The sequence below is a fragment of the Fringilla coelebs genome (assembly GCF_963513975.1).
Source record: "Fringilla coelebs genome assembly, chromosome: 18".
Taxonomy (NCBI): Eukaryota; Metazoa; Chordata; class Aves; order Passeriformes; family Fringillidae; genus Fringilla; species Fringilla coelebs.
In genome coordinates this window covers 7054667-7183363 of record NC_140044.1, presented here as the reverse complement: position 1 = coordinate 7183363, position 128697 = coordinate 7054667, and the positions used below count along the sequence as shown (strand labels likewise).

General features: G+C 55.3%; 11 protein-coding genes across 15 annotated transcripts; 5 read left to right on the top strand and 6 right to left on the bottom strand.

The window, feature by feature from the left end:
• Positions 1–15536: 15536 nt before the first annotated feature.
• On the top strand, positions 15537–22163 carry PSMF1 (proteasome inhibitor subunit 1). Of its 2 annotated transcripts, XM_084218180.1 has the most exons (7): positions 15537–15685; positions 16721–16873; positions 17402–17484; positions 18070–18246; positions 18810–18863; positions 20692–20850; positions 20975–22163. In XM_084218180.1, the coding sequence occupies exons 1-7, from the start codon at positions 15557–15559 to the stop codon at positions 21024–21026; spliced, it is 807 nt and encodes a 268-aa protein (XP_084074306.1). In that variant the 5' UTR covers positions 15537–15556; the 3' UTR covers positions 21027–22163. The 2 variants fall into 2 exon arrangements, with proteins under 2 accessions (XP_084074306.1, XP_084074307.1); XM_084218181.1 differs by lacking the exon at positions 16721–16873.
• A 3941-nt stretch (positions 22164–26104) lies between these two features.
• On the bottom strand, positions 26105–28114 carry TMEM74B (transmembrane protein 74B; the record flags this gene model as incomplete). Its single annotated transcript, XM_084217828.1, has 4 exons — positions 26105–26608; positions 27238–27306; positions 27424–27583; positions 27939–28114. The coding sequence occupies 4 exons, from the start codon at positions 28112–28114 to the stop codon at positions 26105–26107; spliced, it is 909 nt and encodes a 302-aa protein (XP_084073954.1).
• A 3945-nt stretch (positions 28115–32059) lies between these two features.
• On the top strand, positions 32060–42920 carry RAD21L1 (RAD21 cohesin complex component like 1; the record flags this gene model as incomplete). Its single annotated transcript, XM_084218170.1, has 13 exons — positions 32060–32203; positions 32358–32487; positions 33973–34072; positions 35041–35147; positions 35511–35696; positions 36312–36413; positions 37408–37518; positions 38502–38731; positions 39579–39681; positions 40400–40539; positions 41217–41297; positions 41860–41937; positions 42729–42920. 13 exons carry the CDS (start codon positions 32060–32062, stop codon positions 42918–42920), a joined length of 1704 nt encoding a protein of 567 aa, XP_084074296.1.
• A 9718-nt stretch (positions 42921–52638) lies between these two features.
• Positions 52639–57248, top strand: SNPH (syntaphilin; the record flags this gene model as incomplete). The annotated part of the gene is made up of 4 exons (XM_084218171.1): positions 52639–52682; positions 53443–53643; positions 55171–55320; positions 56111–57248. The coding sequence occupies 4 exons, from the start codon at positions 52639–52641 to the stop codon at positions 57246–57248; spliced, it is 1533 nt and encodes a 510-aa protein (XP_084074297.1).
• A 1707-nt stretch (positions 57249–58955) lies between these two features.
• Positions 58956–60874, bottom strand: SDCBP2 (syndecan binding protein 2; the record flags this gene model as incomplete). 2 transcript variants are annotated; one of them, XM_084218178.1, is made up of 8 exons in its annotated part: positions 58956–59010; positions 59094–59185; positions 59314–59485; positions 59554–59729; positions 59977–60138; positions 60290–60421; positions 60624–60704; positions 60821–60874. In XM_084218178.1, 8 exons carry the CDS (start codon positions 60872–60874, stop codon positions 58956–58958), a joined length of 924 nt encoding a protein of 307 aa, XP_084074304.1. The 2 variants fall into 2 exon arrangements, with proteins under 2 accessions (XP_084074304.1, XP_084074305.1); XM_084218179.1 differs by having other exon boundaries at positions 60290–60393; positions 60629–60704.
• Positions 60875–63595: 2721 nt separating this feature from the next.
• Positions 63596–72675, bottom strand: FKBP1A (FKBP prolyl isomerase 1A). Its single transcript, XM_084218187.1, has 5 exons — positions 72546–72675; positions 72392–72439; positions 66467–66579; positions 65594–65746; positions 63596–64606 (listed from the first exon to the last, which is right to left on the bottom strand). Exons 1-4 carry the CDS (start codon positions 72667–72669, stop codon positions 65618–65620), a joined length of 414 nt encoding a protein of 137 aa, XP_084074313.1. The 5' UTR covers positions 72670–72675; the 3' UTR covers positions 63596–64606; positions 65594–65617.
• Positions 72676–87179: 14504 nt separating this feature from the next.
• NSFL1C (NSFL1 cofactor) lies at positions 87180–94984 on the bottom strand. The gene is made up of 9 exons (XM_084218175.1): positions 94860–94984; positions 94061–94158; positions 93411–93485; positions 92153–92318; positions 91739–91831; positions 90966–91075; positions 90404–90541; positions 89754–89918; positions 87180–88827 (listed from the first exon to the last, which is right to left on the bottom strand). The coding sequence occupies exons 1-9, from the start codon at positions 94959–94961 to the stop codon at positions 88665–88667; spliced, it is 1110 nt and encodes a 369-aa protein (XP_084074301.1). The 5' UTR covers positions 94962–94984; the 3' UTR covers positions 87180–88664.
• Positions 94985–95638: 654 nt separating this feature from the next.
• Positions 95639–97780, bottom strand: LOC311160967 (tyrosine-protein phosphatase non-receptor type substrate 1-like). Of its 2 annotated transcripts, XM_084218174.1 has the most exons (6): positions 97634–97780; positions 97188–97304; positions 96945–97094; positions 96425–96736; positions 95963–96298; positions 95639–95808 (listed from the first exon to the last, which is right to left on the bottom strand). In XM_084218174.1, the coding sequence occupies exons 1-6, from the start codon at positions 97698–97700 to the stop codon at positions 95702–95704; spliced, it is 1089 nt and encodes a 362-aa protein (XP_084074300.1). In that variant the 5' UTR covers positions 97701–97780; the 3' UTR covers positions 95639–95701. The 2 variants fall into 2 exon arrangements, with proteins under 2 accessions (XP_084074300.1, XP_084074299.1); XM_084218173.1 differs by having other exon boundaries at positions 96945–97304.
• Positions 97781–98423: 643 nt separating this feature from the next.
• Positions 98424–101261, top strand: LOC311160973 (uncharacterized protein). 2 transcript variants are annotated; one of them, XM_084218183.1, is made up of 5 exons: positions 98424–98511; positions 99379–99738; positions 99864–100059; positions 100441–100480; positions 100802–101261. In XM_084218183.1, exons 1-5 carry the CDS (start codon positions 98448–98450, stop codon positions 100925–100927), a joined length of 786 nt encoding a protein of 261 aa, XP_084074309.1. In that variant the 5' UTR covers positions 98424–98447; the 3' UTR covers positions 100928–101261. The 2 variants fall into 2 exon arrangements, with proteins under 2 accessions (XP_084074309.1, XP_084074308.1); XM_084218182.1 differs by having other exon boundaries at positions 100799–101261.
• Positions 101262–114123: 12862 nt separating this feature from the next.
• On the top strand, positions 114124–125752 carry LOC311160963 (tyrosine-protein phosphatase non-receptor type substrate 1-like). The gene is made up of 9 exons (XM_084218169.1): positions 114124–114208; positions 114561–114690; positions 120906–121265; positions 121474–121785; positions 121912–122259; positions 122507–122605; positions 123021–123042; positions 123421–123460; positions 124097–125752. The coding sequence occupies exons 2-9, from the start codon at positions 114618–114620 to the stop codon at positions 124349–124351; spliced, it is 1509 nt and encodes a 502-aa protein (XP_084074295.1). The 5' UTR covers positions 114124–114208; positions 114561–114617; the 3' UTR covers positions 124352–125752.
• A 1355-nt stretch (positions 125753–127107) lies between these two features.
• PDYN (prodynorphin) lies at positions 127108–128348 on the bottom strand (the record flags this gene model as incomplete). The annotated part of the gene is given in 4 exon segments (XM_084217827.1): positions 127108–127659; positions 127903–128076; positions 128174–128234; positions 128236–128348. Coding segments are annotated over 4 exon segments (900 nt in total).
• Between the last annotated feature and the right edge of the window lie 349 nt (positions 128349–128697).

Below are 128697 nucleotides of genomic sequence, written 5' to 3'. Positions count from 1 at the left end.
CATCGTCCCAACCCTGTGCCCGGAGCTGCACCCTGGAACAGCCTGGTGACCTCCCAGCCACTGGCCACCAGTGACAGCCCCAGTGACAGCGCATTCACTCTTGTCATCACCACCTGCAAACGGCGCCCCTCTCCTCCCCCAGAGGGGGCACAGAGAGACTTTCTGGGCACACAGGACTCCCCCTGAGCACCCTGGGGCAGGTCATCATCCACCTGCTCATCCCACACGCCAGCTCCTTTCCACCCGGGATGCTCTGGGTCTGCATTGCCTGGGAGGGATGAACGGGCTGGGGGTGCTGAGAGCCAGCAAACTCATTGCACCAGAGGGGACCACCCCCAGGGCTGCAGTGGACATGTCCATCTGTGTCCTGGGGTGTCCAGCCATGCCTGGGACAGTACATTGGGGTTAATCTTCTCTCTACCCCTTGAATTTCTCCCTCCTGTTCCCCTTCTCTCCTCCAGCCCCCCTGAACCTCTCTCCCCACCGCTCCCATCCGGCACTGCTGCATTTCATTCCTGAAGGGTTAATGATCAGACAACAAAGGAGCCATTTCAGACCTCTTTGGCCTCACTGTAGGAAACCAGGAGTAATAACTGAGGAAATCAGGAGTAATAATGGTTGGGATCACTTTAGCTTTTTTTTTTCTAATTATGAAATAAATTGAAAAATTACACATAAAATGCATAAATTGCAGCATCTGGCTCAGACAAAATTTCTATAAACAACCAAACCTGCAGCATGGCATCACCATCAGGAGTTTGCAAGGGCTGGAGCCCATGTGGACATGGGGATGCTGCTGCCATCCCAGCACAGAAGAATAGGGACATGGCAATGGCATTGGGGATATCTGAGTGTCTCCAAACCCTGGCTGCAGGCACCTGCATCGGTGTGGATGGCAGTGACTGGGATGAGACGTGGATGCCACAGGGCAAGGAGCTCCCACAAGTCCTGCTGGGTGCCCTCACAGCTGCCCTGGAGCCCATAGGGAATTTCCTTGTCCAGACCTGGGAGGCAAACACTGGGCAAGGGCCAGCACTTCATTCCAGGTCACGGTCTCTGGCTGCTGGCACGGGTGAGCAGATGTTGGCACAAGCCTTGCCAGGGTGACCCGTCACAGGAGGACACACTAATTAGACAGTTCTCATTAGTGCTGGATCCTGGGGGCACCACGTGGCCATTGCTCAGCCCATGCCCAGCTGTTTGGGATCACGGGGGATTTGCCAAGGGCGACAGTCCCCATGCCCCTGCTGCTGTGTGCCAGGTATCCCTGAGAGAGCAGAGAAATCCACACGTTTCCCTTAATTTGTCTATTTATGACAAATCCTACTGCCGGTGGGAGGAGAGGCGGTGTCTGCTGTTTAACTTTGCACTTGGCAACCCTCTGTTGTGCTGGGAGGGGTCTGGGGGGCTCCGGGGAGGGGGAAGCCCAGCCCTGATGCCAGGGCAGCACCCTCGGTGACTCAGGGATGATGTCGGGGAGAAGCGAGGCTGAGCCGCGGGTGCCGCCGGCAGCTCCCGGCTCCTCACGCAGCCCCGCTCCACGCCAGCACAGAGGGAATGAAATGTTCCTCCTCCGTCTTCCAAAGCAGAAGGGAGAAAGTGTCCAGAAAGATAATTTGGAAAGTTTGTTTGACACTTGAGCACACTTTCATCTTCGGAAAAATCTTGGTGACCTTCCAAAGCTGCACCGCCTGCTTCCCGGCACGGCAGGCGCCCCAGGGCACACGCCCGTGGCACCATCCCAGTGGCTGCTTTCGGGATGCTCAGGGCTCTGGAGGGGACAGTGCGGTCCCGCCGGGCCCACAGGTCAGCAGGGATGCAGTCACAGAGGTGGTGGCACAGGGATGCAGGTGCAGAGATGCAGGCAAAGGGATGCAGGTGCAGGGATGCTCCTAGCAAAGGCAGTAAAGTGAGAATTAAATGTCTGGAGCTGGCCAGCAGCAGGGGACAGGAAGGGGCAGGGGGATAGAGGAAGCCCCTGGATGAGGGCGGGGTTTTCTCCACAGGTGCCATGAGCTCCCAGCAGCCACGAGGGCTGGGAGGGATCTTCCCCAGTGCATCCCAGGCGATGAATGTGGGTTTGATCAGGGGAGGGTTTGAGCGGATGGTAGTGGATAAGGAAGAAAAATACTTGGCATTCCTCTCCCATCATAACAAGCCCAGATGCTTGGACGGTGGCAGCCCACTTCCCACAGGAATGGAAAGTCACAGCTGCTCTCGCGCCAGTTAGGCAGAGGCCCTTTCCCTGCTCTGAGGAAAAGCCAGCTCCACCTCACGCTGCACTGCAGCCCTTGCTGGCATCCCGTGACACGGCTCCCTCCATCGCCCGGGTCCCTGTGGGTGGCGCTGCCCGTGACCCCGCTCCAGGAGAGCTCGGAGCAGGGAAATGTGCTGTGAAAGGCCAAGTATCAGATTTACTGCTGCTGTGGCTGGTGCTCCTTGCCACATGCCAACATGTTGGGAATACCTGGACTAGCACAGCCCTGCAAGGGAGGAGTGCTCTGGGGAAGCTGATGCCGTGGGAAGCATTAATGGGAAGCAGCTCCTGTCTGGTCGGAGCTGGTGGGAGCAGCTCCAGCCTCCTGGCAGCCCAACTCACCACCGCCCATGCCAGCACAGAGACAGTGAGGTCCCTCAGTGCTGGGGTGCCATCAGCTCTCCCAGATGAGAAGAAAGGCGTGAAGGTGGCTGATTTTAGTGCTGACATTGCCAAGTGCAGCCTGCAGCACGCTCACGGCACATTTGCTGCTGTTCTCAGGGAATGTGGCTTCCCAAGAGGCTCAAGATTTGCCATAAATCACATCCTTCATCCCAGAGCAAGCTCTGGAGCTCCATCTCTCTTCTTGGTTCCTCTGGCTCGCTCTAGTTCTGGACGCCAGCGTGGCTGCACAGCCTTCAAGTGCTCCAGCTGCCAAAACAGGAGCAAAGCCCAAAGAGGGAATTGGCATCAAGTGGCACTGAAGGCCAAGGGGCAGCAAAAGTAGGAGAGAGAGCGGGGAGGAAAGGGAAGACGAGCAGTGGGATGGGAGGGAAGGCTTGGTATCGAAACTGAATTCCTGGTCCATGTCAGCAGAGCAGATTTCCAGTGTTTATTTTATCTCTTTAGTTGAGCCCCTTTGAGGCAGAATATATTAAATGGCCTGACTTTATATAATGGAAATAATTGAAACAATACTCCTGCTTCCAGCCGCAACGTGCCGTGATTTCAGCCAAGAGTGGCCAGCCTCCTCGAGGTGGTGGGGACAGCCGCCGCCGCCGCTGGCGCTTGTTCGCTGGTTATTGTTGACACATGTCAGCGTCGCCTTCCAATTTCCGTCCAGCTGTCAGAGCGGGGAGAACACCCGGCGGCTGGCGTGGGGCGGGCTCGGCGGCGGCAGCACCGACGGGCGCGGGGAAGGACGGCGTCCCCACGCCGGGATCTCCGCTCCGCAGGGCTGGTGGTAACGGCTGGGCCAGCCTGGACTTTGGTCTGGGCTGGGATTTCCCAAGGGGAGGTGGGGTTGGGGCAGCATGCCCAGGTAGCCAGGTGAGGATGGTGGAATGTGGAGAAGCTTGGGAGGATGGAGGGTGCACTTGCTCGCTGCATGAGCTGTTGAATTGGGATCTGGGTTTTCACTGGAGAAGGTGAAAGGAGGAGGTGAATGTGAAGGCTGGGGGTTATTGAAGGTTTTATCCAACTTGCCCCAGCAGTGGGTGATGTAGGGGCAGGGAAAGATCCCAGCATCCCTGTGGGAAAGCACTTGTACCAAGCACCATCCTTGAGGCCAACATCAATCTCCATCCCACAAGAGCCACTGAAACTCTGACACTGATAATCTGTCATCGCTCCTTGAGCAGAGCTGAAGGGATGAAACGAGCAAACATGGTGGTGAGGAGTCACCAACATCCAACCAGGCCATAAACCAATTCCCATTTGTGGGCACTGCAGGGTTCCAGGGAAAAGCTGGCAGGAGGTGATAGTAAGAGCAACAGCAGGCAAGGTCTTCGAGGAACTGCGACATGGTGTGAAAAGTGCTCCAGAATCTCTTCCCGCCATTGCAGCCACTCTCCCTGGCTGTGCACAGTGGGGGCTCAGGGAGGGTTTCTCTATGGAAAGGCCGGAGACAGGAATTGCAGTATAGGGAGCCTGGAGTTTGGGGCAGCTGGACTGTAGACTCCTTTGCTGTACGGAGGTGGAATTCCCCAGATGAGTTGGGTGCTGCTACTGTGCTCAACAGGACCCCTTAGCCTGGGCAAAGCCTGCTCTCCCAGCAAAGCCAAAGCATCAGTGACCATGGAGCATCCTCCTCTGGGCCAGATGTGCCTCTGCCTGCCTGCAATGAAAATCATGTGTTTGTTACTGGAAGGGAGCGAGGCAGCGGTATTTTAGTATCTGGCCCTCTTCTATTCTCCTAAGAACCATATATGCCAAATTCCAATAGCCTTTTCTTTTTTTTAATATTTGGACTATTTAAGGAAACTATTGAGAAAGACAGATGGAAGCATCAGTCAGATGGATGTTCCTGGCTCCACGTGAGACAGCACTCAGAAGTCCCATTCTTTTTCAAATAATTTTAATGTGACTACATGGTTCCCTCTTGCACATCATTCCCCAGGAGGGTAAATCCTCTGACTCTGGTGGATGACTCTCATCAGCTGGAATTCAGCAGAAGACAAAGGCTTTGAGCAGGCTGCTGGTTGGGGATGGGGAAATTCCCCCCTACAGCCACAGAGCCCAGGGAGGGCTGTGGAAGCAGCCGCTGCAGTCGTGGCTCTGGTGCCCAAGGCCAGCCCTGCCCATGCTCTGCCACAGCTGCAGCTCCCAGTGGATGTGGTCCCACTCAGAGGACATGGTGAGAGGCTGAGGTGACCCTGGGCAGTGGAAGGCAAGAAGGGTGCCCATCTGTGTGCCCTCAGGGAAGCAAAACTTGGGATATGTGGCTGAACCTGCACCTCAGCTTGTGCTGGGGCTGAGAGCCTGATGTTGGTGCTGGCATCACTCAGCTGGGTCTCGGTCACCAAAGGCTCTGTCTCAAAGTTTACTTTTAAACCATTTTGCTGATAATCCAACCCCAGTGTCTCAGCTCTGGGAGCTGCCCTGGATCCTCTGGTTGCAGCTGAATGTGGGCTTTTGCAGCATCTCAACCCTCATGGACCTTTCTTGGCAGCAGGATGTGATCATTCCGTGACAAAAGCCAGCGGCTCCTCAGCTCCCGCCTGCCCTGGCCAAAGCTGCAGGGATGTGCTCATGCTTTGGACACCAAGCCAGGAGGAAACAGCGTGTCTAGGAGCTTTGTCCTTTGATGGACCCTGCTGTGCTGGCACGGGGTTGGGAAACACCCAATTTAAGTTCATGGTCCTCAGGAACTGGAATTTGGGTCTTCCACAGGGACATGGGTCCCTCCTCACCCTCCCAGCCTCAGGATCCATCCTCAGTCCTGCTGACATCCCAACTCCTGGCTCTGTCCCTGGGTCTCTAGGGCACTGCCTCCCATCCCTCCCCTCCAGAACAATCCAGGAACGTGGCACAGCAGGGCCAGCCTGGACTTTGGTCACCAGCCCTGCTGTGGCTGCCAGCACCCCAGGGCTAGCGGCCGTGTGCCATGGTGACTTATAAAGGCTTTTTTTCAAAATTAATAACAGGAGAAACACAAACTTTAATATTTCTGAAGTGAAAATGGAGTGATAATTGTATTTAGCCGACATTCAGGAAAATTATTACCACCTGGCAGCCCCATTTGTGGCTGACGTCAAAGAGCACCATAAACCACCATTAGTTTGGAGAACACCAGGGGAAAAAAAAGGAAAAGAGCAGAAATGGTGACCTTTGTATTAAAAAAATCCAGGATCAGGAGTATCCTGGGATGCTGGACAGAGCAGAACCCCAGGGCCTGTTTGTCATCAGGAGTTTGACTAACACTCAGGAGTGTCAGCAGATATGGTCCTCAGAGGTTGAAGGAAAAGACATGGAGAAAAATGTTCCCCTCTTCTTTTTATTTTTTTCAGTCTTTTATATCCTGTTTATGCCACTAACAAATTCAATTTTCAGGAGCTGGAATAAAGACAAAGCTGTTTAAAATGGGTTGTGGGCAGCTCCCGCTTGAAGCACACAGAGAAGGTCCATCACCCCAGAAAGCACCAAATTGCAGGAGTGGGGAGAAAAGGGGGTTGGAGTGGGACAGCGGAGCTGAAGCAGTGATGGAGAGGGTGCCAGCTGGGTGCCCTGAGCCTCATGCCCACTTCTGAGCATCCGTGCTGCTGCAGTTGGAGGAGGGTACAGGGGCATGGTCTCCAACTGGTCCCCAGTGCCATGGCTGGGCGCAAAGCCGTGGCAGCAGGCTCTGGCTCATGGAAAGAATTCTTCACTTGGGAATTTGAGCAAAAAAGATTAAATGAAGTAAAAAATGCGTGTCACACTATGAAAGCAGAAAAAGAACATTTGCAAATATCCCCAGCCTCCTCCATACCCCGCACACACTCCAGGCGCTCTCGGCTGCCCCCTCTCCTTCCCACGGCATTTTGGGGGTTCATGGCTCCCCACCAGAGAGGAGAGGTCTGTCTTGGCTCTAAGGCAACCACAACATGGAGAGACATCATGAGCTGGTGCCCTCATCTCTTTCCATCCATCCCCTCTCTTCCCCGGCTGTCTGGGAGGTTCCAAACAGAACCATCCCAGCCATCCATTGCAGTAGAGAGGTTCCAGCACCTTCCTGCAGGCAGAGGGTCCCTCCTGCTGAGGTCCCAGCCTTGGCCTAGGGATGCTCTGGGGTGCAAAGGGTGATTCCAGTCCCAAAGGAACTGATGCTGCTCAGAGTTCCCCGGAGACAGGGAATAAACCTGCATCAGTTCTTTGCTGGAGGAGAGATATTCCTGTGCAGGAACAGGGGTCCTGTGATGATCACAGTGGTGCTTCCCATGGATGGGAATTTCCAGGGTCCTGGCATAGCAGTGCTTTCCCACTGTGGGCCTGGACCAGGGCTGCTTCCAGCCATCAGCACTGAGGAAAAATCCCATCATACTGTGATGAAAGAGCAGTGTGTGGCATGGCCTCCCCAGGTGCAAAATGCCTCCTCCCTTAGGAAAAGGGGATAATTAAAGGGTAGTGATGTTTTGAACTGTTTAACAATGCTGGTTTGTTAATTTGAGCCCTCCTGGAACACCACAGAACAATCCCAGCGCTCCCACACTCTCCCAGCCAGCCCGACAGAAGCAGGGCCAGCAATGGTTCCATCAGCCAAACCAGTTCTGGCTCCAGTGCTCCCAGTTCCAGTGGAGCCACTGTTGGGGATGTCTGCCTATCCCCACATGGGGATGAGCCCCAATTCTGCCGACAGTGGGGAGCACGTGGATTTGCTGTAGGTTTGGAGTGTCCCTGTCCTTGGCCATCCCAATGGTATCTCACTGAGCCTCAACCAAACAACTGGACCTCACTGAGACCACAAACGAACAGCATTTGATTAGATTTCTTTTTTTTTACATTTTTTTTTCTCCTGAAAAACAAAGAGAAGAGGAGAATTCATATTTCCTGTTCTTGTGAAAGGAATTTGCCAGCATGTGGCAGGGAAAGCAATGCTGGTGGCCTGGAAAAGTCACCACCTCCTGACTCTAGGGGCAAAGAGGAGCCAGGAGGTGACTGGCACGGAGGCTCCATACCCAAACACCTGCACAGGGCCCAGGCTGGAGCAGGGGGCTCTTGCCAAGGCTGCAGCTCCCTAACCCTGGGTGCTGGGAAAAGGCAGGATGGTGTGGCCAGGCCAGGCTCAAGCCCCAGTGCTGCCAGGGTCTGAACGTCTCAGCAAAGCGGCAGCGGCACCCAGCCAAGGCTTCAGGAAGGAATTTCTGAAAGTGCTTGGTGTGGCCTCTCTTTTCCCAGATCAAAAGCTGGGATCTGCTCAGCAATCCTCCTCCATCGTTTTGCCAAGTTGCCTGGAGGGGTCTGAGGAGCAGAGTGAGGCTGATCTGAGAAGGCCTCGGCACCCTGGGGTTAGGGAGAGGATCTGCATGGGCAGAGGGATGTGATGGGCAGGGGGACCATCAGGTCAGGACTTGCATCCCTGCATCCCCACAAACTTGAATCTCTGCATCCCTCCATCTCTCAGTCCTTGCAGGTCTGCTTCCCCCAAATCCCCACATTCCTGCATCCATACATCCCTCTGTTCCCATATCCCTGCATCCCCGCCTCCCCATAGCCCTGGAAGGCTGTTCTGTTCTCAGCTTATTCAAACATCCTGTCATTCTTCCCAGACAGTCGGTGCTGCTGCTTGTCTGGCACATCCTACTGCACTGGACAACTCTGCAGCCCTGACATCTTGCTCTCGATCAAAGTTACACATTCACTGAATTCTTCCATTTCCATATTAATAATGGTTAAATCCTGTTGCATAATTATTTTCCACATCATCTCTCTTGCTTGGTGCTGAGAGGCACCAACCACCCTACAGATCCCTGCATAGCTGCGGTAAGGGTTGGGCACCCTGGTGCTGCAAGGGGGAGTCCTTGTCCCTGGTCTGTTGAGGCTGGAGATACTGCTGGGTTTGAGTTTCCCAGTCCCTGGATGTGTTCAAGGCCAGGTAGAATGGTCTGGTGGAAGGTGTTCCTGCCCATGGCAAGAGAGTTGGAACTGGATGATTCTATCATTCCAAAGCCTCCAGCCCCCTCCTCAGTGCTGCTGAGGCCCCAGGAGCTCTCAAAACACTGGGGGGTGTCAACCAGACCTTCACCAGACACCAGCACAGCCCCTGCATCCTCCACCAAGCACCCCGCAGGCAGGCTGCAAAGGGGAAATGATGTTGGAGAGAGGTAGGATGCAGCATGCCAGGGGTCCCGTGCCAGGCAGGGACATGGACCAAGGTGCAAAAGCCCCTGGGGGACTGGCAGCAGGATGCAGTACCATCTCCATCCCTGGAATGGGCCCTCCTGCTGGTTCTGGGGACAAGAGCGGCTGCGGGCAAAGGGAGCAGCAGTGTCAGTGCACGGCCAGTTCCCAATTTGCACCAGCCTAGAACAATGACAATGACAATGGTAGAAATAAAGAGATGAAAAATGTGTCTGTGATTTGAAGAAGCTGGAAACATCCAGCATAGGGGACAGAGGGCAGGAGGGTGGCTCCTGACTGGCCATTGCCCGGCAGTGAAAGGGGTCCCTAATGCCTCCAAGCCCTTCATGGAGGGCAGCCTGGCTTTCCACAGTCGCAGCTTGGGAATAATTCAAAGATTTTCCTGTCGGGAATTTCTTGCTGGGAGTGGCTGTGGGCTTTTATGTCTGCACCAAATGACTGTGAGGGGTTGGAAAGGCAGGCAGGGGCTCAGCGGAGCCCCACGGCTTTGTGCAAAGCATCCGTGTCCTGCTCCCATATGGAGAGCAAAGAAAAGGGAAAGGCTGAGTGGTGGCAAAAAACCACAATCATGCAGGCCTCAGCAAATGGCAGGTCCCACTCCGGCACCCGTTCTGAGGCAGTGGCCACATCTCTCCAAGCCTGGTTTTCCATCCAGGATGAAGTGGGAGCAGGAGGGGACATCAGTGCCAGACCATCCCCGGCGCCTGCCATGACAGAGGCAGAAGTGGCAGCTCCCAGCACCACCCCACAGCTCATCCCCTTCTTAGGCTCTTCTTTCCTCCCTGGAATTTTGCCCTCCTGGTTTTTTTTTCTTTTTTTTTTTTTTTTTTTTTTCTTTGTAACATAAATTTTTTCATAGCCATTTAAACACTGTAAAATTTAATACAAAGGAAATTAAAAAACCCAGAGGAACTATTCTCAAAATAATTTCACAATCCGCACACATCCCTCAGCAAATTGAATTTGTAGGAAATAAAGAACAAAATATGACAATAAAGGGCTTCTAAACAAATCCTAATGTGTCACATATGGAAGTGCAAATGCCAGCCTGTGTGCAGGCACTTGGCGGAGGTGGGTGGCATGTGGGTCTGGGGGACAGAGCTCTGCCACCCCCCAACACTGCTGGGAGTCCCTGCACTCCTAAGGGCAGCTCGAAGGAGCCGGGGGGGTTTTGCTGCCCCAAACTTCACATTATGAACCCTGGCTGAGCGTGTCTTTCTTGTGTCCCAGCAGCTCCAGCTCTGGTGGCAATGCTGACAGCATGTCCTGCTTCATCAGCCTGGATCCTGACCAGTTTATGGCAGTTAATGGGGAAAACTTCAAAGGATCTGAATCAGCTCTGCCAGGGTCCCACAGGGTGAGCTGGGAACCTCCGGCCTCACAGCAATGCCCACAGCATGGCCTCCCCATGGCCACTCAGCATCCTGGGGGCTTGGTGCTGGGGGGACATGGGTGCTTACTGCACCCCCATCCTCACACCCCCGTCCCTCACACACACACCCAACACCATCCACCCCCAAAAATCATATCCTTCCCAGATGTTCCTTGTCCAGCTGTGGCCCTGCTTCTCCCCCTTGTTTTTTTCCTCTTCTATTAATAAACCTGGCACCTGAAGAGGAATTTTCCCTGTAAACACCCAGCCTCACACTTTAGTGACTTTTGTTCCGTGTTTTAATTAACGAACTGGAAAAAATGTCAATTGTTACCCACCATGGGCACGTGTGTCCTGCAGGCTGCCAGAGACATGTCCTCCCTGCTCTGTCCCATGCTGTGGTCACAGGGCAGAGCCACTGGCCAGAGGGAAAATAGGGGATATCTGGAGGGTTATACCCAAATTGCTGCTCCACTGCTGCACCCACACGTGGCACTGCTCCAGTGGGATCCAGGTGCTCTCCCTTGCCCAGATGCCCCATCCCAGATGGTCAACGCTCCTGGTTTACCATGGTACAGCCCAGCCCACCACGACTGGACCCCTTGCACCCCCTCCCCAGCCCCACTGGGCAGCATCTTAGACGAGTTTCATCAAGGAATATTCCCCACCAGCCAGGAAGCCAATACTCCCCGAGAACATTGCCTCATCCCAGCCGTGCGTGCCTGGGATGGGGAGAAACGCTGGGGAGCTGCAAAAGACATCCAAAAATTAATGTACTGTCTGCAGCAGCGCTGGGGCTGCAGCCCGGGGGAAGCGCCCGCCGTGTGGCATGGAAGGAACTGCAAAGGAAAGGGTCTTGTGAGGATAGCGGGAGCTGCGCGGCAGGAGCAGGCTCTGCTCTGCAGCCTTCCCGCAGCTCGAGGATAAGCTTGGGATGGGACTGGCTCTTCCCCCATATGCAAGGCTACCTCCTGCTCGCCCCTGCAGAGGGAAGGTGCTGCCAGCCCTGGAATGCTACAGTGGTGTCCCCGCATCCATGCACCCCCACCTTTGGTGCTCTCTGCAGCCGCCGTGACCTCGGTCATCTCCCTCGGCACTCGGAGCAGGGAGCAGCGCTGCATCCCGGCTTTGCTGCTGGGGCTCAGGCAGTGAGCAGAGGCCAAGCCCGTGTGGGCAGTGCAGACAGGCAGCCCGTGGGCAGGGCGCTGCCCGTCTGGGGCTGGGACACCCCGGCAGCCAGCTTGGGACACCCCGGCAGCCAGCTGCTCCTGCTTTGATGTGGAGTTCCTCAGGCTCCGCACAATGCAGACTGGGGCGGGATGAAGCAAGGGTGATTGATTGTCTTGTTTTGTTCCTCCAAGGCTGTCCTGGACCGCTTGGATTCACAGCTGAGATCCCCCAAGAGCAGGGGCTGGCAGTGTCCACCCAGGCTGCAGGGATGGGGCTGGTGGGGTGCAGGCTCTAGCTGCAGGCAGTGGAGTGGTGGTCTGAACTCTCTGTGCCTCAGTTTCCCCATCATCACTGCCCTCTTGGAAGTTCTTGGTGTCTCTGGATGAAGTACATTCCCTGAAGCTGTCCTCCATTACTCTCAGGTGTGCTGGGCGTCCCTGGAATTCAGGTCAACAACAGGAGCATAGGAGCCCTACCAAGGGTAAAGCTCATTAGGATTTGAGCATGTTGACCTTCAAAAAATGGAGTTTAGCTCCATCCAGTTGATGAGTCATGACTCTGTTTGTGCGATGCACTCCCTGCAAGCAAGGTTTCCACCGCAGAACTAACAGGCTTTTCTGGGAAGCACAGGGGTTCTGGGTTTCCTAATTATTTTCAAACCCTACTGGCAGCCTTTCTCTGACAGGGATCACGCCTGCTCAAAGCGCAGCACTCAGGCGTGTTTAGAGTCCTGAAGCACTGACTGACTTTAGCTCGGCCTCGCTGCTGAGCGCCGGCTCTCGCAGCCCCAGTCCCTCCTCCTGCCTGAGCCTGCTTGCATGTGGTTTGCATTTCTTCCCCGGACAAAAAGCCCCTTTCTCCTGCCTCAGTGTCATCTTTCCCTGGAATTGAATTTAGGGGAAATGAAGAGGAGTCCAAATTTTCATGGAGTGACTACCTCCCCTCTCAAGGCAATGATGGCAGTGAGGGGAAAAGCCCATTCCAGGAACCCCTGCCTGGGTCCACATCCCTTGGCACTGGTGATTTCAGTCACAATCAGGTGGCTCCTTCTGAGCCAGTAAGCCCTGAGGCACTGAGCAGATTGTGGAGGAGCTACTCCAGCGCTGCTGGCTCTTCTGCTATGCAGCAGGGGATCCAATCTTTCCCTCCCACTGTGTGCTAGGAAACTGCTGCCTGCATGGAGCAGGACAGGGATTCTGGTAGAAAACATGGCAGTGCCATCCATCACCCTGAGTGATGCATGGGGGGCTTTCCGATCCATGGGAGAGGAGCAGCAGGAAGATAACCTCGAGGCAATCAGCAGCCTGCAACACCTGAACATCAGTTAGGGATTATCCATGGCCCCTCTCTGTCTTCTCTTGTGAGACTCTGGGTCATACCCAGCATGCACAGCACAGCACAGGGGTGAGCCAGCTGCCCTGGCCGTGCTGGCTGCCATTCCCAGCACGGAGGGCTCATGGGCTGCCAGCGGGGCGGGAGGTTGGGAAATCTGTTTCCTCTTCTGCTCGTTACGACACCACAGTGGGCGCATGCAATGGGAGCAGTGAGGCAGTGGGAAAGTATGAAGGTCAGGGGAGACTGCGGTTTGTGTGACGGAGGTGACCCCGGCTGATGTAGCCTTTTACCTGCTCCAAGCACCGCCATCCTGCTGGGACAGCTCCAGCTACTGCCTCCGCTTGGATATCACCCCTACCCACGCTCTGTCAGGGAGCAGATCTCCACAGATCATGTTCCTGGGTGAAAGAGGGAGGAAAATGGCCAAGGGCAGCTTCCTTGGTACAAGAGCTGGGCGTGAATCGTCATGAACACGTGCGAGGCATCGGGGCACTGGCTGCTCTGAGGGCTTCGCTCAGTCCTCACAGCATCGCTCCTGCTCCCAGCTAGACTCCAGCAGTCACAAAAAGGACACGGCTGCTCTGACAACGGCACCAGCATGCCCGGCAGCAACCCTGACACACTCGCCTTGCAGCACAACTCTGCCAGCTCTGCAATCCTCATCACCTCCTTGGTGACTTAGCTGTTGATTCCAGCCAGGGCCGGGTTCTCCATACCTCCCACGCAGTTCGCAGGCCCCTCACTCACATTAGGGGGCTGCTTTCATGTGGCCAGTGGTTTTCATCATCATTGAGCCATGGCGTGAGTGAAGCACGGGAGCAGAGGAAGGAGAAAACAGGCAGTCAGGCAATATGGGCCAGCGTGGTACCGTGGGTGCTGGAATAACAGCTTTGATGTAGTGGCAGTCAGCCCCAGGACCATAGCTCAGGTATGGCAGCTCCCTGGCTCCCAGGAGGGTCCCGTGGTGAGGGGATGCATGGAGCCATCTGCTTTCCTCACTGCTGTGCCCATGGAGAGGCTGATCAGGCCAAGGGAGACTTGGCACCAAAAGTCACTTTCCAAGAGTGTCCGGGACAGCTGACATATCACAGGGTGGGAAAATAAATCAAGGATGAACATGGAGGTGAGGCCACAGGAGGACAAGCTGAGGGCTGGAGAGGAGCAGGTAGTGAGGGGTGAGAGGGTGGGAACGGATGGTGGGTGAACAGGGATGGCAGAAATTTGGATGGGAAACAGAAAACTCAGCAAGCACTCAGCAGAGCTTTGGTGTGATTCTGCTGAGACACCTATCCTAAATACCCTGTGCTCCTGCACCTGCAGGAACCTGTGCAGCAGCTCTGCAGGAATGTAGCGGGAGTCCAATAGCAGCAGTGAGATACAGGATTCCAGATCAGGTGTCTGGAGGGAGACTTATGATTTCAAACTCTGCCTCAGAACTGGGCATTTAAATGGAGTCACTGGTAGCTCCTGGCCCACCCAGGGCCAGGCTGTGCTGGGAAAAGTGAAATGTGGGTGTCATCAAAGCCTGAAACCGCGGCTGCTGCCCAGGAGTGAGCCAAGCCATGGGGTGGAAATGCTGCTGCTGCTCTGAATCACATCTGAGAGATGGAGAAGCTCCGGCTGAGGCATTTCCTGCATCCCAGGAAAGGGGATGAGGCATCCCCATCCAATGCCTCTCTCATGGAGCTCCTGTGCTGAAATCTTGGCCCTCTGGAAAATCCACAGCAGCTTTCCTGATGAGTCCAGCTGTCTTCCCTGAAGAAAGGAGTGACAAAGTATGGCAGGAGGTGTGGTGTCTCCTGATAGTGATTCCCATGGGACCTGCCGGGATGTGGTCGTTTGTTCAGCCTCAGTGACTTCTTGAGAGGGAAATGGAAAGAGCGAGCAGTGTGAGTTAATTAATTGACGCATAATGAAGTCAAGATGAGCATCCCCCAAGGACCTGAAGCTCAGATTAGGAAAGCAGCAGATGATGGTGTTCCCTGGCTTTGTCCCGAGCCCCAGCCTCCTGCCAGCCACACTGAGGACACTGGCTCCGGCCCAGGGGCAAGGAAAAAAAAGCCCCTGAATGCCTTTCAATGGCAACTTTAATAGAATTTAGGTGTTATAAGCACGGTGACCCAGACAAGGAGTTATGGAAGGGATGAAATAAACACATTTATTTTGGTGCTCTGATGCCTTTGGTGTCAGCATCGAGGTTTGCTATGGCAGCACAAGCAGACCCTGCATGGACTCAAATGCTTATCTGATGACAAGGAGGAGCCAGGAGCAGGGAAGGAGGCTCAGAGTGACTAACCTGGAAGTTGCTGGATAGTGCTAGGCAGACACCCTTCACAGGATCATGGAATCCTTTAGGTTGGAAAAGCCCACTTAGATCACTGAGTCCAACTATTGCCCCAGCACAACCAAGGCCACCACTAACCCTTCTTGCCAAGAAATGTTCCCTTATATGCAAAGTAAACCTCTGCTGGTACAACGTGAGGCCGTATCCTCTTGTCCTGTCCTTGTTCCCTGGGAGCAAAGCCTGACCCCCACCCGGCTGTACCCTCCTGTAAGGGAGCTATATAGACAAGGTCCCCCTGAGCCTCCGTTTCTCCGGGTTGAGTCCCCCCAGCTCCCCATCTGCTCCTGGTGCACCAGCCCCTTCCCCAGCTCCATTCCTTTCTCTGCTCCAGCCCCTCAATGTCCTTCTTGTCCTGGGGAGCCCGAACCACCCCAGAACTCGAAGAGCCTCAGCACCGCCGAGCACAACAAAACAAGCAGCAGCCCAGCGGCCTCGGGAGGCGGCTCGGGCCCAGCGCAGCGGACGGGGGCCCTCTAGCGAGGGGCGGTGCGGCCCCGGCTCCGCCCCGGCCGCAGCAGCCATGGCCGGGTTGGAGCCGCTGTACGCCTGGGCAAGGCCCGCCATCTCCCGTCCGCAGGACGCTCTGGTCTGCGGCATCCACTGGGAACTGATTCGGCACGGCTACCGCTGCCTGGGTACCGGCGACCAGGTACGGGCCGAGCCGCGGTGAGCCGCCGCAGAGGCCTAGTAGGCCGCGGTGAAGCCTCGGCCTTTCCTAGCGCCGCTCGCCGGCGCCCTGCGGTCTAGCCGGGCGACCGCTGCCCGGGCCGGGGGAACCGGGCGGCGCTGGCGGTGTTGGGGGCACCCGGGCCGGTGCGGAGGCCGAGGGGCCTCAGTACTGCTGTGGGGAGCTGCGGGGCTGGGGGTGTCCCGCTGTTGGGGGTCCCGGTGCTGTAGGGGGGCCCCGCGCTTGGGATAATGGTGGGAGAGGATCCCAGTACTGGGGGCGCCGAGGGTCCTGATGCTGGGGGTGGTCTGTGGGATGTCGCAGGACAGGAGATCTGATGCTGGTGCGATCAGTATAAATCCGGGAAGCAAGTTAGTATAGTGCTAAGTGGAGCTTGGTGGTGAGGCAGAAGTCTGTAAAAAAGGGAGGTGTCCAGTCCAGCGTAGAGGAGGAAATGTACTGGGGCAATATCAGAGGGTGGGGCAGTCTAGTTCTGGACCCCGTGCTAAGATGGGGGTCTAGTGAATTGGGATCCTGATGGGTGTTGGAGGGTAATGGGGAGTGCAGGGCACTGTCACAGCAGAGGACTCTCCCCAGTACCATAGGAGGGGACAGTGTAGGGTAGGGCCCTCCTGAGAAGCACTTATGTGGGGCTGGGACAGACATAATGACAGCCTTCCCCCATGCCCTGAACAGCTCTGTATCATGCTGGGGAGGTGAAAGGTGTCTGACAGGGAAGAACATTGTCTCCTATGTGGGTATTTGTGACCTTCTCCTGCTGGTCATGTCCTCCTCTTCCAGTGCAGGGATGCTGTGGGAGGCTGGCAAGCAGGCAGGGCCAGCCTGTAGGAAATCCCTGTTTGTCCTGACAAAACCTGGAAGGCATTGAGGGATCCCCTCCCAGAGACCTCAGTTCCCTCCTGTATTTCCCTGTGCAGCCAAGACAAGACCCCCAGCCCTAGGAGGTCATGCTGGGTTCCTGGGCCGGGTCTCAGCAGCCCATCTGTTCCATTGCAGCCAGGTCCTGATGAAAGGAAGTCAGAGCTGCTGCCTGCTGGCTGGGAAGCCAACAAGGAGGTGTATACACTGCGCTACAAGTCCATGGATGATGCCTATGAGCTGCTGCTGAAGGCCATCATGGTGGAGGACAGTATGATCCTCAATGTCATGGTGAGCACACATGTGGCTCCTGTGGGTTTGAAGTCCTTTGGCTTCAAAAGAGCACCAGAGGCAGTTTCTTAAATGTTGGCTTTTGCTTGTTCTGCCTGGAAAGTGTTTGGGATAGGGCAGACCCAGGGGGTGTTTTTGTGTCAGATGTGGCCCAGCATGAAGCTGGTCCAACCTTGGCTGTGTCAGGGCAGGGGGACAGCTGGCCTTGAACAATCCAGTGCAATAGCTGCCCTGCTTCTGTCCCTTTCCCAGCTCAGGACTTCTCTGCAGCCCACAGCAAGCAGCTGCTCCAGGTGGCTTTGCTCAGTGTTCCACCCTTTGCAGCATGAACTGGGGAGAGGGAGCAAGGAAAATCTTGCTGTACACTGGGGTTTGCTCCTGGGGATTCAGGCACAGCACAGGGATATGGTGGAAATTAGGTGGACCCCCATTCCTTGTATCCCAAGCCTTAGGCTGTTTTTGTAGCTTCTCTGTCCCTCATTCCCAGCTCTGCCAGCTGCTCACTCTGCTTTACCTGTGCTTTTCCAGGATCGCAGATCTCAGAAGGTTGCAGATGTGACCTTGGCAGTGGCTGACTACATCAACCCAGAGCACCTGGACGATTTCCACAAGTAATTTCAGTTTCCTGATATTTTCTGCAGGAACAAATTTCCTACTGGCATGGAGAGGGGGGGCAGAAATCAGGTTGGGAGAAGCTGGAGGACTTACTTCCCAGTTCAAAACCAGGCCAGCCCTGAAATGCAGCCAGAACTCTGTTCCCTGCCTTCCTCTGCACTGGCAGGAGAGATATAGAGGACAGTGGGATCATGGGTTGGAGCCCAGGGGAAGGCCACCCCACCTGGGAACAGGCCAGGCCAGCACATTATTTCCAGAGCATTGTGCCAGGTGGACACTGCCCAGGAATGTGACAGCTTCAGCCACATCCACAGTGTCATGTGCTTTCCTCCAGTGCAGACTGGTTGGGTTGGAGCAGAAGGGAGTGGCTGGGTGGCACTGAAATGGGGTAAAGGCTTTGGTGCCCTTGTGTGCTGTTACCTCTTCCTGTCCCCGCTGTGCTGCCAGTGGGGGACATGTTTTGTGCCAGGGACACTTTGGGCTTGTCTGTCCCCTCCCCGTGCCTGTTGCAGCTTGTCCAGAACCCTGTGTCCTGGTGCCATGGCCACCCCACCCCACTGCCTTTCCTCTCCTTGCTGCAGGGTGTACAAGAACACCGAGGAGCTGAGGACAAGAATCGCTTCAGGCATCATTGCTCCCCTCAGGCCCCCTGCAGGAAAGCCCAGAAAGGAGCCTGAGTCCAAAGAGGATGTGCCCTGGGATGAGAACCCGCTCCGGCTCCCTCCCCGGCAGCCAATGGGCGCAAGGGCCCCACACAGGTGAGCAAAGAGTGTGTGGCTGCTGAGAGCCCCTTGTTACAGGGGATGTGGTCCTGGCACAGCTCCCCAAACTACACATCCGGTCCCCATCTTGCACATGTGGGATGGGGAGTGAAAAGGATCCAGATCTTCCCCAGCTGGATCAGCTTGGACACTTGGGTTTGATTTGGTTGTTGGAGAGGGGTGGGCTTTTCTGGAGCTGTGTGTTGGAGTGGGATTGTGTGTCTGACTAGGACATGCTGGAGAACCTTGCTTAGCCTAGCACTGCTTAGGGATCCCCTGAGATGGAAACTCCTGATATACGTGGACAGCTCCTGCTCCAAGCAGTGGGAACAACAGGGCTCCCTTTATCTCGGCAAGCTGCTGCCAGACACGTCAGTGTCCTCATCCAGCCTCATCCCTGGAGCAGGAAATGCTCCCAATGGCAGCCCCCTCATGCAAGGTCCCACAGATCTCAGGGCCCACTAGGTGCTGCACTGTTTGCCATGGGAGAGCACCCATGGGCACAGCTGCATGCAGCTTCTCTGCTGTTCCTGAACATTTTTCTGTGTCCTATGTTTCAGGCCTTTGCCCCTGAGTCCCTTTGCTGTTGGTGGAGAAGACCTGGACCCTTTTGGGTGAGTATGGCTCTTGGACCACACCCTGCTCTGCTTTGGGAGATGTGGGGTGGTTGGATACCAGCCAAGTGTCTCTGAGTGGGGGCAGTTGCTCAGTGCAAATTGTGAGGGACCAATTGACACTTGCTAAAGCTCAATATGGTTCTAATATCGTAATAAGATCCCGTCTCTTGCATAGATGATAGGTTGCAATCTGTGTCTGTTTAATAATCAGCTTGTATTCATTTAACACACAGTAATTCCTGCAGTAAATCAAAGTTGAATATGTCGTTAAGTGAATGTAAGCCTCTAATTTAAACCGTTACCAGCTGCTGTGTCTCCAGCCCGGCAGTCTGCAGAAGGGGAGGCTGAAAGCCGAGTTCACAGATTCTCAAGTCCTGTTTCAAGCCTCCCGGCTGTCTGAGACACTTGGAGAAAGCCTGGGCAGAGGCTGGGCTGTCTGGGAGACTCAGCTTCACAGATATATCCTTGATATTTGGTTTGGTCAGGCAAGGAGAACCTGTCATCTTCCACTCCAGTTAAAAGCATGCAGTCAGACAATAACCAGCTTGTGGTGTCATTGTGGAGTGTTCTGCAGCCCAGAGGAGACTCCTCTTTGGAACCACTCTCCTGTGGGGATGGCATTTTTCCCCTCTTGCAAGACTTGTTTCTCCGAGGGTTTGGCTAAAAAAGGGACAGCTAAAAATGTCCCTGCTGAGCTGGAAAGAGAGGCCTGGAGCTGAGGGGACTGGAAGGAAACCTGATTGCACCAGGAGAGGGGATTCATTTTGGGGGAAGGGTGTCCCTCTTTCTCTTGCTGCCTTCAGCGCTTCATCAGAGATTTCTCTGTAAATGACAAAAAAAGATGGTAAATGGAAGCAGATTTGTGTGCTGACACCTGCCAGTGCTGGGACTGGAGACCCAGACTCCTAGGAATATGCTCATGGGACCTGGCTGTCCTGGGGCACTTTGGGCAGCTGTTCTAGCCTAATGGAACTCATTAGCACGGTTGTTAATGACTTGTATGATGGCAGTGGTGTCCGGAGGCTCCAGCCGCATTTGCACAAAGCCGACCGTGAGGAATGGCACTCGCAGCGTGGGGCAGCTCCGAGGAGCCGCCGTGGTCAGCAAATGACTTCCAGGCAATTCTTTGGAAAGGCTTGTGGGAAGCCAGCCGGCTCTTGCAACACTGCGCAGGGCAGGACGGGAAGCAGGGATGGAACGTGGGTCTGCAGAGAGGGCAGGCAGGTCTGGTGCTTCTTGAAGGAATAGCCAGCACCTCTGCTGTAGAGATAGGCTGAGGGAGCTGAGGATGTTCAGCCTGGAGAAGAGAAGGCTTCAGAGACGCCTTAGAGCCTCTTACAGTGCCCAGAGGAGCTCCAAGAGAGCTGGAAAGGGACTTTAAACAAGGGCCTGAAGTGACAGAACAAAGGGGAATGGTTCCCACTGACAGTAGGCCAAATTATATTGGATTTTGGGAAGAAATTCTTTGCTGTGAGGATGATGAGACCCCAGACCTCTGGTTGTCCAGAGAAGCTGTGGCTGCCCCCGCGCTAGAAGTGTTCAAGATTGGATGGGTCCTGGGACAACTTGGTCTAGTGGAAGATTTCCCTGCCTGTGGCTGGGGGTTGGAATGAAATGAGCTTTGAGGTCCCCTCCTACTCAAACAATTCTGGGATTCTCTGCAGGGCTCTCTGTCTTCCTGCGATGGGCTGCCTCACTGGCTGGTCTTGGGAGCTTTCCTTCCCACATGCCATGTGTCAGGTTAACCCCATGTTCCCATCCTCAGCATTTCTTCAGTTCTCTGCAGTGCCAATCTCATCTCATTTTCTGCCTTTTCTCTCTCCAGAGGTCGGAGTGGGGGAATGATTGTGGATCCTCTCCACTCTGGCATCCCACATCCTGGCATTGACCCATCCTCAGGCATCCCAGGCCGGCTTCCCCCAGGAGCTGTTCCACCAGGCGCCAGATTTGACCCCTTTGGCCCCATAGGAGTTGGGCGACCCGGGTAGGTCCTTAGCCATGCTGGTATTCCAGCCTGCTTCCAGCCTGCCACTGGATCCCAGTTCATCCCTGTTGCTGCAGGCCTGAGCTCTCACTTCTGTTTGACTCTGCTCTGAATTTCTTTCCAGGCCAGATCCTGACCACCTTCCTCCTCCAGGCTACGATGACATGTTCATGTGAGGAGTCACCACATGGCTGCTCATGAGCAAGTTTTCTGGGAAGCAGGGGCACTTTGCCTCTTCACTCCTCATCTGATGGATGTGATCTTTCCAGCAGCATTTTCCTTTTCTCCACTTTGGGTCACATTCCCTTGTGTCCCATCAGCTATAAAGGCTTCCCTGTTTGCAGAATGGAAGAGGAGGCAGTAATAGGTCATTTCTTTATCTGCTCCTCTGAGGGTGCCTGGCCGTTTGCACCCAGCAAGGTGGGAGCATGGGGTGTGGCTCTCTGGGAACAGCCTGGGTGCAGTCGGATTTCTCTGCTTCTTGGGGTGGCAGAGCTTGCTGCTGGGGTCCCACAAGTAGTGGGTGTGAGAAAGGAGTTGGCTCCTTGCTGCTCCTCTGCAGTAAACCACAGCAACGTCCTGAAGGAGACAGCTGGAATGGGCTCCCCACAGAGTGGGGTGCTCTCTTGCTCTCTCTGAGCAAGGCACATATTGAAGGGCTGGAAAGCCCAACCCACAGGGTCTCCATGGGCAGACCCCCAGCAGCAGCTGGGATTACAGCTTTGCCTGCTGGCTTTGAAGAGCAGCACCAGAAAAGCCTTTGATGTGCATGAGAAGAGACATAGGTTGAATTCCTGGCTCACCTTACCCCCTCTCTTCCCTGAAGCCATGGTGGTTTTCATTCCTGGGCTGTCTGTGAAGCTCTGCAGGCAGTGTGGCGAGGGGTGCCCACTGGGCACTACATGGATCTGAAGTAAGAAGGAGGGAGCTGTGCAAAAGAGGTTTCTCAAAAATGTTTTCCTACTGCCAGTCTTGTGTGTGGCTCTGCCTGGCTGGTTTGGGGTGGATGGGTGAGATCTGCTTGGCTTATGCTCCTGAGCTCTCTAGAAGCCTCCCTTCCCTACAGATTCCCCAGCTCAGTTGATTTGGGCCTGCAGCTCATCTCTCCTGTCAGGGACTCAAGACTGTTTTTCTTCTCGTGTTTGATCTCTTGGAAGAATGTTCATAAGGCTGAAATAAAAACCTGACAACAGTGTTGTGCTGGTGCGTACTAGGGTGGCCCCTCTGTTCCCTACTGTGCAAAGGGAAGCCCCAGAGCCCTTTCTGAGGCAGAGGATTCATGTTGGGAACCCGCTTTGTACCTTCCCCTGAGCAGCAGCGCTTTTCCAAGAGGATGTAACTGTATTAGGAAAATGAAGTGGAGAGCAGCCCAGCCCTGCTCCTGCAGTAATTGCCTCTCCGGGGCATTGAGTGCTGTTGGAACACTGCACGCAGCTGCGTTGGCAGAAATATAAAGGGGGAAGGGATCCCCCCATCTATCTCTTTTCCCAAATGGCTTTTTCCTTTTAAAACCTCTTTGCCTACAAATGCAGTTAATAAAGCTGTGTTATGGTGTGTGCCACCCTGGGCCCTGCACATGTGGGAGCAGGGAAGACCAGCTGGAGAAATCTGGTGGTGGGAGGAGTTGGAGCAACCCCTGCATCTCCCCAGGGCTCATGCATGGACCCCCATTCGTGGAGGGGCTGGTTCTGAGCCCAGACCCACTGCACTACCCCAAAGTTTTTCAGGGGAAGTCCCACCTGCAGACCCACGGGTGGGCTGTGGGCAATGCCCATGACCAGAGCAGCATGGGAGGGACGGAGAGAGACCCAGGCTCGGTGATGCCATTGCTCTTGCTTGTCCCCTCCGGCTCCTGGGACAGCCTGTGCTTATCCCCAGCTTCCTTCCAGGAGAAAGAAGCTCCCAACCTTGCTGCAGGGGTTGTAAGACTGGATGGGGGAGAGGAAACAGCTTTAGCCTCATCGAGAGGCCCTCTCTGCGGGGGGCGGCTGTTTTCTGTGCCTGAATTAATCATGTTCTGCGACCTACCAGGAGGGAGAGGCGCAGCCGGCTTTGATGGGGCTAATTAAAGCGAGTCAGCGCGGGTAGAGGCTGCGGCAGGCCGAGGAACCGGCTTTTGTCTGCAGCGCCCGGCCCCGGCGGGTCCGTGGTGTTGTGCAGCTGGGAAACAGGTGGCAGAGGAGGGGTGTGGGTTCCAAAGGGGACAAGTGTCTGCTGCAGGCCTTTGCCTGAGCCTCTGGGCTCCCTGGGCTGAGCCATCCTCTCTCCAGAAAGGATGGGTAAAACGAGGCAAGGATCCTCCTCTCCATGTCACAGGACAGTGGGAACAGGAGACTGTCCCCACAATTGGTTTGGGTGTCACCAAAGGAGCTGGAGCATGGCAGAGATGGCTCCTGAGGACCAGTCATCCCAAGCACATTCCTTATTCCATGGGTAGGGCTTATGGCAGCACAAACCCCATTCCCTGAGAATGGCTGTGGGGCAGCCGTCCCCATTGTGGGTTTGTTCCACAGTGGCTGTGAGGGCCAGGTCTCCCTTCAGCAGGAGGCACAGTTCAGGCCCTGAGCCATGTGTCCCTGTCCCCAGCACTGTTGTTTCTGCCCTAAGCGACAGGAAACATTAACATGCACGGGAGCACAGTAACACACCCCGTGTTAATTTTTATGGGGAGGCTGTGAGGAGTGGCTGGGGCTGGGTGTGCGGTCTTGGCACAGGCTCAGCCTCCCCCCTCCAGCAGCAGCACTTCCACTACACGTTTGAAGAGAGGCACTGGATTATTGGTAATGGCTCAGGATCCCCAGAGAGTCCTTCAGGCCATCTGCCAGCCCGCCCAGCCCTCAGCACCTGCCTGCATGCTCCCGATGGGATGGCAGAACCCCCGGCGTCGCTAATTACCCTGCAGCCGGTGCTACATCCCTTGGATGCTGGATACAGGGAAGCCGTGTGTGTGGCCCAGCAGGAAAACAAAGCAGCCCCCGTTATATGGAACTGGGAAAGGCACTCTGGGCCCTCCCTGCTTGCTTTGCTTGCTCCTGGCACAAAGAAAGACATCCCCAAAACACCAGCACTGGGGGACTGAAGAGCCATTGACCCTCCTTCCACTCAGGCTGCACAGCATCAGTCTTTCCCAGCCAGATTTTTCTCAGCACTCTGAAAGATTTTGGATTGCTTCCTACTACTCCCCTGCACATTAAGCACCACATACTAGTGCCTCTTTCCCAGTGCCTGCCAGAGTGATGAAGGGACAGCCAGGTCAGACAGCTCCATGTCTCTCTGCTGCAGCCACCCTACACCTCAGCCTAGGGGAGGTTGTGTACGAGATCACATCCCAGCCCTGGAGGTCTCAGTGGGGAATCCTCTTTAATTGTGCTGTTCCTTCACAGTTTGTTCACTGTAAATATATCTCTATATATGTAGAGGCTTCCCCCCAGTCCTGCAAGGACTCAAGGCACAGTCCAGCAACGTGCTGACAAAGCAATAAAAGCCCCTTCCTGCAGTTTCTTGAGCAGCCTCATGGCCTAATCCACGGGAGTATTTCTTGTGCTCACATACAGCAGGTGCTTAACAGCTGTAACCTTCACCAGGCTCAGCTTTTCATCCTGAAAACACTCCTTCCATCTTATTTAAAGCAACAAAAAAGGGATGAGGATCATTTCTCCATCTAACAGGTTTATTTTACTAATCCAGAAATGCAGGGCCAGTGCTGAGTTGCAGGAGGGACATCTGCCTTCTCAGGGCAGAGCCTTGCTTGGGAAGACTCAGAGCTCCCCCTTTCTCCCCTTTTTCTCTTCTTCCCTTTCCTTCCCTCTCTTCCCTCCCTCCCAGAGCATCACCCCCTCCTCCACCCTACAGCCCCTCAGTGACTGCCACAATGACATTTGCCCCCCCCCCCCCCATGCTCTCCTTGAACCTTGAACTCTTCATTTGGCCCCTGGGTGCCAGGATTGCAGGTGTAATGTGATTCAAAGTTTTTCCCTGGGATCCTACAATAAATACAGAGTATGGCTGGTGATGTGGTTACAGGGAGAGAGGCACGTGGCACTTCACAGCAGCGGGAAGAATCATCTGTGAAGCACTATGTGGAAACAAAGGGTAGAGGACACCATTCCCAGCATACAAGGAGACACTGGAAGCCCTGGAATAAAACCCAACCCAGGCAACCAGATGTAAAAATCCCTTTTCTTTGTGTCAGGCTGTCTGGAGGGACTTGTCCCTGCATGAGAATGTCTGAAGTGGGTAGCTTATGGGATGGATTGAAAACTGGTGGCAGTTCATTATAAACCTTTTGTGGGTCTGCATTTTCCAGTGGGATAATTATTTCCCTTTCCCAACACACTGCTCATACCCATTTCTCTTTCCACAGAACATTGTGCTTTAATGACGCTTCATGTTTAATTCCCGAGATGCAATTTTGCCTTCACACCGCAGACAGTGGCCTTGAATCAGCTGAAGGGCCAGTGTGGGGACACCCCAGCAGCAGCACTGCCAGGCCAGTGTGGGACACAGCCACCACATCACCTCGAGGCACTGAGAATCATCCACTCTCTTCTGTACAGAGCACCATGGGTTTGGAAGAGGCCATTCCAGGGCTGCTGGTGCTAGTGGGATGCTTGGCACAGTGCAGGCGTGTCCTGGCCTTCATCCTGCTGTGCAGAATGGAGCTGGTGGGGTGTGAGGGCTGGGGGGTGGCAGGGGGCTGGACCCCACCCCACAGGTGGTGGGCATGCTTGCTGCCTCCTCTTCTGCCCGAAACAGTGCAAGCACAAACTCTATGCCAGAGTTTTACAGGAAACTATTGCTAAAAATGGTTACTGATGGCAGATACAGATCTGTAGGGAAGAGCAGTCAGGTCCTGGCTGTGGGAAGGAGCTCAGCCTCCCATCCAGCCCAGGCTGCAACCGACCATAGCACAGAAATCCCATGGCTGCCTTGGTTATGCCACTGCCATGATGCTGGTGGCAGGATCCCATCCAGGAACGTGCTGGGGAGGCGACAGGAGGTCCCAAGGCCATGCTGTCCCAGTGCTGGTGGCAGGGAACAACCCGTGCCAGGGCCATGCAGTCTGGTGGAATACCCCAAAGCCTCATTGGTCCGGTGCTGTTGGGCCTGAGCACCATTCAAGAAGGATTCAAGGAGGTGAGAATGGTGGCTGAAGGCTGGTGTAGGCAAAGTTTCACCCAATGGTATCGGTGTTGGAGGGCAGCAAGGGGACCCCGTTTCTGCCAGTGATGAGGGGTCCCTGGGGTGTACACAGCTAGGAGCCGGGCCCCTCGGGGGGCTGAGGTGGGGGGCTCAGCTGGCTCTCGAGCAGCGCCCGCGTCCCTTCAGCTGACACCCTCCGCAGCCGCAGCCGTACCGAGCCATAGGTGCCACCGGTGCGGCGGGCGGCCCGGGCGCGGCGGCGAGCGGCGGCGGCGGCCAGCAGCAGGGCGGCGAGCAGGAGCCCGCCCAGAGCCAGCAGCGCTAGCCCGGCCACGGTGCAGCGGTCGAGGCGGGCGCGGAGACGTGCTGCCCGAGCCTCCAGCCGCTCCATCTGCCGCGCCGGCACGGCGGGGTCGGGCCGCGCCGCCCGCGGAACGGCCCCCGCCAGCACCACCAGCGCCGCGCCGCCCAGGGCGCAGCCCAGCGCCAGCGCCAGCCCCGGGCCCGCCGGCACCGGCCCCCCCGCGCCCGCACCGGCCCCCGCACCCGCGGCCGCCGCCTCGTCCGGGCTCCGCAGCTCCGCCGCCCGCGGGGACGCCATGGAACCGCCGCCGGCCTGCGCGGCCGAAGGTGAGCGGTTGAAGCGGGACGGGATGCTCCTCTGGGTCGGAGGCGGGTCCCCGAGCCGGGATGCTTCCCCAAACCAGAGCCGAACCCCGCGGGCGGGATTCTTCCCCTTCCCGGAGTCTCTTTCCCTGACCGGGCTACCAGCCCCACCCCGCAGGTCTCCGAACCGGGCTGCTCCTCTTCCTTGGATCCCGCTCAGCCGAACCGGGCAACCTTCGGAGCTGAGACCCCGCCCGGACTGTCCCTCTTCCCCGGAATCGACCCTCAGACCGGGCTGCTCCCCTTCCCGGAACCCGGCACCTGTCTCTCCGAACCGGGTCGTCCCACCTGGCTCTCCCCCTTCCCGAACCAGGCTCCCACCGCGCGACCCACCTTCCCGAAACCGTCTGAAACCCCCTGTGGGGACCTGTGTCCCTGTGACTCCACTAAATTGCCCCTCACCGGACCCTTTTCTCCCGCCGGAGTCTGCCCTCCCGTTCCCCGCTCCCGCACCGGGCTGTGGCCCCGCTCCGTGCACCGGGCTCCGCTCCCGCTCCTCCGCTCGGTCTGCCCTCCCCGCCGACGCCCGCACCGAGCAGCCCCGCTTCCCCTCCCGGTCACCCGCGTCGGGCTGCCTACCCCCGCCGCCTCCCCGGCTCCCCGGGCAGGTGCCGGTGCCGCCGCGGGGCGGGCGGTGGGTGCCCCGAGCTGCGGTCGCGCACGGCCGCCGCACGCACACGCACACACACTCACACGTACGGGGGGCACACACATGCACTCACATGCACACGCCCGGGTGCACACCGGCGCCTGCTGTGCACGTACCCCGTGCAACAGGGACCCCTCTGTGCACCCCCTCGGCACCGCCGGGACCCTCCGTGGGCACCCGGGGGGGCTGCGTGGGGAGGGGCTTTGGAGAGGAGCAGCACGGTGGGTTTTGTGTGGGGTGTGCCTGGAGGACGTGCCCTCCACAACCAGCAGTCCCCTGTGGGACATGAGATGGAGTTGGGCTGGGGACACTGGGCTTGCAGCATGAGCATCCCCAGCCCCAAAGACAGCAGGGAGATGTCCCATATGGACGTTGCCCAGCCTGTCCCAGATTCCCGGAGAAAGTGGGGGTTGACCTGGGTTTGGGCCAGGTATGATATTACCCAGCCTGGGACAGAGGAGCTCCTGACCCCCCCTGCGGTCCCACCACAATCCCACCGGGCATAATTGCCCCCTCTACACACACACACACACACACACACACACACACACACACACACACACACACACGTTATTTATTGCATTTTCCCCAGAGCATTCATGTCAGTGCCTGCACTCTTCTTCTCCCTGACCTGGCACCAGAGCCAGGCACGTGCCCCAGCAGTGACCTGCTGGCAGCCACACGCTTTCCCTCGTTTGTTAATAGACGTGGTCTGTTTCCACATTTGGAGCAGTGCCTGGAGATGTGGATATAAATCCCAAACAATATCGGGTGGGCTGCTGACAGCTGCTGGGAAGGTTTGTCCATCGCTTTACCATTCCCTTCAACACCTTCACATGCTTCCAGCATCTCCACAAGCACACCCAGTGCTGCAGGTGCTGGGTGAGCTCAGTGCTGGGGCTGCAGGGAAGCTGCTTGTGCCCTGCACCCTGTCCCCATTGTGTCCTGAACCCTGTCCCAGCACAAGTGCATTCCTCTGCAGCTACACTGGGCTCTCTGTTACCCATAGTGTCTGGGCACTGCTCTGTGTGGAGATGTCAGATAGGAGTTTCTTGCCACCTGTGTCATGACGAGGCAGGCATTTTCTCTGAAGTCTCTGTCAGGTACAGCTAAAATGGCTAAAAAAAGGTCATAGAGTTTTAGAGCGTGCCACACAAATAAAGAGGTGCATTTGTGTTTTCTGGGGGCTGGACAGGTGCAACACGATCCAGGCTCAGCACCTATCTAGACACAGTGTCTATCCATGATGCTGACTGGAACACTCTAGACCAACACATGGCACCTCTCAGTCTCTGAGCTGCAGCAGGAGCATAGAGTTGTCATGGCATGGGGGCTTGGAATGAGATGATCTCTAAGGTGTCTTGCAACCCAAACCATTCCGTGACTTTGTGACTCTGTGAAACACAGAGGCTTCCCAGCACAGTGTCCCCAGAGATGTAGCCAGAAGTGGGCCGAGAAAGAAGCAGAATTAAAAATAAATGTAAGTGCATCCTGACACGTTAACTACATTTAGAGAGTCTTTAGTACCAACCCACTCCGCAGGAAGGCAGGAGATGCTTGGAGACAAGTAGGTCATGGGACACAGATTGTCCCAAATCAGCAGGAAAAGATGGATTTGGAGCAGGCAGGCATATCTCTGTGAACAGATGGGCAGGAGCAGATCTGCTGCCTCACCATCGCCAAATTACCCGGGAAGACAGAACTGCCACCAGTTTGCTCCTGAGCAGAGCAAAACTGTGGTTATGCCCTCTGTTCTGGAGCACCCAAGCCCTGTGGCTGCCTGTGCACCCAGGGATGCCAAGGCCAGGAGCATGGCCAGGATGGAGATTTGTGGGGCAGAAGCAGAAGCACTCATGCTGTGGCTCCCACCTGCCTTCATACAGGGACAGGGCTCAGCCTGCCATGGGGTCAGGGCTCCATGCTGCCCACAGGGCTGCTCCTGCCCCCCAGTCCCACAGCAATGCTTGAGCTTGAGAAGCACCTGTGAGGGATGAGGTGGAGGGATATGTTCTGCTGGCATTGCTGCTTGCACTGTGCTACCCCAGGATCCCACTTGCTGGATGGGAGATGGAGGGGACCCCAGGTCTTTGAAGGGGCCTCAAGGTAGCCCAAAAACCTTCCCCAGCCTGATCCTGAGTGGCTGAGCATGAGGATGGGGACTGGCAAAGGCCACTCCATCACCAAGGTGCTGGCACTAAGAGAAGGGGAGGAGAGACTGAGACAGCCAAGATCTATGCTGCCAGTGCAGGAGCAAAGAGAGGAGGGAGACAGCCAAGGTCAGAGGGAGCACTGCCAAAATTCACAATGAAACTGCAGGAGTGCTGGAGGGGAGAGACAGACGACTTGGAAAGAAAAGGAAAGAGGAGGGAGGGAATGAGTCTGGGAGATGGAACAGGGTGAAGGAGCCAGACAGGGAACCAGAGATGGGAACAGGTCACTACTCAGACGAAATGATTGAACGTTGATGAGAAGTACAGCAAATGGGAGCCTCAGGCAGGCAGAAGAGGACAGCAGAAGCAGGAATGTGATGGAGCTAGACAGGACCTGGCTCTATCTGACCTAATACAGCCCTGTGCAGCACAGCCCAATTTTGGGGAGTGCACAGCTATCTGGTGCCCACTGGCAGTGCTGACCCCTATCCAGCCTCACTACCGAGGTGAAGTTTGATTCCTGCCTCCTTAGCATTCACAGCATCCCATGGCACAGCGAGGACTCGCAGCCAGCACGGCTCAAGGTGACTCAGAGGTCAGGAAAAAAGCAGCCAGGCAATTCAGGAGCTGGCTGAGAGATCACCGAGAGATCCAGCAATTTGGGAGGACTGGAGATGCCCAGCAAATCACAGCCTCCCTGCCTGTCACTGCCAGTCCCTGTGTACCCCAGACACAGCATCCCAGTGCTCCCCATGGATGAGGGAGGGTTCTGATCCAGCAATCTGCTCCTGGGAGCTGTTGCCACCAGCAAGGCAGGCAGGGCTGGACTTGAGCATTGGTGCTGGGGAGGGCTGGAGCTGCACAGTGGGCATCAGTGAGGGTGGTTCCCCTCTTGCAGGGCATGGAGTTCTCAGACAGGTTTGGTGCCCTGGAAGCACAGTGGATACCTGCTCTGGGGCTCGTGGGAGGTTCCTCCAAGTCCCTGTTGGGGGTACACCACTTCAAGGATGATTTATAGCAAAAATCCCTCTCCTTCCCCAAACATCTGAGCCCCAGCCCAAAGGCAGCTGGAGGGATGGAGCCCTGCTTGCCACTATGACCAGATGCAGAGCCGCACTGGGATGAGGCTCAGCACTTTCCTGGTGATAATTAAGATCTCGTTATCTTCAGCTAACACCAGGGAGACAGGGAAAACCTCAGGTGCCTTGTGATATGGCAACAGCTGATGCTTTGGGCTTTGCCTGGGAGCAACGGGAGCCTTGCTTGTTCTGCGTGAATATAAAGCATGGAAAGCTTGAAGCAAAGGGTGAAAAACTATTTTTGTCCTGGCTGGTGACACCTAAGAGTGCAAACACACTGTCTGCTCTCAGGGGTGGCTGGAGCTGATAGATGGATGGCTGTGCACCTTTTGCCTTTCCCCCCCGCCCCCTGCACAGAGGTCCGACCAGAGGCTCTGCTTTTTTGTTTGGCTTTTTTTGTTTTCTTCTGCAAATTTCCTTCACCAGGGGAGTTTTATCAGACGTGTCTGGAGCCACGAAGGAGCTGCTCACCTGCAGAGAAAGAGATGGGGCGGTGTCTGCAAACGGGCTCTTAGAACGTCAAGGGTGAAAGGGATTGGGAGGAGAAGGGGAGGGAAAGACAAGGAGAGGAGAGGAAAAAGGACAGATGGATGCGGAGAGTGAGATTGCTCTCCACTCTCATGAACCCAAAATGAGGGGTGCCACAATGCGTTCCCGGGCACGCGTGGGTCCTGCTGGTGAGCCCCAGGAAGGTGGGGGCCATTTACAGCGGCAGGTCCCTGCCGAGGGCTCCGTGGCTGTGCGGAGCCGTGCCGAGCGGACACGGGCCCTGCGGGGGCTCCGAGGGCGGGCCCGCTGTGGGACCCCGCCGCGGCGCCTTCCCGCCCTCGGCTGAGCCGCGGCTGAGGCCTGAGGAGGGTCCGCCCGCCCCGCCGAGCCCCCTCAGCGCCTGCGGATCCCCCTCGGTCCCCGGGGCTCCTCATCCCCGCAGGGCCTCTCAGCGGCCGGCTGTGCCCATCCATCCCTCAGGATCCCGCTAAGTCCAACACGTCCCTCCTGGCATTGCTCAGGCCCCTGTCCCTTCAGCGTCTCGGTCAGCCCATCCCCTCAGGTCCTGCTAAATCCGCAGGGCCTGGCTGGCTCCCCCTGTCCCGTCAGGCGCCACTAAATCCACCCTGACCCATCCTCTAAGGATCTTGCCAAATCCCCCCTGCCTGCCCTCTGAGGGTCCTGCTAAATCCTTTCATTCCCTCAGGGTTCTCCCATTCCCTCAGTGCTCAACTGGGTAATCCCAGCCCTTCTGGATCCCACTAAATCCTCACATCCCCCCAATATCTGCCTGGGTGCCCTGTCCCGTCTAATCCCATAAATCCTCTCATCCCCTTCAGTGCCTGGTTGTGTCCCCCCATCCCCTCAGATCCCACTAAATTCCTCCCTCCCCAGAGCACCCGACTGGGTCCCCATCCCCTCAGATTGCATTAAATCCCTAATCCCATTTGCTGCCCCAGGACCCATCTCCTGTTCCAAGGGGAAGAGCTCAGGGAATTTTGTCAGGGCTGCCCTGAGACCTTTGGCCAGGCACCATGTTCTATGTCCATTTGCTCATCAACAAGCGGGGGCCGCTGGCCAAAATCTGGCTGGCTGCCCACTGGGAGAAGAAGCTGACCAAGGCACATATCTTTGAGTGTAATTTAGAGGCCACCGTACAAAAAATCCTCTCCCCAAAGGTAGGCTGTGGCATGAGGAGAGATCTCCTGCAGAATCCTGGGGTGGAGGTGTTGGTCTCTCAGTAGAGAACTCTCTTACTTCTGTGTAATATTTTAACGTTTTTGCCAAAAATACTAACTCCTAAACAATTTTTTAAAATTTAAATCCTCACAGTTTACTATAGCTCTGAGAACCTCTGGACACTTACTTCTGGGGGTGGTGCGGATTTACAACAGGAAAGTAAAGTACCTCTTGGCAGACTGCAATGAAGCTCTGACCAAAATGAAGACAGCCTTTCGTCCAGGTATACACAAAATTCAGCATTATTTCATCTGTGTCCTGTACAGCTCTCATTTTACAAGTTAATTTTTGGCTCTTTCTGTTAAATACACATTACTGACCCCGAAGGAAACTGAACATACCAGTGCCTGCTGCTGGTCTGGCCTAATTTAGTGCCATTTCAGGTCTTTGACTCCCTTAACAGAAGCAGTATCTTAAGTGGGCTTACAAGAAGATGCTTGAGTTCAGCCTCCATTGCTAGATAATTAATTTTAATTTCTGATGACACCAACAACATGTCTAACAGTGTCAGTGCCAGACCTGACAGTGTGTTTTGAGCTCTAGCCATGTAGACAGGGAGAAGGGAGCTGAGATGACTGGAGCCTTTTCCAACAGGCTCTGTATCTGTCATACTTAGGCAATAAATGGGAGGCACTGTTGTCTAAAAAAAAGCCTGAGAACACCAGTGTCTACTGCCAGTTTTAATGTGCTTTGTGACCTGGTCTGTTTGCAAAATAGTCAGTAATTACTCTGCATTATTCTCAAGGATATGATCACAGAATTATAGAATCACAGAACCATTTAGGCTGGAAAAGCCCTCCAAAACCCAGTCCAACTGTTCACCCAGCACTGCCAAGGCCACCACTAAGCCATATCCCCAAATACCACATGTCTTTCAAATCCCTCCAGGGATGGTGACTCCAGCATTACCCTGGGCAGCCTGTGCCAGGGCTTGAAAACCCTTTTAGTAAAGAAGTTTTTCTTAATATGCAACTGAAATCTGCCAGCCACAACTGCTGGCTATTTTGGAGATAGAACCTATAGCAACTTGGAGAGCGCCACACAGCTCAAGAGCACACAACAGTCACCACTGCTGCAACAGAGACTTTATTTAGATAGAAAAGGGGAGAAGAATTTCAGCAGAAGTGGTAAAATGCTGAACAAGACTGTTCAGGGGTGCTGTGAAATCTGCATCAATGGAAATAGACAAAAGTGATCTGACTTTGAAATTAACCTTGTTCTGAGCAAAAGATTGGGTTGGGTGACCTTGAGAAATCCCTCCTCACGTGTATTTTTCCAGGCTTCTCTGATTCCCAAGTAATTGGCAGTCTGAGTACATAATTATTTGATGCTGGAGAACAGTGTTATGGAGACAGAGCAGAGGAAAGGAAAACACAGTGGTTCATTTGCAGTGCTGTGAAAGACTCTGGGCTAGACGTCAGCTGGGAGAACCTTCCAGGGACTTAAAGCAGCTGCTCACCAACACAAGTACTTACATATTTCAGGTCCTGTTGCAGCAGACTCTTTTGTATCTGACTGTAAAAAATAGATCATCTTAAGGACATGGAAACTGAAATTCCACTTTTGGGTGCCTAAGCTTTACCATTCTGTGATTTAGAATGGCAGCAGTCCCTCCTGACAGGTTTATGGGCTTATTATACCTACTTGGGAGAGAGCACTACTTTTATTTTATTGACACTTATTTTGTTATGTTGTCTGTTTATTTCAGGGCTTCTTGACCTTCCAGAAGAGAACTTTGAGGCTGCTTATCAGTCCATTACATTACCTGAAGAATTTCATGATTTTGAAGCACCACTACCAGATGTAAAGTAAATGCTTCCCTAGTTTTTATTCATTCTTTTAGAATTTCCAGAAGTAAAAGCTATACACTTGCTGTAATCTGATTGAGACTCAGATTGGGTTGGTTTGATTTAATAAGTGAATTCTCCTAAATTCTGAGCTCCACAAGGCTATAGCCACAGGCGTTGTGCTTTGGTAGTTTTCTTCAGTCCTTTAATCAACAGACCTTCACAATGGAATAATGTCCTGAACTTAGACTTCAGGATTTTAAATTGTCTGAGTGAAGGATGCAAACAGCTTTCTGAACCTCAAGAGAAGAGATAAAAATTAGTATTAATCCTGAAAGATGTGGCCAGTAACCACACAGTGTTGCACTGTTCCACTGGGTAACTTCATTTTGTTTCTGCTCCACTGCTCTCTGGGGCTGGGGTGTTTTATCAGCAATAGTCAGCCTGGCTCCTGAGAAAAAGCCAGCACATTTCTTAGGCTTTTTTGACACAAAGCAGCACTAATGTAGAAAACTGATAAAAAACAGGAGGCTAAGTCGTGTTTCTGAAGGCTCTGATGCCCCAAAGGTCCAGGACAAGAGATTTCCACCAAGGGTTGCTCTGTACCTCCTCATAAATGTGGTTTGATGGGATCAGTAAGGGTTTATTATTTTGTACGTACAGCTGCAATATAATACATTTTATTCAAGTGCCTTAGTGTGCTGACTCTGTAAAGGTGCCTTTTCTACCTGTCCAAGAGTTGTGTAATTTGATTTAAAAGATGTTTTGCTAATTAGTTGCCTTCTGACAAGGCTCTGGTAGGTATCAGGCCTTGGATGGGAACAAAATCACAAAAGCCCAAGTCTACTGGCAAAAGGGAGTGGAGAAATATGGGGACTTGCGATGAAATGCCAGGATTGAAGGCTGTGTAGAAACAAGTTTTCACATTCCAGCTGAATGTTCAACGAGTTTCAGTTCACTCTATATTTTTATAATATTTTTTTCATCAGGGCCATTGATGTTGCTGAACATTTTACCTTGAATCAGAGCAGAGCTGAAGAAATCACACTTACAGAGGATTATGAAAGCAGTATACTTCTCTGTGATAGAAACTTTGGTGAGAGTAGTTGAGAAAGTGGAAGAATTTCATAAGGGGAAGTGTGTTTTATGTGAGCCCTTTCCACATGTGAAAAAGCTGTGATTAAAGGTCCATTTGTTCCATGATTTTGCTGACTGGCCTATCATGCTGTCTTAGGTTTAAAATTTTGTGTAAGCAATAAAATCTGGTGTCAGAGACCGAGAACCAAACCAAACATTTCCTGCTTTTACTAAATTAGATAACATTGTTTATTCTCTATTCCGTTTGAGGTATAGGATGTCTTGCAAACTTTTAAAAATTACTTGAAAAATTAGGAAATTTATACATCTGGGTTTACAAAACTCACACAGATGAGGGAAAAGGAATTGTGTGTTCCCTCAGATGAAGAAGCAGAAGCACTGAGGAGACAGAGCTTCTTTGAGGGCAGTGTCCTGACAAGCAGTAACAGTCTGGCGGCCGATCCCAACTCAGCCAGCACCAGTGGAGACAAATCTTTGCTGCACGAAGATGTTTACTGCTTCCAGGATGACCATTTTGGAGATGAGGAGGATGCTGCAGATATGATTGGTAGGGTTTGCCACAGGCAAAGAGAATTGGTTCCTTTCCAAATATTTTTATTCTTACAGGAAAACAGTCAAGACAGCACCAAAGCGATTGTTGTCAAACATAAATTCTATGTTAGTTGTTGTTTTCATACATATATTTTTCCTACCTGTCACTAAGTCTGTGATCACTTAGACACTGCCAAGTCAAATTGGTTAAAAGGCTGTATTTCATTATTTTAGAATTAAAGGCATTAAATTTATGCTTAATGTTTAACAATTAATTTCTGTTTTCAGAAGTGAAATAGTGCAGCATTTTTATCCTTACTGTTGTAATAACAAAGGCAGCAAAGTAGTTTCTGCATCTCTGTGGCTTAGAGCATTTATGTAAACCTTACAGATTGATACCTGTTAACAATATCAAGGCCATATTTAAAAAAAAAAGGGTGGAAATCTCAAACTTGGGACTAATCCCCTCCTTTGTGTGCTGCTGCAGACAGCCACACCACTGACAGCCATCTGCAGAAGCTGAACTTGCTTTCTTTGCAGAGTATTAACCTTGACTAACATTAGGCTGTATCAGACTATTTCATGACTGCTAAGGCTTAGAATGATTAAAACTATGTGCTTTGTATTTAAGAACTCTTGTTGAGGGATGAGCACAATGTCCTAGATAAAGAAATTCTTGATGTGGAGGAAGCACGTCCTTTGTCACAAGATCTGCCAGAGAACAGCACAGCCAGTGAGTTTGCAGTGTCTGCACCATCTCACATAAACCCTCTGTTCCTGTGTTAATGCCTAATGCCTCTCACATTCAGCTTTTTGTAGTATCCTTGTGCCTTTTTCCTTTCTTCATTTATTTTGTGCTTTTTTTCCCCCCTAAACTTCTTCATCCACCATTTTAGGATAATTTTATTTGATTTAGGGATTCCAAATTTGTAACTTCACATTGCTTAGAAACACCTTCATGTGACATCCTGTTGGATATGCTGTTGGTCCACCCTGCTGCTCACAGCATGACGTCCCTTTTGAGGGGGAAAGAAACCCAAATAAGGCTGTTCTGTAACAGTGAACTTTCCTAGTGAGAGCTTAAAAGGTCTTTTCCAACAGAAACAATTCTGTGTTTCTATTTCTGGCTTCATATTTCTGCAACAAATGACACTTAAGTAACTGATAAAGGTGCTGTTAATCTTCTTTTGGTTTGATGCTGATGAAAGAAATTAAACTTTGATAACTATTTCTGAGAAATTTTTGCTGTCTTAAATCCTTACTCCCCCATCAGAGTGTTAGTTTAAAACAGAGAATTCTGGAACAGCTTTATAGGGATAGAGTGGCTGTTGCCTCTCCTTCCTCTATTGCTGGTGCTGCTTGTTCCTTTTCTGTGGACAGAGATGTCCCCACTTGTCCCCACAAGTGCCATGCACTTGCCTGGAACTGGAAACAGATAGGGTTTGAAACTTAACACCTTTGCCCCTAAACACTTTCTGTTGTGTGGGTTTTTCTCCAGATCTGTCTCTGCTATGGCCTGGTCATTCTGGGATAAGTGAAGGGAAGTGTAGAGCATGAGAGTATGAGAAGGAACTGGTGAACATAAGTGAGATTATAAACAAAACCACAGTTTCTTATTTCTCACTGGTTTTGTCTGGTAGCATTCTCTGTCATGTGGTTGAGAAATTAGTCCACATTGTAACTTTTTTTTTTTTTTAATTTGGGTTATTTGCTGGGTTTTCTTGCAGTTGAGTCCAACTGTGCAGACACCACCGTTAAGGATGGAAATCACACCATGAATGAGACAATCCTTTTGTTCCAGGAAGAAGGATTTGTGCTTGAGCCAGTTGATGATACAGGTCAGATGATGAATGTTTGCATTGACTAGGTTTGGTTTGCTTCTTAGTAGTGAAAATACTTGCAATATAGATTATTCCCACCTTAGATTTCATCTGCTCTGTCAGAGTTCTTTTTTATAGTAAATATTATACAAACCCAGTGTCAGATTATTTATCTCAGCTGCCCAAATTTGTGCTTGCAGTTTGTTCCATGTACAAGTCAAGTTTTGTAGCTCTTCAGCTCTGCAAGCTTGGCTTTGGGGATAGTACTGAAGGATCACCTGAAAAACTTTGATTGCCAGTGACACGTCAGTGACTTTTATATTAAAAATCGCAATCCTAAAACTTTCAAGCTTTTGGAAAACATTGGTTTGTGTACTTTTAACAAGATCCAAGGTGAAGAGTATTACATTTCCTCTGTAGAGGAAATCTAAATGTCCCCTATCACATTGGTGGCTAAATATGAATAAGCAAGCTCATGTTGACAGCAATATTTACAATATTGGAATTTTCTGGCCTGCCCAAATAATATCCCGGAAGTTATGGCTATATAACTAATCTGTGTTTTTCTTTTGTGTTTACATCTTAATTAAATTGCTAAAGGATTAAACTGACAAATACAGATATTAATTATGAGGTAATGAAACCTCTTGAGTGCATCAGCAGTTCCTGGAGCACTTAACTTCCTGATGGATTAAAGACAGCTTATTCAGTCTTGATGCTCTATCATGTGTTCTCATTAAGTTGTCCTGTACCCAGATCTTTATTAAAACAGTCATTTGTCCTCCACAAGTAAACAGAAGGGAATTTCCCATAAAAGAGTACAAAGAGTGAAAACTTCATAGAAACTTTTGAAGGAATGTCCTATGCACTTGTGCTTTGATTTTCAAGTCTAGGCAGTGTTCAGAAGGTCGGCAGCCAGGTTGATTCACTGGGCTTTTTTTGTGTGCTTAATGTCCTAGGAATAGACCTTAAGACTTGTTATTAATACTTGCTTTATGTAGCTGTCACCCAGAGGAAGAAAAAACAAAGAAAAAGGAAGCTGCTGGTGGATGTAGAGAAGGAGCTCAGCTGCCAAACCATTTATAAGCAGCTCACCAACTACACTGACCTCCTGACCACGCTGGACCTTGCTCCGCCAACCAAGAAAACAATGATGTGGAAGGAGTGGGGAGCTGTGGATAAACTCCTGTCCCATTCTTCACAGCCTATGATTCATGCTCAGCTGCAAAAGGTAAACATCAGTTCCTTGTGGGGTCTGTGCCCTTGTGTAGGTTCCAGGATTCCAGGATTGTTGCAGAGCTGGGATCTGACTGAGAGAGGTTTTGTAGACTCTGATCTGAAGTTGGAGCTGGCTGCAGGTGTGCAGCGAGCATTGCTCTGCTGTACAGGTCAGCTGGACACCTGATAGTTTGCACACTCACCACTAATTGTTTCATCATCTGTGGGGTCACAGCCTTAACTTTCTGCACTCCAACAAGTGAAAAATTACAAAAGGAACATGAGAGCTGATGTTTCATTTCACACACTGGTGCTTGACTGATCTTATACTGATACACAACTTTTTACTTTTCTGTCCATTTCTTTTATACTTTCTCCTTTGTTGTATTGTTTTCTGGTTTATTTCCTCTTTGCAATCAATTTGAGATATCTTTTGTTTATATTTACTTTAAAAGTACATCAGACATAGTAGAATATTGCTAATGGATTTGGAAGGGTTCACTGCAGCAGTGCAGCTTCACCACTCAGAGTCCAGCTGCAGAATTACAACTTGCTCTTTAAGAAGATGAAAACTGCAGATGTTTCTTTCTTTCATCCTTCCCTGCTGGCTGGCTTCAAGAAAAATGATTCAAGCTGCTCCTAAGATGTTTTTTTTTTTCATGGAATTCATGTTAGAGCTGCAGAAGGCTATTGCTTAAAAACAAACAAAAAAAAATGCAGATTTTCAGAGTGACCTAATTCAGATACTGAAATTCTGGGTTGCAGTCATTAACATACAGCTCATATTCATATTCTGTGTTGATGTTTGTAAATAATCTGACATGATATTCTGAAAGTAAACAAAAAATAATTATTTTCAGTTGTTTGAAAAATGCTTCAAGACTGACAGATTTAAGATGAGAGCAAATGGAATACGGAGGATGTCTGAAATTGAAGAAATGAGAAAAGAGCAAGATACTACAGGTAATATTTTAATTCTGTTGCACAGAATTAGGTGTTAGAGAGTATTTTCTATTCTACATAATATTTGAGAGACACAAGAGGTGTTGGTGTGCAGTGTTACACAAATTACTACTTTGCTGTTCTTTTGTTTCTTAGAAATTAAATTAAATCCAGATTTTTTCTTTCTTGTGGCATAAGAAGATATTTTTGGTTTCATATTTGGTTTCTCTAGTTATCTCTGAAACTGCAGATTTGGGTAATGTTGCTTGTGGGGTTTTTTTTTCAATATCATTTTAAAAAATAGCTTCCCACTTATCCTAAGCTTAATCAAACTTCTCTCCAAAATTCCAAATTAATGTAAATAGTTCTACTTATATCTGGAAGATGTGTTTGGTTAATATTAGGCAAGAAGAAGTGTTCCATTTTAGATCTTCTGAGATGGATGTATCCACTTTCATTCCTTTGCTCTACTGGGAACCTTACCTGCTGCAAAAATTAATTAACCAACTCACCTCCTGTGAGTCCATAAAGGTCAACTTTCAGAAAAGGAAAATCTACCTTGGAAGGCTCTTCTTCCATGCTTCTGTTGGGAATGGTGTTTCTTCAATATTTGCTTATTCTGGCTCTTCCTCTCAAAGACTGTGAACTTCAGTGTGATTTTTGGTTTTCAGTGGGGTTTTTTTTAAGGATGGTGATTCACAGTAATTTCCTCTTCAATCTTGATTTTCTATTAATACAGAGATGCTGCCAGTAGAAGAGCCAAGTTACCTGCAGGAGCCATCTCATTCCGAGACTGGGAGAAAAAATAGAAATGATTCCTTTATGTTGACATCACAGAATGACAGAGATAAAACCAATGAGAACTGTGGTGAAATTATAGTGAGCAGTTTTCCTCAGTTTTAGAGACCTAAGTGTGCCTATTGGTTCCACTTTTTGCTAAGGTTCCATTTAAAACATGCTAAGAAATTACTAATCTTTGGAAAAGATGTTAAAAACAGTCAAGACAGCATTAAGTAGCTTGTGTGATGAAAGTTTATTTATAATTTGGTAAACTCCCACAATGAATGAATGATTAATTAAAATGTTTATTACTCAGCATAGATTACAGTTTAATCACTAAGAATAAATGTGAGCTTCATATTAAATATGAAATATTGTACTGAAGAGACAAATGTAATCTCTATGAAGGATAAAACATTTTGTGTGTCATATTGAGGAAATACTTAAGCAATATCTCTTCCATCTTCACTTCTGGTAAAGGGCATTCTTTAGAGAATATAAGGCTCATTAATGTTGAAAAGTGATGAAATTGGAGCTAATGGCAGGAGAAAATGTGTGCTCCATGCCTGAACTCTGCCCATACATTTAGATTCATCTGTAGATAAATCCTACAGCAAGGCCCTTCCCTATATCAGGAAAGACATTGTAGAAATAGCAGCTATTGACTTATTTAGAAAAACTTCATTACAATAAATTCTTTGAGAAGAATGTGTAAAGAGAATTGCACTGTGTGCATAAATGTCCAGGCCTAGTGATTGTCTTTTTCATTCTCACAGGAGGATGGAGCAGCTTTCTCTGAGAGTTCAAAAAATTCCTTGGGCCAGGAAGTTGAAGCACAGCAGGTGGAGGTGCCAGAGGTATGTGTCCTAAGCTGATGCCCTGGCTTGTTTCAGAACAGAACCTTGTTTCTTAAAAAAAAAAAGAAAAAAAAATAGCATCATGAACTGCCAGGGAGTTTTGCTTCCTGTGAGAAGGAAATAATTTCAACCTTGCTGGTTCTGAGGATGCTCAGGTACTCTGAAACCAGGGCAGTCAGCTGTATGCTTCAGAGGTTAAACCCAACATCCCAAGCCAAATATTTGAATATCTCTTCTCTTTAAGCTCCTGGCCAGTACAAATCCTGTCACAATCCCAGTCCCACAGAGCAGTACCTGGCTGTGGAGCTGCCTCACTGGGACCATGTCCATGTTGCACCTGAGCTGTCTCTGTAGCACAAAGCACACAGGTCCCATTCTTTCCTTTGTTTCTCACAGCCTTGTGTGAGCACAGAGGTGTCAGAGGCTCCAGATTCCCTGAGTTTGGCCATCCAGATATCCAGCTCCATCTGGATTTTCAGCCAGCCTGGAACTCCTGTCCTTTTTCTCGTGGTGTGTGACTTTTTACTCACCCTGACTAACTTTCTGTTTACTTCCTCTCAAGGAGCAAACAACGACTGGGAAAGACAATGAAGAAATAAGATGGGGCAAAAGAACTCTTAGGTTACAAAAAACTTTACAGGTACCAGTGCTAGATTTTTTTTATTAGACCAAAAGCTGGTGTTGATTTCAGCTGGACCATGTTAGAAAAGCTCTTCCTTCTATTGTCCATTAGACAGTAGTGTCTCTGCCTCTCACTTGCAGCATGTGCTTTTTTTTTTGTATTTCTGTGGAAAATCAGGATTCTGGGTGTTTGATGTATGGTGTTCCTTTCCACAGCTGCTGGAATTACTAGAATTTTCTGAATGCTCTTTTTTTGAATGTATTTCAAAGGTTTTGTGCAAATAGTAAATAAATATTTACACCTAGGTACAGCCTTTAAAAATACAAGAGATAACTGAGCCCAAAGAACTGCTCAATGATATTTGTTGTTATCAATCACAAAGCATGATGGAAGCACTCCACTGGTGTAGTGGAATTCAGTGGAATTGTAGATTTTAGTATCACACACAAGTACCAACACTATTATGGCATTAAAATGTTAAAAGTCACTTCTATAAACACAGATGGAAGATAGCCAGAGAGGTTGTGGACTCCCCATCTCTGGGAGTGTTCATGGCCAGCTTGGATGGAGCTTGGAACAACCTTGTCTAGTTGAAGGTATCCATGGTGGGGGAGTGGGATGGTCTTTAAGGTCCCTTCCAACCCAAACATGGTGTGTGCTTCCACGATTCTATGGAGATTGGATCCTATTTGAGGCATTCAGGCAGAGATAGTCCCTCTATGCAGTGCTCTCTGTTTGGATTCCATGGGCTCCAGTTTTACTGGTGGAGAAGCTGACCACCTGACTGATTTCTCACTTCCCTCACACAGCAACTGAAGAGATCAGGCGTGTGTTCCTTCAGTTTTCGGGAGCTCTGCCAGAGAAACACCCGGAAAGAAGCTGCAGCCACATTTTACATCTTTCTGATGCTGAAGAAGCAGCAGGTCCTCGAGCTGCAGCAGCCTGAGCCCTTCGCTGACCTCACAGCCACTGCTGGGCCCATGTTTGACAAGATCAGATAAAGTGATCAAAATACAGCTTAGGTTGCATTTTCCAGCAAATAGTTTTCCCGGAAAAAGGATGGAATGTCTTGTCAAGCTGTGGGAAATGAGCAGAGCTCCCTGTTCTCTACCCCACCCAGTCATGGCTGGTGCAGGGGTCCTGCCCCAGGTGATCACTACAGGGCTTATTATTAATATTTATAGTTACATGATGAGTTATATGATAGTTACACAGTATATTAATAAAATACCACTAAAATATATATTCTACATAAAAGATTTACATTGTGAAGGTTTTTATAAAAGTCCTCAAGGGAATTTTTTTAAAATCCTCAAAGGAATTTTATAAAAGTCCTTCAAAACTTTTCTCAGAGACTACCTTTGGAGCTTAAATTATTTTTGACAAGGCTTGTGTCTGTTAATTCTCTAATACCATCAATAAGAGTTATCTGTTTACTCTCTGTAGCAAAAAAATTTAGACTATTTAAAATTGTTCCTGTCAAAGACTGTTCAATATTTCATATTTTAAGATCTAGCAGGGTACTGTCTCCAGTGTTGCTTTTGTGTGTTCAGGTAGACAGAGGTTACACTGGCCCTAGAAGAGTCCAGAAGATGCAGCCAGAAATTCTATTTCCTAGAAAACCTGCATTTTCAGATTTCACAGAGCTTTTTAACTTATTAACACCCTTATTCGTGTGTAGATCTATTTAAAAATTGATGTTAACTGAAATATTATTAGTTCCTTGAATTTTTATCTAATTTAGGATAAATTTTATCCCTTTTACTGTCATTTTCTGAAACTCTTGGTTTCCGGCTGTGTCCCACCTGGAGGAGGGATGGTTGTGCCCCACTCAGGTGCTTCAGTGCTGAGGGGACATCACTGTTCCTTCATGTGGAATCAATAAAAATCAGAAGATGTTTCCTTTGTTTGTTGGTGTTTCTTCTGAAGGATCAAATCCTATGGGTTCATCTCTGAGTGAGGGACTTGGTGATTTTATTTTAAATGGGAAAGGATGGGTGATGCTGTCACCTGACTTCCAGGTGTTCACTCACCTCAGTGACACCCTGTTTCTCTGGGCCCACTAATGTGTGTGGTTCCTGTCCCACAGGATTTGGGGTGGTTTGGTTTTGAGGGTCTGCTTAAGGGAGTAAAAAGGCTTTAAAAGAGGTGAAGCCCCAGTGTGGGACATGGGGTGGCCACTGGCTGTGGGGATGTTCCAGCTGAGTGTCATTTCTGAACAGGAATATTTGATTAAATAAGTATTGGGTCTTTGCTGCTGTTCTCTGAGGAGTTCCTTTTCTGGGTGTAAGGAAGGGAAAAGCATTCCTGTATGATAAAAACCTCTCAGTTTTCTGCAAAAGAAACATTATTTTTGGGTGGGAATAGGAACATGGCTCAGGCCAAGACTGGAACCAAGGGCAGCTCATCTTTTCCTCATGGCAGGCGTGGCACTTCCAAAGCCACATGCTGACCTGGGAAAAGGGTCTGGGTTTGGTGAAAACCTCTCCCTCTTTCCCTGCAGCAGGCCCAATCTCCCTGGAGTGGTGCTCCTACTCTTCAGGTAAGAGTATCCTGGGAGACCAAGCACGGCAGACTGCAGAGAGAAGGAGAAACCATTTTTCTTTCCCAAAAGCCATCACGAATGACTCTGCATCTCACAGCAGAGCTGCTGCCTGTGCCACATGGTCAGAGCTGCTCCAGTGGCAGCAGCTGTGATAACTCATTAATTTTCCTTTCAAGGAGAGAGGCTGTGTGTTGGATTCACCGGGAAAGAGGGAAACAAAAGGCAGCTGGAGGCGGCCAGGAATAAATGAGAGGCAGGAGATATATATATACTGAAAACAGTCTGTGTGTCGGGATAAATGAGGTACAAATCATGCAGGAAATAGTGCTGGAAGAAAGACTGACATGTATTTACCAAACAGGTTTGTCAAAACCCTGGAATAACGATGGGGGAGTGACAAAGGGAGATAGCAATGTCTGGGAAGCACAATGGGCCTGGGGTCCCGACCCCAACTGGGCGCAGGTTCTGCTCTGGCTGTGAATATTTCCCAGGTTGACATTTCCCTCCATAAATCCGTATGTGGATCCGCACAGGCTGGATGTTTATTGCACAGGCACATGTGCATCTCTGACGCTCCTGGTCCCCACGGGGGTGTCCGCAGCCGACCTCGGGCGCTCCTGGCCGCGGGCACGGAGCTGCCCAGGGGGCGGTGCCCTGCTGCTCCCCGCACAGGCTGCAGGACGCGGCGCGGGGGCTCCCGAGACGTTTCCTCAGCAAATAATTTGGGAAGGTTGATCTTGACACTTACAGCAGGAAGCGTGTGGGAAGTGCCATGAGTAACCGGGCTGTGCTGGAGAACGGGACGTGCCGTGCCGTGCCGTGCCAGCCGTCAGCCTCATCTCCCAAGCCTCCCGGACGCCAGTCACAGCCCGGGTCAGCAGCTCGGGGTGGCTGCTGCTGCTTCTCCACCCCAGCCCCGGCGATTAGGGCTGAGCCAGAGGGATTGAAATGGAGCACAGAATCCCGGTTTTTTAACGACTTTACTTTATGAAAGTGCGTCACTAATTAGAGGCAGGGATCTCCTCAGAGCTGTACTGCTTCAAATGAAAACTACAGCGCTGGGGGGACTCCAAGGGCCGGGTGGCGGCAGCACGCGGCCGCCCCGGCTCCCCCCATCCCCTTCCTCCTCCTCCTCCGGGGTTATGCGGGGCGAGGAGCCAAGGGCCACCGGGCACAGGGCACACCCGGCCCGCGGGGCTTCGCAGACGGGGAGGGACCCCAAAACCCGACTGGTTTCTTTTTTTTTTTTTTTTTGAGGTGGCTGTGCCGCTCCGGCTGAGGGGAGTTGCCATAGAAACGGGGGGAAACCCGGCGGGGGGGGGCGGGGGCAGGCACCCGCGGCGCCGTCGCTTTAAGATCGCAGAGGAGGGAGCAAATTACGCAGCTGCACGGCTCATCCCTCCCTCCCTTCTCCATCCATCCTTCCCTCCCTCCCTCCCTTCGCCATCCCTCCCTCCTCCATCCCTCCCTCATCCCTCCCTCGTCCCTCCGGCGCTCCCGGCCGCCCCGCCGCACCCATGGAGGCCGGCGCAGGTGATGGAGGCGGGGGATGGCGCGGGGTGCGGGGTGGGGCGGGGGGCACCGCACCGGGCACCGCACCGGGCACCCTGCCGGGCCCCGCGCCGCCGCCGCTCACCGTCCACTCTCTCCCTTCCCCGGCAGGTCGCTGAGCCCCCCACCCCGACGCTGCCGCCCCCGACATCGGCGGGGCCCCGCGCAGGTGAGCGGTGCGGGGCGCGGTGCGGGGGGCGCGGTGCGGGGCCCCGCGGGCGCCGTGACTCATCCCTTTCTGGCTGCAGATCCGGGGTGGGGGGAGGCGGGGGGCGCAGCCGGGTCTGCCAGCGCCGCTCCGCATCGGGGGGGCGGGAGCGGGGGGGTTCCCGGGGCACAGGGTGCTCGGGGCGGGTCACGCATCGGGCCCGCAGCACACCCGCATTGCGTGTGCCAGACCCCCGCGGCACACACCAGACCCGTACTGCTGCACCAGAGCCCCCGGCATGCGCTGGACCCCCATGGCAGGCACTGCGCCCATGTCTGACTTACCAGACTCATATCTTATGTACCCTGACCCGCACTGCAAACCCTCCTGGACCCCCACCACACCCACCGGTCCTGCTGCACAGCCCTGGAGCCATGCGACATGCACTAGACCCACAGAGCAGCATCAGCCATGCATTGCACTCACCAAACCTGCACTGCACTCGCCAGACCCACATCTCATGCACCTGACCCACTTCATGCGCACCAGACCCTCCCTGCACACCCCAGAGCCACATTACCTGCACCAGACCCTCCCTGCATGCCCCAGTCCCACATCACACCAGACCCATATCTCATTGCACCAGACCCTCGTTACACGCATCAGACCCTCCCTGCAAGCACCAGACCCTCACTGCACACCCCAGACCCACATTACCTGCACCAGACCCTCCCTGTATCCACCAACCCCATGTCACATGGACCAGACCCACATCACATGCACCAGACCATCCCTGCACAGCCCAAACCCTCCCTGCGTGCCCCAAACCCACATCTCATGCACCAGACTCTCCCTTCAAGCACCAGCCCCACATCTGCTCGTGCAGCATCCCAAAGTGTCTCCGGCACCATGGGGTATTGCAGGAGCTGGGGCTGCTCTGCAGTTGACATTTTATTATTGAATGGCTTCATGCTCCATCTCCAAAGGGACACAGGAACACCCCAGCGGGTTGATGAGCTGGGTGTTCTGTTCTCTCCTCCCCACAAGGTCAGCGCTGTGGCTGTCGCACAGAACCCGCTGCTGGGTGCCTGTTCTGCTTATAAAATCCGTGTTCCCACGCTCTCTGGGCAACGGGCACGTTGTGCTATGACCGGGTGCCAGAAGATGCAAATCCCGGTTTCCGGGGGTCCCAGGGTGGGGGTCAGAGGGGCAGTGCCCGTGCTCCCATCTCGGAGGTGCTGCAGCAGCCAGGAGATGTGGTGTGTGGTTAAAGTAGGCCATTCCAGCGGTGTGGAGACCAGGGCTAATCCCCCGGCACCGCCGTCATTCCCAGCCCTCCCTCAAGGTGGATGGTGGTTAGGGGAGACCTGCTTCCGCCGCGCCGAGGCACGGAGGGGAGGCGGAGCTGTTGCACTGGAAGCTGGGTTTGTCTTCCAGGTTTTTGCCTTTGTATCTCAAAGGAGTGGGCTGTTCCTTGTGCTTCACACAGCTCAGCTCGGCTCCTGCCAGAGCACCTCTGCAGGATGGGCTGTGCAGTGGGATGTCACCTCCATCCCATCCTGCTGACCTTTCTGGCCTGGGATGAGACCACGGGGTCTGCATCCTGGGTGTCCCACTCCTGCTCTCATGCTGCTACAGCACTTGTCATGGAACTCTTTTCCCATTTCCTTTTGGCTCCAGAGTCCCCAGTGAGAGCCCAGCCTTTGCCCTCTGGTCAAGCACCTTATTTTAGCTAATGAGGGCTGGGAATTGCCACCTCCCCATTTGGAGTTGCAGCCAGGTCAGCTGGAAAAGTGATGAGCTGCATAACCCGAGCTTTCCAAATGGTGTCTGTTTTCCTGTAATCTCTGGCTGTCAACTCAGCATTTTATAACAATCAGGAGAATAAAAGGAGATGCTCCTGCCTTTTGGAATGGGATACAGCCACTCTTAGAAACATCGATTTTTCTGGTGGTGTTGCATAAACACCCCATGGGGCTTGTCTCTGCTTATGCCCCGAGCACTCAGCTCTGCCCTGAGCTGGATTTAGTGGTGGTTTGGGCAGTGCTGGGTTAGCAGTTGGATTTGAAGGTATTAAAGGTATTTTCCTACCTAAATGGGTCTGTGACTCCATGATCTCCCTCTGCCTGGGACCCAGGTGAAGCTTTGGGATGAACCCATCTACACTGGAGCAGAGGCTCCCAGACTCTGGAGATATTGCCACATCCTTGTAATCTTCTTGGAGCAAAAGCAAAACAATCCCTGTGTCCCAGAAATCCCCCATGGCAGGAGGAGGAGTGGTAATAATCATGGATGTTTGCCCCCAGCTGCCCAGGTGGTGGCCCCAGTGCCAACCCCCTCCTGCACCAGGACTTCTGCCAGCCCTGGCTGCTGGATTCTGCTCTTTCCCATTGCAACCCAGCTGTATCCCAGTCCCTTTTCCAGTGCAAGCAGCCCTGGCATTGCCACTGTCCCCCATCAGCTGCTGCTTGCTGGCCACATCCAGCACTTTGCTTATTTTTAGAATGTAGAAAAGCAGAGGCGGTGTCAGGAAGGCAGGGTAGGACTTTGGGAACCCTTTTTGTCCCCTGGAAAAACAAAGCTGTGGTTTCCCTCTCTATGTTCCCTCTGCTTTTCATCTTGCTCACTCTGGGAGGCGGAAGATGTTCCAGGGACCCATGGGGACACCACAGTTCTCTCCCAGGTCTCTGCAGTGGGTGAAGCTCCTCTCAGACACTCGGGCTCAGTGCCACCATTGCAAAAGATTCCTCACACAGGATGTGCCAAGGGAAACACAGGAATCCAGCAGCAGGCAGAATGATGGGAGCTTTGACAAAGGAAGCAGTGAGCGAGAAATCCAGGGAAATGTGGCAGCTGCTGGCACAGCAGTGTTGTGCTGAGGGTTGACACTGGCAGTGAGCTGCAGGATGTCACACCTCTCTGTTCCCTGTGGGGATGGGGTGAGCTGACAGCAGCTGGATCCCTCTGAATCCCACAGAAGCTGAGCTTTGGAAGCTGATGGGAGCAAACTCTTGAGCCTGCAGCCATGAAACCCTCAGAGGAGCAAGCTGAGGAGCTATCAGAGGCTTCACTGGGCCAGGGATGAGGGTCTCTCCTGAGGTCCTGTGTCCCTGTTTCCCATGTGAGAAGCATCTAGGAAGGGTCATACCTGCCCAGCCTGGTTTGTCCAAACCAGGGGATCCGGTAAGGAGTGGGGAAGTGGCAGGATTTGAGGTGAAGAAGCATCTCTGTGGGGCAGTGATCCAGCTGAGCCTGGGAAATCCTCCTCTGGGGCACCAGGGTGAGTCCCCACTCTGTCCCTGCTCTGCCATCCATCACTGTCACAGTGTTATTAGTAGTTCAGCAGGAGCTGGGGACCCACCAGAAGACAAGTGTCACCCCCTATGGACAGTGGCAGTGTGGGGGAGTTGTCCTCATTCTGCATCCCAGACCTCTGTGGGGGATCCTCTTTCTCATGCTGTAGCTCCAGCTGTTTCCTTATCAAGGCCCATTGCTTTCATTTATCAGGAATTCTCCAGGCTAATTCCACTGCATGGAACAAACCCTGGTTTGTGCTGTTGTTTGTAAAAGCTCTGCCCTTCTGCTCTACATGTGCTGGAGCCTCAGAGGGAGTTTTGCTGTCAGCAGCACCAGCAGCACACTGGTCTTTGCAATGGGCAGTGTCCACCCTGCTCAGCCCTCAAGCTGCATTTTAGGGGATTTGCAGGGAGCTGGAGCACAGGCAGGTGGTTTGCAGGACAATCTCTGGATCTGGTGTAAGCTGGAGTGTCAGACCCTGGCCCGTGCTGGCATTCCCAGGCAGGAAGGGCAGACACAGAGGCTCCCCAGTATGGAGACAAGCCAGTGCCCCCCAAGTCACCGTGGGCTGGATCCATGAATTGCCCTGACCACCCCTGCTGTGGAGGCAGGCTGAGAGAGCTGGTAGAACTCTGATGAGACCTTAAGAGCCTCTTCCACTGCCTAAAGGGGTTCCAAGAGAGCTGGAAAGAGACTTTAGACAAGGACATGGAGTGGCAGGACAAGGGAATGGCTTCCCGCTGCTAGAGGGCAGGGTGAGGTGGGATATTTGGAAAAAATTCTTCCCTGTGAAGGTGGTGAGGCCCTGGCACAGGGTGCCCAGAGAAGCTGTGGATGCCCCATTCTTGGAAATGTCCAGGGCCAGGTTGGACAGGGCTTGGAACAACCTGGGATAGTGGAAGGTGTCCCTGCCCATGGCAGAGGGTTGGAATGAGATGGTCCCTTCCAACCCAAACCATTCTGTCTTTTTAACCCTCTGCTATGGGCAGGGATGCCACCCACTAGACCAGGGTTAATCCTGGATTTCCCCTCATTTTCCGGTTGAGGTTCCATTGGTGCTGCAGCTACTCATCCTGGTCCCTCCTGGAGGTAATTCTGAGTGCAGATCTGTGATTTCCTCTGCCTTTAGTAGCCACATACCACATGGGAAGGTGCGTGTTCAGCTTTGGTGCTGAATCTGCCCACCTTGCCTGTCCTGGGCAGCCTCTGGGCACAGTGAGGCTTCTGGGGACACTGAAGTGGCCCATTGATCCTTTGGGAATAATGACAATTTATTATCACAGATTAAATTCCAGACAACCTGGGTGCTGTGGGAGGCATCAAGCCTTGGTGTGGGCACCAGGCAAGTCTGCAGCAGTGGGAAGAGGAGAAGGAAATGAGGTCCCCAGACATGAGGCCAAATCCAGGTGTCCCCACAGAGCCATCCCAGGCTGTGATGCTGGCAGCAGGTGTCTGGGGTGTGATGTGGGGTGCTCTCAGGAGCCCCAAGTGCTGGACACACACGTGCCATCGGCAGTGCTGGCACTTGCTGGTGTCAGTGGGGGCACAGAGGGACCCCTGCACAGAGCAGTGTGCCATGAGGGTGACCTTGACATGAGTGGGGAAGATGCAGGTCGAGCTGAGCTGATGATGGGCACCCCTAGGATTACATCAGATATCACTGGACTGCAGGGAGAGGGTGAGGAATCAACCCTCTCAAATCTCCCTAAATCCCTGCTCGAGAGCTGTGCTGCTGGATGGTGACAGAGAATCCTGGAGGATGCTCCTGCCAGCCTCAGGCCACGCACAGCTCTTGGTGGATGCTGATTCATGCTGCTGCAGTAGCAGAGCTTGCTGCCCACTTGGGAGCAGTGATCCAGCAGGACAGAACACTGCCTTTCCCAGCCCAGGTCATCTCCTGGCAAATCCATCCCAGGTGGGAGGGGCAGGACCCCCAAATCCTTCTTGCAGTGTCCCAGGGGTGCTGGCACCCCCCTTTCATGGGGCACTGTGCCTGCTGGGACTTGGGACTTCACAGCACCAGCGCTCTGGGATTTTTGGTGCCCTGGTTTGGGGATAAGGGAGCAGCAAATCCTGGGCAGAGGAGGGACGTGAGCTGGCCAGGATGGGTTTTGAGGTATCCTGGAAAAAAATAACCTGGGGTTGCAAATGTAGAAGGCAGCCCCGGGGTGAGCTGGATGTGCCCCCCTTCCTGTTCTGCCTCCCCCGTTGTCCCACTCCTCGCACTCCCCTGGAGCAGGGCCAGCAGCATGGAGTGTTTCCTGTCACCCATCGATTGTCTGTTGGCAGGTCCCATCTCCTGCATTGCTCTGCCAAAATCTGAGATAAATGCTGGCATTATGAATAGGTCTGGGGATGGGGGGGCCCCGTGCTGCCCCCATCCCCATCGGTCTCTGGCAGTCTGGGAGCACAGTGGGGATCCCAGCAGTGCCATGGGATGCTCAGCAGGATGTGGGTGCTGAGCAGATGCTTCCCTTGCTCCCTCACATCCTGCATGTGCCCGAGGTGCTGCAAGCCTCTGGATCTGGCCTATTTTTTTACAGGACAGGAGGCTCTGTGTTTCCCTAGGGATTAGCAGCTGCTGCCTCATCATGCAGGGATCTGTTCTTCCTCACCTGATTTCACTGCTGAATGGGGGATTTGCACTTAATTAAGGAAAAGCAGGCACCCAGCCCACTGCAGGGAGAGCTGCCTGCCTGGGGAGCTCCATGGCTGGGTCAGAGCCCTTGTACCATCTCTGCCCCCCCACTGCAGGCACTCTGTGTCCCTGTGGCATTACCCTGCTTCCTGACGGGGTTGGGGATCTGGGAGCGGAGGGAAGTTTGTCCCATGATGGGAAAGGGGCTCCAGACTATGGGCAGGCACCAGCTCTGCTTCTGATCTGCCTTTTAAATTAAGAACACCCTTGCCCTGTGCCCACAGGATCCCAGTGGGACCACAGGCATGCAGCATTCTGGCATTTCTGGGCTATGGGAGACAAGTGGGAAGCACAGCCCTGATGTGCAGGGCATGTTGTCCTTATCTGTCCCTGTACTGGTGCCCCTGGGGACTATACTGATGCCCTGGTGCTCACCCCACAGGGGCCCCATCTCATCAGGGCCATTTTCCTGCGTTCACCTGCTCTCTCTGTTGCCTTTGCCTGCAGTTCCCTGTGCCCAGGAGCCGTGGCACTGTGGCCATGTCCGTGCCGGGGAGCAGACGCGCGTCCACAGGATCACGAAGGTGAATATGCTTCAGCCTCTGGCCTCGGGACTGGACTCCAGCGCCTGCAGCCGGGATGAGACGCTCCCCACGATCCCCACACCTCCACCACCAGCTGCCACTTCGCAGCACGAACCCCCAGCCCAGCTTTCGGGGGTTTGCATGGCACTGCCCGCTGCACAGCACTTCCCTGTCCGTGCATGCAGCTCCCCGAGTGCTGCACGCCCTGTCCCTCTGTCCGTCTGTGCCACAGCCAGGACCGACCCCTCCGTCCGTCCAGGCGAAGGCAGGCAGTGGTGGAGAGCACTGGGTTGGGGCAGTGAAACTGGGAGGTATGTTAGCCCTCGGAAAATGTCTCCTTGAGCTGAGTGGTAAAGAGAGAAAAAGAGGGAAAAAGCATTCATTCCCCTGCCAATGTCTCCGTGACCTGGACTGCCGTTACGGAGGTGCAGGCTCAGCGTGGGCAGGGAGAAGAGGCAGAGCTGCCCACGTCTAGGTGATGCTCTGGCAAATGTGGCTCGAGCTATGCTGGGACCTGCTCCCAGGGGACTCTTATGGGGCTCCCAAGGGGCTTCCAAGGGGATCCCAGGGGCTCCCAAGGTCCTCAGGGTGCAAGGATGCTGTGCCAGCATCCATGGGCTGCCACACCAGGGAAGGGGGAGTGGGTGGAGGAGATCCCCCCAGCCTTGCCTTTGTGCCCGTCACCATGTCCGTGCGATTTTGATCCCTGCTGTTTGTTTTGTCCTTTTGTCTTGTGTGTTCTCGGTGTGGTGGTTGGCAGTCGCGGGGTTTATGGACGGAGTGGCTTTGCCTCCTTCTTTAAGTCTTCAGCGCCCTCAGCCACTCGGCCTGAGACACAGCCTCTTCTCCCTGCCTCCAGGCGCCCCTCGCCCCCCGGGAGGGACACCTACGGCACCTCCTCGCTGAGCAGCAGCAGCAATTCTGGCTCCTGCAAGGGCAGCGACAGCAGCCCCACCCCAAGGTAACCCATCACCCGTGGCCCCAGGGCGGCTGCTGGGTGCCCCCGGGCAGGGGGAGCAGTCCCCCCGTGCTGCCGGTGCCAGCAGGGACAGGAGCGCAGGGGCCGCTGGAGCGAGGCTGTGCGCTTGGTGGCCGGGGCAGCCGGAGCTGGCGGAGCTGCTGGTGTGTCTCCACAGACCCTCACTACCCTCCTCCTCCAAACCTCTCCACCACCGTTGTTGTGTCGTCTCCCTCCCTGTCCCCCCGCCTGCCACCCAGGGATCCCCCGTCCTCTTCCCTCCGTCCTGCTGTGGCTGTGGCTTGCACGCTGCACGCTCCCTCCTGCCACTCCTGCATTCCAAGGAGCACTCGGATCCTTTCAGACCAAAGGCACGAGGGCAAGAGCTTCGCTTCCATCCCCTTGTGTTGCCCGGCAAAGGTTTGGCAAGAGCTGGTGGCCCCCTGGCTTCTCAGCAGGGAGCTCCGGGTGTGTTCGGGGCACAAACAGCTGGCCCTGAGCTGTGGGATGGGTGCCAGCCCCAGCTCTGCAGGCACAGCATCCCGTGGTGCCCTACTCATCAGCTGCCTGTCCCCTTTGACCCTGCCAGCTCCCAGAGGTGGAATCGTTCTGGTGACATGGTGAGCAGGTCCCATGCGTGCTGCGGCCAGGGGCCGTGGCCCTCCTGCTGCCATGGGACATTCCAAGGCATGGATGCTTCTCACACAATGCTTCTGGACATGGCTAAAGGCTGCTGGGCTGATGGACATCGTGCAGGGGGGGTTTTGGGATGCCTCCTTTCCATTCATAGGGAGTTTGGTCCCCCCACTGTCATGCCAGAGCCACTTGTGCAGCTCCCACCTCTCCACGTGCCTCCCAGCTTGGCCATGGAGCCCTGTCCCTGGCCAGCCCCTGTTCTCTGCACTGTCCCAGGCTTTGGGCCAGAGATGTCACTTCATCTGCCCCAGTCCAGTGGTGGCATAAGGAGGGTCCACACGTGCTGCTGGCCCAGCCCAGAGCAGATGCTGGATTTCCTGGCTTGCTCCCCATGGGCAGGACAGCCACTGTCTCTAGACCTACTGCATCCCAAACCCTTCCATTCCCCATCTTGTGCCTCCGTCTGTGGTGGGGCTGATCCCACCCGGGGGTCTCCATCCACATCAGTTGTTTCCAGGAAGGTTGCTCTGGGCACACAGAGACCTTGGTGGCCCTGGTTTCTGCTCATGGCCCAGCAAAGTCCCCAGCACCACAGAGCACTCAGCACCTGACAGCAGCACCGGTGTGCCCAGGAGCTGCACCCACCCTCCTGCCAGGGCACAGCACCAAAGACACCCACCCTGTCTGTCCTGCCAGAGGCACAGCACACAAGACACCCACCCTGCCCCTCTCACCAGGGCACAGAACCCTCATGCACCCACCCTGCCCCTCCCGCTCTCAGAGCTCCTTTGAGGTGTATTACAGGGCTGCACCCCGAGAGCAGGCCTTAGAACCCCTGGGTCAAGCCTGTGCTGACCCTGGCACTGGCAGTGGGTGACATCTGTGTCCCTGCAGGCGCTCGTCCAAGTACAACCTCTGCAGTGACAACCATGGGATAAAGCCACCGACGCCGGAGCAGTACCTGACTCCCCTGCAGCAGAAGGAGGTCTGCATCCGGCACCTGAAGGCTCGCCTGAAAGACACACAGGAGCGGCTGCAGGACAGGTGAGCTCATGGGAAGGGTGCCACCGTCTGGGACCGGTCCTTCTGGGTGCCTCACTTCCCAGCATGGCACCTTGTCCTCGTGCCCTGGGACCGAGGTCACAGCTGTACCACAGCATTGCTGGCATGTGGGATCTGGCGCTGCTGCCTGTCCCACCCGGGAGCTGCGCATCTGGAGACTGGGAGCCCCACTTACCACCTGCAGTGGCTGCATTCTCCCCTCACCCTGTTTAAGTCCCTGCCATGCTTTTGCTGAATTCCAGCGTCAGAGGGTGGCTAATCCCCATCTGCTCCTCTCAGGCTTAGGCACGGCCCCGCCGCTGTGCCAGCTGCCACGCACCCGCCCGGGGCACCTGCCCACCCCCACACAGCCCTCAGGAGACCTGGGCACTGCAGCCTCTGGGGAGAAGGCTGAGCATCACTTGCAGGGATCCCTGAGCTCCCACTGCTCCAAACAGGGCTGCCAGGGGGCCCTGAGCATCAGTCTTGAGGGTTTCTGAGCATAAATCCTGAGAGTCCTCAAGTATCACTCCTGAGGATCCCTAAGCATCCATCCTTGGGGTCCCTGAGTATCACTTCTGAGGGTCCCTAAGCATCACTCCTGGGTGTCCCTGAGCATCACTGAGGCTCCCTGAGTATCACTCCTGGGGGTCCCTAAACCACTGGATCCATCCCTGGTTCCCAGTTGGGAGTGTTACTGGGTGATCTGGTTGCAGCCCAGTGCTGGGCACAGAGGACAGGGCTGTCCTTGCAGCCCCCTCAGCGCCGCGGTGCTGCCCTCCCGTCTCCGCAGGGATGCTGAGATCGAGGACCTGAAGACGCAGCTGTCACGGATGCAGGAGGACTGGATCGAGGAGGAGTGCCACCGCGTGGAGGCCCAGCTGGCGCTGAAAGAGGCTCGCAAGGAGATCAAGCAGCTGAAACAGGTCATCGACACAGTGAAGAACAACCTACTGGAGAAGGACAAAGGCCTCCAGAAGTATTTTGTGGACATTAACATCCAGAACAAGAAGCTGGAGACGCTGCTGCACAGCATGGAGGTGGCACAGAATGGGGCGCTGAAGGAGGAGGGCGCCGGCGAGTCTGCCGGGGGGTCCCCGGCGCGATCCCTGACCCGCAGCTCCACCTACACCAAGCTGAGCGACCAGGGAGCCGGGGACCGCAACGTGGGCGGCTCGCAGACCATCTCGCTGGACGAGGGTGCCGACAGCGGCTTCGTGGGGATGGAGGAGGCTCCGGGCCACACGGACCCGCTGGAGGTGGGGGGTGAGTCCGGCACCCGCCTGCCCCCCAGCAACACCTACGAGAAGGTGCTGGGACTGCGGAGCAGCGTGGAGGCAGGGGTGCAGGCCAGCTGCATGCAGGAGCGGGCCATCCAGACGGACTTCGTGCCCTGCCAGCCCGACCTGGACACCATCCTAGAGAAGGTGATGAAGTCCCAGGCTTGCAGCTTGGGCAGCCCCACCTCCGCCTGGGTCTCTGAAATGGAAGACACGATGCCCGTCCCCGAGCTCGCCAACCCCACCGGGACCACGGACCTGATGGTGGCCGAGCCCGACGCCGCGACGGCGGCTGCCAGTGCCGAGGGGGCTGTCCCCTGCAACCCGGCGGTGCGGCAGCCCCGGAGCTCCAGCCCCTCGGTGGCCATCGCCTGCGTGGCGGAGGAGGAGCTGATGGAAGTGACCGGCTGCGAGACCAACCCTTCCAAGAGCTACTGGAGCCGCCACTTCATCGTGGATCTGCTGGCGGTGGTGGTGCCGGCGGTGCCCACGGTGGCCTGGCTGTGCCGCTCGCAGCGGCGGCAGGGCCAGCCCATCTACAACATCAGCTCGCTGCTGCGGGGCTGCTGCACCGTCGCCCTGCACTCCATCCGCAGGATGGGCTGTCGCCCCGTCGCCAGCCCCGGCCCCGGAGGCACTGCCCAGCCCTGACCCCTCCGACGCCCCCCACCCGCCCCCACGGACCCGACTGCTGATTGTAAAGCCCCGGCGTGGCACTGGCGGGTGGGAAGGGGCCGAGGGGTCTGTGGGTGCATCGAGGTGTGCTGCCCCCCGCAGCTCCTGGAGGAGGGAAAGAACCGTTGTTGGAAGAGGGGTGTTGGCACCCAGCGTCAGCCCCGCCGATGGACACCCCTGCATGTGCCTCTGGCTGCGGGGGCTGCACCCGCCAGGGGGGCTCTCCCTCCATCGCGCTTGCTTTTTGTTTGTCGCCGGGTTATCCCCGGGGCCAGCCGTGCCACGTCGGGTGATGGCGAGGAGCCGCTGGCAGCGTGGAGCGCTGGGGATGCAGCGGCTCCTTGCTCCAGGAGCGGTGTCTGTCTGTGGGCAGGGGGATGGGGGGTTCCTGTCCAGACACAGGGAGCAGCTCCGAAGCGGTTCGGGACAGCCCCCCCTTCCCTAGGAGATGCTTCCCCACACTGGGATGGAACTGGGCTGCAGATCACGCACGGAGCCCCCCCCCGAGGAAGCCGCGGGCTTTCCCTCCCTTTGCTTTGCACTATATTCACTTTTTTTTCGGTACAGACTGAAGCCCGGCTGTTGGGACTCTGGCTGCCGGGGAGCGGGACCGGTGGCTCCTGCAGTTCTGTCAGCCGTGATGCCGGTGATCCCACCACGTGCTGGAGCTCGGATGCCTTTGCTGGGGTGCGGGCAGTGCCGTGCAGGCAGAGCCAAGCCCTTTGCCGCCCCGGCCCACCCAAACCCCCGCTTTGCTGGCGGCCTCCGGAAAAATGCCTTTTTTTTCGTTGTTGAAACACAAAGACAGCAAGGATTGCTCAGCGGGGCTGTTGGGGCGCGGGACTTGGGGCTCCCCCGGGCGCACCGCGCTCCCACCCCACGAATGTCTGTGGTTTCTTCGTGACTTGAACTAACAGTGTTTCCCCCCAACCCCAACCCAAGCCCACTCCCCCACCCGTGGGTGCCACCGGCCAGGTGCCCTGGCAGCCGGTGACGCTCCACACGCCGGTGTCCAGTGGTCCCCAGAGGGGCACGTGCCACATCCTGTGTGCCCCACGCTTCCCTGCATCCCCCTTCTGCCAGCTCTGCCCGTGCTGGGGGGCAGTGGGGACAGCAGCTCTGCCACCCGCACAGCACCAGGGGCTGGGGGAAGGATCTGGGGAGCGGCAGCGTCCAGGCAGCCAGGGCAGCTGTAAGTGGAGCTGGGATATTCGCCTCTTGTGCAATGTATTTGTGGATCTGTGTACACGTCTGTTAGGCTATCCAAAGCTTTGCCAAGAAATAAATGTAACTACTATATTTGAAAGACAAATCTATATAATATATTTTTTAAATACAGAACTGAAAAAGCTGTAACCCCCCTCTTCTTGTTTCCCCTGTCCTGTACTCGCTGTCTGTGGTCGATGTAATAAATGTCGCTGGGTCTGTGTCTGCTTCAGCTAGAGCCAGCCCTTGGCATCTGCCCTGAGGGGGTGGCCCAAGCAAGGACATGGGGACAGTGGGACCCTGGTACAGGACATCTGCTCCATCCTTGCTGAGGAGAGGAGGAACCACCCAGCAGCCACCAGACTCTGACAGGATAAGATAGTTTGTGCTAGAGTAGCTCCTTTGGAGGTGCTGTGGAGTCATCTCAGCAGGCCCTCTGGGCTTCCAGCATCAGCTCCCAGAACAGCAGCGATGGTGTCACAGGTCAGGGATGGAGTGGTCCATGGAGGACTTCACCAGCCCTGATGAAAGCCTGAGCAGAGGGAAGGGAGGTCAGTGGGGGGAGCCCGGGGGTCCCTGTGGGGTGTGGGGGTCCTTGCAGCCCCACATTCTCACCGTTTGACCATGTGCTCGTAGATCACGGTAGGGATGATGGTCAATGTCACCACGTTCCCAGCCCCTGCCAGCACCTCCATGAGCTGCTTATCCTGCAGGAGAGAGGTGGGGGGGATCCATGGGGTGCCCAGCTTTGCTCAGTATCCCCCTCCCTCCTGGATTCTCTGGCCACATCCTGGACTCCCCAGGCATGTCCTGCACCCCCAGGGCACAGCCCTACCTTCATGCCGATGACGTTCTGGCCGTTCACCTCGCAGATGCAGTGGTGGGTGAGGAGCCCGTTGCGGGCGGCCGAGCTGTCCTTGGCCAGCGACACAATCTTCCCCTTCTTCACCACGATGCCAACGTGGCCGGTGCTGTCCTTGTGCACGGTCACAGTGCGCTGGAAAGGCCTGTGGGGAGAGCACCATCAGCGCTGCCACCACCACTGCCACCACCACCGGTGCCAGCAGGCACTCACCTGTCCCTCACCACCATGACGATTTTTTCAGGGTTCGCCTTCTTCAGCGCGCGCTGTGCCTTGTCACTGCTCCAGCCCGCGCAGTTCTTGCCGTCGATCTGCAGCACCTGGTCCCCGAAGCGCAGCCCCACCAGCGCTGCTGGCGAGTTGGCCTTCACCAGCTGCACGAAGATGCCCTGGGGACACAATGGAGTGGTGGCACAGGGCTGGCACAGGGACCAGTGGCCATGCCGTGCACCGTGGCATGTCGTGCCATGCCATCTGCGCCCTGCTGTGGCACGCTGTGACATTTAATACCACACACAATGGCCGTGATACACTGCCACGTCACACTGGGCTCTGCTGTCATGCTTATGCCATGTCACATCATGCCGTGACACAGTCCCGTGCCATGCCCAGCCCCATGCCAGCCCAGCCCCTCACCTGGTCGACGTTCTTCAGCTGCAGCCCCGTCTTGCCCCGTTCGTCCTTGCACAGGTGGATCTCCCGCACACCCGGCTTGATCTCTGCCCGCCGCAGCCCGGCGCTGTTCCCGCTCAGGGGGGCGACCAGCTGGCCTGGGGAGGGCCCGGCGGGGGTCAGTGCCTGCGGGGGAGCTGGGGGTCAGTGGGGACAGGGGGGACACAGGGCCCTGTGCGCCTCAGCCCTTGGGAGGGCTGCATCCCTTTCTCAGGCAGGATGGGGAACCATGGGGCAGGGAGCCATGGGGCAGGGAGCTGCCAGCCCAGACACCTACGGTGCTGTCCTCCGTGTGCAGGTTCTTCTGGATCTCCTCGCTGGAGAGAGCCAGCCCCATGTAGTTCTCCAGCTCGGCCAGGTTGGGGTACAGCGCAGGAGGCTCTGAGGGACATACCGAGGGTGGTCTCAGCTCATGGGGCCCCCAACCCACAGCCAATGCCCCCTCCATCCCAGGAGCCCCCTCGGACCATGGGCCAGCAAAAAGAGACCCCAAAATCCCATCCCCAACGCATGCACTGAGTTGTGGTGGGATCTCAGCAGAGCCCCCCCCACACTGAGCATCATTGCCCAGCCAGACAGCCCCTGCACAGCGTGAGCTGATCATGTCCCACCTTACCCGTGCCTGAGGTGAGCTTCGGCTTCTCTGTGACCACTGTGGTAGCGGGGGTCCTCACCCCAGCTGCTGCCTGTGCCTGCCAAGAGACAGGGTGCTCAATGCTGTGCCCCCCACCCTGGGGACCCTCTGAGGTGAGACCCCACAGGGACCCATGGGGGTCACCCCCTGTAACGCTGCTGAGCTGGCACTGACCTGCAGGACCTGGTGGCCCTTCATGTCCTCCAGGGAGGGGTAGAGTGTTGCCATCGCTGCTGCTGCTGTCTGGGGACAGGGATGGGGCAATTCAAGGACTGGGTTGCTCTCTCCAAGCATCCCTCCCAGCCCGTGTACCGGAGATGGGCTGTCACCTGGAGTCTCCAGTGTGACTCAAGGCTATGTCACCAGGGTCACCACCACCACCACTTCCTGGTGGCTGAGACACGGATGGCTGTGCACCGGGCAGGTCCTGCTCCCCATGTCCACCTGCCCCACAGAGCCATCCCAACACCACCCAGACAGGGGAGAGGGATTTCCCATGGGAATGGCCCCTTTGCCCCTCATCAGACCCCTCTGCTCCCCATGTCCAGCTGGCCACTGGGGCCATCCCAGCATTACCCAGACACAGCAGTGAGATGTCCCATGGGAACAGCCCTCGTACACAGCAGCAGCCCCCTCTGCACCTCATGTTGTGCCCAAGGCTGTGCCCCCCAAACCTATTCTATGGCATCTTGTGCCCTGAAAAGCATAATCCAAAACTCATTGTGCATGGGCCAAATCCAGACCCAGCTCTGTGCCCTGTGGGAACCAGGCAGGATCCCACCTGCAGCCCAGGGATGGCAGCAGCATCCAACAGACAGGACCCCCCAAGTCCAACACTGGTCCCCCTGGACTCACCTGCCAACAGCTCCCAGATCCTTGTGACACCCTCTGCCTGGCCCCTGGGTTTTATAGCCAGGCCCAGCCCAGGGAGGGGCCAGACAGCCTCAGCTGATTGCACCCCTGATAGGTAGGGCACAGGTAATGAAGAGGAAGAGGAAGATGAAGGCAACAATGCGCAGAGCCCTGGCACTACAGGGGTGGGACAGGGATTGGATTAGGGACAGGGATGGCTTTCTGTAGGTTTGAGCATCCTGGGGAAGCAGGAATGGGACTGTACCCCCCCATGGTGCCCCCCCACCACTGCACCACCTCTCCCACCGCCCCCAGCACATGGCTTGGCCCCCCGACTGAGACCCCCCCCCCCCATTATCCTTCCTGGGCTCCACAGGCCCTGCTGGGGGGTGAAGGGGGGTCCCCACCGTGATCCCCTGCATGGGCAGTGGCTCCCACTGACACCTCTCTGCCCTGGCGCGTGGGGCTGACGCGGCCGTGACCGGGATCCCGTGTCCCACACCCTTCCCAGCGTCACCTGGGACACGTGCCAGCTGTGGGAGTCCCACGCTGCAGGTGGAGAAACTGAGCCAGCTCACAGATCAGTTGGGGTGGCAGTGGCATCCTGCTGCCATGGGCCATCACCATGTCACCTGGGGATCCAGCCCTCCAGCAGCCAGTGACATTCCGCTGTCAGCATTGAGGATGCCATGGGCCACCGTGTCCCCAGGGGCCGGGCAGGGGGTGCTGAGGGTGTGCAGGCAGGCCTGGACCTGGTGGCACCCACCCAGAGCTCCCTGGCATGGGGCCAGTCCCGCTGTGGAGCCGCTGCCAGGCACGTCCCAGCTCCCTGTGCCTCTGCTGCAGTGTGCCAGGCCAGGAGGAAGTGTTTTATTTACTGGTGTTATTTTTAGCTGGATCGTGCCCAGCTGCCTTGACCAGGACAAGAACAGCCTGAGTGCCAATGACAGAGAGAGTCCTACACAGACAGAGAGGATTGTTTCCTGGAGTTTGTTCATTCCCTAAAACCCTCATCCCCGTAAAACCACAGCTGTAAGGACTCACACCCCACCTGCACTCATGGATGCTTCAGGAGCTGTGCAGGGGCTGAAGGCCCTAGGGCAGGGGGCTTCCCTCAGCTTCCTCCCTGCCCTGGCTTAGCCCCAGCCAGAAGCCATGGCACTGCCTGGCACTGGTTAATAATTAAAGGAAAAAGCTTTGCAGGAAGAGAAACACAAACTGGCCTCAAGCTTCCACCCAGAAACGGCCACAGCAAAGGGCAGAGCAGGGTGCTGGTGCCCCCCAAGCTCTTGTTGTCCTTAACTGAGCCGCAGTTAAGGGCAGCGCGCATTCCTGCAGGGCCCTGTGCAAGCACCGGTGCTCCTGGATGCATCCCAGTGCCTGAGCTGCTCCTGTCCCAGGGCCACTGCTCCCTCCAGGACCCATTACACACAAACTTTGCTTGGCAGCTGGGACAGGCTGTGTTATTGATCGTGGCTGTGTTATCAATCGTGGCACACTGATCAAAGGTTGTCAGCAGAGGAACAAGGCACTGGCCCTGAGCAGATCCTACACACACAACAGCAGCAAAGCCCAAAGCAGGTGATGTGCTGTGCCCCATGTGCAGCTTTGAAAAACAACTGAAATAAATCCAGAAAGGTGCAAGGAAAGGCTTCCCTGGAGCTGCAAGGACCATGGGAACATGCATCTGTCTATCCTTCATGCTTCCAGGCGAGGTTGAGTCACAGCCACAAGGGCATGAGGCTGTGAGGGCAATGCTTAATAGGTTCTGGTGAGGCAATTAATTATGCAAATTCCAGCAGGCCGCCATCACCTCCCCACAGAGTACAGGAGCCCCAGGCACCCTACTGTGCTCCCTGAGCACCTGAGCCTGACACTAAGGCAGAGCAGCACAACCCTGGCACAGCACTGCCTGAGCCTGGCACTGCACCCTGCAACCCTGGCACAGAACCCAAAGCACCCCATGAGCCTGACACAGCACCCCACAAGCCCAGAGCAGCACCCACAGCACCCCCCGAGCCCAGCCCAGCCCCTGCTGTGCTGAGCGACAGACGAGCGAGGGAAGAACCTCCAGGACACAGGGCTGAGAAAAGCCAGCATAAAGCGTTTTTATTGCGATAATAAACTGGATACCTTTGTGCGGCGGAGAAGGAAGTGACCGTCGGGAATTTCTGTTACCAAGGGACTGGGCAGGGCAGAGGGAGGGGCACAGGGGACAGCTATGCGTCCTGTGAGACCAGGCAAGCAGCGATGACCAGCATCAGGTGGCAGGAGAGAATGGGCAGGTGTGCTCAGAGCAGGGACAACGGGGGGCTGATGGTTCCTTTCCACGGGGAAGAAGGAGGACAGAAGCGTTTTTGTTGAGCCCCCACCACCTCCCCTGCAGACAGCACCTTCCCTTTGTCCAGTTTTCCTTTTTCTTTAAAGAAAGCTCCATGCTACGGCATTTTCAGGGTGTGGTGGAGCTCTGGTGGAAACCCAATTCCCTAAATCTAATGGTCTGGAGGGGAAGGCAAGCCCACCACGAGATGGCAGGGTGAAGCAGAGGCAGAGCAGCCCTCCTTTCCCAGAGCAAACCCACAAGGCCTGCAGTGCTGCTCCCCAGGGAGCAGGGAAAGGCCAGACTCCCTCGTTGTCCTACTCCAGGCAGAATTCCTATAAACAATCCTAGTGCTACCTTGCTCTCTGCATCCCTTCAGCCTCAACAACCTCACTCTGCTATGGCTTTTGCAGCAGCAGCAATTTCTGGTTTGGAAACACCATAAATCTGCACCAAAACAAGTAACTAACAGGATTCCTTTTGTTCAAATGACTCCTATCTAAAGTCAGCCCATCTGCGTGCTACTGGGAAAATGTAGTCTACACCTGGAACGAAAATAAGATTAAGAACTTGACCCAAAAAGAGTTGAGGTTTACGGTGTATAGTTTAAAAAGACATAAAAACACGATACAAGGAGGAAGAGTCAGACGCAAAGCTTAGTGACCAAAGGCATTCAATCAAGGTGTAAGGTTATACAATGAGTGTAGTGGACTATCAGGAAAAGCTCCGTACAAAGTCATGTGCACTCTTCTTGAAGCTGAGATTCTGGATTCCTCCATGTGCCAAACCTGTGTGGAGAGAGGAGAGGCAGTGTGACAGAGCTGCCTGATGGACAAGGAGGGAATGTGCCCAGGGCACAGCAGCCTCCACACAAACCACACTGGGCCCTCAGAGCAGCAGTCAAGCCTTGATCACAGGGGAGAGCACAGCCCCACCCTGCCCCCACCAAGAGGACCCCACACCCCAGGGCAGAGCCCCACAGAATCACAGAATGGACTGAGTTGGAAAGGATCTTAAAGACCCATCTTGTTTCAGCCTCCTGGCACAGGTAGGCACACTGTCCACTAGTCTAGTTGCTACAAGCCCCATCCATCCTGGCCTTGGAGACTTCCAGGGATGGGGCAGCCATAATTTCTCTGGACAGCCAGTGCCAGGGCTCCTCCAGCTTCACAGGGAAGAATTTCTCCCTAATATCTAATGTAACCTTGCCCTCTGTCAGTGTGAAGCTGTTCTGCCTTGCCCGTGTCTGCCTTGTCACTTCAGGCTCTTTTGCAAAATCCCTCTCCAGCTCTCTTGGAGCTTCTTTTGGCTCTGAAAGGTGCTCCAAGGTTTTCCCAGAGCCTTCTCTTCTCCAGGCTGAGCAACTCCAGCTCTCAGCATATCTCCACAGCAGAAGTGCTCCAACCCTTGGGTCATAGTCACTGCCTCCTGCCCACACCATCAGTGCCATGCCCTGGCAGCATGAGAGGCAGGAGGGGGTGTGGCAACTGAGCCCCCCTGGTGCAACAACACTCAGAACCCAAGGCACAAAGAACTGACATGAACCAGGCTGGGAACTTTGCATGTAGCACTGTAGTGATCTGAAGCCCAGCTCACCAGAGTCCCAAGAGCAACTTCGACCCACAGAGACCTGCCCTGTTCTTCTCATATTCCCCACTACTGGCGACTCCCCCCTTGCCTCCACCCCACCTCCCCACACTGCCCCAAGATCAAACACAGGGGCCTTGAGCTGTCCCCAGTCCACAGAGTCCCTGACAGAAGTTGCCCCTCCTTACCCGAGGACAGGGTGCTGGGATGGGTCATTCCAATTTCATGAGCTCCACGTCAAAAATTAGAGTGGCGTTTGGTGGGATGATCCCTGGGTGGCCAGTGGAGCCATAGGCATAATCTGGGGAGATGGTCATCTTTGCTCGCTGGCCAACGCTCATCTGGGGCAGGGACAGAAATACAGGGACGTCAGGAGATGGGCACAACTGACAGGTGAGTGAGAGGAGGGACTCACACACCTGTCCCCACTGCTTTCCCTACACTGGCCAAGAGTACAGACTTAGGCCGCACAAAGCAGAGGAACAGGAAGAATGTCAGAGGGAAAAGGCAGGCAGCATGGGCTGGAAAAGGAGCAGGGCTTGAGATGTCCTTCACACAAGGGAAGGCAGGGAATGCCAGGCCATTCCCTCCAGCCACCGGCATCCTTGTGCTTGTGCTGCCAGCACGGCACAGAGCGAGCAGTGTCACGCGGGCAGGAGCTGAAGCTGCGCTGTGCCCACAGCGTGGGATCACAGCCCGGAGCTGTGCTGTGCCCACCAGCCCTCCCTGCGCGTGGGCTCCGGAGCCCGGGAGGCCTGAGCGCTCCCGCCGTGCTCCTCCAGAGCTCACTCAGAGCAGAAATGTCACCGCTGAGTCACCGACGTGCCGTAGGTGTTGCTGGGGCCTGGCCCGGCTCCTTTCCTGCCAGCTGGCAGGTGGCAATGCAGAAGGTGATATTCACACCCACACCTCCCAGCGCTGAGGGGGTGGAACAGGGGAATAAAATAAAGAAATAATAAAAGAGGGAATGAGCTGCATGCACACTGATTCCTGCCCACGCTGCAGCTCCCGGCGCGGCACAGCCCGGCACGGGGAGCGCGAGGCAGAGGAGCTCCAGGCACCTGAGCGACTCCTTCCTCCCAGCCACGGATCACCTCCTGCTTGCCCATCACAAACTTGAACGGCTTGTTCCTGTCGCGGGAGGAGTCAAATTTCTTCCCATCCTCCAGCATACCTGGGGAGAGAGAGGGAGATGGTGATACAGGGACAGAGCCATGCATGCCAATGTGAGATGCTGTGACCTGGCAGCTTGAGCAGGTGACAGTCACATGGCTCTGAGTCAAAGATGTGTCTCAGCTTGTCCTCCTTTTCCCTGGGAAACACCTGTATAGGAGGGGAAACCCCTGTGGCATCACCCATCCAGGGGCAGGGAAGGATGACACTTAACTGTTTCAGCCCAAAGAGAAGTGCTCCTCTGGGCCAGGACCAAGGACTGACAGGGGAGCAGATGGACAGGGGAAGAAAATCTTGCCCACCTGGCAGCACCACCAACGGCCATTTATCATCAGGCAGCAGGATCCGACCCTGTACTTTCCATCCCACCAGCAAACACACCTCTCACTCACCAGGCTTCTACCTTCAGGCACCCAAAACACTGATGACACTTTAGTGCCCCATCTGGAGGCTGTGATTGGCCTCCAGCCCTGCCTGTGCCCAGCTGATCTAAGCCAAATCCCTCCTGGACCCAGGAATGACGATGGGGAGAGGCAGCACCAAGCGCTGGATGTGTATGCCTGGGGCAGCCCTCATTCCCCAGCATGGGCTGAGCCAGGCTGATATCCCCAGAGCTAAATATAACTCCCCAACATGAGCTAAGGAGGAATTTCCTCCCCTCCCTTGCTCCCTGCCTGACCTTCTTGGGGAATCTTGGAGCTGGCGCTGCCTTATAGGAGCAGTAACTCCACCAGTCAATTCCTGTAAAGTAGCTCCAGTTCTACATTAACACAGCTAGTGCCCTGTACAATAAACCCTGTGTGATAAGAGCAAAATTAAACTCTCTTCCAAAACACTTCTTTACTTCCCAAAACAGCTAGAAAATCCTGCTATCCTCACTCAAAACTGCTTTACGGTCTTGAGAACCCAAACTTCCTCAGGATGGCATGGGGTAGATTGATTTCCTTTTGCCAGGGCATGTGTGCAAGGGAAAATGCGTCCGTGAAAAAGATGGGATGGAGGAGCTCAGCCCCTGCTTGAACAGTGACCAGAGGGAATGGCACACAGGGACCAGCAGCCACAGTGATGGGAAATGTTGAACAGAAAGAAGGGAATGGGAAAAAATACATTACTTTTGCAGGGGCAACAAGCACAAAGACCTGTGGGCTCCTCTCAGGGAGTAGAATTAAGTTTTTAATTTAACAGACAGCAAAAATCCCTTGTCCAAAGTGTCGAGAGTCAGCTCAGCCGGTCACGCTGTAGCCCTGGACTTTGGAATAGTAAATCTGGAGTTCTCTCATTTCCTCCTTCCAGGATAAACCTCTTGTTGCTGAACCTGCTTCCAGCCCATCTGGCATTGCTCCTCGCTCCCGTCCGCTGGCCTTCCTCCCGCCTGGCAGCAGGGACAGGGGCAGCCCATGCCGGCTGGCACCAGCAGCACTGCCTGGCTGTGGCCCCAGATGACCCCAGCTCGGCTCCGAGCCCTCCAGGGCAGCACTGGGCCAAGGTGGCTGAGGAGGGACAGAGAGGACAGCTCTCTGCCACCCTTCTCCCTGGACATCCACCAAGGAAAAACTCCAGGGGCCACGCAGCACACCTATTTGTCACAGCAAGCAAGGACTACTGGGATGCTCCCAGGGCATCTGCAGCCTGCAGAAGTGCATCCTGTTCCATGTCCATGTCCTGCAGCAGTGCAGGAGATGCTGCCAACCTTACATGGGAGTGGATGGCACTGCCCGACTCCACTGCCAAGCTCACCTGTCCCAGTCCAGCCTCAGGAAGTGTTTCAGAGCTAGCAGCTCCCTGGCGGCAGAAGAGAGGGATTGATGGACTATGCTGGTTGCAGCAGCCTGAGGGATCGATCACTCAGCTCTCCCGAACCAGGATGGAGAAGGTCATATGTGGGAGGCTGGCCATGCTCCCCCATCATGCCAGCAGGGAAAACAAAGAGGCTCCAATCCTTCGGAGACTGCATCCTCACATCTCAGGCACTTTGTCTGCCCACAAGCCTCCTGAGAGACTCCTCCAGCCCTGGACAAGTATGAGCAACCATTTCCTCATCCCTGCCCTCCCTGAGCAAGGAGATAACGAGATCTTAAAGCTATTATGGAGGAAAAGCATCCTCTGGCAAAAGCAGATACCCCAGCAGAGCCCAGGAGCAGCAGACAGCCCCTGGCAAATCCCAGCTTATCCAAGCCCCTCACAGGGCTCCATGCTTGTCACCCCCAGTCCTGCAAGAAGGGCAGAGCTCAGACCCACTTGCCCTGGCTCCCATCCACAAGGATTTGAGCCCCCAGAAATCCCAGCTCGTCTATACAGACCCCAAGGGGTCTCAGGGAATCACAGTGAGGAGGAACAGAGAGCCCTACAGCTGAGGCTGCAGCAGCCATGAGATGGAGTGGGGGCTCTGGAGCACAGCCCCAGCCCCAGCCCCAGCCGGGCAGCGTGGCCCTGCCAGGTCTCTGCCACACTTGGCAGGCAGGAGCTGGGAGACGCCGGCTGCAACGTGCGACTTGGCTGCGGGCCCCCCTGGGCGGGCAGGGGCGGCGGAGAGCGGTGCTGGAGCAGGCAGAGTCAGCCCTGGGACAAACCTGCCGGGTCGGGTTCTGCCGGAGGAGCCCCACCCGCACCCCCTCCATCCCCTCCTCGGTGCAGATCCTTGGCACGGCCATTGCCCAGGGGCTCCGGCACACAGCCAGCCTCCCAAGGAGAGGCAGGAAGAGACCAGAGCAGTGGGGCAGGCACCTCTGCTCCAGCTGGGACAGGATGGAAAACCCTTCCCAGAAGCCCTGGAATACCCAGCATGCTCCAAACCCCTGCTCAGGGCAGGGATGCCTGGATGATGTTCAATCCTGCCTCCACCAGCACTCCCCGTCACTCAAGCCCACCCCATTATCACCCACAGCTGGGTGGGGAGAGGGCTCTGCCCACTATTGTTGAGGCCTGGCAGGACAGAGGACCCCAGTGCAGGCAGGGAAGGGGGTGGAGGAGACAGCGCTGAGCTCCTACAGTTGCCACAACCCATGGACCGGCAGTTGCACACTGGGGAGGAAACACCTCCTGACCACAGGATGTTTGCTGAGCAGCGGGAGCATCGAGGGCAGCACTCAGAGCAGCCAGGGGAGCATCACTGCTCCAGGGACTGTGCACAGGCACAATGGGAGGACAGCAGTCCCCTCAGTGCTAACCTGCTGGAGAAAGGCAGTTTCCTTCAGTATCCATCTCTGCTCCAAGCCCAACTCCCTCAGAAGCCCCACATGCTGAGTGTGCTTTGCCACTTAGACAAAGCCATTTGGCTAATCCATGTCAGACTTGTTCCTGTCCTGGCACTCCCCAGAATGACTACAGCCCCCCATTTCCCCTCCTGAAATGCCCAGAGTCTCCCCACGCAGCTGGTCCCCCTGGCACCAGTACTGCAGGACCCCCAACTGCACAGCAGCCCCACTCTGCTCCCTGCTCTGACTCAGGGGGGCTTAGCTCTTCTGGCCCCCAATCCACACTGTCTCCCCACTGATTCACTCCCAAACTCCTCTCCATTCCATGCCAGTTGCTGCAAGCAAAGCAAAGTGTGCTGAACACACTGGGCACATGAGGGAACTTGATTTAGTCCCTTTAAGAGCCCCACATAGCAGATTTCACATCGAAGGCACTTTTGGACACTCCATGGCACAAGCTCTCCACAAAAAGCCCCAAGACCTGGAAGGAAGGAGGGGGAACAGGTTCAATTTCACCAGCTCCCCCCATACATTTCCATCTCTGCAACCCCAGCATAAGCAACTGGCATCTCCAAGGAGGTTGTCACCTCTTTCCTCTGCACTGCCCTCCTGTACCAGGGCTGGTACAGGAGGGCAGTGCTCTCAGCAGGGCCATGCCCCACGGAGCAGGAGCCTGGGCACAGGCAAAAGCAGCATCAGCTGCTGGCTGACCAAGCTGGCTCCCAGAATCCCTCCCCTTGGATCGCTGTTTTTTTTCCCCAAATTGTTTGGACCCAAACCACTGTGCATCCAGCACAGGGAGAACTGCCTCCTGCACACCACAGGCTGGATCTCCCCAACACTGGAGCAAAGGGCAGCTGGGGATGGAGCCAACACAGGGCTCTGGAAGGAGTCCTGGAGCTCGGCACCTCCAGCACTGCACTCTGCCACCATCCCTGATGCTGTTCTGGGATCGGGAGCGCTGCAACCGGGCCGGGAATCAAAGGTTTGTAAGGTTTCCCTTGAGCCAAGCCCCGCTCCTGTCTCTGGCAGAGCCAGCTGCAGGAACTGCGCTGCCGACGCAGGGAAATGGCATCAGGGCCTGGAGGTGTTTGATTCCTGCTGCCTGCCGAGGCGGGGGGGCAGGAGCTGCCTGCAGACAGAACGGGGGTGGGGATAAAGGACAAATGGAGACAATAATAACAAAAAAATAAAATAAAGGAAATTAGAGAACGTCTCCCAGGCGCAGCACATCACTGCTGCTGGGGAGGGTTCGCTGTGAGCAAGTCACCACGTAGCACTTTGCCTGAAGAGCCATGACGTGGGGACAGGATGCTAGTGACCCCCAAACAGCTCTGCCGGGGTGGGGGACAGGGCTGGGGAGAGCAGCCAAGCTCCAGCAGGAGGGGAGAGCCGGCGCAGGGAGACAGAGGGTTGGGAGTCGGAAGGGCTGGCAGGCAGCAGGACTGGCCCACCGGGAGCCACTTGACTGCCTGCCAGCCTCTCTTTGTTCTTCCACCGGCAGAGGAAACGGGGCGGCCGGGCAGACCAAGCTGCTTCCCCTCCCTGCTGACGAGGGAACGGGAAGGACGGGGGAGATGGAGGAGCAGCAGATGGGCTGGATGCCCGCCGAGCACTCCCAGCAGGCCGGGCCCCGTTCTGCAGAGAGGGGCAACCCCAGCCCCCCAAGGGGAGCAAGGGGAGGTGGAAAGCACTGGGGCAGGAAGGGGAATTGGTTATTAGCAAAAACAGTCACAAATGAGTCATTAACTCGTTTTTACCACGCCGTCGAGCCAACGCTGTACAAAAGGCAGCCAGGGGGACAAGAGCCCCCAGCGTGATCCTCAAAGCATTTTTGGGGTACTAAGATTGGTTTCTCCCCTCCCCAGCTCGCAGAAGGCTGCTGGAGGACATGACCCTACCTGGCTTTGGGGCAGCCTCTCCTCAAAGCACTACCCCGACCACTCAACAGCCCCCTGGTTACCCACACCGTGGTCCCCCCAGAAAACCCAAGGATGTGGGTCTGGGGTGGCCCCACGGGTACCCCTGGTGTCACCCCACAAGGGAGAAGGGACTGGGTGAGGACTGGGGAGGGGGATTGCACTCCCGCAGGGAGCTGTGGCAGGAGGGACCCCGCTCTGAAGAAGGAGACCCCAGAGCTCCCGGGGGGTGACTCGTGGAGCTCATAAGGGCTCCGGGCCCCGCCGCCCCACAGCCCACGGGTCCCGGCTGCCCTGGGACCCCCAGGGCTCCACCCGGGGTGCCCCTGCCTGCGCCCCTGATCCCCTCTGGGTCGTTCCCCGGTGCACCCCCAGAAGGAAGACTGGATACGCGTGGGAAAGGCTCCTTCATTGAAAAGGCTGCGGGAAAGACGGGGACAACGGGGCCTCCCCACGGCCACGGGGCACCGACAGGACCTCCATCCCTCGCCCGGGGGCTCATCCACGCCCCCCGGGAAAGGCCCCCGTGGCAGCCCGGATCCCCCTCCTCCCCACGGAGCACCGCGGCCCATCCGAGCCGCCGCGCCCGGGGTCCCTGCAGACAGCCAGGGGCGGGGGGGGCCGGCAGGCCCCGCTCCCCCGGTGTCCGGGCCGGTCCGACCCTCCCGCCCCTCCGCTCCCGGGCTCGCCCCGCACTCACCCGTGTAGTGCACCACGCAGGTCTGGCCGCGCTTGGGGAACGTCCGCCCTGCGGGGAGACACGCGCCATCACCCCGCGGCACCGGGACCCGCACCGGGACCCGCGGGGAGGGCAGGGAGAAGGGGTGGGGGGGAGCGGGCTCGCCGCGGCTCACCGTCGCCGGGGGCGATGGTCTCCACATGCACGCCCATGCCGGTGCCGGTGCCGCTCGCACCCGCAGCGCCCGCAGCCCGACGGAGGAGGGGCCGCGTGTGCGCAGCCGCGGCGGTCACCGCCATAGAGCCCGCCCGTCACTTCCATAGATCCCGCCCGACCTTCCATAGATCCCGCCCGGCGGTGCCGCCCTGGCCGCCGCCATCTTCCGCCCCCCCGCCCCGCCGCCATCTCGGCACCGCGCGGTTGCCGGGGGAACGCGGGCCCGGCCATGAGGGAGCCTCCGGGCGCGGGCCCTGCGCGCTTTGCTCCTTTATCGCCATTTCCAGCCCGCGCGGCCGCGGGGTGCGTGGCCCACCACAGAATGAGTGAGGTTGGAAAAGGCGTCTGAGATCAGCGAGTTCAACCTCTGACCCAACGCCACCATGTCAACTACAGCCTGGCACTGAGCGCCACGTCCAGCCTTTCCTTGAACGCCTCCAGGGACGGTGACTCCATCACTCTGGGCAGCCCATTCCAAAGTCTAATCACCCTTCTTGTGAAGGAATATCACCTAATGTCCAACCTAAACCCCCCTGGTACATCTTAAAACTGTGTCCTCCCATCCTGCAGCCATATGGGCGTCAGGCTCTGCTCCCAGGGAACAAGGGACAGGACAAGAAGTTGTGCCAGAGGAGGTTTAGGTTGGATATTGAGGAAAATTGGTTCAAAAGGATGATCAGACACTGGTGCAGGGCAGTGGAGTCATCATCCCTGAAGGAATTTCAAAGATGTGTGGATGTGGCACCTGGGGACATGGTTTAGTGTTGGCCTTGGTCATGCTGGGACTTGATGATCTTAAATGTTTTCTCCAACCATAATGATTCTGTGATTAATGCTGCTCCCCGTTGTGCAGATGGGAGGTCAGTGCTGGCCCCGCATTGCTGGGACAGGCTCAGCAGAAGATATGCAGGTTTGAACAATCCCACACTCAAAAGGACTTTTTTTCTGGTACAGCAGCAACTATTTTCTTTTTTTGGTCGAAAAAAGAATCACTCCAGGCACAGGATTTTTGCCTCAAAGTGTCCTATTTCTTTACTTCAAGGAGGTGAACTTGAGCCTCCACAAGGGAACAGAGAATTTCCAAGGACAGCCAAGAGACTAATAAAAAGCCAGGATTCTCAGCAAGTGCATTAAAATGGGACACAAGAGGAGGAGGCTCTTAAAATAACAGATAATAGCATGAAGCAAGTTGTAATTGCTTGTGTCCCTTGCCTGTATCTTTTAAATACTGAAATACCAAGGGTGTTTTTTTTTCCTTGTTTGATACCATAGCATTATGTTTTACATTAAAGCTCCAACACACTGAAGGTGCCAGTGGTCCCTGCCTTTCCACATCAGGAGGGCAGATGTGTGAGGCCATGAGTTAAGGTGTAAAAACAGGGTATAAAAAGGGGCATGTTCTCATCCCTACTTAGTAATGCTGTCTTTGCTGAGAGCTGGGCCTGCTCTCTCTACAAGAACTAGTGATAAACAAGGATCTGAAAGGGGAAAATGCTGCTGGATGTAAGCCCACGCTGGAGCCCTTGCCTCACTGGCACAGGCACGCTTGCACACGTCAGGCACAACAGCTCTTGCTCTGGGTGGGGTGTTTTGGTTCAGGATTTGGGGGTTTTTTCAGTCCCTGGTATAACCTGCTCATCTTACAGCAGCAAGGTCACTGCAACAAGCAGTGTTTCACTGGGGGCAAGGAGCTCAGCCAGGTTTGAGCAGCCCCTCACTCAGGGTCCAGCTGGTCAGACCCAGGACAGGTCCAGGTCACATTCTGGTGCCTAAACTCTTGAGAAAGCACAAAGGCTTGAAAACTAGTGAATTCTGCCCCAATGATTCCCTGCCCTCAGGATCATCTGCTGACAGAACTCACAAAGTCAGAAATGCCAGAAATGTCAGAAAGAGGGACAAGCGTGACCATTGAGATTTAATACTGTAAAAAATAAAAGGGACATTATTTGAGCTACAGAAACACCACCCCAGGCAGCAGTGGGCTGGCAGGTACCACACACACCAGCAGCTGTGGATTTGCTGGAGGGAAGGATGGATCCACAGAGGGATCTGGGCAGGCTGAATTGACGGTCCAAGGCCAAAGGTATGAGATTCAACAAGGACAAGTGCCAGGTCCTGCCCTCAGGTCACAACAACCACACACAGTGCTCCAGATTTGGGACAAAGTGGCTGGACATCCGGGAAGAGATCTGGGGGTGCTGAACAGCCGCAGCTGAACATGAGTTTGTGTGTGCTCAGGTGGACAAGAAGGGCAATGGCACCTGGATGAGCCATAGTGCAGCCAGCTGGACCAGGGCACTGACCCTGCTCCTGTACTGTTCCTAAACCCAGAGGCAGCCAGACTGGAAGTGAGGCAGGGGCAGAGTGCAGTGCATCCCAACACCTGACCAGGCGAGCCAGGTGATCCCAAGGAAGAGCCTTCACTCTCCAGAAAACTAAACAACAGTAAAGGGAAAAAAAAAAAGGAGAAAAATATTTGGTTCTTTGTGCATCAGAGAAATGGTATTGAAGCAGGGCTGCTGTGACCATCCTGACACTGCTCTCGAACACCATCGCCCCCCTGATTACAGTGCTGCACCATGAGACTCAAGGCTTTGCATTAATTCATCGCACAACTGGGGAGCAATTTGCTCAAATCCTGCCAGTGTGCACCAGACTGGAGAGCTGCAAGGTCACCCTACGGTCAGATCCAGCTCCGGCCCTAAAAATAACCAGCCTCCCTCTCTGCCTGTGCACAAGGCTGAGCCCAGCCCAGCAGTACAGCCCCAGGATGGCTGATTTCCCCCTTCTCACTGTTGCCAGGAGAGATGTGGGGGTGCCAGCAGCTTTTGAAGATGCTGCTGTGGGAGATGTAGCTATGGGCTACGATTAAAAAGTTCAGCCCTTCTTGAAATTCATTTGACACTTCTTCTATAACCTCCCAACCTGTCAAAACCCAGGACAAGCTGCCAACCTCTCCCAGCTGCTGACCGGAGGCAATACAGCCCATTCTCTCCTGTTTTCCCAGAAGTTACTCAGGTGACATGGCCCAGGCAGGTGGACAGAGCTGAGTCCCACCCTCCTGCTGCCAGGTGTTGTTTCTGCTCATGCTTTAACCCTCTGCTGGCTTCAACTTCACCTTTGTTCAAAGAAATTCTAAACCTTTCCCCATGAAAGGGCAGTCTGAGCACAAAGACATCCACTATCTCAACAGTATTTTCCCTAAAAACGGATCAAAAATAGTTTCCTCTCAAAAACAACCTCTGTGTTGCTTGTGCTCCCACGAGGCTAAGTGACACCTCCACACCCTAATGTCTCAGTGCTGCTCTGGGGCTGGTGGGGGCCCTTCCTCCCAGCACTGCAGTCTAAAGGAAAACATAGATCTGCCTTGCCCAGATCTGTCAGGACCTGCCAGGCCAGCCCCTGGAAGAAGCTCTGGTGAGGTGGCAGGATGGGGGCTGCAGCAAGACCCCCTCCCTGTGCCTGCCAGCTGGGAGAGGGAGGGGTTTGGGACAGGGAACAGGAAGCAACAGGAAGCAATGACATTTCCCCACAGCAACACATCCTGACAGTGCAGCAAATCCGTGTCTGGATGAACTCAGCTTCTCCAGCCTGGGTTTATTCCTAGCTGCCACACTTTACTTGACGTGGGTTAAAAGGACCTCAGCCACTCATGAAACCTGGTGAGAAGTCAGGCAGGGCAGTGGGCAGTGACTTCAAACTGCATCCATCCCTCATAGAACCCAGCTGCAGCTCTCACAGGCTCTGTTCCAGGTCCCTTCCCTGGGAGGCTGGGACTCCCCAGCTGGCCATGCCCCACAGGATGGTGTGTGAGACAGTCAGCCCCAGGCACCATGTTCCTTACAGTCTGGAAGGAGCTGTACCTGAACAGGTGCTACAGGAATTTCAGGGAGGCAGGGTAGGGATCACACCATGCTGCAGCAGAGCAGCCTGGACAGCACAGAGCTTGGAGCAGCTCTGAGGAGGAAGCAGAGCTGGGCAGATACGACCCTCAGATAAAGTGGTCACACTGCTCCTTGCACAAGCTGAGCTACCCAGTACAGCCTCTTCCCTGGCCTCCAAACCACAGCCCAGCTACTGTGAGATTGTCTGTGAGAGGAAGCGGTGACATCTGAGAGAAAACCTGATGTCTGAGTTTCTAACATCTCTTATTTTCTTGCTTAACTTTGCTCAAGTCTTTGCCCTGCAGCAGAACCCTGGGACAGCAGTGACCCTCTGCATGCAAGATCTGTCCCCAGTTAGAGCCTGGAGAAGAGCTGCTGGCACAGTTGATTCCATATGTCCCACCATACTGGCTTCTCAGAGCACTGAATCCCTCGAAAACCTCACCTCCCAGTGGAGTGTCCCAGCTGCCTCCTTGTGCTACCACTTAAGGAATTTCAACACAGCAAAGAGGTATCTTCATGGACATTCACCATGGGACCAGCTTTTTGCTGTATTTTCTCCTTGGGCTCTTGCTGACCAGGAAGCCAGTAGCAGACTGCACCCCAGTGTCTTCCAAGGAAAATGATCAAAGAGATGTGGAATTGCTCCAGCCAGGGGGGAAAAGGGAAACAACAGTTTGAAATGGAAAGAAGTCCTGGGGGAAGCCTGTGAGCAGCAGCATGATACAGCTTGTTCCAGCCAGTGTTTCATCTGCATTCCCTGGACACCCCTCCAAGTGTTGAAATGGCCCAGAAACATTTCCACCACCAATATTTACGATCATGTGATTCTGATCCAGTTTGAATGCATTCCCAATGGCTTTCAGCTACATACCAAACTCTGCCTTTGCTCCAGACTGCTGGACCCCTTTGCAGGTAACCCCATCTCATGTGGCCACTCACCTGTACACCATCCAGCAGGAAAGTCTGGAAGAAAAACCACAGGGCATTGCCTGTCATCTGGTAGGGAATGGCCCAGCAACAGAGCAAGCCTTTGTGCAGAGAGCAGCTCTGGCTACTCCTGCAGCTGAGACTCCAGGGAACGATCCCACCTTAGAAATGATGCACACCTCTGGCTGACAGCTAAACCACAGCTGCTGCTTCTCTCTGGGGATGATTTAAACCCCAAGTGATGTCATAGCCTCCCAGGACAAACATACCTGTTCTTGGCTGGACACTGCTCCACCTGACACCCACAGGCAAGCTGCTCATGGCAGTTGAGGTGCTGTGGGGCGCTTCCCCAGCTGCTGGAATCTCACTGGTCAGGGTGCAGTGCTTCTAACACACAACCCTCCCTTGGGCCAGCCTGGATCCCCAGGTCCTGCTCAGTGGTGTTCCATGATCTTTCGCCTTCAGAGTCTCTTGCACAGCAAATTTGAGGGACCAGGCATGCTGGCAGCCTTTTTTCCTGCTCCAACCCATTGTTTGAGGGTGGTGAGGCACTGGCACAGAGAAGTTGTTGATGCCCCATCCCTGGAATTGTTCAAGGCAAGGTTGGGTGGGGTTTGGCACAATCTGGTCTAGTGAAAGGTGTCCCTGCCCGTGGCAGCAGTTGGAATGAGATAAGTATTGAGGTCTGTTTCAAACCAAACCTTTCTCTGATCCCACACCCACTCCTCCACCAGCCAGAGCTCCAAGGCAAAAGCTGATCAGTGAGCATCTGTGTCATTTGCTCCTCTTGGGCTTGTCTTGTCAACAGGGTCACATCTCTGGTGTTTCCCCTGATTCTCCTCAAGGCATATTTTCAGGAGATGAGAGGCTGCTAACGAATGAGACACAGATCTAATTGAGGCACAGTGCTCTGCTGAGCTCTGACATTGTCCTTTCCTGTTCTATTGAACCACAATCCAGCGCCTCAAGTTCTGTAACATTAAAAAGTATAAATTGCATCAGGCTTAAAGTGTCTCTAATGGAGGCAGTGAGGAGAGATTGTAAAGACCAGAGCCCAGGGGATTTCTACAGATCAGCAGGGGAAGCACAAGGAATGTTTCAGCAAGCAGGAAAAGGGCTGATGGCAAAACCTCTCTTTTATTTGGATGTGGTTAACTTCAGTAAACACCACGCTGATCCTCAAGTATCTGGCAAGTTCCCAGAGGCAACCTACAGCATTGACTTCCCCCAGCCCCAAAGTGAATTGTAGTGTGATACACCTCAGCATCAAACAAGACTCTCCTACAAGCAGTCTTGTCCCAAGGGCATTCTGTCAGGACAGTGTAGACCAGGGCTGACCTCCCCTCTCAGCCCAGGCCACCCTGGATGATGCTCAGGGCTGACAGGCACATGAGCACCTCGGGCTCTTGGTCACACCATGTTTCGGCTTTCTTGATCCCCGAGCAGCTCCAGTGCAGCAGGTGGGCTCTGTCCTGCACTCAGAAAATCCACAGCACCTTTTGAAGTACACAAGAAGGCTCCCTTGCCCTGTGGGGCACACGGCCATCTCAGGCACCAGGCCTGTTCAGAGAGAGCTGTAAAAGGCTGTGAGCTCCTCCAGAAGAGCCCTGCAGAGAGTGAGGAGTGATGAACAGTGGGCATAGGGCTGTGCGAGAGGCTGGGCTGAGGGACAGGCTGCAGCATCACATGGACAGCTGGAGAACAGGAAACTGAGTCAAGGAATGCCTCAAATTCTCACTTCTCTCATCTCTTTCAGGGCGAGGGGGCAACTTGCCAGCTCACTGGCCTTGTTGGGTTGGGGACAGTTCACTGTGTCACTAATATCAGTCGAGGTAACAGCTACCCTTGAGGGATGACAGACCTTCATTGTAAGGGTACTAGGGAGCAGTGTACAAAAGCAGGGGCACAGTCCCAAAAAAGCAGCATTCCAGAAGGCACTGAATGAGTTTCCTTCACGCAGCAATTAGCAATAACTCCTCCACAGCCCCTGCCATGGAAAAAACACTGATGCTGCTCTGCCCACCAGGCTGGAGGGCCCAGCTTCTCCCCGCACACCCAGGGGAGCAGAGTGTCAGCCTTCCCTGTGCCAGCCTGTTCCTGCCTCTCAGCTTTTCGTCCCAGTTTACTTTCTGCCTTTTACAGCCCACAGCGAGAGTCAGGTCCCTTGTATTCCAAACTGCAGGCATGCAATCTCAAAAGCCTTGTCCCGCGGGGAAGGCTGAGGCATTAGGCTTGCACCACCAAGGAGCACTTACTCAGACAACATCTTATTTCCACAGCAGTTGTATTTCTAAAATTACAAAGGCATTTCTCAGGGCTGCACGGTTTTGTGGTAGCTTTTGTTCCCTTGATGCTCTCAGCAGGTAGGACAGCGCTCTGCACGGCTCTGCCCGTTTCACTTGAAAGTCAGCAACAACACCACAACGCAGAGCTTTGCTTTAACAATGTGTTCTCGAGCCTGAGTCATAAACACTTCAAACCACCCCCACAGCCTGCGGCTCGAGCTGGGCAGGCTCCGCGTGGGCGAGCGCACTCGAGAGGGTGAGCTGCACGTGTGAAATGCGCCTCTGCATGTGAGAAAGAAGCACCCTGGGACACTGATCTTACCTCTGTGCGGACCACTCTCCTCTCTGGGACAGCTCCTCGGGTCGAGCTGTGCAGCTCAGCACTTTCACAATGCCCAGAAGTGTGATGGCAGACACGGCCGCATCCTGCATGTGGCAGGGAGGCAGAGCCTTCCTTGGCCAGGGTGAGGAAGACTCTGCCTTGCACATCAAGTAGCTGCTGCAAATGGACATCTGAGCTGGCTGGGGATTTGACAAGATACAGCATCTCTGAGGCTCCAGGGGGAGCTGATATGGAGAAATGACCTGCCCTGCAGGAGGAATGTGGCCAGACCCTGCCCACAGAGGCAGGAACCTTGTCAGGGCTCACAGTGCAGCACGTACTTGGGCAGTAGTTCTCAGGCTTTCTGCAGCCTAGTGGAGAAATCTACTGCTCCTCAAAGGTCAAGCTGTGTCCAGCATTTGTTCCCCATCCCAGGCTGCTCCCACAATGAGATCTCAGGGATGTGTTGAAGAAGGCCTTTGCCTGAGCTCCAGGGCACTACAGGAGCCAGCCCAGCACTCCTGCACCAGCAACCACCAGCTGCAAAGAGCCAGCATGAGAAACCCAGAGCAGGCAGGCAGAGTGGCAGCAATAGGCAGGGAGAGGGCAGTGGGAACAGGCAGGTCCTTGCCACAGGTCACTCCACAGCAAAAGCCTCTCTCTCCCAAAGAAGACCTGGAACCCAGCTTGGACTCCTTATTCACAGAATTACAGAATGCTTTGGGTTGGAAGAGACCTCATTTTGTTCCAACACCCTGCCACAGGCAGGGACACCTTCCATTAGACCAAGTTCCTCCAAGGCCCATCCAGCCTTGCCTTGGACACTTCCAGGGATGGGGCAGCCACATCTTCTGTGGGCAACCTGTGCCAGAGACTCACCACCCTCACAAGAAAGAATTTTTTCCTAATATCCCATCTGACTGCCCTCTGTCAGTGTGAAGCCATTACCCCTTGTCCTGTCACTCCAGGCTCTTGTGCAGAGTCCCAGGACAAGGCCAGTGAGCATGGGAAGCATGGATACATCCATGTGGATACATGGCTGCATTTTTCCTTTATATTTGAAGATCTGCAATTTCCAGCCTCCTTCAGCCTGTGAGCTCCCAAGAGATCTCCCCTAGCAGTGCAGTGTTTTAACCTGGTGATAAGAAAGGTGCAGTTCAGTTCCCTTTCACAGTCCTTTTGTAGCCCAGAGCATCCACCAGTCTCAGCATCACAGACCAGAAATTGCTCCTGCATGAAGAGCGGTGGGAGCCCAGTTCCTTGGCGCTGGCTGTGTGGGAGCAGCGGCGTTCCCAAGGCAGCCGTGCTCACAGCTCACAGCCAGCACTGCTGCAAGTGCTGGGCAAAGCAAAGCACAGGGAGAAATTGGCTTCAGAGGACAGAAGGCACTGGAAAAGGCTGGCAGGGATGGATGGCACCACCACTCTGCCCGCTAATTGTCTCTTTGGCACATCTCATCCCATTGGGCCGCTCTTTAAAAGCAGATCCTGCCTCAGACCCTGAGACTGGACTTATCTGCAGCAGCCAAGGCAGAAGAACAGAGGCAAAACCCTCTCCCTGCTCCCAGTGGAAGCATTAAATTTGTGTTAATGTCTCTGTAGGACTTCCTGTGTCCAGGGGGAGCTGAGCACCCTCTCTGCAGGGTTCATTACAATGTGCCATCTTCAGCTCAGCCTTGCCTTGTCCAGCGGGGGTTAATCTAAGCCACCTGAATTTCACAGGCTGAGTCAGAACTTGGTTAATAAGGCACAGTACAAGTGAGTCAGTGGCATCTCTCCTCACTGCTGTTTTACTGACATCCCAGATAACAAATATCACTCACGCTGGACCACAGCCAGTGCGATGGGATCCAAATCCCCATCTCCCACCAGAGTATCTTGGCATACATCTCTGTAAGAAAGCAAAATACATCTCTCCCCATTCAAGAGGAAAGGGGAAACTCAAAAGGAAATATTAAATCTTGATTTATTTTTTTTCCGAGGCCATTTTCTACCCACACATCACGCAATTACGTTTGGACAGACACAAGGTACTTTGGAAATTGTACTCAGCACTTAATCCTCTGGCTCTTTGGCACTCATTTACTCCCCAGGTGCACAGAGCTGCATTTGCTGCTCACAGACTACAAAGCAAAGAGCTGACCAGCAGTTACCTCTCCAAGTAGCTGAGTAGCTCTTGCTTCCTGGCTAAGTCAGTGCACAATTATTCCCAAACAGAGGGAAGCTTTATTCCTGCCCTGCTCAGCTCCTCCCAAAGCCTCTGTCGTGCCCTCAGTGCCTCACAGGAGGCAGCGTCACCCACTGGAGCTCGACAGGATGTCACGATTGCTAGAGCAGCATGGGGAGCTCTCAGCCCGCCTCTGCATGACAGCAGGGCTCAGCTTGGTGCTGGAAAGGCAGATTTTGGTGAAAAGCACCAGTCCCGGTGTTAATTGCTGCTGTGCACTGGGTGACTTGCTGCAAACAGTGAGCTCTCCAGTAACACTCTGTGCCAAGGCCTGGAACCTCACCAAGGGGCTGGAATGAAAGGATGATGCCTCTTCCATCAATCAATTCTATCAATTGCTTAAAAATATATTTTGAAAGAAAATGGAAATACACATGAATACAGGTGCTCCACCCCATGTTCTGTGGCAAATATTCAGCAAAATGCTCAGAGAAACCAAAGCTCTGCTGCTTGAGAAACAAGGCCCTGTTGGAATTACTCACTGCAAAGGAACTTCCCCAGAACCCCTTCTCCACTGCAGAATTGTAAGATCCCTGTCCAGTCAGCCCAGGGCCCAGGAATGTGTGATACCAGCAGCTTCCACCCAACCCACACTGGCTCAACAGGGCTTTCTCAGAGCACTGTGACCTAGAGATGGGCTGCTCAGGCAAGGAAGCCCCACTGAAAACAAATAAAGTAAAACACAGCCTAAAGCCAGCAAATGGGGATTTATTTTTTTTGTTTGCACAGCAGCAAGTGGCAGCATTTGGATGTGTTCCACCACCAAGTCCTCCAGAGGTTTACCTCTCCTTCACTGCTGTAGGCATGTGGCTAGAGCTGTGGCTCTCGGGTTCCCTTTAGCACAGCTGCCTTCTCATGGTGGAACAGGAGTCAGGACTTAAAAGCCACCAAAAGATGGATGAGGCAGGAGAGAACTTGTTGCCATCATAGGCTCCATAAGCCATTAAAGAGTTAATTTAAGGAGGAGTCATGAAATGTACCTGAGTAAATAAGAACATCTGGAATCTATTCAGGAACTCCCACGGCTGGGACTGACAGGTTCAGCACAGACAACACAGAACAGTAAATAAGATAAGCGTTTAGGAATTTTGTAAAGAAGTCACAAAATGATAAATGAGTAAACTGTTCAACTGCCAAAGATGGGGGCCCATGGCATCATTAGTGTTGTACTACTCTCTGTAGGCCTGTGTAATTGGGAAACATGGGACTCGTTGGGAAAAACTGCTCACAGTAACTGGAAAGGATTTCACCTCCTATTTCTGTGGAATCCAGCAGGATTCAGACAGCCCCATCACCTGGCCTGCACCTGCAGTGAGCTGCTCCCTTGGTGTGTGTTTGTTTAGCTGCCCATCAGTGCTGCCCCAGGAGCCCGCTCAGCACTCTGGAAGCCAGGGAAGTCCCCAGGTGATCTGCAGTGACACACTGCACCAGCTCCCAGGGCCATTGTGCCGGCCATGTGTGGTCATGGCATGTGGCACAGCACCTGCACCACTTACCTGAGCGAGCAGGAACTTGGAGCTCAACTCTCAGCAGACATCAAATAACTTTAGACTTTTTTCCTTCCTGAGGTAAAATGAAACTGCCCAAAGCGCACCATAAATCTGGCAAGGCAGTGGGACCTCGTTCACAAGGATGAGGGTGAGGAGACCCAGCTCTGCAGGGTTCAGTGCCTGTGTGCCAGGCTGATTCTCCTCACACCAGGCAGGGCAGTGATGTGACTGTTTGTGTACCTGTACCTGCAGGACAGGTACAGAAACACAGCTTGGAGAAGGCTGCTCTGAGTCTCCCAGCATGAGAGGAGCTGTCAGGCTTTTCTTTCATGGGGATGCAGCTGGGATGCCAGGAAGGCACTCCTGGCAGCAGGCAGAGCTGAGAAATGTGGGCTCCAGCTCCCAGGCCTGCCTGGAGTGGCTGTCAGACACCCTGCCTCGGAGGAAGCCACATTTACCACACAAGAACCAATGGAAACTCACAACTTTGTAAGAAAAGCAGCTTTATTGCTTAATTAAATCTCTCATTTAAGAGTACCAGTCTCCATCTGGTCTACCAACAAGGCCATTCAGAAGCAGTTAAGGGGCTGTCTCTCTTCCTTTCACAACCCAGCAATCCTTCATGCAGGTACCTTGAACAGCAAACTCCTGCACAGACAGCAGCTCCTGCCCAAGGATTAACACAGGTGTCACAGCTCCTCCCCTCATGGTGCTGGGCTTTGAAGAACCCCACAGCATCTTGTTTTATGTGACTGTGACATCAATCCCCTGAGCACATTTTCCAGTCTAAACACAGAATTGGAAGAAACCTCAATCCAAGGGCTTTTTTCTTGGTAACAAAAGATCTGTAAGGCAGAGCTGCTTTCAAAAGAAAACCTCCTGACTGAACTTCCAGGTAACATCCCAGGAGCAAACTGACATCTTTTTAATCACTTGTCTAAGTCAAGAAACAGGGAGCTGAAGACCTATTCAAGAAGCAGAAGGTCAGTTTTTCTTTCTGGAAGGATGGAGGGTTGTCCAACAATGAGAAGCAAAAACTAAATTGAATATAACTGAGTATAACAAAAAGCAACAAGACAAAAGAAAAGGCCTAAATTCCCAGTCATCCTCCAGTAGTGCTGCTATGCCCACTGGGATTTTTTTCTCCATATCTTTTATGCTGTTTCCACTTATCTGCCAGCTGAGCTAGTCAAGTTTGGGGCCAAACAAGCCAATCAAAACTTGCTGCTTCATGCTGTTAATTTTGTTTTACCTGAACAGGCAGCCTAAGGTACAATAGATCCTGCTATTCCTACAGCAGGATCACTGAGAAACCACATGGCCCTGGGATAGCAGAACTTCCTGAGGCAAGCAGAGCACTGGGCATGTAAGAAACAGACCAGGAAACATCCCACAGCAAAACCAGCATTACAGAGGGGGAGGCAAAGTTCCCAGGAAATGCTGTGAAATGCTATCAGAAAACTCAGGAACTAAACCTTAGTGATGAGGACGTGAAAGGAAAGAAGAGGAAACAAAGAACTGCATACAAAGGAAAAAAATCCCAGGAAGTTCTACAATTACCCAAGTGAGGTAAACTGTTAAAATGCAGCATTTGCAGAAAAAGGTTGGATACAGTGAAAGACATCAGCTCAAGATGGAACAGCACAATCCTGAAACTGAGCTGTATCTAACTCAGAAATTGAAAAGAAGTTGAGTTTTCACATGAGATGTGGAGCACTGCCTTAACACTGGGGTGTGAAAGGCCAGGAATACAGGCACAGTCTCCTTGTAGGAGAATGATCAATGAAGAAAAAAAGGAAAATTTTGCAGGGAAACACTTCTCAGGCAAAGGAGAAAAAAAGACTTTTTTGTGACCATAAATATCAGTTTTAGAAAAGCCCAGTCTTGGGCTTTGTTAGAACACAGAAATGGAATGACAAAGACAAGAGATTGTACTAGAGTAGAAGTCAAACTCACTATAATCAAAAGCTACATGAATGTCAGAAATAAAGATTTGTCTACTGCAGTGGCTCACCACCAAATAGAATAATGGAATCAAGGAGTGGTTTGGGTTGGAAGGAATGTTAAAGCTCATCTTGCTCCAACCCCCTGCCACAGGCAGGGACACTTTCCACTAGATCAGGTTCCTCCAAGCCCTGTCCAACCTGACCTTGAAATCTTCTAGGAATGTGACTGTGCGGTGTCTCTTCCCTTCTCTTTTTTTCCTGTTCTGGTGTATTAGCCCTTCTCATTAATTAGCTCATAATTTTTGTTTTATAGCTTATTTTATTTTATAGTGAAACACTTCATCAGCTCACAGAAGGAAACAGTTTAATATAGGAGATTGCATGTATGTCACTTCCAGTTGGTTCCACAGGCTCTTTTGTCAGGTTTGGAAGAAGACAGGTCTACCTTGGTCACTGATCCCACCTCAGCACTCCCTCGGGCAGTGGGGCAGAGCTGACCAGCTCACCAGGAGACAAGCACTGCTCATTACTTACAAAACCAAGGAGAGAATCAGAGGCAGGAGGAGCTGGCAGCGGTGTTCTAGGGATGCTCACAGACACAGCGCAGCACGAGGTGCAGCTCCCAGCGGGAGTCGGCAAAGCTCCTCAAAGAAGCCTTCGAGAAGGAGCGGCTTTTCTGCAGCACTGCCACCCTCCGGCCCCAGGGAAAATTCCCTCTTCCTGGCAGAGAAAAATCCCTGAGCCCCTGGGTTTATCCCCTTTCCCTCCCACTGGCAAGGAGAGAGCTGGCAGCAAAGCTGGATGGGAAAGTTCCCATTGGTAAGCAGAATCTGCACAGCAAACCCTTGGGATCAGCAGCTTGGAGGAGATGCTGTCTGGCTGCCAGCACTCTCTGAATTTGGGGGCACCAACGTGGCCAGTTCATCCCAAGACCCCAGAGAGCAGCTGGGCAGCACCTCAGTGCCCTGGCTAACAAACAGCAGCAGGAGACAAGTAACTTGCACCCTTTTGTTAGACAAACTTTCTTTCTGGGTCTAGGGGTGCATCCTGTCCAGCACTCTGGAAGATGCTGTCCCAAATCCCCAGAATGGCACATATGAAGATCAGGATTCAAGAGCTCCACAAGCCAGTTGTGACTCTATTCAACTCAGAGTGAAATTCCCTTTCTTCATTCTCCCTGCTGGTTCACACAGGTTATCACACATCACCAGTGATGCACAAGCAGGTGAACCCCCTGTTTTTGTGACAGCAGGCTCTCCTGTCACAAAAAATAATCTTTAAAAATGCTGCTGAGAAGTTGAATCTCATTTAGTAGAAGACAGCTCAGCACAGGAAGTCTGCTCACAGAGCAACCCAAAGAGGAGACACCCCCAATGAGCATGATCCAAAATCTGAGAAAGATGGCAGCTGTTATTAGAAAGGGTCAAACACTGTTTTCCTGTTTGTGGGCTTTTAATGACAATTTTCACAATTTACAAATTGGTTGTTACGCACGCTTATGTCCATTTAGTAATGAAAATTGTGAGTTAATTCAGCTCTCAGTTGAGAAACTGCTGTAAAAATGCCCTTGCTGAGGGCTGCTCTCTGGTTTGTGTTCTACAGGCAGCCAAGCGAGTTCCTCACGCTGAACCTGCCCAACCTGCTGGTCCTCCCCAGGCTGCTCCCGAGCTCCCTGTGCTCGAACCAAGGGGAGAGCCTGGAAGTTTCCAAGCGCTGAGGGGGGTGGAGTGACAGCTCAAGGGCCGCGGGGCTCAGGTGTGCCTAAGGCAGGATGGGGAAGGAGCAGCAGCGCAGCCTTTCCCAAGGACCCCGCTCCCAGGGAGCTGGTGGCTGCAGCCCACGACTCAGCACAGCTCTGGGCTCTGCTCAGAAGCCCTGAACAAAGAGAGAAGCAGCTGAGGGGCAGTGAAATGCCGTTGCACAATATTCCATGACAGCTATGCCAGCCTTACCAGTGCCTCCTGTCTGGGCGTCAGGAATTCACCCACTGGATACTGTTCAAAGGAGGGAAAGAGATGGAGACCTGAGCCCAAAACACAAACAGAACAGATCAAGGCTGGAGAATTCCAGGAGTTCAGCTATGTTAGTCCTCAGCAGAGGAGAGGAAATACATCAGAGGGTACTACAGCCTTGAGTTTTCCCACCCAAGCTGTTGCAATCATCTCAATAATTCACCTCAGGACAGGACTTGCTTTCCACTAAGACAGACTCTGTCTGCCTTTTTCCAGTCGCTTCAAGCTGATTCAGCTTTGTGCCTTCTTGGAAAGAAGTCAGCAGCAAGGTTTCTCAGAGAAATGCAATACAGCAATTTAAACCTGCAGCCAGTCTGGCCTGTCAGAAAAAGCGAAGGCAGAGCAGGTGGGGACTGCAATGAAATGCCCCAAGAGTTCTGCTGAAGAAACGAAAGTCAGAGATTTCTCTCCAGAAAAGTATGGGAAGTGTTAAACCTTGCACCTCACACATGTTGGAGTTCTCCTCTTTCACAAAGACATCCCCCACAATGCTTTTACAGGAGTGGAACCATTATCCTGACAATCAGATCACCCATTCTCAGATAACTTATATTTAATGTGTGAAAAAAAAGGGAGTACTTTACAGCAATCCCTGGAGAGAAGAGAAAGGACTGTGGTGAGCAGTCCACTGACAGAAGCTGCTCCCTGGAGTTCCCTTCCCCCTTGCCTTCCTCCCCACTCCGAGTGCAGTAACTCAATCCACAAGGTAACTGAACTCTCCTGGGGGAATCTGGGGCACAAGAGGCTGCAGCTCCTTTCCAAACGAATTCGTTTCATTTCTTTATTTTAAAGTCCACTGATCATCATCATTGTCATCATCACAAAAAAACCCCATGGGAAATGCAACTAAAGAGAAAAAGTCCAACCAAGACCTAAGAACCCAGAGCTAGGAGCAGATGTGGGCCTGCGTGGCACGGCGCCAGCGCACGCGCAGGAGGAGACGACCCCGCGTGCCGCAGTTGTGTGGCCAGAGCTGGGGTCCTTTATGTCAACCGCTGGACGATGACAGCGTTGAGCAGGTTGGCTTCCTTCAGGGTCTGGTTCTCATCAGTCAGCTCTTTATTGGGGAAGGTGGTCATGAGGACGAAGCTGGTGGCAGCCATCGCTGGCCGAGCATCTACTATGAAGAGCCGGATGTCACGGATCCTGTGCAAAGGGATCAAACACACAGGGGGATGCTGTTACTGCACAGCCTGGACAAGTGACTGCTCTGCCCAGCGTGCAGCCCTGCAGCTCTGCCTCTGTAGAGCTCTCACCACAGGCCACACCAGGCTATTCTGATTCAACCTGTTCCCATTTAGTGAAATAGCAGCAGCTGCTTTCTGGGCTACAGGCTCAGTTCGGTGTTTTCTCTGCATGTTGTCTGAAACTGAAAGCCTCCAGACCCTCTGCTATGAACAATTAACAAACTGACACTTCCTGAGCTTGTCACACACAGCAGAACCCAGAGAATTTCAGCTCCTGTAAGCGGCCACACAGTGACACAGGAACCATTTGCAGAACTCAGTCACAGGCAGAGGTTTTTGTAACTTTTTGCCCAGAGCTTGACCCTGATAGAAACTGGAGGAATGAGTATAAATTACGAGATCAGGAAGGTGAGAAGGAATTAAAGAGATTTTGAGTGAAGCAGTGGCGTACCTAAGCCAACTTTGCTCATCTAAAGAACAGAATTGTGGTAAGAGCATCCCTTGGTTCTCCATTCAGCACAGGGAACAGCCTCATAGAAAAGACTAAATTGAGTCAGAGTAACTGAGCCAGGTTCCTAATTATCTGCCAGTTTCCAAAGCCTTTAGAAGAAAATCAGTTTTTTACAGGTGACATCAAGGAAAGTTCTGCTGGTAACACATGCTCCCAGGTGTCATGTCACTGGCTATAATCAATCTCAATTTGGGAAGCAAATCCTACCCAACAGTTAGCAACTGACTTAAAAACATCACAACAACTTTATTCCCTTTCACTTGTATAGAAGGATGCCCAGACCTCCTTCTGGCAGGCAATCCAGGATTTTAGCACTTGCTCCCTGCCCTGCAGGGCCATCTATGCCTGGCTTGTGTTCCCTGTTGTGCTCATACCTGTGACTGTGGTTGAACTTCTGGACCAGGCGCCCGCCATCTGCGAGCCGGATCTGGATGTTGGTGATGGGCTCTGACTCATCGATCACGATGGCAGAACTGGCTTTGGCTTCATTCTCTGCCTGCTGGGCTGGTGAGCTGGTGCCCATCACCTGGGGCACAGTGCTGCCAACAGGGAGACGCAAGGTGAGCTGTTAGAAACCAAACTCACCTGGACACAGGGTACCAGATCAGACAGCAAACTCACTGTCTGCCAGGCCCAACTACCAGGGCTCCTCCACAAGCAAGCTGCAAGTCAGAATTCTGGAGTCAGCCAGTCAACAGGAACTTGTCTAGAAGTTCAACTCCACCATCTCCTTTGGTGCCACAGGTCCTCACACCCACAAGTTAACAGGGGAAGTGTGAATTGGAAACACTGCTCCAATGCAACACACCATGGAGGTTCCAAACCAGGGATCTGGCTCCTGGCAGGGGGAGGCTGGGCCATCTCACAGTATACATCACTGAGCCTTGTTTCCTTAGAGGAACAACTCCCATCCTACAGGCACCCAGTGCCTTTATTTCAGAAGGATGAATCAGAAGGCTCCACCTTGCAAGGCTTGAGTGACTCCCACATTATATGTATTAAACCAGTGTCACCATCTTCTCACCTGCCCAGCTTCTGTCCTTCTCCAGTAAAAGCTTTGAAGACACTTTTAGGTTTCACATACTCCTCATCACGGTGATCTTCCATGTCCAGGTTCACCTGTCCACCCCGTGCTAACCTGCGCAGCTCAGCTGGGACTTCCCTGCAAAGAGAGTGTTCTAAGGCAGCTGCCTGGGGCAGCAAAGCAGGAATTCGTGGACAAAAAGCCCAAGATTTGTGGAATTTCAGGAACCACAGAGAGCCTTTGCTTAACTGACAGGGCAGATGCACACCTCCCCACTGACAGACACAAATTAAAGGTTACTTCTCCCTGGCCCTCACCTGCCGTGACACAATGCATCAGAAATTCACAACACAAATATCAACATGTCTGTTTACTTCAAACTCTCAAGGCCCCACATAAACTAAACCCACCCTGTTTACCTGAACCAAATGTTCCATACTAAGAGTAACTAATTTCTTGCAAGAAAGCTCAGATGAAATGTGGCATGGATTCAGAAGCCTGGATTCACAAACACTCATGTTTCAGGGGACAGCTGTCCCTTTTCTCCCCTCTCACTACATACCCTCTGCGGATATCATCGAGGAACTGGGCATTGGACGGATCCTGGTAGCTCCTCAGCTCTCCACTGTCCAGGCTAAATCCACTCTTCCAGAGCTTCAGTACAACGTGCACCTGCAGCAGCCCCAAAAGAACAATCAGCCTCACTGAGCATCTTGGTAACAACAAAAACTGAAGCAAAGTGAAAAGTTTCAGATGGGCAGAGAAGCTCCAAGGTGCAAAAACATTCCAGCAGGTTTCTCTGAGCTAAGGGAAAAACGCAAAGCACTGGCTTTTATGTAAATGGCCAGGTGTCAATTCTTAGAAGGTGGCACCATGGTCCCCCTTTTGGATAAATATGGCTGAAGAGCCAGGAATGTGCTGGGTGAGGAGCCTAAACAGGCTCCCACCACAGCCACAGCCTTGTCTGGTCACAAACCAAGCACAAGGGAATCTTGAACTGATGCTGTCAGCTCCCATCTATGGATATATATTGGATGTATATAATAATGGATAAAGAAGAATTGATTTCCCAATGCTCTTTGCACACTATTTTTTCTGATCTGCACTTCTAAGAAAAGCTCAGATTCTTAATTAAAAGATCACCAGAAAACTGCTTACCCAAGACCTAATCATCTATTATTCTCTACTTGGAAATCCCACAGGAAGCAGGATTTACCATATTTCTGTCCTTGTGAATTTCTATCAAGCTTTGTATCTCTTGGGGCTGGTGAGCTCAGTAGTTAGAGCAAAGAAATCCCTGGAGTGACAGCTACAAACCCAAGCAGAAATACTCACATCCTGAGAAGAGCTCGGTCTCCTCTCTCCTGCCACATAAGCCGACTCCTCTTCTGGAGTAGCCCCAAGGCGATACCCTCCCCCTGCAAAAGGCTGTAAGAGAGAGGCAGGGTTACAGAACCACACAGCCCCAAAGAGCTGGTCCCCTGTTCCCACCATCCCTGTGGGTGAACGGGGACTTCATGGCATCAGCAACATCTCCTGCCCTGCAGGCAGTGACAGCTTCAGCAAGTTAATAAGGGTGGCACAACAGAGCGGCTTTTCTTGCCACTGTGACACATAAAATGGAGCTGCACTAAGAGGAGTCCAGACTTAGCTGCTGAGGTAATTCCAGGACTCCTCAGTACCAAAGAGCTGGCAGGGTGGAACCTTAACTGAAAGAGGGAACAGAAGGAAGAACTCCTCCCTCCTCACCTTTGGCTTGCTCGTCTCGCCACCGCTCTTGGCCGTCCGATCGACCGCCACGGCGCCGTGCTCCTTGGCTCCCTTGAACAGATCCTCCACCAGCTCGTTGGGACTCTTCTTCCTCGGAGGACCCACGATCTGCTGCCCACTCCTCTCTGAACCACCAGCATAAAACCTGACAGAAAGCACCCAGCTCCTGGTCAGCCCTGCCTGCTGCCTCTGCAGGAGCCTCGGGCTGGATCGGGGCTCACTCGTTGGTGCTGGCGCAGCTCAGGGAAAGCCCCTGGACCTACAAATACTGGCTACCACCAGTGTGTCTCCCGCTGCAGCCACGTGCAAGCTCCTGTGCTGCAAAGACTTTCTTTTTATGTCAATTCCTGTAAATGACCCGTGGATCAATAGCAATAAAGTGGTAACAATGCTCAGAGCTGGGAAGAGGAACAGCCCAGAGGAACAAGCCCAGTTTTAAACAGCGGTACCAGCCCGATTACCCAGCCGAGCAAGGCTTCCAGCAAATCTCTGACCTGTCAGAGCAACATCCAGCTGGAATTCTGAGGGAAGGCACACGTTCATGCCACACAAAGGATGGATCTCAACTGGAAGCAATGGATGCACAGTCAGTGAAGTGCAATTAAGCACTTCTGGAAGATTGGGTTTATTAGCTTCCAGATGGCTTGTAACACACAGAGTGAGCTCCCAGCTGCCTGCAGACCACAGCCCATACAGGCTGAGCCACCCCTTCAGATACATCAGTTCCATTCCATTTACCTTGCCTGTCAACCTTGAGGGTATTTAACTACTTAGAGCTGACGCTGTAGGACACTGTCCTACTAATACTCCATATTTCCCCTGGAAAGGGACCCTACTTTTTTATTTCTGACTCCACACTCCATTACTTTACCTTTAAGCAACACTTAAAAAAAAGAACACAAAACCAAAACACCCACCAAAATAAACCCCAAGCAGCAAGAAAACCAATCCCTGCATAATTCCCACACTTCCATTCCCTGTGGACACAAATGAGGATCTGGGCTGTTTTCTATTCTTAACCCAGGCCTTCCACATCCCACTTTAGGCTTTCTCTCAGTGCTGAGAGCTGGTGCTTACACAGCTGAGCACCAGGCTTTGCACTGACAAACCTGCCCTGTCAAACCTCAAATGTTTCATATCTGTGTAACCTGGTTCTTTGAAAGAAGCTGTACACAGGCAGCAAGTCCTCCCAGAAGGGATAAACACCCAGCATTTGAGCCTTCAGCTGCAAACTCACCGCTGTCCCTCCTCCTCTTCATCATCCTCCTCCTGCGCATGCACAAGGTCTCTGAACGAGGTTACTCGGTGGTCACTGCAAAAATCCAGCAAGAAGGATGTCAGCCTCCAGACACATTCCCAGCTGGAACATTCCACACTGCAACAGGCTCCTTCTGCAAGGTGGGCTCTGTTCACCAGCACGTGACCTGAGAGAACTTTCCCTTAGTGACAAAGGCAGCAGCTCCTCTTTGGGACTGGAGAGCATTCCCTTGCTAAAAGGGATCTGGTGAGGTAAAATTCACTTTTTTGTTTTGTAAAATGCTCAGCTTGATCAGCTCAGGTGTCACACAAAATAAGAAAATATTCTTCCTGTTGAGATATGATCTGCTTAAATGAAAGGTCACTATCAGACTGATTTTAATGTCAAAAGATAAATTAAGCTTTTCCTGAGCAATGAGGCAAATTTTCCTAACTGATCCCTGGCTTAGCTGTGCAATAACAACCATGCCTGTGATGTACAAACACTCAGCTTTTCACAATTTCTAGAGAGCCACACAAGGTGAAGCAAACCTAAACACAGAGCTACTCCTCCTGAAAATTCACACAGTGCTTTAGAGGGTGTGTGTGCTTTGCCAGCTTTCCAGTATGGAGCTGAAGCTGCCTCCTCACCTGGCTCCAGTGCCTCTGGATATGGAGCTGGGTGTGGGCTGGGGAAGGGTCAGGATGTCCTCATCACCCCCGTCCTCATAGAAACTGGCAAGTGCAATCTGGAAAGGAAAACCACCAAAGCTCCTCAGGAAAAACACAAACAAGCCAGCTGAAGCATCTGTCACACTGGATCTCCTGAGACACCTCACACTAAAGACACTTCATGTCATTTCCCCTGTTGCAAAGACGAGGCCTCAGTGGGTTTGCTATTTGGCTGTGTCATGGCAGGACACTCAGTGCTGCAGGGATGTCACTCTCCCTGTCAGGGAATGTCAGGGCCCTTCTGCAGCACTTATACAGGAGCTATGCCAAAATTACTGCTCTGAAAGAGCAGCTTTTGTGCCATCATGAGCAGACTCGGAATTTAACAGAGTCAGTTTGAGGAGGAGCAGGGACAGGAGCAGGTCAGAATGGTGGCTGACTCCCCCTCAGATTGTTCGCTGACAACGCCAACAGCACAGCACCGACAGCCTCGCCGGCATTCCAGGAAAACCCACAGAACCCCGGCAAACCCCGGGCCCACCGTCCCTCGCCTCGCACTACAGAGTGAACGGCAGAACCAGGAGGGGCCTCAGTCACAGCCAGCCCACGGCGCCGCCGCCAGGCCTGAGCGCGGCGACGGACGGGGGCGAGGCCTGAGCCTGCGGGACACCGACCTCCGGCCCAGCGCTGCCCCCCGCCAGCGCCACGGCCTCCTGAGCCGCGGCCCCGCCGATCCGCGCGCCAGGCCGGGAAGGCCGGAGGGCAGCAGCAAAGGTACCTGGAGATCCCAGCCGGCGGACTCGAGGAAGAACCGCGCTCGCTCCTCCTCGGCGCCGGTCACGGCCACGAACTCCCTCAGCGCCTCCTCCCTGTCCGCCATCTTGCCGCGGTGCAGCGCCCAAACCGCGCCGGGCCGCCCCGCCCCCGCGTGCGCCGCCAAACCCGCCCGGCCGGAAACACCCGGGGCGACGCGCGGCGCCCAGCCCGCAAACAGCGCCCCCTGGCGGTCAGGAGGTGGAACTGCACCGCAACCGGCCCCGGAGCGGGCACCGGGCACCGAGCACAGAGTTCTGGGCACCGGGCACCGGGCACCGAGCACAGAGCTCCGGCCACCAGGCACCGGGAACCGAGGACAGGGCACCGGGCACCTGGTACCGGGCACCGGGCACCGGCATCGGACACCGGGTACCGGGCACGGAGCACGGGGTACCGTGTATAGGGTACCAAGCACCAGGCACCGGGAACAAGGCCTGGGGTACCGAGCACCAGGCACCGAGCACCGGCCAAGAGGAACCGAGCACTTGGCTCCTGGATGGGCAGCACCGAGCACCGGGCACTGTGTGTGCAGCACCGAGCACTGATCACTGGGGCTGGCAGCACCGAGCCCCGGTGTGCAGCACCGAGCCCCGGGGATGGGCAGTGCCAAGGCCCAGAGCAGGGCGGGTTTATGGGCACAGGCGGGGCCGGGACTGGCGGCGCGGAGCAGCCCACGGCAGCCTCTGCATGCTCGCTCGTTTATTTCCAGGTTCACCCATCACTGCTGGCAGTGGCCAAACCCTGGGACCCGGCTGCAGGAGCCAGGGACTGCGGTGGAGCAGGGTAGGGCAACATCTCCGATGCTTATCTATTCATGCGCTTGAAGAGGAAGAAGAGGAGCCCCCCGAAGATCCCCTTCTCCAGCAGCATACCCATCCACAGGAGGAGGAGGCTGGATAGAAGGCTCGCACCTGCAGTGGGGACAGAGGGTGTGAGCAACCAGGGCTCGGGGAGAGGCATCCCAACCCCCCGCAGGGAGCCTTCCCTGGGACTATGGGCTGCCTCAGGGGGTGATACCCCTGGAGCTGCCCTGTCAGGCACCCCATCCCAGCAGCTCTGACGCACCCTTATCCATCTGGAACCCACTCTGGGCAGGGTTGGAGATCCACAGCACGGCTGAGGAGCTGGCAGGGGCCTGGGCATCGTGCACCACCGTGCAGGTGATCGTGGACCCGTTTTTCTCCTCCGTCGCTTGCACCTCCACCCGGCTTCTCAGCTCAAACAAGCCCTGGGGCAGCTCTAAGACCCGGGAGAGGTTCTGCCCCTTTATCCCAGTCCCATTCTCCAGCCAGAAAATGGACACTTGAGCTGGGTAAAACTCCTTCAGGTGGCAGGTGAAGGTCACGGTCTTGTTCACCTCAGCGGGGCTCGGCTCAGCGCGCACTTCCACGCTGGGGGCAACTGGGAAGAGAGGCAGAGCTTGGTGTTTGGTGTGCCCAGCTCTGCTGCCCACAGGGCGCCCCGTGCTCCTCCCAGGGACCCCAGCCCCACAGAGCAGGATGCCCCGTGCCAGCCCCCAGCCCTCACCTCGCAGGACCCTGCTGAGCTGGTAGCTCCCTCGCAGCGGGGCCGGCAGCGTGGAGTGCGTCACCTCGCAGGTGAGCTGCGAGTGGACATCGTCCTTCTGCAGGACCACCACTGCTGTGCTGGACATGTTGTAGGTTTTCATCTTCCACTCAGTGACCTTGGGTGGCTGAGCCCCCAAGGGGTTGCTGTTCTTGTACCATTTCAGCCCAATGTTATCAGGAAAGAACCCTCCAGTCGTGCAGGTGAAAGTCACCGGATCCCCCGGCCTCGCTCTCTGCTCAGGCCCAGACACGAGCGGGGGGCTGGGTTTGGCTGTGGGGAGAAGCACGGGGCCATCAGACCAGGCTCTGGCCCCTGCCCAGCCCTGGGCCTGCCAGGAGCAGAGTCTCATACAAGGGCATGGGGACGGCCCATGGGATCCTCTCCTGGACCAGCCCTGAGCCCCTTCCCCATCCCTGCTCCACCTGAGCAGAGCCCGCTGGGTGGTTCCATCAGGAGCTGCTCCAGGAGCCCCACTCACCTTGCACAGACACCTCGGTGCCACTGCCACGCTTAAACAGCTTATCCTCACCACTGATCATCTTGACAAACTTCACACAGTAGTAGGTGCCCATGTCCTCAACCTGAACGTCCCTGATGCGGATGGTGTAGTCTATGTCAGAGTCAGGCACTGCCAGCGTCACACGGGAGGAGGCATCCTTGTTATTGGGGTCATAGACAGTCTTGTTCCCACTGCCCCAGCCCTTCAGCCACATCACAGGACCTGGTCCAGCAATTCCAGGTATGATGCAGTTCAGGGTGAGCGTCTCCCCCACTGTCACCGTCACCTTGGCCTGGGGCTGCTGCAGAGTGAAGTCCTGACCTGCCTGGGCACCCACACCTGGGCACAGAAACAGAAAGGTTTGGACTTGACAATGGGCCCCAGGGCCAGGGCACAGCACGAGGCATCATCAGACCCCCTGAGCCTGGAACAGGGGACAGAGAGACGTTCCTGTCCCTGGTCCTCCAGGCTGCTGAGGACTGCAGGATGAGGAGAGCCCAGACCCTTCCTGCAGTAAACTGCATTTCATCTGGAGATAAAAGCAAGCTGGAAAGGAAGCAGTGAGAGCAGATCCCTGGCTACCCATGGGCACAGGGAAGCACTGCCAGGCCTGCAGGGTGGGAAAGCGTGCATGGGAAATGTGATGGGGCTGTGCAGGGCCCACTTACCTGGCTCTCTGCAGAGCAGGAGCAGCATCAGGCACATGAGAGGCAGTTCCTGTGCCACCAGAACCATGGGTATTCCACACCTTGCTCCCTGATGGCCAGGCTTTGCTCAGCTGGATTCAGCTCCGTTGGACTCTGCTGCGCAGGGCTCAGCTGACTCAGCTGGACTGGGCTTATTTTTGCAGGGTGCTGGTCTCTTATGCAGCAAAGGGGAAGGAAAGGAGCTACCACCAGCTTAGTTCCTCCTTGCAATCACGTTCCATTTGCTTCTCAATGCCTACATCATCTCCTGTCACAACCCTGGTCCATAATGGCAATGCCCTCCCCACTTTCCCCTCAGATGTGTGCCACAGCCACGGTCGTGGGCACAGGCACTGAGCAGCCAGCAAGGGGAACCCCGGATCCAGCACGCTCCCCACACATGGCCAGCCTGTGGCTCAGCAGCCTGGGGTGCCAAGGGGACCCCCAGCCCTTGCCAGCAGGATCGGGGTGCGGGATGGCGTCTCCCATGGGTCGGTGCTGCAGAGCAGCGCCCGTGATACACCGAGCGTCCCGAAGCCCCGCTGCTCCTGCCCCTCACCGAACCGGGCGGGATGCAAAGCCGCTCCCTGTCCCGAGCCCAGGGCATCCGCTCGGCGCCCGGCGGCCCGGGAGTGATGCCCGGAGGGGCTCGGCAGAGTGATGCTCGCCGGGGATGATGCCCGGCTGCTCTGCCGGCTCTCGTCCGCCCCGGGCAGACACCAAAGCGTTAACCACCCGCTCGCCTCAATTTCCTGTCCCGCTTCCCCTTTTCCTTCCCAAAGTTTGGGCAGAACCCATGGCCGCGGCAGCAGCTCCGCTCCTGTCCGGGCAGCGAAGCCCCGTCCAGCGGCAGCTCTTGGGTGAGTGGGAAGTGGGGCCCCCCCAGAGCCCCTCGGAGCTCCACTGCCGCGTCTGCCCCAAAAACGCGAGTGGGTGGCAAAGACAAACACCGGGCGGGGCGGAGGGTGCGCCTTTTGGGGTCAAACCGTGCCCGGGGTGGGCACAGCCGGGTCGAGCCCTGCCGAGCCGCTGCCATACGTGCCGGGGACTTTGGGCAGGAGAGGTTTGGGGACTGGAGGGGTTTTGGAGAGCAGGAGGGATTTTGGGACAAGAAGGGGTCAGGGAGCTGTCCTGGGCTTCAGGGCTGCACATCTCTGCCTAGAACACTGGCTGGCTCCTGGCTGTGAACCCCAATTCCTCGCAGAGCCACAGTGATCCTGGCTGGTGTGGAGCAGAGCCAGGGTGTTAATGTTTAACGCACTCTGGAATTTTTCCTGCCAGGAGTTCCCCTTGGCTCCCTCTGCACCTCTCTGGCCTCCAGGCAGCTGCAGCACCTCCTGCAAATGACAGAACAGGATGCAGATTTATCAAATCATAGAATCGCAGAACTGTTTGGGTTGCAAAAGCCCTTTGAAATTCTCGTGTCCAGCCCTTAACCCAGCTCTGCCAAGGTTACCAAGTGCCACATCTACATGTCATTTAAATCCCTCCAGGAGTGGCGACTCCACCACTGCCCTAGGCAGCCTGCTAATTTTTCAGATTTGCCCCTTGTTAATTTTGAACTGGTTTTTGAAGGGTTTCCTCCCTCCCAATGCCTGCATGTTGTCTCTGCCACATCCCAGGATATCTCTCAGCTGCAGATTGGGGGATACTGGGATTTCTCTGCCTGTGGGGCTGCCCTTGCCTCTCCCCATCACTCATCCCTGAACCTTTGTGTCTCTGCCCAGGTATGGGTGCCCAGGCAGGTCAGGACTTCACTGTGCATCAGCCCCAGTCCCACGTGTCAGTGACAGTGGGGGAGACGCTCACCCTGAACTGCATCACGTCTGAAATTGCTGGACCAGGTCCTGTGAAGTGGCTGAAGGGCTGGGGCACTGGGAACATGACTGTCTATGACCAGAACAACAATGATCCCTCCTCCCGTGTGACGAGAGCAGCGCCTGGGTCTGACACAGACTTCACCATCCACATCAGGAACTTTCAGCCCGATGATGTTGGCACCTACTACTGTGTGAAGTTTGACAAGGGGATCAAGGGTGAGGATGAGGTGTTTAAGCATGGCAGTGGCACCGAGGTGTCCGTGTATGGTGAGTGCAACCCTGTGGGGCACCTCTCCCAGGGAACCCATCCCACAGCCCCCACCCTGCCCACAGCAAGGTCCTGCTCTGCCCCACACCCACCACCCTCTCCTGCTCTGCCTCTGTCTCCACAGAAGCAACTCTGGTTCCTGGAATGGTGGCTGCAGCTGTAGTGCTCTGCTTCCTCCTCGGCCTCTTCGTGGCCCTTTGCATGTACAGGAGGAAGCACCAAGGTGTGGTGGGCAGCCCCTGCCCCAGCAGGACAGTGGCCATGGGCAGCTTCTCGTCTGTCCCTCTGCAGTGCTGTGCAGGGACCCCCCGCACCCCCAGGTTTGTACTCAGCACCTCTTCCTTCTACACCCTTAAATGAGCAAACTGCTTTATCCACCTGCTTTATGTTGGCTTCCTTTCTTGTCTGGAGCTGTAACTTGCCCCAGAAAAGGTCCTTTGCTTACAGGTGCACTTTTCTGTTGGTTCTCTCTCTGTTTCACAGAAGCTTCATGGTAGGGAGCACCCAGTACCAGGGAGCTCCTGCAGCCCCTCACTGTGTGTCTGAGCCCAGCCCAGACATGCAGTCAGCACTTTGTCCCTATTTGCCTTCAACAGGGGCATCCTGCTGAAATTCAGGAGGGGAATTGAGGGCTGTGCTGGGTGGGGAAAGGACCCAGCTTCCTTTAGCTCTGATGCCCATCCTTATCCTTCCCCCTACAGTGAAGTCCTGGATGCAGAGACCTCCCACCCACCCAACCAGGTAGGAGTGAGCTGTGAGTATGGGGAAGCACATCCCATGCTGATGCCCTGGCTTGCAGGAGCCCTGCAGGACTCTGGGGCCAGGGGGCACCTTGGGTGGGCAGCAGCTGCCTGCATGTGGTCCCTGCACACTCTGCACCATGGCACCACCTCTGCAGCTGTGGCACCACCAGCCTGGCTTGAGCCTGGTTCTTGCTGTTGTCCTGTGCGGGGCCACGAGGTGGTCTTGGTCACTTCCAACTCTCAGCATTCTGATTTAGGGTTATTTTTGTAAGACTTCCCTTGTGGCAGCATTTCCCATCTGTGTGCACTTTTGCAGCAGAGCAGCAAGGAGGAGAACAACATCCACTACGCCGACCTGCAGCCCCTGCCCCCGGCCCCACGGCGTGGCAGGAACCCGGGCACAGCCCCCACCGAGTATGCCAGCCTCAGGGTAGCTGCCAAGTGACACCTGGCACAGCTGCCTGCACGGCCAGGCCGTGTCAGGGTGGAAGAAGGGACATTTCTGCAGGGCACCCTACAGAAGAAGTGGAGCTGTTTGCATGGCGCATCCTGATCTCAGCTCAGCACGCTGTGCTCACCATGTTTGCATCTCAGGGGAGCTCTCCCAGGACCTGGCAGCTTTCTCAACCACAGGATGAGACCACGAGGCCAAGCCCCTCTGCCTTGTGCAAGCTGTTTTGTGCTGATAACACCAGGAGGACCTCACACACACCTGTGTCCCCCAGCATGGGCCTCCACCGGCCCTTTCTCAGCCCACAGGTCCATAATTTGTGTTATCTTTTCACCAGCCTCATTAAAGCCAGCAAACAGCCTTCTGTCCAGTTCTGTTGTGCTCAGAGCAAGAGCAATAGTGCCAGTCCTGCAGGGTCCTGGGGGAATGTGTGCCACCCCTGTGCTACTGCCAAGCCCCCTGGTCAGCTCCCGACTCCCACCTGCCCAGTCCCACAAAACCTGCATCTCCTGGCAAAGCAGTAGGAGGCTCTCAGGAACAGCCCCTGGTGCTTGCTGCTGCTCCAGTTTGAGGCCCAGCCCTCACCCACCTTCCCCTGCCCTCCTCAAGGGGCTCCTGATGCTGCTAAGGCCAGGGCAGCTGGTACCAGCTGGCCCTTCTGCCCCTTCCTCTGCTCCGTGCACATCTTCAGCTCCAGTCCCAGCCAGTCCATACACATCTGCTTCATGCACATCTGCTCCATGCACAACCCCTGCTCAGTGCACATCTGCCCCGTGCACTTTCCCTGCTTTGTGCCCACATGTTTGGTGCCCACCTCCAAGGGAAGCAGGCCAGGGGCAGGAAGGCAGAGAGCTGAGGTGGCCATGGCAGGAAGCCGCAGGTCACACTCCACACTGGGCGCTGCTGCAGCCCCCAGCAACACCAGGCACCACACACAGCCCCCCAGCCACGACGTCCCCAGCTGTGGCAGCTGAGCTCCCACCAGTGTGGCCCCAGCAGGAGGAACTGAGCCCAAAACAAGCTTTCCAGGCAGAGGAACCCGCTGCCAGCACTGCTGCCTGTGACCTTGAAAGCTGATACATCACCAGTTTTCAGCTTTATCTACTTTTTTCTGTGAAATGAGAAAAGAGAAGTGAAACAAGACAGTGTGACCCAGGGGAGCAGGGCTGGCAGGGAGATCCTTCAGGGGACAAAATTGTCACAGTGGGGAGAAAAGCCACTACGGAAACTGATTTGCACGACTGAGTGTGAGTCACCTGCTCTGGGGATGTGAAGTGGGGACAGTTTGGAGTCAGTCCTTTGTCAGGGGACACTCAGCACCCTGTAGGCATGGTGGTGGTGATGAGTTTGCCAGGTCAGGGATCCAGCACCTGGTCTCAGCCTGGCTCCCTCAGTGGGAGGGTTGGGGTATTGGGATGAAGCCTTTCCCAGCATCATTTCCCCAGTGGAGCCATGACCAGGCCATGGATCATTTCCCAGCTGAGGCAGTGGCTGCTCCGAGCAGGGCTTGGGCTGCCCAGCCTCTGTGCAGGGACAGCACTAAAACTGGCAGAAATCTCACATCAAGGCTGTGAACACGAGTATGTAAAATACGTGGGTGAGACCGAAACTGGGGATAGACCTTGAGGACCAGAGGAAATGAAATTTGAGGGGATTTAGGGCTTTTTAAACACTGAGCTGAATCAGGAAGGGGGAAATCCAGTTCGATAGGAGCATATGCAAAGCAGGGAGTGAGCAGAGCACCAGCAGAATGCTCTGCACCTAGGAAAGGGCCCAGGTCTGCAGCTTACTGCCCAGGGGAGGGATTTGGTGGTTATTAAAGGAAAATCCTTTAAGCCTTCAGCCTGGGGTGTGCCGGCAGTGAAAGCACAAACAAGCGCCTGGGCACGGACACAAGGTAGGAGCGTGCTGGGGAGCAGAGCCTGGATCAGGGGGGCAGAACCTGGCTCAGGGGGCAGCACCAGGCAATGCTGGGCTCCTGATTCACTGCTCATCCAGGCTGCTTTCCTGGTGCTGCTGCTCGTCACATCGCACTAAGTGACCTGCTTGGTCCGAGGGTGTGTGTGGGAGGCCGGGAGCTGCCATTGCTGGGGGGAGGCGCAGGGCAGGGCTGGGCAGAGGCTGGCACCCACCAGGCTCCTGCTGCCACAGCTGGGGACTTTGGTGCAGAGCAGAGGTGGCACCTGGACGGGTACTGGGAGAGTGTTGGTGTCCCAGGGGAGAGGACACTCTGGCTTCAAGCAGGTTTGGGGCTGTGTCCCTGTGAAAGGGCACGCTGGGGCGGTGCCATGCCAGGTTTACTTTGGCTGTTCCTCAGCATGGTGTGTGAGCCCGGTGCCAGGACTTCGTGTAATGGCAAGGCCAAGGAAAAGGGCTGGGAAGGCTGATCTGGGCTGCACTCTGACAGGTTTCTGGGCAGACAGGGGATGCTCAGGGGCTGCTCTGGCATCTGACCCACTCCTGATGCCGGGAGGTGGGAAACATCCCCTGGAGGTGCCAAGGCAAGAGGGCTGGCAGGGCTTGCCAGGCCGTGGTGTGTGCCATGGTGTGTGCTGTGGTCTGCACCATGGTGTGTGCCACAGTGTGTGCCACAGTGTGTGCCATAGTGTGTGCCCTGGTGTGTGCTGTGGTGTCTGACATGGTGTGTGCCCTGGCATGTGCTGTAGTGTCAACCATGGTGTGTGCCGTGGTCTGCACCATGGTGTGCTGTTCCACACTGTGCCAGGGAGCCAGAGTGGGAAGCGTGGGCTGTGCCAGGAGCCGAGGGGAGCATGAGCCTCCCCCAGACAGCTCAGTGACAGGGAACAATTGGCCTGGAGAGCGGCTGATGGGAGGAGCTGGTCCCGGCAGCCAGGGGAGGGGAGCAGTGATTCAATTAATGCCGAGGAAGAGCATGGTCTCAGTGCTGAGGCTGGCTGAAATGGGGATGCAGGTGTCTCCTTTGTGTCCTGGGGGACAGGAGAGGGCTGGCTGCACCCTCGGGGAATGGGACAATGCTGAGCTGTGCTGGTGCCAGGGCTGGGCAAGGAGGAAAAGGGAGAGACAGGGAGAAATGCCCTGTGCCCTGTCCTGGGGTGCTCCGGCTCAGCGATGGGAAGCAGAGGCACTCCACAGTGGCAGTGTCTGTCACAGGGGTGGGTGCCCAGGGAATATTGCGTCTCCAGGAGCAGGCATCGCCCCAGCTGGTCTCCTGCAGGGTCTGACAGGGCAGCAGCTCCAGCCAAGGGCCTGGTTTGTGGCTGTCTCTGTCCAAGACACCCTTGTGCCCCTGCTCTGTCCCCATGCCTGCCCCCATCCCTGTCCTAGCTACCATGAGACAGTGGTGCCCACAAGTCACCAGGGAGAGACAGGCCGGTCCCTTTGCATGTCAGCATCATCCAAACAGCTACAGGTCTAAGAGCATCCGATGGCACAGGGACCCCACAGGGCCCCCACAATGCCACAGGCATCCAGTGATAGTCTGGGGACCCTGTGATGCCATAGGGACCCCATGATACCAAGGGGACCAGGCAAAGCCATGGGGACATTGTGCCAGCAGGACACAGCAGGAGAAGCTGGAGGAGCAGCTGGGTGCTTTGAGGGGGTTGGAGAGAGTGAGAGTGTCCCAGAGACACTTTGATTGTCCCCCAAAAATCCTCATGGGTCTTGTTTGTGCCTGCTGGCTGGCCTGGGCTGGGTCCCTGCCAGAAAAGACAACAGGAGGGAGAAGTCCTGGGATGCTGCACAGTTGGAACCTGCTCCCTCCAATTCCAAAGCTGTTAGCTCACCCATTTGTAGCTCCCTGTTTCTCAGGCTTTTCCTTGGAAAGGAACGAAGCCAGAGTAAAATGCTTTACACTGGTTCTGATTTATTTGAGGTCTTACTATTGAATCTTATTCCCTGGTTTCACAGTTGTTGTGGATTTTCACCAAAGGGGATAAACAGGTCTGGGATTTGGGGTTGTCATAGGAACAGTTTCTGTGCCACAGCCTCACTGCCAGCCTCGTCCCCTCCCGACAGAGTGAGGGCTCTGGCCAGCACAGCAGGGACATCTCCAGCCCCCAGGCACAGCCCCAGTGACAGCTGGGGTACGGGACAGCCCCCCCATGGCACTGGGACACTTGGGATGTTCAGGGAGGAGATGGATTCCCAGGCACTGCCCAGCCATGCCCACAAAGCCAACTGGGACCCCCAGACTGCAGACCAGGGCTTTAAGTTGAGAAGAGCTGAGGGTGTTTGGAGAATGCTGCTTTTCCCTGTGGGTTTTCTGGTGTCCAGTAGGAGGTTGTGCTATTGCAGTTATTGCTGCTGGGAACCTCTCTGGCCAACCTGGAAAAATTTTCATTAAATCCCTAGAGTGAAGGGGTGTGGAGTGGACCACTCCTCATCTCTTCAGTTGGAAGGGGAGGGGGTAGGCAGTGAAATTGAAAAGTGTCACGCACATCCTTTGTGCCCAACACTCCTTTGGCCCGTGCGGCCCCGCACCGCGGGACACCGTGAGGCCAAGGCTCTGGCAGCGATTAAAGAGGGGTTTCCAGGGCCATGGGACAAGCAGGAACATCCAGTGCTTAAGAAAGACTCACATTGTGCTTTCAGTGTTGGACGGGACATTGCTCAAAGACAATCACCCTCTGGAGCCGGCACGGGAGGGCGGATCAAGCTGCAGTGCTGGGTCCTGCCAGTGCCCGAGGGAGGGTCCCAGAGTGGGTGGGAGAGGAGTCCTGCCTGCACTGGAGCTCCCAGGGCTCCTCATGCTGGATCAGCTCTTGGTGTGGTCCTGGTCCTCCCAGCATCCCCATGTAGATTGTACCCGAAGTGAGCCGTGCACGCTCCTGGGGATGCTCCAGCGGGTTTTCTCCAACGAGATGAACTCAGGGTAGGGAAACTCCTTAGGGAGCTCCCTGTCCCGGGGGCAGGACGATGTGGGGTGCCTGGTGCTCCCTGTCCCTCCCGGCACTGAGTGAGGTTAAAGCGTGGCTGTGCTTGGCCGTGGCCCCAGCGCTGGCTGCCCCGAGCCCGCACGAGTGTCCCTCTGCAGAGAAGTGCAGGGAAAGGGAAAAATATTGAGAGAGGCAGGAGAAGGGGGAAAGCAGGCGCTGCGGGAGGGAGCACAGCACGGCCTGAAAGCTCCCTCTCAGCGGGCTTTTGTTCGCCCTGGACGTGCCCAGCGATGCTGCCAGCCCGGAGGGGCTGTGCTGGCGCCGGTGGCTCCCGGCGATCCCGGAGCTCCGCAGCCTGCCCGGCGCCTCGTTCCAGGGACGTGCCCGTGGGCAGGAGGCGGCTGCCTCCAGCGGGGACCCCCATCACCCCGCTGGGCTCGGACCCACAACGCGCTCCCGAAAATAATTCCTTCTGACAGATCCATTTCTTCCACATGGTTCAGGCTTAATTTTATAATGGTATCAGTAGCTATGGCAACGTGTAAAAATAACGGATCCCCGAGCCCGGCAAATTCTCCGTAAACAGCTCCCGTCTCCCGGAGCCCGGCTGGGTGGGCATCACCCCTTGCCCACGGCTACCGCGGCCGCTGCGCTTTGTGGCTGGGCTGGGATTCACGCGATGATTAATTAGCAGCGTTAACTGCTTACGCCTCGGGATGATGATTCCATCCGCTAATCCTCGGGGCTAGACTGGGCTAATTGGGTGGATATCATTAACGCTGGCGGTCAGGAGCTGCCCTTACAGGACTGCAGCACAGCGAAGGTTGGAGCACCCCTCTGGCACCCCAGACCCAGCACGGGGCTGGCAGCCGCGGGGGTCGGACACGGCTCAGCCCCCGCGGTGTCAGGGGGCCACCAGCGGCATTCACAGCTCCAGCCCGCCCCAGAGCCGCCGCTGCTGCGCATCCACGCGTGTGCACGCGAGGGAACGTGCCCACGGGAGCGAACGGGCACACTCCGATCAGATTTCAGCACGCAGGACCCCTCTCAGCAAACATCAGCCGGTGCCGGCGTCCGCCGCGGCTCAGAGGTCTCTGGTCACCGCCGCGAGTGGATAATCCCAGGCAATATTTTCTAAACCTGTTAGACATCACACAGACCCTCTAAATCCCTGATCCCCCTCCAAGGCTCCAGCGGGATGGCAGCACTTGGCAGCTCGGATTTGCAGCTTCTTATCAGGGCCAGCCCCTTGGAGCGATGCAGTCACTGGGAGCGTGGTGGATCCTGCCGACCAGAAATAATCCCCCACATTTTTGTTGCCTTTCAATTAAAAAAAAAAAAAAAAAAAAAAAAGGACAGACCAAAAGAAACCCCACGGAGAAGCATTTTTCTCCATCGAGCCTCCAGCAGCAGGGCCAGAATAACCCCAACCCCACAGACCTGAGAGCACTGAGTCTCAACGGGGTCAAAACAAAGAGCCAACAGATCCTGTGGCTCCTGACCCTTGCAGCTGCTATGGGGACAACATGGGGACAGTGACACAGGGACAGCCTGGCAGGAGGGCTGGGGATGGCTCTGAGGGCTGGGCAGCATCCTCTTCCAAGGGCTGGCCGTTTCAGGGGGTACAGCCCCCTGCATCCCAGCAGTCATGCCATTCCCACCGTGAGGCATTGGATCCAGAACTTTCAGAAATGACCCCACGAAGCCCCCACTGCTGGACACACCATCTTCCTTTTCAGTAAAGAGGGCACGGGGTCCTACCAGGTCTCCCACCCCTCATGTGCCGTGTCTCAGCCCTCCATGGGGCATCCCTCGGGCGATGCCCACACGCCAGGTTCCACAGCACAAATCCCACCTCTGAGCCTGGATTTTAGCACTTCACAGCAAGGGCTCTGCCAAGCAGGAAGCAATGGGCTGAGCTGGCTGAACATGATCAATCCCCCACGTTAGCAGTTTTATTTCCATCCGCAGCTGCCGCAGGACTCAGGCAGTGCAGCCTCTCTGGGCTCCAGCCTTATCTGCTGCTGCAGCCTCGGATGCGCTTTCATGATAACGATTTGCAATCAACAAAGAACTTGGAGAGGATACAGAAAAAACCCCAACAACTGGCACTGGAAACTCAGATGATATCTGTCTCCCCTCAGCCAGGCTCCACCACAGTCCTGCTGGTACCACCAAGGGGAGATCAAGGTCTTCTCCAGCATCGCTCTGTGGGGCTGGCTGTGTGCTGGGGAATCTGGGTGCTGGCACTGCCACCACATCCCCAGGAGCCAGTACAGGGCAGAACTTCCCCCTCCAGAGGGGGAAGGAGGCTTTAGTTCAAACAGCTCCCAGGAGTCCATCAATGATTAACACCCAGCTCTGAAATGTCCCTGCATGGCTGGAGCTCTCTGCCTGCACCCTGCCTGCCCTCCCCCTCGTCCCTGCCACTTCCTCCTCCACAATACTTCTGTTCCTAAAGTTAGGGCAGGGTTCTAGGGTAGGCACCAAGGCTCCCTGTGGCTCTGGAGCCCATCAGAGCTGGGGTGAGGCCAGTCATGCCCCATACAGACAGCACAGACATCTCCCGGTTTTGCAACCACTGGCACTAAGGGTGCAGGACTGGGGCCACCCTGTGTCCCTGCTGACCTGCCCCAGCGGGGTCTCGCTTGTGCCCCCTCCCTGTCATCAGTTAAGGTTGGAACAGCCCCCTCAGATCATTGAGTCCAACCATTCCCCCGGCACTGCCAAGCCCACCTTGTCCCCAAGTGCCACATCCACATGTTTTTTGAACACTTCCAGGGATGGTCACTGCCGTACTTCTTGTGCGCTTAGTCCCAGGGCTGTGCACGTGTTGCAGACCCCCACAGAGAGCAGACCCTTCTCTGGGGCAAGGGGCAGGATCCTGTCTGCCAACAAAGGTCAGCACAGCCCTGCCAGCACTCGTGGCACCTCAGCGGGCACAGGCGCCAGCACTGCCAGCCCTGTCCTTCCCAGCCCACGCAGCCGCGGTGTTTTCCCAGCCTGTCAGCAGTTTTACCCTAAAACCCCTCACTTCAGGTCAGCCAGGGCCGTTTCCAGGCCAGGCACAGGATATAAACCACCTTTCCTGCTCTGACACAGGCGTGAGGAATTCCCCCAGAGTGTGAGCAGTGTGATTGTGCTGGGCTGCATTAAGGAAGCCCGGCCAATTCAGCGCTCTGCAGCGTCCCACGGGCACCACTGCCGGTGGCAGCAGCCAGGGAGCACAGCCCAGCCCCAGGATGGCCCAGCTGCCCTGTGGATACAGTCCCTGCTGTAGCCTCTGGGTTTCCCTGCTTGCTTGGTAGATGGTGGACATTCTGATGGGGGTGGGTGGTCTGACCCTGGGCTCTGCTGCCACTGCTGAAGCCCAGGGTGACAGTGTGTGAGTGCCGTGGAATATCGTTCCAGCCCAGCCAAGCCCAGCTGGGCAGGCAGAGCTGTACCCCTCCCTCATCCTCCCTGCGTGTCATTTCAGAACCAGCTGATCCTGGCAGTGCTGGGGATTAATTCAGTGGCACAGGGACTCTAAAATTAAGTGGGTTGTGATTTGAAGCCCTTAGGAAGGGGCAGAAACAGGGGGTCTGGGCAATGTGCACAGAGGGACCTCCTCAGAAAATGCCCCATGCCAGGAAGCACCTCACCTCCACCCCACACATCCCCCCTCCACACCAACTGTGACCCAGAGTCCTAACAAAGACCTGAGAGAGCTGAAATAACTCATTGGGTGGTTTAGGAGCTGAAACTCCTAAACCACCTAATAAAAGCTTGGCTAAAACAATTACAGGTAGTTCCCATGAGCCCCCTCAAGAGGTGAGGAGCAAAACCCATGTACAGGCTGCTCACAGAGCATCCTCCACAGCCTACCCCACCCCTCTCCTGGCAATCACAGCCTTAACAAGGCCCCTGCAGCTCATCACCCTCTCCAGGGTCTCTCCCATATAAGGGGGTGATGTGGTGCACCCCTTCCCCAGCTGCAGCTGTTTATGGTGGTGGATGCTATCCCAGGAGTATGAGACAGGTAGGATACATACCCCTGCTTCTTAAACCCATTTTTAGAGGGCTGTGGGTGCCCCTTCCCTGGGTCACAGTCCATGAAAACCATGCCCACATTAACATATTGCTTGTTATAAGTTAACATGAGATAAACTAATTTAAGCTTCCCCTGTACTGCATGTCTCGGACTAAATTGGCAAGGTACCTAATGAAGCTGCAGCTCCATTTGTTGTGCTGGAAGCCCTAAATATCAGCAGTGTAATTGGTGCTCCCTGCTTCAAGAGACATTTGTGCTTCTCTACCAGCTGAAAGCCCTCTTTGGGTGCTGACTGAAGCCTGAGAGGTGGGGGTGGGGGAGGCTGTAAGACATGTCCACCTGGATCTGAAGCTGGAGGGGTCTTGGAATTTGTCTTTGAAGCTGGAGGATGGATGGGGGAACATGAAGCTCTATGAAGGCTGCACTCTCTTGTGGGTGCCAGAACAGACCTTGTGTGGGCCTGGTGCTCTGATGTGGTCCCACAGGGTGTTTTGTTGTGGTGAGCTGTGAAAGCAGCACCTCTCAGGAGGCTGGGCTGGGCTGGGAGGTGTTGGTGTCTGGGACTGGGCCAGGATGGCTCTGAGTTTCCCCAGGGTGGTGAGTCCCTGAGGCACTGGGTTTTTTGGTTTATCAAGGAATCTTTGAGGCTGGAAAAGACCTCGAAGATCATTGAGTCATTATTGTGGAGGGCTCCCATAAGTGCTGGCTGCTTGCTGGTGCTTGGGCATGGCTCTGTGCCCACAGCCCCAAAATAGCACCTCTGGATGCTGAATTTGGGGTATTTTCCAGGCTGATGTCTGAAGTATTGGTGGTTTTTTTCCTGTATCCCTAAGCTGATTTGGATTTTGAAGGGTGGACTGAGTATTTTGGACAGCTGCTGTGTCCAGGTGTGATGTGGGCGCTCAGGCTATTGGTACTTTGCCCACTGTGCCATCCCATTGCTGGAGTGGGGACCAGGAGGGACAAAGTCCCAGGCAGAGAAAGACTGCAGTCACCTCCATCAGTGAAATGTGATTCATTAGCAGGCCCAGGTTTGGCCCTGCAGGGCAGGGACTGGAACCTTTCCCACCTCCATCCCCTGTGAATCCCCTCCAGCCAGGGGAGCCACCGCTGTTCCTGGGGGCAGTCAGGGTTGGGAGAGGATCAGACAGGGAGCTGATTAAGGCATGAAAGAGCAGTCTGGGCAAAACCAGTGCTGCAGGACTTTCCACTGGGATCACTCAGGCAAGGCTGTAATTGTTCCCACTGCATGCTGCCAGGCTCTGACAAGAGATGGGGTGCTGCTGCTCTGGCTGAGGGTCTCTGAGTGTGGATGGGTCCCCAACTTCTCCTGGGGAGGGAGCAGATCCTGCAAAGCTGCCCAGGGAATGCAAAAAGGACATTGAGACTGTGGTTCTGGCTGGGAATAGGGAAGGGGAGCAGACCCCTGCCTGCCCAGCACCCAAACCTATAGGGGAGGCTGAGCCTGGCCCAGCCCACACAGAGCTCATGCCTTCCCCAAACAGGTGCTAGCAGTGTGATGCGAGTTCCTCACTGTGCATCAAAGCTGTGAAAATCAACTTATTCTTGAAAAGCACTCCTGAAACACTGCCCTGTCCCCATGCTGGCTGCTGCCCAGCTCCTGGGGCCAGGGAGAGCCGAGCTCTGGAATCCTCTGGGGTCTCTGCAATCCTCCCTGCCAGAGGAGGGGTTTTGAGCTGAAGCATGGAGATGCTGCAAAGCAAGCACAGCCTGGGTGCCCGCTGGCAGCACAGAGAGCCTGGCAGTGCTGCCCGCCCTGCCAAGCAGTGCTGCAGCCTCCTGCTCACCGTGGGTGTTCTGTACAGAAGGATGATGATGATGGCAGAGTTGCACTCCCAAAATTTTGCGCTGTCCCTCTGTCTCAGGCATGCAGGGAGCCAAACGCTTCTCTCCCCCTGGTTCCCTGCCCAGTGCAGGGCAAGGGCTGCCCTGCCAGGGTGAATCCTCCAAACCTCTCGTGTTGGAGCAGGGTGATGCTGAGTGGAAGGGCCATGGGTAGGAGGGGAGGCAGCTGAGCCTGCCCATATGCTTCCTAATGGGGAGCAATAGCAGCTCTTCCCGGGAAGCTCGCGCCGCACCATCTGCTCTGCGCGGTACCTTCTCTTGCAGAGCTTTTTAAAGCTCTAACTTCCCTTCCCGAGCACTCTGCGGTGGCTGCTGCTTGTGTGCGGGCTGGCTCTGCTCTGAAATCGCCTCAGAACAGGTTGTCTGAACCTTCCACACCGAGCAGAACATCCCAGGCAGGCTGAAGCCAACCTGGCCTCCAGGATCTGTTCTTCCATGTAAAAATAACCAGGAAAGGTGGCTGTGAATGGCTGCAGTGTGTCCCTGGCATTTGCCCTCGTGCTGGCCACCCACTTGCCCTGAGGGTCCCTGCTTCTGGACTTGGGCTGGGTGGGATGCACTGCCCACAGTGGTGTAGCTGCAGGGTTTCCACAAACCACTGCTAATCCCATGGAATATCCAGAGCTGAAGGTGACACACAAGGATCAGCAAGTCCAACTCCTGTCCTGGCACAGGACGCCCCAAGAACCCCACCCTGTGCCCGAGAGCATTGTCCAAATGTTTTTTGAGCTCTGGCAGGCTTGGGGCTGTGACTGGTGTCCTGGGGAGCCTGTTCCAGTACCCAAACACCCTGTGGTAGAAGAACCTTTTCCTAATACCAACCTCAAACTTCCCTGACAGAGCTTCATGCAGTTCCCTGGAGTCTTATCACTGGTCACCAGAGAGCAGAGCTCAGCACCTTTGCTTGCTCTGAGGTGTAGCGTCCCTCTTGCAGTGATGTGTCCCTGTGTCCCATCCCTGTGCAAAGAAATTATTGCTCGGCACAAAAGACCAAACCCAAGGGCTCCTCTGGACCCCTGCTCCTTGTTGGCCACTCTGGCCAGCTCTGTGAAGGGAAATGATGGCTGCACTGGGCTTTCCAGGACCAGTGCTTCTGGCCACAAAAGTTTTTCCAGTGGGAGCAGAACTGGCCACAACGCTTGAGCGCAGCCTCCAGCTGCCAGGGGACCGCAGAGGGAGGTGGGTGCAGAAGCCTGGGGAGTGGTTCCCGGTCCCAGCAGTGCTAAATTAAGGCTGGATGTGCCCCATGGGCGTAGCTGGGGCTGAGGGGGAGGCTGGCGGGGCCGGGGATGCGCGGGCGGACGCCGTGCGCAGATTGATGGTGCCAAGTCACTTCAGATATCTCGGCTGTGTTTGTGCGAGGCTCTAAATAAAACCGACAGCCCTGGCGGCTGCCTGCAGAGGGAGAGAGGGAGGGGAGGAGGGGGAGCCGGTAGCGGGTCCTCCAGTATGGCACCCAGTGCTGTCCTCGGGGACCCGGCCCAGTGTGGGAGTGATGGCGTGATCCGGGCTGCTGGGGATGCTGCAGGTGATGCTGGGTGCGCCTGCTCTGCAGCGTCTACCCCATCCCTGCGAGGGCAGAGGGGACAGTGGAGTGGTGCTGGGAGCTGCCAGCATTGCACCTGGCATCCCGGGTACCTGGCCCGGCCTGGCTGAAGTGGCCCTGGGCTGTGTGAGAAACTGTGACAGGTGCAGGCAGTGGAGAAAGTGTCCTTGTGAATCCCCTGGGAAGGACTTTGTGTCAGGGAAAAGCAGGGCGGTGCAGGGTCGCGAGTCCCACGGATGCTGGCACCCCGACACCGTCTTCCTCAGCCCTGCCTACCATTACAGCTGCCTGGTCCTGCAGGCTCCTGCGGAGGGGACTTCACGGGGATGTCCCCATTCTCCCAGCAGGAATTTCCTCTCCCTCCCCATCCACCCTCTGCCTGTCTGTGCTGCACCAGTGTCCCCTCTTGCCCCTGAGCCCCGTGGGCCAAGCTGATCTGTCCCCGTGGCACCGGCAAAACCTCTGCCACGGGCTCACAGCTCGGCCCTTCGTGTCCCTTGGGAGGGCACTGGGACCCCCAAGAACGCGCGCTGCTTGTGCCTCTGCCAGGGGCGGTCCTGGCTCAACCCCAGGTGGCCCCTGTGTGCTCAGGACCCCCGAGGCTGTGTGCTCCTGCCCCCCAGTCCCAGCTCAGGGATGCAGGGCTGTGTGTCGTGGCCGTGCCGAAGCGCTGGCTGCACCGCCAGCCTGCGGCGAGTGAGCGGATCCCCAACCCCCATCCCTGGGGCCATGGAGCCGCCTCCCTCTGCCCCGGCGGACAGGGACCGGGCACCCCGGGGCTGCTAGCGGCCGGTCCCGGGGGTCCCCTCCCAGCCCACCTTAAGGCAGCCGCACACCGGACTGACCGGCGGACTCTGCCCCGGGGCGGGCGGGGCTGGCTTCGCCCCCGCCACGGGGGGAAGCGGCGCTGAACCGGGGCTGCTGGGAGCCGGAGGGGGTCTCGAAGCTGGGGCCAGCTCCGTCCCTCCCCGGTACCACGGCAACGGAGGCGGCGCGGCGCGGGGGGGAGGCGGCTCCGCGCGGCACCGGGGCACGCGCCCGCCCGGGGCCCCGCCGCGGCGGCCCCGTCAGCGGCCCCGAGCCCGCTCCGGTGCCCACGGGCGGCGGCGGGGCCGCGGGTCCGTGTCGGTGCGTGCGTGTGCGCTGCCCGCCCGCCGCGGGGGGAGAAAGGGGGGAGCAGCCCGGCCTCCTTCCTCATTTTGGGGCTGAGAAGAGCGATTTCCTTCGCCAGCTGCAGTTCTGCGCTTCTTGCCCTTTTTTTTTTTTCTTTTTCTCCGTTGTTTTTTTTTTTTTTTTTTAATTTGTCTTATTTATCAAACCCAGCCGCCGAGCCGGGCGCGGGGCCGCGCTGTGAAGCCGCGGGCTCCGCTTCCCGCACCGATGGAGCCGCATCCCCGGGATCCCGGCCGCACCGCCTGGGCATTGCCGTGCCTGCTGCTGCTCGCCCTGCCCGGTAAGCCATGGCTTCTGTCTGCCTTCCTGCTCCTTTCCTAGCCCCTTTCCCTCCCACCCTGCTGCCCTGCTCTGCCCTGTCCTCCCCTTTCTCCCGCTGCTCCTCTCCTCTGCCTTGTCCTGTTTCCCCCCTTTTTTCCATCCTGCTCCTGCCTCCTCTGTCCTGTTTTCCACCTTTCCCTCCCACACAGCTCCTCTCCCTGCTCTGCCCCGTTTCCCCCCTTTTCCCGCCCTTCTCCTCTCCTCTGCCCTGTCCCCCCCTTGTCGCCCTGTCCCCCGTTTTCCCCCGATCCTCTCCCCGCTCCCGCACACCTCCGGTACCGACATGACGCCGCCTCTCCGCGCACGGTTGCTTTGACCTTTCTGCGGTGACCTAGAGAGCGGCGGTGGCCGAGGGGCTCCCGCGGGGCCCTTGCCCGGCGGTTCTTCCCGAACCAAACTTCAAGGCAGGCAGACATGCCCTTTCCCAGCGAGGCAGGGAATTCGGCAGGGGCATGAAGAGGCATGTTGTTCCCACCCATTTGCGAGCACCCCCTGCCAGCTATGGGTGAGGCAAAACTCAGCAAGCAGCCCGAATTCCCACTTGGAGATGCTAGTGGAGAAGGCATGGGGAGGCTCAGTGAGGGCTGCCTGTTTTCTCTGCCAAGAACTTGTTTTTCTTGCTACCCTCCTGCTTCACCCCGCTGTGGGCTCTCTCTCTACTCAACTGTTGGGCACTGAAGCGGTGGAGTTGCCTCTGGGCACCCTGTGCCGTGCAGTCCTGTGTTGCCTCAGGGTGCCCCAGACCTCCCACGGGCTCATGGCTCCACCAGTCCCTTGTAAAAGCTGGGGGACGCTGCAAAGGACCAGTCAAAGTGTGCCACTCTTGGCTGTTTCCCTTGCCAGCAGCGAGAAGTCTCTCATCCCACCAGGAACCAAGCCCTGTGGTGACTGCTGCTTTCAAGGATGTTTCCTTTCTAGGCTGTTTCGTTTTGGGTGATTTCGAAGGAATTGCTCTCCCTGCCAAGGTAGGGACGGGGTTTTTGAGGCAAACCTGCAGCGATAATGATGCATCTTCAGGAGCATCTTGCTGCTGAGCTTTCTGCTCAATTCCAACCCCATCCCTTCCAGCCAGATCCCACTACAAACAGCCCAGCCCAGGTTCCGCAGGGGAAACCCACATTCTCCCAAGCCCATTGAAATAGTTACCATCAAAGCTTTCCTTGGGCAAAGAGTTGGATGCAAACTTGGGTGGAAAGCAAATGCTTTCAGCACAACGCTCCTTGCTTTGAGTCGCCTGATCACAACTGAGAAGTGTTGGCCCCAAACTGAAAACTCCGGCTGCTGAGAGCCAAGAAGGCTTTGGCGGTGAGTGCGGCTTCCCAGTGAGCCCCTGCGATTTCCTGCGTGAAAGAATAGCTCCAGCAAAGCTCCTGAACTTAATTAAATGTGGTCTTGGAGTAAGAACCCCATTTCTTTGAGCCAGCCATGGGAAAAAACCACCCTGGGGTTTTGAAGTGGTTTGCATCCCTGATTTTAGGTGCAAACGTGCACGTCTTTTTTTTCCATATGGTGAATCCCTCCTGGGCCGTGGCTCAAACTAAGCTGAACTCCAGCAGAGTTGGCCCAGGCTCCCACTGCCGGCTGTTCTGACAGCTTCTGCAGAAGTGAAGGGGAAAAGGAAAGGTCCTGGAGGAGACCTTCCTGTGGGGCAAAGGCAGTGAGATGTGGGAAACCAAACAGCAAAGCCCCATTGAGAAACTGTGCCCTGCAGAGCCCTTCCATGCCAGTCTGTCTCCACAGAGGGTTTCAGCTGTGCTTCACAGAGCCCCTTCCAAAGGGGAATTCAGTTTCCTGCTGGGGCTCTGGCTCTTGGGATGAATTTCTGTTGATGCTGGAGGAGGGGAGCTTGGAAATGGTGGCTGCGGTGAGCTGAGGCTTCCTCTGATGTCACGGATGTGAAGCACAGCCTTTCCTACAGCCCTCCCTGAGCGCCCTGGGGTCTGCTCAGGGCTCAGCAGCTATCCCCAGGGCTCTCCTTGCCTTCCCTAAACAGCAGATTCCAGGCCTTTTATAGGCAGCACCTGTTAGTTTCCGCCCCTGGCAGCCCTGCTGCAGGTGAAATTCCAGCAGGATTATTTTGGGGTTCCCTTGCCCACTGGCCTGCTCCTTCAGTGAGTGACTGTGGGGCTTGGGATGCCGGTGACCAGCTGCATGTCGTTTCTGGAGCACACAGCCATCCCGGAGCTCCTTACCCAGCTCCTTCAGAGGAAAAAAATCTATTTTTACCAGGAAGCATCCAAGCAGCCTCTCCTGAATTAAACCCCGGCCTCTTGCAATCTGTTCAATATCAAATACTTCAAAAGGTGGAATATAGAAAAAAATGTGTCACCAACATGGAAAACTTGCACTGCAGCGAGAGCTGGGATTATTTTGCTCCCAAATTAAACTGAATAACGGGAAGGAGGCAGGCTCTGCTAGATCGTGCTCCTGCCTCTGCTCTGGGCTGGAAGTGCTCTGGGTCTGCACTGCGAGGGTGCTCCCACCTACGTGGGAACTGTCAGGTGATGCTTTTCAAGGCTCTAAAACCCTTGGCTAATTCTGGAGTGTAGGATAGAACAGATTACAGGGTCAGAGCACCTAAATTCCCCATGATCTTGGGGGCAAGAGGATCGTGTTCCAATTCCTGGTGGTTTGGAATCCAAGTCTAAGGAAAAAAAAGCGTCATCAGGCAGCAGGGAAATAGTGAGAAATTGTGGTGTCTCATGTTTTTGTGGCCTGAAGCCCCTGAATGTCCCACTCCTGGTGCACAAGCACATCGTGAGCTGCTGGGAGGGAGCTTGGCTGGCCTCTCACTCCCACTGGGTGAGCTCCTCAAAAGGGGAAGGAGAGGCATCAACTGCGTGTGAGGAGAAGCTGTGTTCAGGGAGAAAGAGGAAAGAAGCTTTGGTGGAAACTTTGCATTTTCTAACTTGTGCATTCTGGGGTTTCCTGCTGACTTCCCCTTTGCGTTTTCCCTTTGGGGTGGAGGTGGGGGGGCATTGCTCTGAGCTGCTGCAGGGGGTTGGGGTCATTCTGAGCAGGAAGGGGTCGGGTTGGTCCTGGTGTGGGGAGATGGATGCAGCAGGAAGTGGAGAAGGCAGGTCTGGCTGGGACTCCTGCTTCTCAGCCAGGAGGTACGAGCTGGTCCTTGTTGGGGTGTCCCTGTGGTGGATCTGGCTGGAGCTTGTGTGTCATAGATCAGCAATCCCTGAACAGGTGATCTGAGCAGAGCTGGTGAGGGTCTCTGAGGCGGCAGAGCAGAACGTGTGGAAAAAGCTCCATTTCATTCCTGTCCGGGGGGCTGCCTGGAGCCTCACGGTGTGACTCCTCTGCAGTGACCAAGAGCTGCCAGTGAAGCCTCTGGACAGGCGGCGCTGCCGGCAGCGCGAAGCTCTTTTTCCCTCGATCCTCTGGGAGCAGTAGCAGTCAGGAAAGCAGGAAAGCACCTTGCATCCTATCCCTGGACGACAGCATGCTCTGCGCCTGCTAATCCCTGGGCAGGGGAGGCGGGCACGCTGCTGCCCCGGTGAGGAGGGAATGTGAGCTCGGGGCTGTGGAGTGCATACAGACCATCCGCTTCTGGCTGCAAATCTGGACCCTGGGAGAGATCAGGGATCAATCCCTGTGGTTCCAGGAAGGCAGGACCCTTGTGCCAAGGTAGTGAGTGGGGTGCTGCACACCAGGCATGGCAGCCAACCACAGGCAGGGCACCCAGCCACACTCAGCTCCATGTCCCAGCGCTTCTCTGGATGTTTTGCTGCAACCAAGACATGAACTTTGGGGTTGAGCAGTGCCCACCCTGACACTCTTTGGTGTTGGGATCAGCTCTGGGGCCCCAAAGCAGGCACTTCCCCAGCTCTCCCCATCAGCACACCACATGCCTCAGGGGGAGATGGGCAGATGGAGAGAGGGAGGATGAGGAGGAGGCACTCGGCTCGCTCAGGTTGGGCTGTGTGGGGTGGTGCAGGCAGTTCTACCCAGTGCAGGGGACCCTCATGGGGGTAACCACTCCACAGAAGTTGCTTTTGCAGAGGGGAGCAGTGAGTAACTCACTCATCACAGGGCACAGAGTGTGTGGTGGGGGTGGCCCTGGCTTCCTGCTCCTGTGGCCACACAAGGGATGTGTCCCTTGCTGTACCAAGTGCCGCCTGCTAGTGAGCTTTGTTTGCCCAGGCTGGTGGAGCCAGTACTTGGTGTTGTGGCCCCCTGGGTACGTGGAAGGGCTGGGGGTGCCTGTGTCTGTGGCAGCCTGGTCCCTGCCTGTGTCACATCCATGTGCATTTGTCTCTCTGTCGAGAGACAGATGATGCGATGATGCTTCTGTGCTTGTGAACTTCCTCTGTGTGTTTCTCAACCATTTCTTACAAAAGGTCTCTCGGCAGCAGGAGATGGAGAAGTTCAGGAGCTGCCACAGAAGCAGATCTAGTGGTGTTAACCCTGTGTTAGCACATAGAGTGCACGAGGCCTCTGCTCCAGGGCTGCCCCCCACAATTTTGGGGTCACCTGAGAAGCACGGCGTTGCCTTGCAGGTGCCCAGGGCACCACTGCTCAGGTGCAGGACCAAGGCTCAGAGTGAATGACTCATCTGGACGTGACACGAACCAACTCTGTCCCTCTGTGCTTGTTTTGTGGGAAAAACTTGTTCTGATGTTGAATGCTGCTGCTGCGTTAACCCTGACATGGCTTCAAAGGGAAACCCCAAGGCCTGAAGGTTTTGGCTGAGGATGCTGTAGACTGATGCCCTGGGCAAAGAGCCTTTAACTGGGGCAGTCTGGAGAAACTGCTCCTGGTAATTCTGGCCATAGAGATTGAGTAATTCCACACACAGTGGAACAGTGAGAACATCTGTGGGTTCAGCACATACCACTGTGAGTCAGGAGGGATCAACAGCTGCCAAAAATCAGCTCTGGTCTCTGTGACAGCCAGCTGTGGCCAGAGGGGTCAGAGCAGCTTGTCCTGCAGCAGGTCCTCCTGGGAGCATCCAGCCAGAGATTATCCATCCTGCTGGGTCCCAAGGGAAGCCTTGGCACAAGTTGCTGTCCTGGATTTCCCTGAAAGGAGGCTGTAGCCAGGTGAAGGTCATTCTCCTCTCCCAAATAACAAGCAAGAGGACAGGAGGCTTCAAGTTGTACAGGGGAGGTTTAGGTTGGATATTTGGGAAAAGTTCTTCACTGAAAGGGTAAGAGAGCTGTCCAGGGCAACGGTGGGGTCACCATTCCTGGAGGGATTTAAAAGATGTGTGGATGTGGCACTTGGGGTCATGGTTTGGTCAGAGGCTTGGCAGTGCTGGCTTAATGGTTGGACTCTGCGATCTTAGGGCATTTCCAGCCTAAAAAATTCTGTGATTCCATGATTCTGCTGTGAGCGGTGTGGAGTGCTGGTCCATGCGCTCCCCATGCTGCTCAGCATTACCTGCTCCAACACAAAGATCTCTGTGTGACCGTGACACTGGTTCTGGGTGCCACAGGCACCTGTTACCAGCAGGTGGATCTAAGTGGTTCCCCCACTTCTCTCCCCATGTGGCTTAAAAAAATGCTCCTTTAAGCAGTGACCAGGATATAAATCTTTTGTGAATTTGGTTGCAATAACTATATTGGCATAGGAAACACTGACAAAATTAACCCCTGGGTAACCCATGGGTGTGTAGTGAGGGTTATCTGGGATGTTACTGTCTGTCTGTGCAGGGAGGTGTGGCACAAGTGACTGGATTAGGGACCAGTGGTATGGAGATACTCCAAAGGCAATGTCTCCCTGTGCTTGCTGCTGAGTAGGAACAGTGCCTGCTTGGCTGTCATCGGTGAGGGATTGGCTGAGCTCTGCTGGGATCACCAGGGCTGGGATTCCATGCAGAAATAGGACAGATTCAGGACAGAAAAAGCAGTGTCACATTGGTGATGGGAGCTGGCTTGTTGGAGTATCTCATTTTGTGCACTTCTTTCTCCTGGCTGACAAAGCCAGGTGGCTGTGGGAGGCAGCCCAGTGTGCTGGAGACACAGGCAGCTGGGGTGTGCTCCATCTGTCCAGAGCTCAGCACAGTCACCAAGCAAAGCTCTGTCTAGCTCCGCTGCGGGCAGAGCAGTGTGCCCATGGCCACAGCCCATCACCTGGGGTGCTAAGCCTGTCCCAGGGCTGGGAGAACCGTCAGGAGTCTGGATGTGTGGTGCCAGGCAAGACTTGGTCTCTTTTTTTCTCTAGGTGTGGGTGCCCAGGAGGGTCAGGACTTCACTCTGCAGCAGCCCCAGCCCAAGGTGACGGTGACAGCGGGGGAGACGCTCACCCTGAACTGCATCGCATCTGGAATTGCTGGACCAGGTCCTGTGATGTGGCTGAAGGGCTGGGGCAGTGAGAACAAGACTGTCTATGACCCCAATAACAAGGATCCCTCCTCCCGTGTGACGGTGGCAGTGCCTGACTCTGACACAGACTTCACCATCCACATCAGGGACGTTCAGGTTGAGGACATGGGCACCTACTACTGTGTGAAGTTTGTCAAGATGATCAGTGGGGAGGATAAGCTGTTTAAGCGTGGCAGTGGCACCGAGGTGTCTGTGCAAGGTGAGTGGGGCTCCTGGAGCAGCTCCTGATGGAACCACCCAGCGGGCTCTGCTCAGGTGGAGCAGGGATGGGGAAGGGGCTCAGGGCTGGTCCAGGAGAGGATCCCATGGGCCGTCCCCATGCCCTTGTATGAGACTCTGCTCCTGGCAGGCCCAGGGCTGGGCAGGGGGCAGAGCCTGGTCTGATGGCCCCGTGCTTCTCCCGACAGCCAAACCCAGCCGCCCGCTCGTGTCTGGGCCTGAGCAGAGAGCGAGGCCGGGGGATTCGGTGCCTTTCACCTGCACGACTGGAGGGTTCTTTCCTGATAACATTGGGCTGAAATGGTACAAGAACAGCAACCCCTTGGGGGCTCAGCCACCCAAGGTCACTGAGTGGAAGACGAAAACCTACAACATGTCCAGCACAGCAGTGGTGACCCTGCAGAAGGACGATGTCCAGTCGCAGCTCACCTGCGAGGTGACGCACTCCACGCTGCCGGCCCCGCTGCAAGGGAGCTACCAGCTCAGCAGGGTCCTGCGAGGTGAGGGCTGGGGGCTGGCATGGGGCGTCCTGCTCTATGGGGCTGGGGTCCCTGGGAGGAGCACAGGGCGCCCTGTGGGCAGCAGAGCCGGGCACACCAAACACCAAGCTCTGCCTCTCTTCCCAGTTGCCCCCAGCGTGGAAGTGCGCGCTGAGCCGAGCCCCGCTGAGGTGAACAAGACCGTGACCTTCACCTGCCACCTGAAGGAGTTTTACCCAGCTCAAGTGTCCATTTCCTGGCTGGAGAATGGGACTGAGATAAAGGGGCAGAACCTCTCCGGGCTGACAGAGCTGCCCCAGGGCTTGTTTGAGCTGAGAAGCCGGGTGGAGGTGCAAGCGACGGAGGAGAAAAACGGGTCCACGATCACCTGCATGGTGGTGCACGATGCCCAGGCCCCTGCCAGCTCCTCAGCCGTGCTGTGGATCTCCAACCCAACCCAAGAGGCATTGAGCAACGAGTTCCAGATGGATAAGGGTGCGTCAGAGCTGCTGGGATAGGGCGGCTGTGTGGTGTCACCCCCTGAGGAAGCTCAAAGCCCCAGTCAAAATCTGGTTGAAGACCAAATCTCCATATCAGGGAGCTGGGGGGTGTGACAGTGGCAGGCACTGAGCTGTCCTCCTTGGTGCTTCATGCATCGCTAGGCCAGTCCCAGTTGTGAGGCTGCAGGGACTGGGAGGTTCCATGTTCCTGGGCCATGGTGACCTTTCCATTGATGTTTCAGACGATATGCTCATCTACATCGTGGTGGGTGTGGTCTGCACCGTGCTGGCCCTGCTGGTGGCTGCGATTCTGTACCTGATCCGGACCAAGCAGATCAAGGGTAAGGGAGCCAAGTGTGGGGCAGGGAGGCAGCTGCTCCCAACCCCCTTTTTCCTCTCTTTCCCATGGGTTTCACATTGCCCTGCTGGACAATAACTCGTGGCACTGCAGCTGCAGGTCCTGCCCAGTGGGGTGATGGATAGAGCTGCCCAGGTTGTTTGCAGGTTGCAGGGAAAGCTATGGCTGGTCTAAATCCTGCCCTGCACCTCCTGTGCTCCCCCAGGAGCAGTCCTGAACAAAATTGATTGAAACTCCAGGGAATTGCAGGCACTTGCCTCTGGGAAAAGATGTGTCCTTGTCCTTGAAGCATTCTCTGCATGTGTTCTCTGTGCCCAGGGAAATGGGGCATTTATCTTGTTTCCTGAATTATTTTTCCCTAATTATTTTTCCCTAATTTTTTCCTTCTCTTTCAACAGGTAAAAGCTCACCATCTGCCAGGTGAGTGCAGATCTCTTCTAGTCACTGGGTAACCAGTGGGAGCTCTGAGCTGGACACCTCCAGTCCACAGAGTCCCTCAGGACTGGGACAGAGCTGTATCCCCAAAACCTGTGAAAGGGAAGGCAGGAGCACAGTCTCTGCCTATCTCCCCAACTAGGGTTCTGGGGATTTTTTCCTTGTGGGGCTGAGCAGGATGGTGGGAGCTGGTCTGTGGCCAGCAGAGGCAGCTGGACGAGCACTAGCCAGTGCTCAGGACCTGTCTGGCTGGATGCAGCTGTAAGGACCTTGGCTTGCATCTGACCTCCCCAGCTGCTCCATCACCAGAGAAAGGGCAACAGGACCCTCCATAGTTCTGAGTGGTTTTGTCCCTCCTTCCAGGTTACACGAGCCAGAGAAGAGCAGCGAGGCCACGACCCAGGTGGGTCATCCTGGGACTGGGGAGGGAGAGGGAGCCCCTGGAGATGGGAGTGGGGGGTGGTGGTTCTCCACGAAACCTCTCAGTGTCTCCACTCTGTGGCTGGAGGTGGAAGAGAGGCTGCCCCAGGAAGAGGATAGCCACTTCCCAGAATCTTTTCTGCCTTCACCCTCCCTCCTCCACCTCCTCCTCCTCCTTCTCCTTCCCCTCCCAGTAAAGTCTGGGTTGGTGCTGCCTGGAGAACCAGCTGTGCAATAGCCAGCCAGGCTATTTGTGGAGTTATTTTGCATTTGGTGACGCAGCTACGAGCGAAGTCGTGATCAGCAGCAATCTGTCCATCCCACCCAGGCTCTGCCAGCTCCCACGTGGGCATCACTGGGCAGTCTGGCCCTGCTGGGATGGAGTGGCTTCAGTGACAGCTCTGGAATTGTGGCAGTGATTTTGAAGCCAGAGCAGGGGTGACAGGGTGGCTCATGATGTGGGTAGAGCATGGCTTCATGGTAGTGGCTGCTGGCATTGTTCCCCCATACCAGCAAGGTTGAGGTGCCCCAGCCCGAGCTGCAGTGGGATTGACTCCAGAACAGGGCTGTGGGTCCAGGGGCATCTTCCCAGAGGAGGAACTCTTGGTGCCTCACACAGGAATCCGACCCCAACAACCTGACCTACGCGGACCTGAACTTCGACAAGGAGAGGAAGAGCGTCCGGCGGATGGTGGAGATGAGCCAGCAGTCGGAGTACGCCTGCATCCAGAGCAACCAGGCGCCCAACGGCGACGACAACCTCACCTACGCCGACCTGGACATGGTGCACCTCAGCAAGGCGCCCAAGCGGCCGGCCCCGCGCCCCGAGGAGGCTGGCTCTGAGTATGCCAGCGTCCAGATCACCAGGAAGTGAGCAGTGGCTGCTGGGACCCCCTGTCCTGCCGGGAACAGCTCTGCTCCTCCCTAAGACTGTTCTCTGGAAGCAGCGGGAGCGGTGTGAAGATGCGCTGCGGTACCTGTGTTTTAGGATGGAAATGGAGCCCGCAATACTTGTGGGGGTCTTCTCCTATCCAGAGAGACGTGATTTTTGGGGGCAGTTTGGTCCTGGGGCCGCCAGCTCCATCCCTTCAGGACCCCCATCAAGGGTTGCTCAACCTCAGTGTGCCGGGTTCGCCCGCAAGCCGATTCAGCCAGCGGAGCAGCAGCTCCTTGGGAAGCTCCAGCTGGGCTGAGGGGACAGGTACAGTGCCTCCACACCAGCTCTCACGGGGATGCCACTGCCTGGCCCATGGCTCCCCAGGACCAGCAGGGCCCCCACACTGCCTTCTGGGGCTCTGCCACCATGCCTGGACACCAAACTCTGGCTTTAAAGGAAGGACCCAAGTGTCCGCCTCTCTTCCCAAGTGTCCCTTCTGCGGGACCTCTGTCTCGCCACAAGGCCAAGAGGCTGGAAGGCCACTGAGCCAAGGCCCCCGCCCTGCCGTCCAGGGGAGCTCCAGGTCTGCCTCCTCAGCACCAAGCATCCTCCTCACCATCATCATCACTTTCCTGTGCTCAGCCTTGCCCTGCCCTGGGACCCGCCAGCGCTGCCCCAGCCTTGTACAAAGCGTGCGAGGGCCCCCCCCAGCCTGGCTCCCCCCGGGAGCTCCCCGCAGGTACCGTGTAACATGTTTTGACTGTTTGACATGTAACTGTTAATTTTTAGAGCTGAAACCCCCAATGTTTTGTGTTGTACGTGGGTGTACTGCTGTGTACTTAACACTAGAATAAGATGTGCAAAATTAAGACAGAGGCCTCAGTAAAGAATCCCCCAAACCCTACAGAGTTTATAAGAGACGTATATGCTCCCCCCACCCCAGCTCTGTCTTGGGGGGCCAGGCAGGCTCCCCCCAGCCCACCCATGGGGACAGATGTCTTCCATGTGTCCCCTACCTGGGCCTCTGCGTGGAGTCTCACCGTCTGTTGGCTCCTGCAGCAGTGGAGATGCAGGGGCTCGGGGGCACCTGGGGTCCTTGGGGGTGCTTTGGGAGCAACGTGACTGCTTGTACAGACTTCTTTTTTTGTTGTGGTTTTTTTTTTTTTTTTTCTTTTTGCTTGCAAGATATTTTTATAATAAAAGTGAAAAGTCCTGTGCTGCTCCCGTACATCAGCGTGTCCCTGTGCTCAGGGGGGTCACCTTGTCACTGGGGCTGCAGGGTGGGGTTGGGGGTCTGTGTGTCCTGCAGGGAGGAGGAGAGGAGGGCTCATCCTGCACAGCCCTGTCCTGTGTCTGCAGGGAAGGGAGAGGAAGGCAGGAGGTCAAGGCTGGGATGGGGGCTATGGGGCTGGTTCCCGTGGGCACCGTGAGGGAGGGGAGCAGTGCACCCCATGGGCAGGCACTGAGCAGGGGCTGGCCCTGCTGCATCTTTAGGTGCAGGGAGCTGAGCTGGAGCTGGGGTGCCCAGATTGCTGTGCAGCCAGGCTGGGGGCTGGCTCCAGCCCATCCAATGAGTGAGCTGAGTGTTCAGCGCTCTGCAGTGACCTCCCTCCTTTCTCAACGTGGAGCTGGTGCCTGGGCTGTGTCTGGGGCATGAACGGTGTCTCACCAGAGCCAGGAACTGCCATGTGGGGCTACACTGACACTCAAAAGGGAAGTTGCTGCCCAGGTTGGGCTTGCTCAGCACTGAGCTGCTGCTGGAGGGGTCACATATGAGCAGAAAAGGGACAGTTTGCCCCCTGCCCTCAGCACAACTGCCCCTTCCCAGCTGTGATTCCCAAGGGAGACTCCCCTGCCTGCTGCTGCAGGAGGTGCCTTGCCCGCACCCTACACGCCCCTGCAGCAGGCTGAGCATGCCTGCCCTGTGCTTGCTCAGCTGAGATGGCCCTGTCACCCTCAGGATATGGCTCCAGAGGTGCGTGGGGTCCCACATTCCTTTTGGCACCCATGGCACAGGAAGGATACCACCCTGTGCTGCCTGCAGGTCTCACAGCCAGCACCCCTGGCCCATTTGGGCACCCCAATTTGGGGTGCTTGCTCTGCCCTGCAGAGCACGCTCAGCACCCAGCATGGCTTCAGCTTTGTTGGCATCTGCCTTTTATTGACTGCAGGGGGGAGTTGGGTGTTGGGGCATGGGGCTGACCCTGCCTCTAGAGTCGCTCTTGGAGGGGGAGCCCAGGGGCACCAGGTGGGTGCTGAGATCGGTGGGACACTGTGAGAGGGGAGGGGAGGGAAGTGAGGGCTGGGCTCAGCACTGCTTGAACACCTGGTGATGGTGCTGTGGTTCCACCAGCCACCTCTGCTCGTGGCCTCCCCGATCCTGCCCTGGTCCATCCTTCCCAGTGCTCGGAGCCCCCTGCCCTGTACCTCAGCTCTGGTGGTCTTCAGACCCTGCTGTGCTCCGGCAGCCACGGCAGGATGGAGGATCTGTGTCCCCAGCACTACGCCCCCGGGAACCCTGGGCAGGGCCACAGCCACACCGCCAGCAGCCGGAGGAGTGGCACTGTCCCCTCCGCGCACAGGATGGGCAGGTGAACCAGAGAGGGACAATGGGATGGAAATCACGGTCCCCTGAGGGAATGAGGCAAGGGTGACACCAACCACACCGGGCCGGGCAGGGGACAGGGCTGGGAACGATGGCACAGTCGGGGTGGCAGTGTGGGGACCGCGGCGCTGCCGTGCCACGCCTGGCTCTATAGGTCTGAGACCTCCCCTGAGTAGGCGCTGGGGTCCTCGTCCGACCGCGTGGTCACCTTGAACTGCCTCCGCAGGAAGCCCCCGTAGCGCTTCTGATTGTCCCACTTGAGCTTGGGCCGGATGCGGCGCAGGAAGCCCCCGTAGCGCTTGTGCAGCTCCGGCCCCTCGGCCCCCGTGGGCTCCTCGTCCCCGTCCCCTGCCGGCCCCGGGTAGTCCTCGGGGGCCGCTCGCTCGCCCGGCTTGCGGCTGAAGCCCCCGGACTTCTTGCTGAGGCCGCCCTTGCCGTGAGCGTTCTCGCGGAGCAGGGACAGCAGCTTCGCCTTGGACATCATCTTCATGAAGCCCCCGTAGCGCTTGGCCGGCGCCGGCGGCAGCTCTGCAGCGCCCAGACCCTGCTCCGGCTCTGCCTCATCCTCCTCCGCCTCCTGCGGGGACGGCTCTGTCCCCTCGGCCAGGGCCACCAGCGGGGCCAGGAGCGCCAGCGCCTTCCTGCACATCTCCCACTCTGGGCCGGGTGACAAGGAGCCCTGGCATTCCCACAGGCACATCTGTAAAACAATGGCCACAGGTGCCCGGGGTGAGCCTCTGCCTTCCTCCCACCCCACCCTGAGCCCAGGGGTCCGTGCCCACCGTGCTGCTCAGCTCGGTGAGAAGCCGAAATTTGCACAGCCCCAGCACCCTGGGGTGCCCATGACCAGCACACCAGGTGCCACCCAGCTCTGCCACCCTGCACCCGTGACACTCCACTGCTGTGGCTCCCTGGCTCGCGTCCCTGCGGGGCCAGCACTCACCAGGGGCTGGACGCTGCTCTCGGCACCGCGGGTCTGGGCTGCGCAGAGGGAGCACTGGGTGACACAGTCGGCAGATGCCACCGCAGACAGGGACAGGCAGAGTGCCAGTGCCAGTGCCCGCCGTGCCATCTCGCCCTGCAGACGCTGCCTGGAGAGGGGAAGACAGCACAGAGCCTGTCACCATCCCTGTGCCAGCTCTGGGGGGCCGTCACCACTCCACAGGCACTGGGCACCTACCACCTCCCTCTGTGAGCTGCTCCTGGGATCATACACAGGGACTGATGCCTATGCCCATTCCCACATGACTCACCTCTGGGTGCTGCTCCCAGCAAGGACACCACAGGATGTGACCCCTTACCCTGGCTGCAGCCTGGTCCTTCGCACAAGCCCAGAGCAATAGCCAGTCCCTTCTCTGTGGGCAGGACCACTATTGCATCTCGCTGCATCTCATCTCATCTCAGTTCTATCCCATCTATCCTCTCCATCTCTTACCATACCATTAGAAAGAAAAGTCCCTTTTTTCCCCAGCACTGGGTTTCTCTGTGATTGCCACGTCTGCATGGCGCAGGCAGATGAATCACCAGCTCTTCCCCTTGGCCTTGGGGAAAAGAACCCCAGCAAACAGAGGTGTGGTGGCAGGTGGATGAGGTGATGCTTTGGCCCAGTGTGGACTCACCCCAGGCTGCTGTACCCCACACCAGAGCAGTCTCATCTCCCCTCCCTCTCACCCACCAAGTCTGCTGGGCTGGTGCATAGGGAAAAGGGGAAGAAGGAGCACTCTGGGTTCCAGCCCCC

What these genes read in the sequence shown, in the direction of transcription:
- PSMF1 (XM_084218180.1), top strand. Translation starts at nt 15,557, where the DNA reads ATGGCCGGGTTGGAGCCGCTGTACGCCTGGGCAAGGCCCGCCATCTCC. An exon ending in CACCTGGACGATTTCCACAA is followed by an intron (nt 17,485 to 18,069) that starts GTAATTTCAGTT and finishes TCCTTGCTGCAG; the next exon opens with GGTGTACAAGAACACCGAGG. An exon ending in GAAGACCTGGACCCTTTTGG is followed by an intron (nt 18,864 to 20,691) that starts GTGAGTATGGCT and finishes TTCTCTCTCCAG; the next exon opens with AGGTCGGAGTGGGGGAATGA.
- FKBP1A (XM_084218187.1), bottom strand. Translation starts at nt 72,669, where the DNA reads ATGGCGGTGACCGCCGCGGCTGCGCACACGCGGCCCCTCCTCCGTCGG. An exon ending in CTGCGTGGTGCACTACACGG is followed by an intron (nt 66,580 to 72,391) that starts GTGAGTGCGGGG and finishes CTCTCTCCCCAG; the next exon opens with GTATGCTGGAGGATGGGAAG. An exon ending in GGGAGGAAGGAGTCGCTCAG is followed by an intron (nt 65,747 to 66,466) that starts GTGCCTGGAGCT and finishes TCCCTGCCCCAG; the next exon opens with ATGAGCGTTGGCCAGCGAGC.
- NSFL1C (XM_084218175.1), bottom strand. Translation starts at nt 94,961, where the DNA reads ATGGCGGACAGGGAGGAGGCGCTGAGGGAGTTCGTGGCCGTGACCGGC. An exon ending in GCGAGACGAGCAAGCCAAAG is followed by an intron (nt 91,832 to 92,152) that starts GTGAGGAGGGAG and finishes TCTCTCTTACAG; the next exon opens with CCTTTTGCAGGGGGAGGGTA. An exon ending in CTCGATGATATCCGCAGAGG is followed by an intron (nt 90,542 to 90,965) that starts GTATGTAGTGAG and finishes CTCTCTTTGCAG; the next exon opens with GGAAGTCCCAGCTGAGCTGC.
- LOC311160967 (XM_084218173.1), bottom strand. Translation starts at nt 97,700, where the DNA reads ATGGTTCTGGTGGCACAGGAACTGCCTCTCATGTGCCTGATGCTGCTC. An exon ending in CCTGCTCTGCAGAGAGCCAG is followed by an intron (nt 97,305 to 97,633) that starts GTAAGTGGGCCC and finishes TTCTGTGCCCAG; the next exon opens with GTGTGGGTGCCCAGGCAGGT. An exon ending in GCTCAGCAGGGTCCTGCGAG is followed by an intron (nt 96,299 to 96,424) that starts GTGAGGGCTGGG and finishes CTCTCTTCCCAG; the next exon opens with TTGCCCCCAGCGTGGAAGTG.
- LOC311160973 (XM_084218182.1), top strand. Translation starts at nt 98,448, where the DNA reads ATGGCCGCGGCAGCAGCTCCGCTCCTGTCCGGGCAGCGAAGCCCCGTC. An exon ending in CGTCCAGCGGCAGCTCTTGG is followed by an intron (nt 98,512 to 99,378) that starts GTGAGTGGGAAG and finishes GTCTCTGCCCAG; the next exon opens with GTATGGGTGCCCAGGCAGGT. An exon ending in GGGACCCCCCGCACCCCCAG is followed by an intron (nt 100,060 to 100,440) that starts GTTTGTACTCAG and finishes TTCCCCCTACAG; the next exon opens with TGAAGTCCTGGATGCAGAGA.
- LOC311160963 (XM_084218169.1), top strand. Translation starts at nt 114,618, where the DNA reads ATGGAGCCGCATCCCCGGGATCCCGGCCGCACCGCCTGGGCATTGCCG. An exon ending in GCTGCTGCTCGCCCTGCCCG is followed by an intron (nt 114,691 to 120,905) that starts GTAAGCCATGGC and finishes TTTTTTCTCTAG; the next exon opens with GTGTGGGTGCCCAGGAGGGT. An exon ending in CCGGACCAAGCAGATCAAGG is followed by an intron (nt 122,606 to 123,020) that starts GTAAGGGAGCCA and finishes CTCTTTCAACAG; the next exon opens with GTAAAAGCTCACCATCTGCC.